This window comes from Pinus tabuliformis, chromosome 1_2, assembly GCF_031772625.1.
Source record: "Pinus tabuliformis cultivar Carrire ecotype Pingquan chromosome 1_2, CPIR1, whole genome shotgun sequence".
Classification (NCBI taxonomy): Eukaryota; Viridiplantae; Streptophyta; class Pinopsida; order Pinales; family Pinaceae; genus Pinus; species Pinus tabuliformis.
Window position 1 is genome coordinate 340,447,093 of NC_142298.1, and position 144,179 is coordinate 340,591,271.

The window sequence follows — 144,179 nt, forward strand, 5'->3', positions numbered from 1 at the left end:
ACCTTTCCAACGGTGTATTAATTTCCTCAATCAGAGTATGTATACAAAAGTTATGCCACTTGGAAGTTGAACTTCCTATTTTGACTACCATGATTTGAGAGGATGTCACGCCAACCCCCATTGTTCATGGAAAAGGGGTTACCCATGTGATCGTGATGAAGAATACTCTATAAGAGTTGATATTGTAATGCTAGTTAAGATTTGGAGTCAATATGAACTAGTAGGCTATCAGATTGTGTTATAACTGAGCCATTAGGAGTAAAAGGGGTTCCATTCTATTTGAGTGCATTTTGTTCTATATATGAGCAGAGTAATCGAAATGGGATAAAAAAAGAGAAAAAAAAATAGGGTTTGTGCATTGTAGTAAACCATGAGCCACAAGTATCACTCATTTTTACTTTTGTTCATTGTGTTATTTATATATTTGTAGTTGATCATTTTTATATGAGTAGGCTCAATCATTAAGGTAATAATGTTTTTCTTACTACGTGAAAGCTTTTTCCTCGATAATGTATTAGATACGTATTCTATTTCTTATATTTACATTTATAAATTTTTTTTTTTTTTCAAATCATGTTTGTGTTCAATTAGGGAACTATCTTATTGGTGTATAAGCAACAATGTGCAATGTGGGTATCCAACTCCTTTGTGACTAATGGTATGAGCTTTCCTAGAGTCTTGAAAAAGTACTATTAATTTAGAATTTGTTATGTTCTTAATAACTTCTTTAGATGTATTAGAATTTGAGGTTCAATTATATTCTTATGTTGAAAAATTAGATTAAGAAGAATAAGAGGTTGAAGGTGATCTAGATTTTGAAGGATAACTAATAAAGAGACTCATAAGCAAGAACTAAAAGCATAAGTTGTTGCAGAAATATGAGAAAAAAAGGATCATGATATTAATGAATAAACATTCTATCTCATAAAGTTAAAACTAGAAGAGGAAAATAAAAGAGAATAACTATTGGTAAGTCAACTCGAGGAAAAGGAAGGACATTATGAGAAATTAGAAGTTGAGATTATTATCTTGTTAAAACATGTATCGGTTATCATGAAATACCAAGGAAGATTCAAGCTCAATGGCGTTAGAAGAGAAATGAAAAAAGAAACATGAAATATATGTTAATTTTCTCAAAATATCTATCAATGAAAGCAACAATAGGAAAGAAGGAGATGATCAACAAAGATATGATTTCTAAAAGAATGAAAGCAGTGCTAGACAAGGGAGTGAAGATGAGTTGAGACCTAGGAATGAATTTAGAAGAATAAATCCCCCAAGAACGCCTTTTACATCAAAGTGTCCAAATCTCTTTTATGGGTTTTGTTTTACATGTAATAATTTTGTCATAAGGAAATAAATTGTAAAGAATATGTTAGAAATGACTATATGATAAATATGAGTATGGGATCATATAAGATACCAACAAACAGTTGTGTGAAAAACATTCCTAGAATTTTTAATGAGCATGCTAACATAAATTATAATTCATTTCCCCCCTATTAGATCATGTTGAATGTCTGAAGTGCAATAATTTTGGGCACAAACCACATGATTTCAGAAGCATTACATTGAGGCTTCCAAATAAAAGTAGAGAAGAAGATGTTGTCAGAGATAGAAATGAAAGAACAAATGTATGGAGATGGAAGGAAGAGGAGTAGGTATAATGTGGTCTGTCTCTATTTGTTCAAAAAATTATGGCTAATGGTATATAGACATTGGATGTTCAAGTCATATGTTAGGAGATAGAAGAAAATTTCTCTCTCTAAAGGAAGTCAAGGGAGGCAGTGTCACCTTTGGAAATAATGATTCGGGAGGGATAATGAGAAAATACACAATCAATCTTGATGATGGAAGGAAAAAGACTCAGAAAGTTATGTTGGTTTAATTTCTAAAGCACAAACTATTGAGTGTAGGTCAAATGGTTGATCAAGGGTATGATCTCACATTCAATTCCAAAGGATGTGAAATAAGAAAAGTAGATTCAGGAAGATTGGTAAGAAATGCAATGAGGTCTCCAAACAATTTATATGTCCTCAATAAGAATAAAATAAATAAAAACTAATCTATGGGAGTTACATGCCTAAATACTCATTAGTAAAAAACAAAACAAGAGATTGCAACACCTTAAGCCACATTAAGAAGATGGGAAATTTTGAGAGTGGGATGTAGGCCAAGGATGATGAAATGGAAATTTTGCAGGATATGAATTAGATGTTGAAAGTGAAGTGAATAGTGAAATTCAATTAGCATTAAAATCAAAGGGGAGAGTTGAAAATAAGGAAAAAAATCAGTTTAGGGGGAGCAACCATTCGATGTCAAAAGAGTTAAGTTGTAGACAAAAGGAAGCATAAGCTCGGGGGGAGTAGTCCAAAAAAGAAGAAGTGAATGGAGTTTAATGCACAAGGGGAGAAACCTCAAGAGTAGAGCTACAAAATTGACATCGAACCCACTGCGATGTTAACCACCACCAGGCTCCAAAATGCGGAACCTAATGATCCATAGGAGGTGGGGAACTCTTAAACTTGCAAATGTGGGTAAATGGTTCAGTGGTGCAGTTCATCGTTGACAACGAGAGCTAGAAGAATCTAATCTTAGCCAAGGTCGTTAAGAGATTAAATATGCCAAAAAAACTGCACCCAAAATAATACACCATCAGGTGGCTCCACCAAGGGCAAGATCTCCATGTCAGCCAGTAGTTTCGCCTACCTTGTAACATCAAGCCCTTTGCAAATGAGGTATTATGTGATGTTTCCCTTTGGAAGTCTATGATGTTTTATTAGGACAACCATACCTATGGAAGCATTATGTTGTATGTGAATCTAGATATCATTATGTTATTATTACTTTGGGTTAGAAATTGTAATAGATACAAGAGGTAGCGCCACCTACCGCCTTTTATTTGATCTCTGCTAAAGAATGCAGCAAGATCATTTTACAAACTGGGAAATTTGTCTTCCTTATGATTTGACCTTAGAGTAAGAGGAAGATATTAGGCACATCCATAGCATCTAGACAAGGCTCCTCTGCACGATAGTAGTAGATGGAAAAGGTAGTGGAGGAGTACAGGGACATCTTCACCTCACCCACAGGGGTACCCCTACATTGTCAGGTCAATAACTCCATCGATATGACCTCGAGTGCACCACTACCAAATGGACCAATCTAATGCCACTCTTTTCTAGAGAACGATGAAATTAAGAGGAAAATTTAGGAGTTGTTGCAGAAAGGGCACATAAGTCCAAGTTCATCACTTTGTGGGATCTTGGTCATGTTGGTACAGAATAAGGATGGAACCTGGAGGCTCTGTATTGACTATCGGGTGCTTAATAAGATCACTACTTGGAATAGGTAACCAATTCCACGGATTGATGACCTTTTGGACCAACTCAAGGGGGCCAAATATTTCATCAAGATTGACTTGAATTCTAGGTATCACCAGGTACCAATCGACCCCTCTGATGTGTACAAGATTGACTTCAAACCCAAGGAGGGCCTTTTTGAATGGTTAGTCATGCCTTTAAGGTTGACAAATGCCCATAAATCCTTCATGTGGCTAATGGACAACATATTGCGACCCTTCACCAACTCATTCATGGTAGTATATCTGGACGACATCCTTATCTTCAGCCAGAGTTTGGAAGAGCACATATACCATCTCGATAGGTCCTCCAAACCCTACAACAACACAAATTGTGTGCCAATTTGGAGAAATTCACTTTTGGTATGACCCAAGTTTAATATATGGTGTACATCATTGATGAGTGGGGTGTGCATGGACCCAGCCAAGATACAAGTTATTCGAGATTGGCCAGCCCCAACCACTCTAACATAGCTCCACAAATTTCTGAGTCTTATCAATTTCTATCGTAGGTTTATGTTGGGATTCTCTCATATCACTTGGCCTTTGAGTCAAGTCACTGAGGGCGAAGCAAAAGAAAAGTTCTTTTGGTCTGAATCCCAACAAGATGTTCTTTGAGTTTAAGAATTGCCTCTCCTCTGTACCAATGCTCACATTATCATACGTACAACAACCATTTTAAATTGAGATAGATGCCTCCGACTATGCTATTGATGCAATTCTTACCCAACAGGTGTATCTGGTGGCATATCACAGTAATACACTTTTAGATACAATCTAAAAGTATCCCACCTATGAAAAATATGTGTATTCCATTTTGCAAGCTTGTAGGCAATGGAAGCATTACATTATGGGGAAGGAAACGATCATCCACACAGACCACCAACCCTTGCAGCTTGTACAGACATAAGAAAAGTTGTAGAATAATTGCCATCAGAAATGGTCCACATATATGCAATAGTTCCATTTGAACATTAAGTACAAGAAGGGAAACACTAATAATGTTGCAACCACCTCAACCAACCACCGGTTATGGAGCTCACCACTATTCTTGACTCTTGTGGATACAAGACTTCAGGATGGCTGCATCTTTACAAGAGTGATCCAAAATTTTTCTCATGGAAGGTAAGGAAGTTCCAGAATTTCACCTCCAGAACACACTATTATGCCACCTGAGACACTTTTGTGTTCCTTCAATCGAGCATTCCAATATGATTTGAGAGGTGCACCACAATCAATTCGCTGGACATTTTGGGGTAGAAAAGACAATGGCAGTGCTGCAAAAGTACTTTTATTGGTTGAACCTTCGATAGGATGTTGGGAAGTACATTAGATCTTGCACTGGATGTGTCATTTACAAACCTACAATCAAGAAGAAAGGCTTGTATACTCCTCTTCCTACTCCTAGTAGTCCTTGGGAATCCATCTCCACACATTACATGTTGGGCCTTCCTTCTACCAAGCATGGAAACGATTATGTTTTCATGGTTGTCGACAAATTCTCTAAGATGGCCATTTTGGCATCCTGCAAGAAGAGTATCACAGCAGAAGCCACAACCAAAATATTCTTTGAACGAGCATGGGTACACTTTAGGATCCCACAGTCCATTATTTATGATCGGGATAGAAGGTTCGTAAGTACATTATGGTCAATCTTCTGATCATTGTTAGATACCAAGCTCACTAAGTCCGCAACATTCCACCCCCAAATTGATGCCCAAACAAAGGTCATCAACAGGATGATCATGCGCATCCTCCGCATGTACAATTTGAAGCATACACGCACATGGGATGAAATCCTCCCCTATATCTATCACAACTACAATAGAGATCTACACAAATCAATTGGACACAACCCCTTTTAGGTGGGGTTGGGATTCCAGCCACTATGTCCCATTGATGTTTCCATTCCACTTGCAACTACCTAGAAAGATTCGACTCATGTCTAGGTTGAAGCTGACAGAGCTACCAACTTCATTGAATGCATTCAGCACATCCACTAGTAGGTGCATGACATATTAGATAGAGAAAATGCTAAGTACAAACAACAACATGATCAACATTGGGTGCCACACAAGTTCCAAGTGGGTGACAAAGTTGGGTTACATTGGTAGAAGGAGCGCCTTGGTGGTGCCTATCGCAAGCTTCACCCACTCTGATATGAGCCTTACACAATCACTAAGGCTATAGGAGACAATGATTTCAAGCTCAACATTCCACCATTCCTTGGCCTGCACCCAAAATTCAATGTGGATTGTCTACGACCATACTTTCCCTCGTTGCTAGACACATCAGACATTGTTGAGCAGCTGACACTAATAGAGCTCAACCCAAGCTATATCGAACATGCCACAACTGATAGGATCATGGACAAAGAGATCAAGAACACTCACCAACAAAGGATCCAACTATTAAAAGTGGCTCACCAGGTTTAATAAGAATTTCCTCACCTCATGGAGGCTCTGCACGCAATGGGTACCATTTCTTCCTAAGGGAGGAGGGTGGATCTAGGTGGATATTGGTGGCCACCTAAATATTCCACCTAGAGCTCTTGCCAGTTTCATCTATTTCCTTGATTATAGCACAATCTACTATTTTTAGTAGTTTTTTGGGTCCTGAACTTCAGAAGCTGTTATGACCCCCAAAATGACATTTTTTTGAGGTCCACAGTAGGCCTACCTATTGCAAATATTTTAGTACTCGGAGAGACCTTTCTAAAAAGATTTTGTATGTGTCAAAAGAAGATGACATGACCAAGTTATGACCCCGTGAAGTTGGCTATCCAACTAACCCTAATACGTCCCACACACTCTTGGCGTTCCATCTCCTAAGGCTATTGTTTTGGTTGTTTAGGGTTTCCCTTTGGTGTTTAATAATAAAAATGCCCTTGAGCCTCATTGTAACACAATTCAAAGGTATCTAGCTGCCACATCTCTTCTCAAAGATAAGCTACCATCGTCCAAACTAGTTTATTTCTATTTTGCATGTAAGCATCTTATAGTTCTTTAATATTAATGAAATGAGATTTATTTTTGCTGCATCTCTGTGTTTATGTTTATATATGTATTTTGTTTCATTCCTGCATAAGTTCGGATAAGTGGAGCAGTTTTCTCTTTCTTTAATTTTCTTTGCATGTCCTCAACAAGGTAGGGGTATAAGGAGTTAGGGCTCAAACTAGTTGAACCTTTACAAGACTGTCCCTGCAAACCCCAACGACCTCCCATGGTGAAAGAAAAGAAAGATGAGGGAGCATGAGATCATTTCAAAATATTGCTCAAAGAATCCCTTGAGTGAAAAAGGAATGCAATGATGGACAACTTTGCCCAGATCCTTCAGTGAATGCCCAAAGGGGATGCATCTTCATCCGGTAGCCACTTTGGAGGCACCACTCCCTTCAAGGTACAAGTCAACTTTGACATTCCCATATTTGAAGGCTGGATAGATGCAGAAAACATAGATAGATGTTTAAACCTGTTGGAAGGATATTTTTCGGTTCATGAATTTTCCAATACAGAAAAGATTACTTTTTCACTCCTCAAAGCCGCCCCCCATGTCAGGGACTAGTGAAAACTCTGTTGTGAACAAAGGGACGAGAGAGAACACTCACTATTTTCAGTGGCACCCACTTGGAATTATTTCCAAGATGCCATCAAGGAAAAATATTACCCCGTGGAGAGCTATGTGGACAAGTACATACAATGGACTATGCTTTGGAAACAAAGGGACCAAGATGTGCATTAGATGACGAATCTTTTCCATACCCTGCACATAAAGTTGGGTATCAAATATTCTGAGGATCATTTGGTGCTCAAGTACCATAGTTGTTTGCAAAAATAAAGTCAAGATGAAATGGAGTTCCTGGACATCTCCTCGCTTGGTGAAACATACCAATATGCTACAAATATTGAGAAAAAATTCAAGCAAAAGAAGCTAGACTGTGGATCTGACCCAAAGAAGAGAAAAGGTGCCCCCAAGCCACAAAGAAAAGGGAAGATTCAGGGTGCAACTCCACAAAACAACTCCTTGAAGCCACAAGCCAAGAATAATAGGAAGGCAAAAAAAGACACTGAAAATTAATGTGAGTTCATTAAAACTCCCACTCACAACACGAATGGTTGTCAAGCGAGGTAGGTGCTGGTGGCTGAGCTAAAAGACTCAGAGAGATGCACGCTCTACTTCTAATTCATAACCAAATAAGGGAACCAAACAAGGGAAAGAAAATCATTGACATCGAACCCACTACGACAGTAGCCACCACCAAGTGCCAAGAGACGAAACTTAAGGATCCAAAGGAGGTTGAGTTCCCCTTCCACTTGTAGATGAGGGTAATGGGTTCACCAGTGTAGTTCATCGTTGATAGTAGGAGCCAGAAGAAAATGATTTTAGTCGATGTCATTAAGATATTGAAATTACCAACAACGTTGCACCCAAAACCATACACCATCGGGTGGCTCCACCAAGGGCGATATCTCTGTGCCAACGAAAATTTCATCCTGCTTTATAGCATCAAGCCCTTTAGAGATGAGGCATTGTGCGATGCTTCCCCTCTGGAAGTCTGTGATATTTTATTAAGTCAGGCATACCTATGGAAGCGTCATGCCATATATAAATCTTGATCTCATTCTATTATTATTACTTTGGTTCATAAATTGTATAGGATAGTAGAGGTAGCACCAATTACCACCTTTTATTTGATATTTTCTAAACAATGTAGTAAGATTATTTCCTAGATCAAGAAATTTTGTTTCCTTATGATTCACCCTTAAAGAAAGGGGAAGATTTTGGCAACATCCACAACCTCCAAACATGGCTATTTTGCACTATAGCAACAGATGGACAAGGTCATGGAGGAGTATAGGGACATCTTCACCTAGCCCATAGGGGTACCCATACACTGTCAGGTCAGGTACTCCATCGATCTAACCTCAAGTGCGCCGCTACCTAATGGAACAATCTACCAACACTTTTTTCTAGAGAATGATGAAATCAAGAGTCAGATTCAGGAGCTTTTGCAAAAATGGAACATTAGGCCAAGTTCATCACCCAGTGGGAGCTTGATCATGTTGGTATAGAAGAAGGACGGGAACCTGGAGGCTCTGCATTGACTATCGGACATTGAATAAGATTATTTTTTGTAATAGGTATCCAATCCCACAGATTGATGACCTTTTGGACCAGCTCAGGGGGGCCAAATATTTCAGCAATATTGAATTGAAGTTCAGTTATCACCAGGTACTAATCAAACCCTCCGATGTGTGCAATACTACCATAAAATTCAAGGAGGTTCTTTTTGAATGGCAAGTCATGCCTTTCGGGTTGACGAATGCCCCGCCAACCTTCATGCAACTAATGGATGAAATATTACAACACTTCACCAAATCCATCATGGTAGTGTATCTATATGATATCTTGATCTTCAACCAGAGTTGGGAAGAGCACATACACCATCTTCGGAAGGTCCTGCAAACCCTATGACAACACTAAGTGTGTGCCAATTTGGAGAAATGCATGTTTGGGATGACCCAGTTCAATATGTGGGTTACATGATTGATGAGTGGGGTGTTCATGTGGAACCAACCAAGATATAAGTTATTTAGGATTGGCTAGCCCCAACCACTCTAATAGAGCTTCGAAAATTTATGGGTATTGCTAATTTCTATCGCAGGTTCGTGTTAGGATTCTCTCATATCACTTGGACTTTGAGTGAAGTCACTAAGGGCGGAGTGAAAGAAAATATATTTTTGTCTGAATCCCAACAAAAGGAATTTTTTGAGTTGAAGCATCACCTCCACTCTGCACTAGTATTCACATTACCATACTTGCAACAACGATTTGAAATTGAGCAGACACCTTTGACTATATTATTGGTGCAGTTCTTACCAAATAGGGGCATACAATGGCATATCAAAGCGAGAAACTTTCATATATAGTCTGAAAATATACCACCTATGACAAAGAGATGTTTTCCATTGTGCAGTCTTTCTCACAATGGAAGTGTTACATTCTGGGGAAGGAAAAAACCATCCAAACAGACCATCGAAGCTTGCAGTTCATATAGACACAAGGAAAGTTTTAGAACGATTTCCATCATAAATGGTCCACATATCTACAACAATTCCATTTGAGCATTGAGTACAAGAAGGGTGACACCAATAATGTCGCAGACTAACTCAGCCGACTGTCAGTTATGGCACTGAACATTGTGCTCGACCGTTGTGGACATAAATCTTCAGGATTGGGTCATCATTACAAGAGTGATTCAAAATTCGAAACCACATACTAGATGCTCCTGGAAGGTAAGCAAGTTCCATACTTTCACCTCTAGGATGCATTGTTATACCACCTGGGACACCTATGTGTTCCTTCAAGCGAGCATGCCAAGATGATTTGGGAGGCGCACTATAGTCGGGTCACTGGATATTTTGGGGTAGAAAAGACAATGGCAGTGATGAAGAAGTATTTTAATTGGTCGAACCTTCAACAAGATGTTGGGAAGTGTATTAGATCCTACACTGATTACGCCATTGCCAAACCTACAATCAAGAAGCAAGGCACGTATACTCCTTTTCCTACTCCTAGTTGAACCTGAGAATCCATCTCTATGGATTACATGTCGAGCCTTCCTTTTACCAAGCATGGAAACGACCATTTTTTCTTGGTCATTGACAAATTCTCTAAGATGGCCATTCTGGCAGTCTGCAAGAAGAGTATCACAACAAAAGCCACTGCTAAAATATTCTTTGAACAAGTATGGGTACACTTTGGCATTCCAATGTCCATTACCTCATATCGGGGTAGTAGGTTCCTAAGTACATTCTGGTCAAGCCTCTGGTCATTTTTGGATACCAAGCTCACTAAATCCACAACCTTCCACCCCCAAATTGATGACCAAACAAAGGTCGTCAACAAGATGATCATGCACATCCTGTGCATGTACAACTCAAAGAATCCACACATATGGGATGAAATCCTCTTGTATGTCCTGCACAACTACAATAGAGCTCTCCATAACTCATCTGAACACAACCCCTTTGAGGTGGCACTGGGATTCTAGCCACTATGTCACAATTATGTTGCTATACCACTTGTAGCTACCCAGGAATATTCAACTCAAGTACAATCCAAAGTTGATAGAGCTATCAACTTCATTGAATGCATTAAGCACATCCGCTAGTAGGTCCGTGACATATTGGAAAGATCAAATGCTAAGTAAAAGTAGTGTCATGATTAACATCAGGTGCCACACAAGTTCCAGGTGGGTGACAAATTTTGGTTACATTTGCAAGAGGAGTGCCTCACTGGAATCCACCGTAGTATTTTCCCTCTCTGATATGGTTTTTACACCATAAAATAAGGATGTAGGAGAAAAATGATTTCGAGCTCAACATTCCACCATTCTTTGTCTTGCACCTAGTATTCATTATGGACCGAGTGCGACCATAATTTCCCCCCATTGCTAGACACATCAGACAATGTTGAGCATCTAACCCTAACAGAGCTCAACCCTAGTTGTATTGAAAAGGACATGAATGATAGAATCATGGACATACATATTAATAACACTATCCAATATAGGATCTAGCTATATCGAGTTTTCAAAGTAGGCTGACTCCTTCACCAGGGCAAGTGGCTCACCAAGGACCAGGTTCAACATAAATTTCCTCACCTCATGGAGGCTTTACATGCAATGAGGATCATTCATTCCTAGGGGGTAGGACTGATCAAGGTGGATATTGGTGGCCACCTACCTATTCCACCTAGACCTCTAGCTGATTTCATCAATTTCCTTTATTATAGCACAATTGATTATTTTTAGCATTTTTTCAGGTCCTAAACTTCTGAAGTTGTTTTGACCCCCTAAACAACGTTTTTTTGAGGTCCACAACAATCTCATAATTGTTGCGAAGGTCCTGCCACAAATATTGTAGTACATGGATATACCTTTCTATCAAGGTATCATACGTGTCAAACTGAGATCATGTGACCAAGTTACGACCCCGGGAAGTTGGTTATCCAACTAACCCCAACGGGACCCACAAACTCTTGGTGTTTCATCTCATAGGGTTAGGGTTTTGGTTGTTTATGGTTTCCATTTATTGTTCAATAATAAAAATGCCCTCAAGCCTCATTGTAACACACTTTAGAGGCATGTAACCACCACATCTCTTCTAAGAGATAACCTATCATTGCCTGAGCTAGTTTATTTCCATTATGTATTTAAGCATCTTTCAGTTCTTTGATATTAATGAAATGAAAATTTATTTCTGCTCCATCAATGTGTTTATGTTTATATCTGTATTTTTTGTCATTACTGCATAATTCTTGTTCGGTGGTATCATAGCAGTATTCTCTTTCTATGTTTTTCTTTGCATGTCCCCAACGAGGTCGGGGTATAAGGAGTTAGGGCTCCAACTAGTCGAACCATTGCAAGACTAGCCTCATAAACCCTGACGACCTCCCATGCTGGAAGAAAATAAATATGGGGGACCATCAGATCCTTTCAAAATATTTCTTGAAGAATCCTTCGAGTGATAAAGGAACGCAATGATGCACAAATTTTCCCAGATCCTTCGGCAGATTCCCACATATGACACATCTTCATCTAGAAGCCATTCTAGAGGTGCCACTCCCTTCAAGGTACAATTCAACTTGACATTCCCATATTTTAAGGCCAAATAGATGGTTAAATCTCTTTGAAGGATATTTTTATGTTCATGATTTTTCCAATAGGGAAAATATTACTTTTCCACTCCTCAAAGCCACCCCCCATGTCAAGGACAGGTGGAAAACCTACTGTGAACAAAGGGACGGGAGATAACCCTCACTGTTTTTAGATGCACCCATTTGGAATACTTTCTAAGACACCATCAAGTAACAATATCACCCCTTGGGGAACTATGAGGACAAGTACACACATTGTACTACGTTGCGGCAATAAAGGGATCAATATGTGCATGAGATGATGAATCTTTTCCATACCCTACGCACAAAGTTAGTTATCAAAGTTTCTGAGAAACATTTGGTGCTATAGTACCACAGTTGTTTGCACAAATACATTCAAGAGGAAATGGATTTTTTGGACATCTCTTCTCTTGGTGCAACATACCAATATGATGCAAAGATTGAGCAGAAGAAGCAAGACTTTGGATATGCAAACCCAAAGCAGAGCAAAGGCACCCCCAATCTAGAAAGAAACTTAGTGTAGAGTTAGGCCACAACCCCCCCAGAAAATATCCTCTAGGCTACAAGCCAAGAATAATGGGAAGGCAAAGAAAGACATCAGCAAGTGGTGTGAGTTCCATAAAACTCCCACTCACAACACGAACGAATATCATGTGAAGCAGACGCTGGTGGTTGAGCTAAAAGACTCAAAGACAGATGCATGCTATAATTATGAGCTAGAACCTGACAAGGGAACCAACAAGGGAAAGCAGATCATTAATGTTGAACCCACTATGACAATAGCCACTAACAAGCTCCAAAAGGCGGAATCTGAGGATCCAGAGGAGGGGGGGTGCCTTTTCCACTCACATATGTGGGTAAAGTGTTTGCTGATGCAGTTCATCATTGACAGTGTGAGCTAGAAGAACTTAATCTCAGTTGAGGTTATTAAGAGATTGAAGCTTCCACCAACACTGCACCCACAACCATACACCATCAAGTGGCTCCACCAAGGGTGAGATCTTTGTGTTAACCAACAATGTCGCCTGCCTTATAACATCAAGCCCTTTGCAGATGAGTTATTGTGCGATGTTTCCCCTCTGGAAGTCTGTGATGTTTTATTAGGTAATCCATACCTATGGAATCGTGATGTTGCATATGAATCTAGACCTTGTTCTATTATTATTACTTTGGGTTAGAAAATGTACAAGATACTAGAGGTAGCATTGCCTACTGCTTTGATCTATGCTAAACAATGCAATAAGATCATTTCCCAGACCAGGAAATTTTTCTTCCTTATGATTCGCCCTCATATCAAGAGGAATATTTTGGACACATCCACAATGTTAAGACAAGGCTCTTCCACATGACAACAACATATGGACAAGGTCATGGAGGAGTACATCGACATCTTCACCTCACCCACAGGGGTACCCCTGCACTGTTATGTCAAGAACTCCATTGATATGAACTCAACTACATCACTACCAAATGGACCGATATACTAACACTATGTTCTAGATAATGATGAAATCAAGAGGCATATTCAGGAGATATTGCAAAAATGACACATTAGGCCAAGTTTATCACCCTGTGGGACCCCGAATGTATTCGTAGAGAAGAAGGAAAGAACAAGAAGGCTCTATATTGACTATAAGGTGCTGAAAAAGTATGCAATCCCACATATTGATGCCCTTCTGGACTAGCTGAAGGGGGCCAAATATTTCAATAAGATTGACTTGAATTCTGGTTATCATCAGGTAGCAATCTAACCCTACGATGTGTGGAAGACTTATTTCAAATTCAAGGAGGGCCTTTTTAAATGGAAAGTCATGCCTTTAGGGTTGACGAATTCCCCCACAATCTTCATGAGGTTGATGGATGACATATTGTGACCCTTCATCAACTCGTTCGTGGTAGTGTATCTAGACAACATCTTGATCTTTAGCCAGAGTTGGGAAGAGCACATACACCATCTTCAGCAGGTCCTCCAAACCCTGCGAAAACACAAATTGTCTGACAGTTTGGAGAAATGCACTTTTCGTATGATCCAGGTTCAATATGTGGGGTACATCATTAATGAGTGGGGTGTACATGTGGACCTAGCCTAGATATGAGTTATTTAAGATTGGCTAGCCCTAACCACTCTAACATAGCTCTACAACTTTCTGGGTCTTGCCAATTTCTATCACAAGTTTGTGTTGGGATTCTCTCATATCATTTTTCCTTTTATTTAAAGTGACTAAGGGCAAAGAGAAATAAAAGTTATTTTGGTCTTAAAAAAAAAAAAAACATTTGTTGAGTTTGAGAACTTACTTTGCTCTGCACCAATGCTCACATTACCAGACCTACAACAACCATTTAAAATTGAGATAGATGCCTGTTCGGCTAGGATCTTTAGGGTCAGTTTTGGGGTTAGTAACCCAATTTTTGTAACATTTTTGTAAAAGATGTAAAGTCTCCACGAAATGTGGATGCAGAGCGTGCAGCTAGATAGGAGTCAAAGGGGTTTTAGCCCCTTGTTTGGGTAAATAATAGGTCGATTTTGAGACTCAACCATGGTCCGTGGACCATGGTATTGTATTGAAGAAATCTATATATAGTTGAGTCATAGCCAGTCTAAGAGGTAGCGGAGGATAAGTAACTCAATATAGAGATTGTTTTAGGCAAGTGCTAAGGAAGAAAGGCTATTCTTCTTGTACTTAGGTGAAAGGGGAAGGCTCCTGCAGCTGAGTGCACAGGAGGCCTCAGTAAGTCCGCAGATGAGTGCACAGACTCCCGCAGCTAAGTGCGCAGGGTAAACGTGTCTGTAATCTGAACATGGAAGCTTAATAAAGACTGATTCTAAAGAAATACTTTGAATTTGAGTATTATTGTGAATTTTGTTTATGTTATGTTATGTCGCTTAATAATATTTTTTCCATGAAATAATGTGTAATTGCTGCACAAATATATTGAATCTATAATATTTATGCATGAATTAAGTGATTATCTATTTTCGCGAAGATAAATGTTGAATCTTCTATGATTTCTGACGAATTGGATAGATCTACGTGAAGGCAGATCTAGGGTTATTAATTAGTGTGCGAAAGTAGATAGACTGCTTCCTTAGGGTCTATAAAGCCTGATCGCAGACCTTTGCGAAGGTCTAGAAGCCGTTTTCTTAGAGTTACAGTAGCAAGCCCTAGAAGGATACTGATCTGCATGAAGGAAAATCTAAGCTACAAGAGCTTAATACCACTTATCACACTATCTCTGGATGCAAAAACCTGGTTCTAGCATCCCCCAATTCTACTTCGAGTGAGACTACAACCTACGCTATGCAGTTTGTTTTTGAAAGAGCCAATAGTTAGGGTTTTGTTGGTTGACGCGAACAACTTTGAACCTGGGTTAGGCCCCCTTAAGCCAACAAATGGTTCCGTTGTGAGGACTAGGATCTATCTAAGAGATGTGTGATAAATGGTTCCCTACGAAGAAAGAGATTGACTAGTGGATTGATCGAAATGTGCACATGTTTGCTGCTCAAGAGAACAGGAGCCCTAAATTGTCCAAGGAACAGTGGTTGCAGAGGTTTTTGTACATAGATGAGACCGATGTGTTATTATGTTTCTTCCATGAATAAATACATGAGTGATTTTCTAAATTGGTCGATAGTCAAGGACGTGGAGACTTAACGGTCCTATAGTGTGGACTCCTGAGCTGGTGCGACGTCTGGAAGCATCAGAAATCAATATTGCACGGGCTATGGATCACTGAATTGGTCGCACATTGGGAAGCTTTATGACTTATTTCATGATCGACAAAAATATCAGCTATAGTGAAGCAGAATGAAGGCTCTTTAAAGGACTATGAGGTAAGTATCTAAAATCATTAAAGACTGCGATTAAAGTGTTGTTATGTGAAAACAGGGTTATGAATTTACCTTGATGTTTGGGGCTACGTGAAGTGGAAGATTCTTTAGAAGAAATGGAAGATCCAACCCAGAATATAGTCCGCTCATTGAACCCCCTTCAAGTGATGATGAAGGGACGGTGCTGACTATGCCGCGAAGTGAAGTTCAGTTAATTACGTAGGGTATTCCGAGGATACCTCATCCATCCACTCCACCTCCACATCATACACCTACACCATCCTCCCCACCTCCATTTCCATCATTTAACATGGCGAATGCAATGAAGATGTCAATATTTAAAGGAACAGGGAGAGAAGATCTAGAAAAGTTTTGGCTTGTCGCAGGAGCTCTTTGGATAGCATAGTAGATTATGGATGATAATATTAAGAAAGTGCAGCTGGTTACAACCTTACAAGATCAAGCATTAACATGGTATATCAAGTAATATCATTGATAACCCCAACACGATGTTGGCAGATACCTAGCTACCTCTGAACTGGGAGTTCAGTAAGCCTAAGTCAGAGGCACAAACTATAATTAAATTTAAGGAAATCCCACAGAAGATAGATGAGATACCTTGGGACTTTGATTAGAGGTTGAAGTGCTTGATCAGGTAGGCCAATATGGTAATCACATATTCTCAGCATTGTGACTAGTTTATAGCATCGCTCTTGCCACATTTAAGAGTACCTATGTCACAGCAGAAGATAGCAACGCAAGAGGAATCCTTGGAGATTGCAATGAGGCTGGATGCCTTTCCCATGTAGGATACGAACTTGGGATTGCAACAGATTCATTCACAGATGGAAAGCCTACAATTGGAGTTGCAAAGTCTGAAGAAAGGAAAGGAAGCTCAGCGAGAGGTGCACGTTGAGGTCTAGTGTCTGGAGTGTAAGAGCCATGGACATGATAAGGATCATTGCTCGGTCTATATGAACTATATTATAAGGGGAAGGCATGTTCCCCTGAAACCAAAGAATAATGTTGGGTCGAGCACGGGAGCCGCACTATGGTGTGCTATCTGTCAGGTTACAAGACAACATGCTACTGATAACTACCATTTATTGCAAAAATTTGTACATAACCCTTAGTAGTTGTTTTGCAATTTATGTAAGTCTGTAGGACACGATGAATGCTATTGTAGGAATTATGAGCTAATGATGGATAGAACCCTTACCTATAGGATGCAGGTAGAGAACCAACCTTAGGATCAAGGCGCGGGAACAACACGTGGAGGATTCCAAGGCCGAGGAAGAGGAAGAGGTGGTGGGCCAGGATGAGGGCATGGGCAGGTGATCTACTATAACTGTGGTGAAGCAAGGAATTTTGCGCGAGATTTTACAAACTCCACTCATCCCTCGTGTCAGTATTGTTGATAGTTTGACCATGTCATAGAGGAATGTCCGGTCCTTATGGAAAAAATGAAATAAAATAAAGTGCAACCGCAACAACCCATGCAGAACATTCAAATGATGAGGGTCGAACCCCGTGAAGAAGATCAGAGCATAAATATCATATTGAGAAGTGGCATGGCGACTGGTGCAGATAAATGTAAGAAGCCTAAGGAAGATGGATGGGTGCACAAGGTTTCTGAGAAGGAAGTATATTTTGATCTTAATCGCGCTAAAGAAACCTTCATGAAAGCCAAAAAGAACTTCGTTGAGACCTCTACCTCCGGAAGTCAAGAGAAAATGCCAGAAACTAGTGCGACACAAGAAGAAGATCCTTCAATACTTGCTACTTTTCTGAAGATTAGTATGAAGCTTTTTTGTGATAAAAAATCAGTAGAAGAGTTGCAATAGACAAGTGCGCTAGTAAGGAAAAGACTCCCACTGAACATTTCACAATAAGAAAGATTGGTAAGCATGAGACACGAATGAGGCGCAAGATGAGGCTAACTGTGCAGATATGTGAATATGAAATGGACCAAGTAATCTTGGATCTGGGGTCTGATGTGAATGTCTTGCCTAAGAAAACATGGGAAAGGATGGGAAGACATGTGCTGCAATGGTTTCCTGTTCAGTTGCGCATGAAAAACTGATAAAAGATTATTCCGAAGGGGCGCTTATATGGTGTAACGGTGGAAATTGAGGGTGCGAGCGCGCTGGCTAACTTTGAGGTCATTGAAATAGTGGATGATAGTAACCCTTATTCCGCACTATTAGGAATTGATTGGGCTATTGATATGAATGGGGTAATCAACTTGAAGAAGCAGAAGATGATGTTTGAGAGGAAGTTGCTCAGGTTTGTAGTACCACTAAACCTTGAAGAAGGAGCGCGTTATACTGAACCTATTCGCAACTATGTAAAAAGTGATGATGATTTGGATCAGATATACAAGATAACAATGCGAGATGAGGATTGGATCAATCCTATAGCCAATGGATGAATTTCATGGGACAGGATAACTCCTGCACCTCAGATTTAGATGAAGAGCTTGAAGACTAGCAGAATCGATTACATGAAGTATCTACACTCCGTTGCAATATGATGACCAAATCTCTGTGGTGTGTCACGAATGAGGTAAGAAATCTCCCACATTATGATAGTTTGACCATTTTGGAGTTGTTTTTGGATGCATTTGAAAGGCAAGTACCGGAAGAACATCAATTACAGGCAATGGAATTGGTGTTGCGTTCTACGCCTGCCCGTTGGTGGGGTACACGCAAGGAGAACTTTGCTGGATGAAAAGAATACAGATCGATGATGAAATAACGGTTTGGGTATGCTAATAAGCGGATGACAGAAAAATATAGTGGAAAATATGATCCAAACGATCATTTGGCACGATGGACTAAGGCCTGGGGAATAGAACCACAACTAGAATGGGTGCACATTTTTTGTCACACCTTATATACAATCCCAATGAACTGGTATCTAGAGACGAAACTTCGCCATGGAATAATTGAGTGGGACATCTTAAGGGAGAGTTTTCTATTAAATTTTAGCTTTGAGGATGGTTTTGAGAGCATCGATGAGGCGGTACATGAGATAAAAGCAGCTATATTCAGAATGCCAAAGGAACCAGTCGATTAGACTCAGTGAGATTGGAGTATACAGTTGTGCCATGTGCTAGAATGTTATAATGTGATTGTTGAAGAAGAAGAGGATGATCCGTGGAATATTACCATTCCATAAATATAAGGACAAGATGAATTCGAAGGACCAAAGGTGTCGAACCCAGATGTATCATAACCTTTGAAAACTCGACAAGTAAACATTGGCTCTGAAGCAAAGCCTAAGTTCGCGAAGATCAAAGACTATTTGGACGAAGATACGGTGCATAAGGTAGCTAAGCTGTTGCATGAGTACCATGATTTATTCCCAACGAAGTTTTCAGATTCGAAAGGAATCATCGAATATTTAGGTGTTATGAATATCACATTGAAGCTGGATGTGAAGCCTGTCAAGTAGAGGCCTTATCGGTTGAATCCCAAATATAAAGAGAAGGTGCGCCAAGAACTAGATAAGATGTCAGATGCAGGTATTATTGAGCTAGTAGAGGAATAAGATTGGGTAAGCCCAATGGCAGTCCAAGAAAAGAAACAAAAATGTGAAATCTGCATATGCTTAGATCTAAGAAAGTTGAATGATGCATGTATGCATGATCCATTTCCAACACAGTTTACTAACGAAGTGCTAGAGAATGTTGGTGGTAAAGAGGCGTATTCATTCATTAATGGATTTTTGGGATACTATCAATAAAGATCACGCCAGAATATCAAAGAAAAACAACCTTCGCGACTAAGTGGGGTTGCTTTCAATATACATTTATGCCATTCAGATTGAAGAACGCGCCTACAATTTTTTCCCAGGTTGTGATCACAACGTTTAATGATTTTATTCATAAATTCTTAGAGGTATATTTTGATGATTGGATTGTGTTTGGGTTGGTGAATCGCCATGTTGCGAGTCTGCGCCTCATGTTGGATACATGTCAAAGGTATCAAATCACATTGAACTTAAAGAAGTGCATATTATGTGTGCCCTTTGGGATTTTTCTTAGCCATGTCGTATGTAAATAAGGATTGATGGTGGACCCTACGAAGATCGTCGTAATAGTGAATTTGGAAGCTCTTAGGAATGTGAAACAATTGCATGCCACATTGGGACACATTGGGTATTACAAGAAGTTTATCAAGGCGTATGCCCAGATAACCGTGCTGATGGAGAAATTGTTAAAGAAATATGCGATCTTTTGTTGGGATGAAGACTATCAGTGCAACTTGGATGACTTGAAGGAAAAAATGGTGACAACGCTTATTTTGGTGCTTCTGGATTGGAAGAAGGAATTCCATGTGCATGTCGATGCCTCTTGTATTGTGCTAGGAGTAGTATTAACACAGGCAGGTGAGGGGGAGATTGATCATTCGATAGATTTCGCGAGAAGAAATTTATCCAAAGCTGAGAAGAATTACTCCACTATAGAGAGCGAAGGGTTGGTGATGGTCTATGTGTTGCAGAATTCTAGGAATTATTTGTTGGGTGGACACTTTAAAATGTATACAGATCACTCTAAATTACCTAGTCAATAAGCCTATGTTGGGGGGGAAGATATGCCGATGGTTACTATTTTTCCAGGAGTATGACTTTGAAGTAATTGTGAAGCCTAGCAAGTTGAATGCAGGCCCAGACCATCTATCAAGGATTGAAATAGGTGAAGAACCAAGTAGTTTGAAGGAAGGACTATCGGATGCGCAGCTCTTTACGGTGCACATCGCAGATGATCATTTTGCTGATATCATTCAATTTTTAACAATCGGAACAACTCTGAAAGGTTATTCCACTCAACAAAAGAAGGAGTTAGTAGTTTGCTCTGCGGATTTTTCAGCGATTGCAGGTCATTTTTATAAGATGGGAATGTATGAGATACTTCGCAGGTATGTTCTAGAGTTTGAACACGTTAGTATCCTAGCTGAAGCCCATGGAGGAGTGGCAAGAGGTCACTATGCAGGGAAAGTGACCGCGCAGAAGATTTTGCGCACTAGGCTATGGTGGCCGACATTACACAAGGATTCTAAGGCATACTGCAAGGCATGTGATGCTTGCTAAATGACGTGGAAGCCTTCGTGAAGGAATGAATTGCCTTTAAACCCATAGGTTTTTTTGCAGGTATTTGATAAATCAGCCATTGATTTTATAGGTCCAATACAACCACCAATAAAGAAGACAGGCATGCAGTATATCATTACTGCAACTGAGTATTTAACCAGGTGGGCGAAAGCGCAACCAGTGAAGGATTGTACAACGACCACTACTATGAATTTTTTGTTTGAATATGTCTTAACATGGTTTGGATTCCCTAAGATATTGATGAGTGATGGGGGTACACATTTCTTGAATGAAATGATCAGCACGATGCTTGAAGAATTCCAGGTGTATCATTAGAAAATCACACCCTATCACCCACAGGTGAATGGAATGGTGGAAGCCTTTAACAAGGCTTTGGAGCATGAATTGATGAAGGTCTGCAATGCATAGAGGAATGAATGGGACATGCACGTACATGTTGTTTTATGGACTTATAGGATGACCTGTGAGAATTTGACATGCCAAACACCGTTTAGACTGGTCTATGCGATTGAAGCAGTAATGCCTATGGAGTATATTGTCCCAAGTTTACATATAGCAACATTGACAGAGATGGCGGATTGCGAGACCTTGGAGGAAAGGCTCGTGCAAATCATGGAGTTAGAAGATCGTTTTCTTGCAGGATTTCACCAACAAGTGCAAAAGGAACGTGAGAAGGCATGGCATGATCGAAATATTAAGTTGCACACATTTAAGATAGGTGATTTAGTGTTGTTATATGATAGCAAGTTCATGAAATTTCCAATAAAGTTTCAAATGCACTAGTTGGGGCCATATGTTATTAAGGAGATCATGGATGGTGGCGGAGTTCAGCTCGCGAAGCTGAACAGGGAACCATTCCTTGGAAAAGTGAACAGAAGTAGGTTGAAGCCATACACAGGGGATGCTACTCCTACGCAATGACTATATGGAAGCAAGACAGTCTTAGTAATACAGGTAGATGCAAGGGATTGCAGGACTATAAACTACGTTTCCCAGGTGAAACTACGCTGGATGAGCTACACCATGGAGGATGGTGCCACGCAAACGTGTCCAAAAGTAGTCGTTGGAGTTACTATTCATGATTTGATGGCAAAAATTCAGTTAAGAGGAGTGGTTAGGGGCCATTTATGGCAAAAATATTTGAAGATATTCCGCCAAAGATGCATTTATGATCAGAAATTGGGGGGAATGGTCGGATTTGAAGTCCAATCCTCCTATAAATTTAGCATGTTGGTCCACTAAAAAACACTTTTCATTCTAAGAGTTGTCAGGGTGCTTTGTTGTTTGAAGCTTATGAGTCGTCAATCCTGGGAGGATTTCGTGTCAAGCCCAAAATTTAGAGCCTTTCCATAGTGGAACCAGAAGGTCATTCTCGAGCAAATGACTACCACAAACCCCAAAAAAGCTGTGAGTTCTGAAGCTGCCATCTCTGACGAGGCAACCCCTAAGATATCAAGTATGGAAGCTATAACCATTATGCCTACGATGCCAAAGTCGCCTAGGCCAAAGCAATATATTGCCAAAGGGAAGCAGAAGAAACTGATACTGGTGCAACAGTCACCGAGAAAAAACCCAAAAGTGCGACAAAAGGAGAAAAAAGATAAACAGCCGAAGAAAGTGGTCAATTTAGAGGAGAAGGAATTCGAAGGTGTGGAGGAGTTGGATGTAGAGGAGAGCGAGCCTATCACATGGCTCCTAGAGTATATCCCTCCGCGGAAGGGAGAAACCAAAGTTACCAAAGACCTAGATTCCCGAAAATTTACAGTTTCGACACCCCTATTGCCTGAACAAGTGGAATTTGAAGGCACGACCTTAGCACACATTCCAGTGCTGAAAATGGAGGATTGGGATATCACGAACCATGAGAAGTTCCCACATTTGGTGAACAAAAAGTATATGATGAAAATTTACTACGAAGAGACTGGGGTTACACGGTTGGAACCCATGAAGTGGGTAAGAGGTGTTGAGAAGGCTGGGTTGTTGCACATGCTCCATGTGCCACATTTTCATAAATCAATAATCAACATGGTATGTGTGTGCCAGCTCCTAACGCTAGTGCATGATGGATGCCTATGGCTTGGGGAGCCCATCCTGATCACAAATATGTTAATTAATCGGATCACAAAGTTGACCTACAAAGGGGCAGACCCTAGCAAGGAGTTTGGAGGGAAAAGTGGTGAAAAAGAGTTAGCAAATAAGATGAAGGAAGAATATGGTCTCATTAAGAAGTCGTAGGGATATTCTATCCACTCCATTCAGGACTAGGCGGTGTAGTTTTCCACCCAAATTGTTGCAGGAAAAATCATGAGGAAATGTCGCGCAGACAAAGTTCCAATGCTGGTAGTATCATTAGCTACCCAGTGCGCGAAGGGAGTTCAATACCTCACAAACTGCCACGAAGCTCACGAGGAAAACAAACAGTTCCACTATGCATGGCTTTTGTTGTCTATAGTATTAGTAGCATGGAGATTTCCGGAGGACAGTCGGTTTCCCCCGTAGCCAAAAGACTTACCAGACGTAGCGAAGTTTGCTTCGTTGTGGTCGACATAGGATCCAGAGAGGATTAAAAAATAAAAATAAAAAATTGTATTTTGATGGAGATGGACTTGAGGACAATTATTAGTCAGCGTCCAAGGTTGTCCCCAACCTTGCTCAAGCAATTGAAGACCTTCACGAAGTTTAAGGTCGATTTCCACAATGTTTCAATCAATGCGCGGAAGGACCCACAACACATATGGCACAAGTTGCCATACTTAGTATCTGCAATAGATGTGCAACAGATCGTGGGAAATTGGCCAGCGGAGTGATCTGAACCCACAGAGCTCAGGGTAGGTACCAGTAAGGGCGCTGAGATCTATGTTGCGCAGTCGACCACTACACAGAAGCGAAAAGAGGAAGCATGGAAGGCAGTGTAGGCTCTGGCTGAGAAAAAAAAGAAAGAAGTCGCTGACAAGTCAGTTACGAAAAAAGAACGCGCTGCAAAAGAGCATGCTGAGAAAGAATGCACGAATACAGAAGAAGTCAAAGACTTGCCTTCACAGCATACAGATGAGTAGGAACTATTAAGGTAGGAAGGAGGCGGTGGAGAGGAGCAGATCAATCCATTCATAGTAAAGAAGCGTAAAAAGGAGCAGACTTTCGGGCCTCGAAAGAAGCATAAATCCAACAAATAGACACGCATCGACCCAATGGTCCTTACAAAAGGGGATCTCAGTGAGATCGGGGACAAGGTCAGAGACAGAACCATAGAGTTGTGGTAGTAATTTGAGAAATAGTGCATGCAGATGTTGGGGAGCATCCAGAAAGTTTTGCGTGAGCTGCAAATCCAGACCAACAGGATTCAGGCAAGCATTAGCCAAGCGAGTGGGGTGCAAGTGAGACTAGTGCAAGGGAGTGGGACAGTTGCAACATTGGAATGGACTCTAGACCTAAAAGTCATACCTTTACCATAAGGATCTATTCGCGCGGATTCAGAGGAGGACCGTGCTATGATAGGTACAGTGAAGGACATGGGAGTCAACTTGGCCACTCTTCCACTTCAAACCCTCCATGCATTGCATCAAGGGGTTTCATATGAGTTAAGGATTAGAGAGTAGCGCGCCCTTGCAGTCATAAGTGAGTTCAAGGTGAATAATGAATAGATGTTCGCAGAGAAAGATTAGGCTCTGAAGGAAAAGTAGGAGTTGCTGACACGAAGTCAGAACCTAGAGACATCAATAGAGTAGGCTGGCAAGACAGTTCCAGAATTGAACATCCCGGAAAATCCCGCAACTACAACAAAAGTAATAAAATTGGCTGTTGCGGTACGCCCATAAAAGGATGTGTTAGATCCCTATTATATTAGTTACCCCATTACTTTTGTCATTGTATTCCTTATTGTCATTGTTGTGACCCTATTGTCCCTATATTGTTATTGTTGTGCAACCCAGAAGCCCACTATTGTTATTCATGTGGCCTTATATTATTATGGTTAGGTCGGCTTGGGTTATATTGTGACCCCTTAGACTCCTATATATAGAAAGGAGGTTTTGTCATTTGTATCATCCAAGCATTGTTCATTTGTGTAATATAAAGGAGGTTTCCCCCTCGAAGAATTTGAATTATAAGGCGTTGATATATCTTTTCTATCTTTTTGTGAGTTGGTTTGATAAAATTTGGTATCAGAGCTTTGGATTCTAGGGTTTCGCTGCTCCAAATAGGTCATCGTGGAATTTGCGCTATAACTTTTTTCTGCGATGTTTCAGATGCTACAAAAAAAAAACCCATTTGGGTCGAAATTATTCTAAACCTTAGGTCCAAATTTCAGAGATTTTCACGCTATATTTGCAGAGATATGATCTGAGGAAGTTGGCATTTTTGCAGACTCCCGAATTACATTCCAAATAGGTGACCTGGGGAAAATAGTCATAACTTTTTTTTTGAGCATCAGATTGAAATTTCGTAAGAATTTACAGAAAGAGGACGGATTGTAGTTTCTTGTGTATATTTTTCAGATCCTAAGGTCAAAACAGTGACACGTGGCACTTCATAAACTTTCGCTCTTCTGAAAAGGTATATAATTAGGTCATCTTGGGAGATTGTGCATAACTCTTTCTTGGAGAATCTAAATTCTATCAGATTGGTGGCATTGGAAAGAGGACACAGAGGGCTACTGCAGGTCGCAATTTCAAAACTAGAAGATCCGAATTTACAAAGATACTTCATATTCAATATCGAGTGCCTACAAAGTGAAAAAAGGTGTGTATTTTTTTAAATATTTGCATAAGCTTGGTTTGAAAAATTAGTTTGAAGGAATTCAAAGGGCATAGTGAAGCATTATTATCGGTAATTAATGCCCCGAAGAAAGAAAATGGAAACACCTAGTAAACAACCTGAAATCTCTAGCATGACTCATGAAGAAGAGGAAGAAATGCTACATGATATATCAAAATTACGAGACCAAGTGCAACAAATGTCACTCTCACAAAAGCTAACAGAAGCTAAGATAAATGGCGTGGAATCTAAGATAAATGGTGTGGAATCTAAGATAAATGGAGTGGAAGCTAAGATGAATGGTGTGGAAACTAAGATGGATGGCATGGAAGCTAAGATGGATGGTATGAAAACATTGTTACTAGAAAGGCTTCCTAATGGAAAAAAGGTAGGAGAGGAAACTCATAATGAGAACAAAAGGAATGTTAATCATGATTTGAAGAATGACAACATGGAAGATTTGAATAAAGACATTGAAGGATTGAAGGAAGGTTTGACAAAGTTGCTATAAGAAAGGCTTCTTAATGGCGAAAATGTTGTAGAGGAAACTCATGATGAGAACAAAAGAAATGTTAATCATGATTTCATAGACTCTAACATTGGAACAAAGACCCACCATGTTCCAAAGATCGATATGAGGAAGTTTGATGGCAAGGATCTCGTAACATGGATACTATAGATGGAGCAATTTTTCGATCTCCATAATGTGCAAAACACACAAAAGGTACGCATTGCAACTTTATATTTGGAACCAAACCAGTTTGTATGGTATCAATGGCTTTGCTCTCGTAAACAAATTGTGACTTGGGAAATTTTTATGGAAGAAATGACAGCACATTATGAGGATACGAAAAACAACACTTTTTTTAGCCAATTGATAAACCTCAAACAAAAGGGTTCAATGAGGGAGCACATTGAGGACTTCCAAAAATTGAATATAAGGGTAAAAAATATTCCAGAGGAGCATAGGATTGATATGTTCATAGGGACTTTAAAGGATAACATCCAACATGAGGTTCGCCTTTGGGAACCTGACTCATTGGAGAAGGCATTCAGGTTGGCAAGAAAAATGGAAAGCAAAATTATGGCAACAAGGAAGCCTACCACTCACAACTATAAGGATGTAAGTGTTGTTTCCCCCAGCCATCCACAACCTACAAGGTTGACACCCCAACAATTGGAAGAAAAAAAAAGCAAAAGGGCTTTGTTATAATTGTGATAGCAAATACACTAAAGGTCATAAGTGTGCTGAGAAGAAATTATTTTACATAGATTGTGAAGAGGAGGAAGAAAAGGAACAAGAAACACCAAAAGAAGAGGATATACACCAGGTAAAAACCCTAGAGAAAGAAGAAATGAATCCAACCATATCTTGTAATGCATTGGCTGGAATTACCACTCCTCAAACTATTAAGATAGAAGGACATATCAAGAATAAAAAGGTAATAGTGTTGATTGATTCGGGAAGTACCCATAATTTTATTCATTGTAAGATAGCCAAGGAATTGAATTGCTTCTTATATCCAGCACCAGAGTGTCAAGTGATGGTTGGAATTGGAGGAACCATAAATTGCTTTGGAAAGTTCCATAATATCAAGCTATCCATGGGAGAATATGTATTGAATAGCCCAATGCTTTCCATTCCAATGGGTGGTGTTGATGTTGTACTAGGAGTCCAATGGCTACAATCCTTGGGTACAATAGCTTTTAACTTTCAAGAACTTTTCATGAAATTTTCTTCGGAAGGAAAGGAAGTTGAATTAAGAGGTATCGTAGGGAAACCAGGAAAGATAATCAGCTCTAATGGAATGACAAAGCATCTAAGGAAAGTACAACGGGGCGTAATTGCACAATTATGTTCGCTAGAGGTTCCCACATCAAATCATCTATTTCCCCAGATCTCCAAAAAGTATTGGACAATCATTCCAAGTTATTTGAGACTCCCAAAGGTCTCCCACCTATTCGTGATCAGGATCATGCTATTTATTTGATTCTAGGAAGTGTTGCTCCGAACATCAGGCCTTATAGATATCCCTATGCCCAAAAAAGTGAAATTGAACGTATGGTTGCAGAAATAGTAGAGGCTGGTATAAGTCAACCTAGTCAAAGTTCTTTCTCTGCTCCAGTAGTATTGGTGCACAAGAAGGATGGATCATGGCGCATGTGTTTGGATTATAGGGAGCTCAACAAACTCACTATTAAAGATAAATTTCCCATTCCTGTCATTGATGAACTATTGGATGAATTGCACGGATCGATTTACTTCACCAAGTTGGATCTTCATTCAGGATATCATCAAATCAAAATGAAGATTGAAGACATTCCGAAAACAACATTTAGAACTCATGAGGGTCATTATGAATTTTTGGTCATACCTTTTGGCCTTACTAATGCACCTTCTACATTTCAAGGTTTGATGAATTCCAATTTCAAACCCTTCCTTAGAAAATTTGTGTTAGTATTTTTTGATGATATACTAATCTATAGCAAGTCTTGGAAGGATCATGTTCAACACATTGACAGGGTGCTCAACCTATTGAAGGAGAAACAATTATATGCAAAACATTCCAAATGTTTCTTTGGAGTACAAGAGATGGAATGTCTGGGTCATATTGTATCTTATGAAGGTGTTAAGGTAGAACCCAGCAAAATTAAAGCCATTAAGGAATGGAAAATCCCCACATCCATAAAGAATCTGCGAGGATTTCTCGGGTTGACAGGGTATTACCGCAAGTTTGTTAAGAACTATGGGAGAATAGCAGCACCTCTAACAATATTATTAAAGAAAGATTCATTTTTATGGACTCTAGAAGCAATGAAAGCCTTTGAACATCTTCAAGAGGCAATGTGTCAAGCACCAGTCTTAGCTACGCCAGACTTCACAAAACTTTTATTGTGGAATGTGATGCCTCAGGAAATGGAATTGGTGTTGTTTTAATGCAAGAATAAATACCCATTGCTTTTGAAAGTCGTCCAATCAAAGGAAAGTATTTACACAAAGCTATTTACGAAAAGGAAATGTTGGAAATACCACATTCACTTAAAAAATGGCAACCATACCTAATGGGAAGACACTTCAAGGTAAAAATGGATCATGATAGTCTTAAATACTTTTTAGAACAAAGATTATCTTCAGAAGAGCAGTAAAATTGGGTCACAAATATGTTGGGTTATGACTTTGAAATCATCTACAAAAAAGGGAAGCAAAATGTTGTCGAAGATGCACTCTCAAGAAAGGATGAGGATGTGGAATCATTGCTTTGTGCCATATCTATTATCCAACCAGATTGGATAAATGAGGCAAGGGATGAATGGAAGAATGACGAAGAAGTGGGGGCACTCATTCAAAAGTTACAACAAGATCCCGGTGCATCTGATACATTTAGCCGGAAAAATGATTCATTATGGTACAAAGATCGTTTATACCTATGTAAGAATTCCCAACTCAAACAAAATATTTTTATCGAATTGCATGCCTCTCCATTAGGAGGGCACTCAGGATTTTTAAAGACTTACCATAGGGTTAAGAATGATTTTTTTTGGGACGGCCTTAAATCTAATATTCAAAAGTTTGTGGCGGAATGTTTGGTTTGCCAACAAAATAAATTTGAAACAATTAAGACCCTGGGTCTACTACAACCTTTATCCATTCCAAGCCAACATTGGGAGAAGGTTTCAATGGATTTTATCACAAGTTTACCTGAAATCTGAAGGGAAGAGTGTCATCATGGTGGTAGTTGACAGACTTACCAAATATGCACACTTTTGTGCATTATCTCATCCATTTAAAGCTAGTACAGTTTCTACTGCATTTATGGAAACAATTCAAAAGCTACATGGAAACCCAAAGATTATTGTAAGTGACAAAGATCCCATCTTCACTGGAAATTTTTGGACAGAATTATTTTCTTGTCTTGGTACTCAGTTAGATCATAGTTCATCTGATCATCCTCAATCTAATGGGAAAACTAAGATAGTAAACAAATGTCTGGAAGGATATCTTCATTGCTTTGTATCTGATAAACAGACACATTGGGTCAAATGGTTGCCTCTCGCTGAATGATGGTATAACACTTTCTTCCATACTTCAACAAAAATGACCCCATTTATGGCACTTTATGGATATCACCCACCTTCCATCACATCATATTTAAGAGAAAATTCTAAGGTTCAAGCAGTGGAAGATCACATCGAGAATCAACAACAAGTTCTCTAACTCTTAAAGGATAACCTCGCCTTAGCGCAGAATAGAATGAAACAACAGGAAGATCAACATCACGGCGAGAGAACTTTTGATGTAGGTGATTGGGTATTCCTATGGCTACAACCATATAAACAAATTTCCCTCAAGCAAGCTAAGAAGGATAACAAATTATCACCAAAGTATTATGGTCCATACAAAGTGTTGCAAAAGATAGGCACAATGGCATACAAATTGGAGCTTCATGCAGCTTCCCGAGTGCACCCAGTTTTCCATGTTTCATGCTTAAAGAAGGTTATAGGTGACAAGCTCCTAGTTCAAACAATATTTCCAGAACTTGACGAGGAAGGAAATATCATATTTGAACCTGAAGTAGTTAAAGAAACAAGAACTCGATAGCTACAAAATCGATCAATTTCAAAGTATCTCATCAAGTGGAAGAACTTACCTATTGAAGGTTCCACATGGGAGGATGAAATTTTTTTACAGAAGCATCCAGAACTACTCAAGCATTGAGGACAACACTTTTTTGAAGGAGAGGGGCATGTTGGGTCCCTATAATACTAGTGATTACCCCATTACTTTTGTCATGATATTCCTTATTGTCATTTTTGTGACCCTATTGTCCCCATATTGTTATTATTGTGCACCCCAGAAGCCCACTATTGTTATTTATGTGGCCTTATATTATTATGGTTAGGGCGGCTTGGGTTATATTGTGACCCCTTAGACTCCTATATATAGAAAGGGGTTTTTTTCATTTGTATCATCCAAGAATTATTCATTTGTGTAATGTAAAGGAGGTTTCCCCCTCGAAGAGGCTGAATTATAAGGCATTGATTTATCTTTTCTAATACTTTTGTGAGCTGGTTTCGATCGGCAGGGTTACTTTTGATTTTCAAATGAAGATATCAAAGTTGTAGCTGAAGTTTCATCTAGCTACTCCGCCAGAGGTTCGGGAGCAGCGTGGAGCAGCTATCAAGGAGAATATGAACACATTGGATATTGCAGTCACAGACTGTCCAATGATATTTGACCAAGCCATGGAGTTGTGGACAAACTTACAGGAGGACCCAAACTTGTAGAGGTTGAATACATATGTTAGGGAGACACAACGTAAATATTATGAAGTCCGAGCGACTACATGCACTTTTACGCTAGTGCAACGCCTCACGAAGTTGCAGGAAGGTAATTAGCTGCAAGCAGAGACAAAAGAATTACAGAGAAAAGAGGCCCTTCTAAAGGCCAGATTACAACCATGGCTAGAAGAAGCCTGCTAGCTTACTCTATCGCTTGAGGAAAAGCTAAAGGTATTGTAGAAGACACAGAGGACAATGCGCCTAGTAGTAGAAGGTCCGAAATCAAAGAAGTTGGTAGAGGAAGTGCAGTAGGACGCGATGCAGAGCACTGTTGACATTGCAACATTACAGGTCAAGCTAGGTGGTCTCCGCATCAAGATCGAGGTGCCAGCTGAGTGACTCGAGGGCGAGTCACCATATTTGTGTTTGGGGTCTGTTGAGATAGGATCCCTATGGTCAGTTTTGGGGTTAGTTAACCAAATTTTTGTAAAAGATGTAAAGTCTCCGCGAAATGTGCATGTGAAGCGCGCAACTAGATAAGAGTCAATGGGGTTTTAGCCCCTTGATTGGGTAAGTAATAGGTCAGTTTTGAGACTCACCCATGGTTTGCGGACCATGGTACTGTATTGAAGAAATCTATATATAGTTGAGTCATAGTGAGTCTAAGAGGTAACGAAGGATAAGTCAAGATAGAGATTGTTTTAGGAAAGTGCTAAGGCAGAATGGCTCTGCTTCCTATACTTAGGTGAAAGGGGAAGGCTCCTGCAGCTGAGTGCGCCGACCCCTATAGTTGAGTGCGCAGGGTAAAGGTTTCTGTAATCTGAACGTGGAAGCTTAATAAAGACTGATTCTGAAGAAATACTTCGCATCTGAGTATTATTGTGAATTATGTTTATGTTATGTTATGTTCTGTCATTTAATAATATGTTTTCCATGAAATAATGTGTAATTTCTGCGCAAATATATTGGATCTACAATATTTATACATGAATTAAGTGATTATTTGTTTTTTTGAAGATAAATGTTGAATCTTCTATGTTTTTTGACAAATTGGATAGACCTACGCGAAGGAAGATCTAGGGTTATTAATTAGTGCATGGAAGTAGATGGACTACTTCCTTAGGGTCTATAAATCCTGTCACAGGCCTTCGTGAAGGTTTAGAAGCCATTTTCTTAGAGTTTCAGTAGCAAGCCCTAGAATGATACTAATATGTGCAAAGCTAGATCTGAGTTACAAGAGCTTAAGACCACTTATCACGCTATCTCTGGATGCAGAAACCTGGTTCTAGCATCCCCTAATACTTCTTCACGTGAGACTATAGCTTAAGCTATGCAGGTTGTTGTCAAAAGGGCCAGAAGTTAGGGTTTTGTTGGTTTGCGCGAACAACTCTGAACCTGGGTCAAGCCCCCTTAAGTCAATAATGCCTCTAACTATGCTATTGGTGCAGTTCTTATGCGGCAGGTGCATCCGGTGGCATATCACAGTGAGACACTTTTAGATACAGTCTAAAAGTATCCCACAAGGAAATGATCATCCACACAGACCACTGACCCCTACAGTTCATACAGACACAAGGAAAGTTGCAGAATGATCGCCATCAGAAATGGTCCACATATCTGCAAAAGTTCCCTTTGAACATTAATTAGAAGAAGGACAACACCAATAATTTTTCAAACTTCCTCAGCCAACCACCGATTATGGTGCTTACCACTATGCTCAACTCTTGTGGACATGATACTTTCGGATGTACGCATCTTTATAAGAGTGATCTAGAAATATGTACCACATAACAAATGCTCCTGGAAGATAAGAAAGTTCCAGAATTTCACCTCTAGGATGCATTGTTATGCCCCCTGGGACACCTCTGTGTTCCTTCAAGTGAGTGTGCTAAGATGATTTGGGAGGCGCACTACAGTCGGGTCGCTAAAAAATTTGGGGTAGAAAATACAATGGCTGTGTTGCAAAAGTATTTTTATTGGCTAAACCTTAGACATGATATTGGGAAGTACATCAATCCTACACTGTTTGTGCCATTTCCAAATCTACAATCAAGAAGCAAGGTATGTATACTCCTCTTCCCACTCTTAGTTAGCCCTAGGTGTTATAACACCATTTACCACTCTTGGTAGATCTAATGCTCTGATTATGGCCTAGGGAAACCCTTCCTTCCAGACTTGGTCCAAAATCTAAAAAACAGTGTTTTATTTCCTATACGCTACTTTTCCATGTGATAAAAGCGTGTACAAGCGGGTCAGCATATCCCCAACGCGTACATGTGTTAAAACACTTAAAAATAATAAATTTCCTTAATTTCAAGTGGAGTTCCTGGGTTTTACCTATTACTCACCTCCAATAGCCCGTGGCCCAACTATTTCCCAACTAAAAAAACTAATTTGGAGAAGTATAAATAAACCTCCATGGGAAGGCCCTAAGGGAGAAGAAATGAGATATTTATATTATAGTTGATTTATCCCTGATCGAGTCTGATGAAATTTATGTGCCTCCGTCACTCCCCAAAGCTTTAGGAAACCCTTGTTTCTTCTTTTCAAATATCCTTCATCCTTCTTGAGATATCCTTGTGTATGATGATGGAGGAAGATTGTTGAGGTTGGGAAATGATAGATCGTGAGGACGGTTCCTCTTGGAGCTGGAGGAAGACTCAGGTTGTAGATTTCCATCTTTATTATAGATTACATCAATAAAGAAATGTTGTTATGTTCCTAATATTAAAACATGTTTACGCATTGATCTATATTGTGAATTGTTTGTGAATCTTATATTGATTCGTAATTGTTCATTCATTTATATGATCTAGCGTATATATCATGAATATGCTTTACGTTTCTACTGTTGTATATGATTTGTTTGAATAATTTACAGGTTTCAAAGGCATCAGGAGAAGCAGAGGGTTTGCACCCTGCGGGATCTACCCAAACGTAGGACCTCTGGGTAAGGACACTTCTTCCCAGTTCAGTAGAATAAGCATTTAGATTGTTTGTCTGAGTATTTCTTGATTTCTTGCTTTTATAGTGTTATTTGACTCATTAGCTTCCCAGGCATCAAGTCTGATCTTTTGGATCAGGCCTTGATTTTTGTTTTTTCTTAATTGAGCCTTGTATACACTTTTTTCTTGGGTTATAGTCGTGTATACACACAAGTTTCCTCAAACAGACTCGTGTATACGCGAGTTTCTTGTGTTAGAAACACGTGTGCACACTTTTGTGTCTTTACACAGTCACGTATACAATTTTTTGGATTGTTTTTTCAAATATTTTTGCCCAGTTAGGTCTACTACTGGTGATTTCTATTGTTTTATGGTCATCCACTGTCTGAAGAACTCAGTTCTCCTGCAAGTTTTCTTTTTCAAAATCTCCTTCTCGCTAAAAAGCCTAGTTGGCCTGGGATTGCTTGTTAAGCAAGTTTTTGGTTTGTGTCTTGGGTTCAAGGCTTTTGTCTGAAGTTCTTGGATGTTTTGGTTTTCTAGAACAAGAAATTGATTTCAATTTCATTTGCAACCCAGATTTCAAGTTGCCTTTCTTTGCTTTTCCTTTCAATTGGCCTTGTTGCTTTTAGTGTTTTTTTGAGTGTCTTTTTGGCAATTTTGAAAGTTTGTCTTTCTTGACATTTTGTTGGTTTGCTGAAATATTTAATCTTGTGCAGGTTAGTTTGTGCAAGTTTGCAGTATTTCTTGTTTCAAGTTTCATTCATTAATGAGTTTTATAACTTGCAAAATATAAAGACTCCTTGTGCTTCTTTCTCGATCTTTTGAATTTAGTAGTTCTTTTTGTGACCTCAAAAGTTGCTTTAGTTTCCTTAAAAGAAAAACAAAAAAACATTGCTTTTTCTTTTCTTTTTCCCAAGCTTTTGGCTTTTTGGTTTCTTTTGTTTTGTTGTTGTTGAGCAATCATGATCTTTTTCAATTTGTTTTGCTTTCTTTGGAGGGAAATTTGTTGTTAAAAAGAAATTCCCTCTTCATTATCAAGTTGGCTTATTGAATTTATAAAGAAACACATTTGCTTATAGTATGAGTGTTTTTTAGCATCTTGCATTGTCATTTAAATTTGCATTAGGTTAGTTTGCATCTTAAGCATTTTCAGTCTTTTTATATTTTGAGTGTGTGTGGAGTGTTTCAGAAAATAAAAGAAGAATATTTTGCTTATATAAGTTTTTCATAGTACCCAAGTAGAAATCACTCTTCATCAAAAGAAAATAACTACATGAATATAGAGAGGTTTCTATTGGTTTCTTTTACGTCATAAAAATCATCAGTTTCACTCTCATAATACCCTTGACTTAAAGAACAACTCTATAAAATCAAGCAATTTAATAAAATGAACTAGAACAGTTATTTTTGTCATTAAAAAACACCAACAAGTTTAGGTTCATTAGGGCCTTGGAATAGGTGAGTGGAGAGTTAAATTTCTAAGGCCGCTCAAATTATCAAACATAGAAGTTAAATAACAAGCAAAATCCAATATCGTTAGAAAGACTGGGAAAGCTCCATGACTAGGAGTTAACCATGAGGGAGAGTGAAGACAAGAGAGATACCCCCTCTCCTACTTGTTGGATCCTGCCTCACGATTGTTTTTCTCGGCTTTTGATACGAGTTGGTGCCCATAGTTTCCTTTCCTAAGGATCTCATAGGTGGTTGCGGAGGGGAATCCCATGGCACCTAAGGCAAACATTGCATCACATTCTTCAATACTTCTGGATGGTACCCTTGCGAAGCTTGGGTGCTTGCACCGGCAAAGGCTGTTGTCTGGAGGTCAACATAATTTCTTCTGATACCTATGCTAGTAGGCCTGGGTCGTCATTACCCCAGACTATTTTCATAAGGTCCTTGATATTTGCTTTCTTGTATTTTGGTGTCCGGTCCTCATCACCTAGAGCAAAAATACTCGAAAGTAGTTTGATTGACTGCATCTTTAGGGATTTTTAGAGAGTGCTCTTTGCTCCTAGTTGGCCTAGCTTTACAACTTTTTTGAGTCTTTAATTAGATTTCTTAAAAATAATTCAAAGTGGTTGATCGACCAATTCATCGGTCTAGGAGACTTCGTGGGCTTTCACCTATGAGTCCTGAGCCTTCTCCTCGAAGGCGTAGGAGCAATTCTGCCAGTTATTTTCAATCAATGGTAGTAGACGCATTAGAGATTGATCCTCCGGTTGGAGTTATTGATTCACAAGGTAGACCTAGTACAAGTAGAGAGTTGGAGAGGAACACTCCAGTTATTTCTAGAGTCCTCTTCTAGTTGGAAGACATTATTGAGGTCAAAGAGCTTCAAGAGCCTCTTTTGGCTCCTAATTCTCCTCTTCCTCCCAATCACCCAGATGTTTTATTATACGTTGGGACTCTGACCAACAGGCCTTCAAGCCCAGGTTTCTTTCAATATTTTCCTTCAATGACCACTGCTGGAAGCATGGAATCCATCATGAGTGCTACGAGTATGAAAAATAATGTATCCGTACAAGGAGGAGGAATGATTTCCATACCTTTTGTTACTCCTAGCACTGCTATATTTGGCTCTACTTCCATCCCATCTTCGAGTGGAAGTACTCAAGATTTTGCCTCTGGCATTGGCTTTTTCCCTTTTGGAATGCCGACCAGTGCGATTCCTTCGGTTCCGTTAAGTATTCCATCAGTTGCCTCCACATCCATGACTTCCATGGCAAGTGGGTCAACTTCTTTTCTTATCCTATTGAATAACAGAGAGATATAAGGAGAATATGATAGATCACATTTGTTCAGGGTTTCCCTTTTGGGAGTGGTCATATACCACATTCCAACCCATCTTTGGGATCAATACCTTTTTCCTCTACGGGTCAAAGTTATAATCCGTTTCAAGGTTGGACAAACCCTGCGGTTAGTGGGTTAGGAGCTGGGAATCAATCTTATTTTGGCCAACAGGGGAATATGTCGTATTCTTCTGTCAGTTCATTCCAGAACTTTTCTCCCTATGCTAATGCATGGAACCCTTATCAAGGGCTCTCTGCTCCTTTTAACACCTCCCTAGGGGTCAATTTTACTGGCTATGGAAATTTTTCAGCAGGAGTTGGTCAAGCTCCAATTTTTTATGGATCACAAGGAGCTCCTTATGGTTCAGTTGGGTCTACAATTTATTTTAGGAAACTTGGTATCTTCACAAATCCAGGGCATAGTTTTCAGAACGTTGGGAATTCCGCTCACACCGAGTGGAATCCTCAGGGTCCTCCACAACTGCCTTTCTTGGCAACGTTAAATTTGCCAGATCTTTCTAAATTGACTAATGATCCAATTAGCTATAACCCGATTTGGCCTCTAGTCCCAACCAAACTTCCCTCAGATATACCTAAATTTGAAGGAAATACTGGTGAAGATTTGGGTGACCATGTAACCACTTTCCACTTATGGTGTTCTTCAAACTCCCTGATAAATTATTCAATCATGTTGAGATTATTCCAAAGTACCCTAACTAGAAACGTGACCAAGTGGTACATTGAACTTCCGAGGGGTACCTTCCTTTCTTTCGGCGATCTGGGTACTATGTTTTTAAACCATTTTTAGTTTCCTATCCGCTACGATGCTGGAACTGAGCTTTTGGCTAATTTTCACCAGGATCAGGCAACCCACATTTTGGATCATATCCAGGAATGGAGGAGAAGGAAGAGGCTCATTAAAGTCGATATTCCACAATAATTCCTTCTTGAATGGTTTCTTAAATATTTACAACCCAAGATCTCTAAGGACGTATCACTCTTCGGTGTGTTCACCGAAGAGCAAGCTATTTTTAGGGCCCAACAGTTAGAACTTATATATTCTAAATCTGGGGTTCTTCAAAAAATTCTATCGAACGCTCCTAGGTCCAAGGTTTATGTATCCAAGCCGAAGCCAGGTCCCCATGCCGATGGGCTAGTCAAATCGATCGATTCTAACACAACTAACCTGCTTAATCAATTGCAATAGTTGTCTTTACAAATTGCTTTTTCTATGCGGGCATCACCGTCTATCAGTACACCTTCTCAACTACGTCTATAAATGTCATCCAAAATTATAACCCCAAAGGAAACCAACAATTTGATGGGAAGAAGAAAGGACGAGGTAGGAAAAAGAATCAGGAGGGGAAGGGCAATGCAAACAAACTTGGAAACGATGTTGCTGGGGGTTAGAAAAGAGTCTAAGAAAAAAGTAAAATTTTGATGCAAGTTATGCAATGGAGATCATTTGACTCATCTCTGCCCTAATTTCTAGTATTCTCAATGCTTATTAGCTTAGCAGGGGTCTTCTAACTCCTAGGTTGTCCTCACTAACCCTTTTCCCCAAGGGCAACAATTACTTGCTGGCACAAACTCTAGTACTAGTGCCCCTGCAGGGGGCAACCCGGAAAGGGATAATACATCAAATGTCTACATGATGAGTTCACATATCGAAGTCACTATGCGATCGCCTGATTATAGTGAATCAGAGTCATCTAAGGCTAAATCTGCTTCCGATGGTTCAGAGCCGCTCCATATTGAGAGACCCTTTGTTGAGTCTATACCTCAGAAGCCGAAAGGCTCCGCAAAATGCTAGGGTAGCCTAGAACTACTCGATTGTAGGAGATCTGGCTTAGATTCCTTGTGCTATGTCAGCATTAGAGGTACTCCAGTCGTGCCCACTCAGAGGAGTGCATTACTCTCTGCAATCGGAGCAGTTGATCCAAAAAATTCTGTTATGCTTATGTTTGATATGTCAAACATCAAAAAGAGACTCCCACATCATAAGGCTTTCCAGATAAAGTCTACATATTGAAAGACCAATATCTTTCAAACTGTTATTGATGAGGGAGCTTCCACATGTGTGATGTCTGTTAGGCCCCTATACTACTAGTGTAACCCCTTATTGTTATTAGTATAACCCACTTATTATATTGATGTACCCATGTAGTGCCCATATTGTTACTATTGTGCCCCATAGAAGCCCACTATTATTATTATTGTGCCCTTACATTATTATTGTTATGTCGGCTCTGATTATGTTATGACCCCTTAGACTCCTATATGTAGAAAGGAGGTCTTTTCATTTGTATCATCCAAGAATTGTTCATTTATGTAATGTAAAGGAGGTTGCCCCCTCGAAGAGGCTGAATTCTAAGGTGTTGATCTATCTTTTCTTGTGCTGGTTTCATAACATTTGGTATTAGAGCTTTGGATTCGAGGGTTTCGCTGCTCCAAACAGGTCATCGTGGCATTTTCGCTATAAAGTTTTTTCTGTGACGTTTCAGAAGTCTAAAAAAAACCCATTTGAGAGGAAATCAAGTTGAACCTTGGGTCCGAATTTCAGACCTTTTTGCGTGATATTTGCGGAGATATGATCTGAGGAAGTTGGTCTTTTTCCAGACTCCTGAATGACATTCAAAACAGGTGACCTGGGGAAAATTGTCATAACTTTCTCTCTGGGGATCGGATTGAAATTTCCTAAGAAGTTGCAGAAAGAGGACGGACTTTAGTTTCTTGTACACATTTTTCAGATCCAAAGGTTGAAACAGTGACTCGTGGCACGTCCTACAAGTTCACTCTACTGAACTAGTCTATAATCAGGTCATCTTGGGAGATTGTGCATAACTCTTTCTTGGAGAATCCAATTTGGATCAGACTAGTGGCATTGGAAAGAGGACACAGATGACTACTACAAGTCACAATTTCAGAACTTAAATATCCGAAAGTACATAGTTACAGTCGTTTCAAGGTAGAGCTCCTAAAATCAAGAAAAAGCAAGATGAGGAAGTTTGATGGCAAGGATCCGGTAAATTGGATACTTCAGATGGAGCAATATTTTGATATACATGGTGTACAAATGTTACAAAAGGTATGTATTGCATCTTCATATTTAGAACCAGATCAATTTTTATGGTACAAAGGGTTTTGTTCTCGTAAACAACTTGTTACGTGGTCAATTTTCATGGAGGAAATCATAGCACATTATGAGGATACAAAGAGCAACACCTTCTTTAGAGCAACACCACAACAATTGGAAAGAGTAAAAGGGCTTTGTGACATAGTGGAAAGCAAAATTATGGAAACCAGGAAGTGTACCCCTCACCACTATAAAGATGGAAGTGTTGTTTCTCCTAGCCTTCCACAACCTACAAGGGTTACACCACAACAATTGGAAGAAAAAAGATAAAAAGGGCTTTGTTACAATTTTGATAGCAAATGCACTAAAGGTCATAAGTGTGCTGAGAAGAAATTATTTTACATAGAATATGAAGAGGAGGAAGAAAAGGATCAAGAAACAACAAAAGAAGAAGATATACGCCAGGACCCCACCCCAGAGAAAGAAGAAATGAATCAGACCATATCTTGTAAAGCATTGGCAAGAATTACCACTCCTCAAACTCTCAAGATAGAAGGACATATCAAGAAGAAAAAGGTGCAAGAAGTGAAAGATCACATCGAGAAAGAAGAAATGAATCCAACCATATCTTGTAATTCATTGTTCGAAATTACCACTCCTCAAACTATCAAGATAGAAGAACATATAAAGAAGAAAAATGCTCAAGAAGTGAAAGATCACATCGAGCATCAAGAAATAAATCCGACCATATCTTGTAAAGGATTGGAAGAAATTACCACTCCTCAAACTCTAGAGATAGAAGGACATATCAAGAAGAAAAAGGTTCAAGCAATGAAAGATCACATCGAGCATCAACAACAAGTTCTCCAACTTTTAAAGGATAACGCCACTTCGGTGCAAAATCAAACGAAAGAACAGGCACTTAAAAAATGGCGACCTTACCGAATGGGAAGACTCTTCAAGGATGAGGATGTGGAAGCATTGTTTTGTGCTATTTATATTATCCAACCAGATTGGATAAACGAAGCAAGGGATGAATGGAAGAAGGACGAAGAAGTATGGCCACTTATTCAAAAGTTGCAAAAGATCCCAATTCAAACAATATTGCCAGAAATTAAAGAGTAAGGAAAAATCATATTGGAACCTGGAGTAGTCACAGAAACAAGAACCCGACAGCTATGAAATCGATCAATTTCAGAGTATCTCATCAAGTGGAAGAACTTACCCGCTGAATATTCCACATGGGAGGACAAGAATTTTATACAGAAGCATCAAGAACTACTCAAGCGTTGAGGACAATTCTTTTTGAAGGAGAGGGGCATGTTAGGCCCCTATACTACTAGTGTAACCCCTTATTGTTATTAGTATAACCCACTTATTATATTGATGTACCCATGTAGTGCCCATATTGTTACTATTGTGCCCCATAGAAGCCCACTATTATTATTATTGTGCCCTTACATTATTATTGTTATGTCGGCTCTGATTATGTTATGACCCCTTAGACTCCTATATATAGAAAGGAGGTCTTTTCATTTGTATCATCCAAGAATTGTTCATTTATGTAATGTAAAGGAGGTTGCCCCCTCGAAGAGGCTGAATTATAAGGCGTTGATCTATCTTTTCTATCTTTTCTTGAGCTGGTTTGAAAACAATGTCCATGTCATGTTGCAAGGCCATTGGATCACCTCAAGTTGTTCCTTCACCTACTCTATTGATGACATTTGATGACCATTCTCATAGGCCACATGGGATTATTCCAGCCTTTCCCATCTATGTTGGGGTAAAGGTGGTAAATATGGAGGTAGAAATAGCCGATGCAAATCTGGATTACAACCTCCTTTTAGGCAGGAATTGGATTTATGAGATGGATGCCATTATATCATCGTTATTTCCCATCCTTTTCTTTCCTGATGAAGGGAGAATTGTAAAGGTTGATCAGATGGATTATTCTCCGGGTGACTCCCATGCATCTTCTGAGTTTATTGTTCCATTAGTGGACAATCCCAAACAACCTATAAAAAATTTAGGAGTTGGAATGTACTCTTCCTTAATGGGTACTTTTGATCTTCCTTCTCCTATATCTAGAATTAATGTTATTCCGTCCTCTAAGGGACCTTCTTGAAGAGAGTTCTTTAGAACTCATTATTTTTCGGAGCCTTGGCCTTTACCCTCATCTACCACCACACTAGATGGAGGGCAGGTAGGTGGAATGGCATGTCCTATGTCTGTAGTAGAAATTTCTTATCAGTCTATTGTTAACTCTGCAGAATTCAATCCTACTCCTTTCTCACGAGAGGAGCTTAATGGAGCTGTGGCTCCATCCTGGATCCTCGATTCAACTTCGGCTCAAGATTGCTTAGATACTGTCTTTCCATCTGAAGAAACAATTCTAGAAGCAATGATGGGTGTTGATAGACCATGGGATGATTTGCATCATCGTTCGTATTTCCTCCCTCATTTGTGGGAAGTTGAGTCAAGTTTGTCCAGTCCTTCTACTAGTGATGTTCATGGAGTTTTAAACCCTTTGGCCCTAGTACAGTTTCCTGCTGAAGGTAACATTTATGTTATCTCACAAATTGTACCGGTGAACATCTCTAGGAATCCTAACATTATTGAAAATGTCTTCATTAGAGCTAACTTTTCCCCTGAAGAAATTCAAACTTATACCAATCTCTTCAAAGAGTTGTGTGATGTGTTCACTTGGTCTTATAAGGAAATGCCTGGAATAGATCCATCTATAGTCCAACATGAGATCAAGACATATGAAAATTCTAAACGTATTCGTCAAAAACTTCGATCGATCAATCCTAGAAAAGCAACAGCTATCAAAGCTGAAGTCGAGAAGCTGCTAAAGGTGGGTTTCATATACCCTGTTCCTTTAACTGAGTGGGTCTCTAATCTAATCCCCGTAGAAAAAATGCAATGAATGATTCGAGTATGCATTGACTTTAGGGACCTAAACAAGGCTTGTCCTAAATACAATTACCCCATTCCCTTTATTGATCAAATTATTGATGAATGTGCGAGTAATGAAAGTTTTTAGTTCATGGACAAATTCTCTAGTTATAATCAAATTACTATCCGTCCAGAAGATCCATACAAGACAACATTTATTTGTCCCTAGGATACGTTTGCATAAAAAAATATGCCTTTTGGCCTCAAAAATGCTAGAGCCACTTTTCAGCGGGCCATGTCTTATGCTTTTCACGACATCAAGCATGTTATCGAAGCATATCTGGATGATTTAGCTGCTCGTTCTTGAAAGAGAATGGATCATCCTAAACATCTTTGGTTGATTTTTGAGCGGTGTCGTTTTTATAAAATCTGATTGAATCTGAATAAGTGTGTTTTTGTGGTCACATCCGATCGGCTGTTAGGATTCATCGTATCAACATATGGGATTCATGTAGATCCCTTCAAGGTTGAGGCAATAATTCATTTGCCTCCCCCATCTTCCATACATGAACTTCAAAGTCTCCAAGGAAAAGAAAATTTCTTGAGATTTATAGCCAATTATGCCGAGATCATAAAAGGAATTATGCATTTGCTTAAGAAAAGGGTCCCATTTTTATGGGATGATTTCACACAACGATCTTTTGATGCTTTGAAAAAAGAATTAATCTCTACTCCATTGTTGAGTCCGCTTGATTATAGTAGAGATTTCCTCTTGTATCTTGTTGCAGCAGAATCAACCATTGGTATGGTTTTGGTTTAGGAAGATGATGCCTTATGTGAGCATGTAATATACTATTTAAGCTAAGGCTTTGTAGGTTTTGAACTGCGCTATTCTCCCATCGAGAAATTAGCTTTGGCAGTTATCCATGTTGTCTAGTGGCTTTGGCATTATATTCTGCTTCAAAAAATGTTCATCTTAGCAGCTGTCAATCCATTCCAGTTTGTTCTCAGTAGGCGAGCGATTGGGGAAAATATAATAGATGGATTGTCATCTTGCAAGAATTCAACCTCAAATTCATGTCGGCTAAATCTAAGAAATATTTAATATTTGTAGAGTTGATATCAGCGCTGCCTTATGAGGAAGAAATAATTCACAAGGAAAATTTTCCTAATGAACATCTATTTCTTATTTCCTCACAAGATCCTTGGTATGGGGATATCATTATATATCTCTAGACTTTGAAGTTCGCGCCCACTTTTTCCAAGGACGAGCGTAGAAAGTTGTGTCACCTCGCTAAGAATTATGTTATTATAGGTGACACATGATATCGTCGTGGGATTGATTCAATCCTTAGGTGTTGTTTAACCTTGAAAGAGGTTGATTCAGTACTTAATTATTGCCACAGTGGAGCTTGTGGTGGTCATCTATTTGGGCTTGCTATAGCCCAAAAAATTTTGTGAGCAGGCTACTTTTGGCCTTCGATCTTCAAAGATTGTATTAAGGCGGTCAAAATATGCCATCCTTGTCAGGTATATTCTCGGAAAATGTGCACACATCTAGCTCCGCTTTTCCCTGTTATCACCATCGGTCCTTTCACAAAAGTGGGGCATTGATTTTACTACTTGTAATCCACCTTCGGTAGGAAATCACAAGTATATCATTGTGGTCATAGACTACTTTACTAAGTGAGATGAGGCCATGCCTACATTCAAGAATGACAATGAAATAGTGGCCTTGTTTCTCTTCAATCAAGTTATTTCACGGTTCGGTATTCCTAAAGAGATTGTCACTGACCATGGCAGTTATTTCCAAAATCAATTGATGTTTGAATTGGCTCTCAAGTTGGGTTTCTGGTTGGAGCATTCATCTCCATATTATCCTCAAGCCAATGGGCAGGTTGAAGTCGTGAACAAATCCCTTAAAATCATCCTGCAAAGGACGATTGATAAAGCTAGATCCAATTGGCACATCATGTTGTATCTGACACTTTGGGCATACTGAATGTCAGTTAAGATTGCCACTGGTTTTACTCCCTTTCAACTAGTTTGTGGGTTGGAATTTATTTTTCCTGTTGAATGTGAAATTCCTTCCCTTAAACTAGTTATTGATCTTCTTCTTGAGACTTCTAGTCTCGAGGAGCGCCTCGTTCATTTGGAGCATCTTGATGAGCAGCGTCAATATGCTACGACAATAAATGAAGCCCATAAAAAGAGGGTAAAAACTCAATACGATAAAGTTTTCCATCATAGAAATTTTTCTGAAGGTGACCTTGTCTTGGTTTATGATCAAGACAAAGACGCCTTTGGGGTAGGCAAGTTCAAGTCTATGTGGTATGGTCCCTTTATTGTCAAGCGAGTTTTAAAAAAGGGATCTTATGAATTGATTGAGTTTTAAGGAAACAAGTTGGGGGAGCCCAGAAATGGGCCCTACCTTAAGAAGTACCTTGCTTAGGCTTCGACCGAGCACTTACTTGTTTGTATATATTGTATGTTTGTACATATTTATCTATCGGTTTTAGTGATGTCGATATTTTTGATCTTCTTTGGCAAGTATTGATGGATGATTTGATATATCTAGGGTTCACCAATGGTGCCATTAGACATACCCAAAACCTTGCTTCTGCGGCTTGGGTGATTTATTATCCATCTGGCCAGTTGATGGTTTCGAGAGGAGTATGTATCGGTCCTGCTTCGAATAATATTTCCGAATATACTGTTGTTATTAATTTTCTATCTAAAGCCATATCTCTTGATATTGATTCATTAGTGGTTTATTTAGACTCACAATTCGTGGTATCTCAACTAAATAACATCTATCAGGTACGAGATCCCTATTTGTATCACCAATTTTTGAGAGTGCGGTTGTTGCAATGATCATTTGTTTACATTACATTTGTTCACATTCCACGATCAGAAAATTCCTTAGCAGATTCTATTTCTAATCAAGCATTGGATTGGCATATAAATCATTCATAAAAATAAATAACATAAAAAATAATTGAAGTATCATATGTATATATGATCATCATAAAATCGTTTGTATATAGATAGAGTGTTTGTGTCCAAAATAATATACAAAAATCGGGACAAAATTCCCTACAAAATTTGGGCTTATACCCATCATCATGTCTAAATCACAAAAAAGATCTAATCATCTATCTAACGATCATATTCAGGATGAGCAGCTAGAAACTAAATGACAACATTGGCCACACGCCGAAATAGTCGCACCTAGTCTTGTGGTACTCCTACCACGTGACGTTGCATCTTCCTTGGTAAGTCCTTTATGGCCACCATGGGTACTTGGTGAGTAAATCTCACCAAGTTCCTCTAGACTGCATGGATAAATCTCTCAGTCTCTACTGCAACCCCTTTGGCATCTCTTCCACGACGCCTATGTCGAGGAAATCCGTCAAGTCTCACTGGTCCCACATATTAAACATAATCAATATATTTTGTAAGTGTCTTGTCTCATCAAAAATATTTTTAATTCATTTATATTGAAAATCCGAAAAAATAAAAAATAAAAAATAATTAATTAATTAATTAAAAAAATAAAAATAAACTAAAAAAATAATTTATACCTATGGCACCCCATGTTGCATCTGGTGGCAATACTAGATTCGGATCTCCTCGGAAATCCATTCTGGCGTAGGGGTAGTCGCCAACTACAATGATCTGTTGATCCCACCAAAGGAAAAACTCATCATCAAAAGTCGTCCTGGGGACCCTACCACCTCCTAGGCATTTCATCAAGTCATCCCATCTGCCCATCTGTGGATCCCTCAGGCTACTAATGGTAGATAATACCTTGGGACAAAGCCCAGGTACTTTCTCAAAAAAGAATGAGCATAAGATAGTGTCGTATCCGAAATTCTTTGTCTGACCCTTCTGAATGGAAGTGAGTTGGTTCTTCATGTTGGTCAGCAGAGGTGTACACCAATCAAAGATAGTAGTGAGGCAATCCACTGCTAGGCTCATGGACACACATGAAGCCTGATGTAGAGCAGCAGAACTGTTTACCCTGGCTATGGTAAATAGTAGGATTTTCAATGATAAACTCTCTACATGTTTGATTAGAATCTGACTTCCAACCTTTTCGGGGTGGCCAGGACAGTATATGCAGACGTAGTCTTCTACACTGAGACTACCTCTCATTCTGCCAGTAGAATGCACTCTCTCTCCCCATCGAGAAAGACCTAAAATGAAATAAATATCTTCTATCTCGATCCTCAAGGATAGAAATTCCCACTATAGATCAACAGATTATGCAATATACTAAAACACAATAAAAGATCTACTTCTACAACACTTTGCAGAAGCTTAATCGAATTGAGCAAGATCAAGAGAACACATATAACTGAGAATGAGAAATCAATCGCACATAACACAGAACAAATAACCCGAGGAAAGACTCAGTCTAAAACCCCAATCTTTGTATTATCATACAAGTGGAAATCTTGTTCAAGTTACAAAAAGAATCAGCTCTCAAGTTATCTTGCTCTCTCTGCAATCAAACAAATACAGCTCATAGACTGAATAGACATAGTATATGTCCTCCTCAAGCCCTCCAAGCCTCCTATTTCTTTGCACATTTTTTCTTGCGGTCCAGTGAATCCACATGTGTGAATTGGCCTCATCACACTCACTAAACCTGAAGAAGTAACCCCAAGAAAGGGATTATCAGTAACCCCAATCCTGTCTCTATGGAACTCAAACTTGCATTTTGACAATGCCTTAGTCAAAATAACTGCATCCTGTTCCTCGGTTGAAACATACAGCAACAACATGATCCTCTTGACCACACAATCTCAAAGATGGTGATACTAGATATCTATGTGCTTGGACCTGTCATGAAAAACTGGATTCTCCGAGAGTTTGATGCAACTCTGGTTATCGCAGTAGATCACTGTAGGATCCATCATCTGACCAAATCCAAATGACCTCACATGTAGCCTGACTAGCAGCCATGTATTCAGCCTCTGTTGAGCTAAGTGCAACTGATCTTTGTTTCCTACTATACCAGGAAATTGCAGCTGAACCAAGGTTGAAGATTCCTCCAAAATTTCTCTTCCGGTTTGATGGACTCCCTGCCCAATCCACATCTGTGAAGCCATGAAGCTTCACTCCCTCTGTCCGTCTGTACCACAATCTGAACTGAGATGTGCCTCTGAGGTATCTTAGCACATGCTTCGCTGCCTTCCAAAACAGCTTGATAGGTTGAACCATAGCTTGTCTCAGTTGGTTCACCGCAAAGCATAAGTCGGGTCATGTGTTCACCAGATACATAAGTGAACCCACCAGCTGCAGATAAACAGTAGTAGCTACTACCTCACCTGAAGTAGCATGCTCCTTCCTCCAATTCCCAACTAGAGGAATCTGCATGGGCTTGCACTTCTCCATGTGAAAGCGCCTGAGTATCTCATTGGCATACTTGCCTTGAGACACAAATACTTCCCCATCTTTCTGCCACACCTCCATGCCTAGAAAGTAGTGCATAAGGCCCATGTCCTTCATCTCAAACTCTCTTGCAAGGTCCTCCTTGCAAGACTATATCAGCTGATCATCACCTGTCAAAATCAAATCATCAACATAAAGAACAATGATCAATGGTTTACCTTCTACCATGATGTGGTAAAGGTTTGCAACTACTTCACTCTTGGTGAAGCCCAAACTAGTGAAATAGCTGTCGATCCTGGTGTACCAAGCACGGGGTGCTTGCTTCAGCCCATATAGAGCCCTCTTGAGTCTGCACACATGCGACTCATGATCGAAGGTTTTGAAACCCTTTGGCTACTCAATGTACACCTCCTCCTCAATCTTCCCATTGAGGAATGTTGTCTTCACATCCATTTAGTGGATCTTCCACCCCATCTGAGCTGATAGTGCCAATATCGATCTAATTGAAGAGTACCTTTCTACGGGAGCAAAGTTCTCATCGTAGTTGATCCCCTTGACCTGTGAGAAACCCCGGGCAACAAACCTTGCCTTATGTTTCTCAACACTGCCATCAGCTGCCTACTTTAGTTTGTAAAGCCATCTGGAACTCAACACTGACTTGCCTTGAGGCCTTGGGACAACATCCCACACACTCTTCCGAATGATAGAGTTGTACTCCTCTACCATTGCATCAACCCAGACTGGTTGCTGCACTACCTCCTCGAATGAAGAAGTTTCGATATCTACACAATCCCCAACTAGGGTCATGTACCCAATGTACCGCTCGGGCGACCTCATCTGTCTGCGCTGAGAAGATGGTTGTCCCACATTCTCCCACGCATCCAACATCAACCTGTCAACTTCCCTTGAGCGTTTCCTCCCATCTCTGGAAGTATCAGCATGAGTGGATGTCTCCACTCCCAGATCATCTGCATGCGGCTGCTCCACATCAATCTGAGGCTCCTAATCCTTAGGAACTGAAGATTCCTCATTTGCATGCAACTCGAGCTCCCTCTCCAAGTGATAATAGCATGGCTTTCTGCTCATCAAACTTCAAATCCCTGCGTACCATTGTCCTCTGAGTGGAAGGCAGGTACACCCGATAGTTGTGGGGTGTATCCATGTACCCCACAAGTATTCCTAACTCAGCTGTTGGGTCTAGCTTCTTCCTGGAATCTTTGGTCACATGACAATGAACTGATGATCCAAAGATTTGGAAGTGACTTACATCAGGTCGCTTCCCGGAATAGGCCTCCATAAGTGTCTTCATCCACAGTATACGGTATGGGCTTCTATTTTGCAAGTATATTGTTGTATTGCATGCCTCAACCCACAAATGCAATGGTAGCCTTTGGTCATGCAACATCGCTCGAGTTGCTCCCACAATCGATCTGTTCTTCCTTTTGGCCAACCCATTCTACTATGGGTTATGGGGTGCCGTCAATGCCCATTTAATTCCTTTTGCAGAGCAAAATTCTTTAAACTTTTGGGAGACATACTCTCCACCATTGTCGCTATGCAAGGCTTTTATTTTCTTTCCAAATTATTTTTATACCAAGGCTTTAAACTCATAAAACCTTAAGAAGGTTTGATCCTTCTTTTGCATAAAGTAGATGTAGTATCTACAAGAAAAATCATCAATAAAAATAACATAGTACCTTTGTTTAGCGGTGGAGGCTGTAGAGAAAGGTCCACAAACATCTGAGTGAACTCACTCCAGGATTGCTCCAGCTCTATTGTCTTGATCCAGAAAGGAAGATTTCGCATACTTACCCAAGGTACAACCTTTGAATGTACTTGTCTGCTCAAGTTTTCCCTTGGGTAATCTGGTAGAAATCTGCTGCATGTTCTTCAGGGCTCCATGGTGCAAGTGGCCCAATCTTCTATGCCATAACTCGCCAACATCTTGGCTCTGCACCATCTCAGCTTTGGAACTCAAAGTAGCACAGTCGTCTACCTCCAGCTTGTAGAGATTCTTGACTCGAATCCCTATTCGCTTTGTCTATCCAGTACTGATATGCCTCAGGAATACCTTTCCTTGACTAAAGACTACATCATAGCCTTTATATTCTAGCATAGCAACAGACACAACATTCTTCTTCAGAACTAGTACATACTTTACATCAGTCAGGGTAAGGGGAGCTCCATGCTCCCTCTGAAACACAATCATACCTTCACCTGAAACATGGTACTTTCCATCACCCCCCATCTCGATCCGCATCTGGAGATCCTTCTCCTCCAAGGTATTGAAAAGATTCTTGTCACCTAACATGTGGAATGAAGCTCCACTGTCCAGGTACCACACACATCCCACCATGGATGAAACCATGCATGTGATAAGCGAGAAATCCAACTCAAACTATGAGGCCAGTGCCTCACCATTAGATCCCTTTGAGGAACCCTTCTTGGATTTCTTCTCTGGACAATTTTTAGCATAATGGCCCACTTCATGACAATGAAAGCATCGCACTTTCGATTTGTCAATCTTCTTCCCACCATGGGAAGAACCAAATTTGGAATGGGATGCCTTCCCTTTCCGTTTCCTCACCTTACTCGCTAAGGCTAGATTATCCTCATCATCTTGCTTCGATGAGGATCCATCTCTAGTGCTTCTTCTTATTTCCTCCTACATCAGATCCGACCAAAGTCGTTCCCAATCTAGACGTTTTTCTCTTCCATTAACCAATACTTTGTAGCTATGCCAGCTCTTAGGAAGATCGAGGAGTGCAAGACTAACCATGTCATCATCAGCGGTTGTGATCCCTACACTTCCAAGCTCATCCCTGCAGGTGGTGAGCTTGTTTAGATATGTAGAGATCGTGTCGCCCTTTTCACACTTGATCTTACGAAGCTTGTCTTTCAGCGCCAGCTTCCTCTAATCGTTGTTGTTCTGATATAAATCTTTCAATGTTTTCCACATCGAAAACAGAGTCTCCATCCCATGGAGGCTCGAGACAATGTGGTCTCGAACTACCTCCAGGAGGATTCTCCTTGCTCTAGCCACACATTTCTTCCATTCCGCCAATTAAGTAGCATCACTCGGCTTGGGGACTTCTTGATCAATGAAGTCCTTTAGACTGTTATCCTCTAATACTACCTCCATGTGATCCTTCCAGGCTATATAATTCGAGTTGCCATCAAGGGCATACTCGAGCATTAAACCATTGAACGCCATAGGTGAAATTGAGATGTGATAAGAACTCTATTTTTATCTTTATGGAACCGAACTTCAAACTTCTCCTTCTTGTATATTGTTCTTCGCCTTGATCACCTTTGCTATGATACCATGTCAAAAATACCATTGTAGATCAACATATTATGCAATATACTAAAACACAATACAAGATCTACTTCTACAACACTTTGCGGAAGCTTAATCGAATTGAGAAAGATCAAGAGAACACATATAAATGAGAATGAGAAATCAATCACACATAACACAAAAGAAATAACCCGAGGAAAGCCTCAGCTTAAAACCCCAATCTTTGTATTATCATACAAGTCGAAATCTTGTTCAAGTTACAAAAAGAATCAGCGCTCAATCTATCCTGCTCTCTCTGCAATCAAACAAATACAGCTCACAAACTTAATAGACATAGTATATGTCCTCCTCAAGCCCTCCAAGCCTCCTATTTCCTTGCGCAGTTTTTCTTGCGGTCCAGTGAAGCCACATGTGTGAATTGGCCTCATCACACTCACTAAACCTAAAGAAGTAACTGCGCAATCCTCAAGGAAAGAAATCCTTCTGCATGCAAGGAATATTCTAGCAACTGATAGTACACTGCCCCTCCATCTGATCTCAAATGGGTCTCTGTCTGAACTGACATGCATGAGTTATTTATGAGAGAATACTCAGTTATCTGAAGTGCAATAGTTACATGCATGCAAGCATTAACTAAAAGAACTTACATTAATTCAACAAATTGTTTGAATTAATCTAACTAGACTTGACTCAGTTAACTAAGTCAACTAATTACAACTCATCCTTATCTCTTTAACTGATGGATAAATTCCTCAATTAATGGATAAAATGTTGCATGTTCCCACATAGACTTCAAGTTTGATTTTCCTTAACTAATTAACTCAAGTTGAATTAATTAATTATTTTACAAATTGTTGCTAAGATCAAATTCGAATTTTACTTCACTATTTTAGTTTAGGGACTGACTAAAATAGGAAGGTATCCCGAAATGCTATTTATAGAATGTTATTTTTAGCACTTCCATTTTTCCATCCATTGTTGCTAAGATCAACATTTGGCTGAATTGCTATTTATAGCAGTGCTATTTTTAGCATTTCTTGTTGCTATTTTCAACATCAAGGGCATTTGATCAATCATGAATGCATCATCTTCTGCACTCCAGTAATGAATCAACAACTCAAGCAATCGAGTATTCGCCTTCATGTTTGGCATTTTAAAGAATTTTAACAAACCACAACCTCTCAAAGCATCTAAGGCATGTTGATCCTCCACCACTTGGTTATCAATGGCACAGTGCTCCCTTTCACGCCAGGTAAATGTCATCTTTCCAAAAAAGATGTTTCAAATCATTAAACCAATGTTCAAAATTTTTTACTCGCGCAAACGCGAGTTCCCTTTTTACACAATCTCATGTAGGGCCCTTGTATACGCAAGTTACTTGTATCCAACCTACGTGTACGCAGAGTTGAAATTTTTAACATAATTTCCTACGGTCAAAATTATGAAAAAACATCTAATAAGCATAAAAAATGATAAAAAGCATGATTAAAGGGTTACCTGGAAGATTTGAAGCAATTTGAATGGTTGAATTTGATGAAGGAAGTTTGTTTGAGTTTTTCTCCACAACTCCTTGCTCAAAACACAAATGACAAAAATGTGAGTCCAAAAGTCCTTATATAGGTTGAAAAATGAAAATTATTTTTTCTAAAGTTGATTTTTATCTTATGGATTTTTTGACCTTTTGGCTTGGAGTGTCGGGAATGGGTTGTCTTTACAGGATATTTTGGAGACCTTTTTGAGAAATCACTCTGGTCCCATGACTACAGACCCGTCATGGAAAGTATCACTTTCTTACTGGCATATAGGTTAGGGAATATCACTTTCCGTTGCATTTTACATACTAGCCTCCATACTACGATATTTTTTCCATAGGGTCGACCCCATCATGTCTTGATTTAAAAACAATTTTCACTCGCCAACTTTTAAAATCATGACGTGATGGTAGATCCAACCTTTACATGGGCATGTTAGTTAGATCCTCACTGACATATGTTGCCCATGTTTCTATATTGAGTAGGCTCGGGAGTCCTCTTTAGTCCCATCATGACTTGTGCGTAGGAGACTCATTCTCGTTCTTCTTCACTATTTTCTGGCTTTATACCCTAGAGGCTCCTTTGTGTTGAGTTGTAATGTTGCATTACATATTGACTATTTGCAACTTTTGGCCTTGAGCCGGCTTCACTTGGACTCATATTTAAGCCACTTTTCAACCATGTCTTCTGCAAAAATCAACCTTGCAATCACTTAGCCTTTGCAACTTGACGCACCCTTTTAACCATGGAAAGAACATTCCTTTGAGTGTCATTGTCCAGTTTCACCACCTTGCATTGGTCATGGGCATGTTCCCCTCCCAGGAACTAGAGCATCTTCTTTTTCGACACTCGTTATTTCCACTGTACTATAGCATTCTTTTATTCTTTTTCAGGCTTCATATAAATGAAAAAGACAAATATATATATATATATATATATACCAAAAAAGAGCAGGAACGAGAAATTATTTCCATGTTTGATGGTAGCTATAGTCATTTGTGTCACCCTTGAACAAATCACTCAAAAATAAGTCTTTCCTCCATTGGGATGGGCTTTGGTTTGACTTCGGAGAGCCTTAACCTTGTTATTGAGTCAGTACTCCTCCAACTAGTTATCTCTTCCAATCATATGGAGAGTTTTCTTATGCCTCATGCATGACAAACGTATACAAAGTTATCATATGCTTCTATGTAGTCACAGCTGAGTCGTGCTTTTGTTGAAGGGAAGTAAACCTGAGTCGGCCTCTCTGCGGTGTCTCCTAACCTTTTTTTCTAGTCGGCCATCCCTAGTTGCCAGCATTTTGTTCGGTATCACATCAACTATGTTGGTCCTTTTCTCGTGCTGGTTTGAGAAGGTCTCCATTGACTTCTTGTTGGCGGGTCTTGCTCATATCAACTACGACAAACTGCTCTGAGGGCGGATCTAGAGCCACACCTTGGCCCTATTTTCATTATTGATAGGTCACCTTATGCTCAACATTGATCAATATCATGGGTCTTTGACTGAGTGGTTTCCCTTGTGTTCGACTTCAGCTTTCATTATCACACATTGGGATTCATGCAGTGCCTTGGTTTCCATTTGACCCTATTGGTGGATTCCTTGCCTCTGTGTCAGCTTTCATTATTGGTTGGTTCAAATGGTTTCTATCGTGTGCTAGCTACATCTTGTGTATGCCATAAACGTGCTTTGGTTGGGTTACTACATCTTTATTCATCTGATTCCTTCCACATTATTGGCCTATGGGTTACACTCATGCTAGATTGATGAAGGATGCCTTAATGTCTTCCTTCTAGCGGATATTTTCCCATCGACTTCAACTCATTGCTCTGCGAAAGAGATCTAGAGTCCATTTGGCAGTACCTTAGGGTTTGCAGACATCAGTGGTAGATTTCTTCACTATCGACAGTGGGAAAACATCATTGTCTCCTGATTGATAGATTCTTCCAAGTGTTCGACTATAGCTCATTTATTCACACTTGTCGGATTTTACTGGGTACCTTGGCTCTCATCATCATTATTGGTGAGTAGTCTCACATTTGTTAACGGTATACATCAATGACCGGTAATCAAACGATTTCTCACATGGTCAATGTCAGATCATTTATTCCCATTGTCTAGAAATATACCACAGTGGTCGGTGAAGACCTCGAGTTTGCATCAGCATTTCTTGGTTCACTTTCCAGTTGCTCCTATTTCTGCTAGTAGGCAGCACCCACCTTATATGTTGCAGTTCATTACAGAGACGTCCTATATGTTGGCACTTGAGTTGCAGTGTAGTACCATTTTTTCCACCATTTGACTTGGTACTTTTTGGATTAGTTTTCTGATTTCGTTGATCAACGTCATACTTCAGCATCATTAATTAGCTCTTTATATGTGATATTTATACATGTACTTTCTTGGTTATGATCGGATGATCCATTATGTATCTTTAGTTCCTTCATACTTGTATGCATAATGGATATGCTTTTGTACTTGACATGCGGACATGCTTTACTATCTTTGAGCATGGGTATTCCCACCTCAAACAACAGTTTCTTTCTAATCTCTTTCGCTGGCTTGGCATGCTGAATTCTGGTGAACTCCTCCTCAATCCCGGCATGATTCCTTCTATACACTTAATACATTTCGGCCATCATGTACCCCTTTTGACCTCATATATTAGGGGGCATTTGTTATAATACCATTTACCACTCTTGGTAGATCTAATGCTCTGATTATGGCCTAGGGAAACCCTTCCTTCTAGACTTGGTCCAAAACCTAAAAAACAGTGTTTTATTTCCTATACGATACTTTTCCCTATGATAAACATGCACACGGGGGTTAGCATATACCCAGCCCATGTACATGTGTTAAAACACTTAAAAATAATAAATTTCCTTAACTTCGGGTGGATTTCACGGGTTTTACCTATTACTCACCTCCTATAGCCCATGGCCCAACTATTTCCCAACTGAAAAAACTAATTTGGAGAAGTATAAATAAACCTCCATGGGAAGGCCTTAAGGGAGAAGAAATGAGATATTGATATTATAGTTGATTTATCCCTAATCGAGTCTAACGAAATCCCTGTGCCTCCTACACTCCCCAAAGCTTTAGGAAACCCTTGTTTCCTCTTTTGAGATATCCTTCATCCTTCTTGAGATATCCTTGTGTATAATGAAGGACGGTTCCGCTTGGAGCTGGAGGAAGACTCAGGTTGTAGTTTTCCATCTTTCTTGTAGCTTACATCAATAAAGAAATGATGTTCTGTTCCTGATATTAAAACGTGTTTATGCATTGATCTATATTGTGATTTGTTTATGAATCTTATATTGATGCGTAATTTTTCATTCATTTATATGATCTAATGTATATATCATGAATATTCTTTACGTTTCTATTGTTGTATATGCTTTGTTTGAATAATTCACAGGTTTCAAAGGCATCAGGAGAAGCAGAGGGCTTACACCTTGCAGGATCTACCCAAACGTAGGACCTTCAGGTAAGGACACGTCTTCCCAGGTCAGTAGAATAAGAATTTAGATTGTTTGTCTGAGCATTTCTTGCTGTTGTTTTCCCTCCACTTTTTTGGGGTTTTCAACCCAAGACCCTAGGGTGTTCTTGCCTGCAAAACTAGGAATCCATCTGCATGGATTACATGTTAGGTCTTCCTTCTACTAAGCATGGAAACAACTGTGTTTTCGTGGTCAACGACAAATTCTCTAAGATGGCCAATCTCACAACCTGCAAGAAGAGTATCACAACATAATCCACTGCCAAAATATTATTTGAATGAGTATGGGCACACTTTTGGATCCCAAATTCCATTATCTCAGATAGAGACAAGAGGTTTCTAAGTACACTTTTTAGTCAAGCTTCTAGTCATTGTTGGATACCAAGTTCACTAAGTCCATGACCTTCCACCCCCAAACTGATGGTAAAATAGCTCCTCAACAAGATGATCGTGGACATCCTACGCATGTGCAACTCGAAGCATCCATGCACATGGGATGAAAGCCTCCCCTACATCCAAATAATCTGCAACAAATCTCTCCACAACTCAACTGGCCATATCCCCTTTTAGGTGGGGTAGGGATTCTAGCCACTATGTCCCATTGATGTTGTAATAACACTTGCAGCTACACAAGCAGATTCAACTCATGTCTAGTCCGAATTTGACAAAGGTACCATATTCATTGAATGTATTTTACACATTCATTAGTAGGTCCATGACATATTGGACATGTCAAATGCTGAGTACAAAAAACGTCATGATCAACATTGGGTGCCACACAAGTTCCACGTGGGCGATAAAGTTTGGTTATATTTGTAGAAGGAGTGCCTCGTTAGCACCCACTGCAAGATTTTATCAGTCGAATGTGGGCCTTACACCATCACTAAGGTTGTAGCAGATAATCCTTTTGAGATTAGCATTCCTCCATTCCTTGGCTGGCACCCAATAGTCAACGTTGACGGTTGCGGCCATAATTTCCCCCATTAATGGACACATCAGACATTGCTGCACAACTAACACCAACAAAGCTCAACCCAAGTTGTATCTAACAGGCCATGATTGATAGGATCATGGACACATAAATCAAGAACACTTGTCAGTAGAGGATCTAGCCATATTGAGTTGTCAAAGCAAGCCAACTCCTTTACCGGGGCAAGTGGCTCACCATGGACCAGGTTCAACAGAAAATTCCTCACCTCATGGAGGCTTTGCACACAATGGGGACCATTTCTTCCTAAGGGTGGAGGATTGATACAAGTGGATATTAGTGGCCACTCACCTCTTCCACATGGACCTCTATCTAGTTTCGTCAATTTCCTTTATTATAGCACAATTTACTATTTTTATCATTTTTTTGGGTCGTGAACTTTCAAAGTTGTTTTGACCCCTAAAAGACATTTTTTGGGATCTGTAGCAAGCCCATAGTCGTAGGTAGGGGCATGTTGCAAATATTGTAGTACTCAAAGAAACCTTTATAACAAGGTATCATACGATCCAATCAGAAATCATATGACCAAGTTATGACTCGAGGAAGTTAGTTGTCCAACTAACCCCAATGAGGCCCACAAACTCTTGGTGTTCCATCTTTGAGGGTTAGGGTTTTGGTTGTTTAGGGTTTCCCTTTGGTGTTCAATAATAAAAATGCCCTTGAGCCTCATTATAACACAATTTAGAGGCATGTAGACGCCACATCTCTTCTCAAAGACAAGCTAACATCACCCGAGATGATTTATTTCCATTCTATATGTAAGCATCTTTTAGGTCTTTGATATTAATGGAATGAAGATTTATTTCTACTGCATCTTTGTTTTTATCTTTAGATATGTAAATTGTTTCATTCTTGGATAAGTATGGATCAATGGTATCATACTGGTCTACTCTTCCTCTGTTTTTCTTTGCATGTCCCCAACGAGGTCCAGGTTTAAGGAGTTAGGGCTTGAACTAGTTAAACCTTTGCAAGACTTCCCTTGCAAACCCCGACGAACTCCCATATTGAAAGAAAAGAAAGACGAGGGAGCAAAATATATTTTCAAAATATCGCTCGAAGAAGACCTCGAGTGAAAAAGGAACATGATGATGGATCGCTTTGCCCAGATCCTTCAGCGGATGCCCATAGGCAACACATCTTCATTCGACAACCACTCCAGAGGTGCCAATCCCTTCAAGGTACAATTTAACTTTTAGATTCCCATATTTGAAGGTCATATAGATGTAGATGTCATAGAAAGATGGTTAAATCTCTTGGAAGGATATTTTCAATTCATGATTTTTCCAATAAAGAAAATATTACTTTTGCACTCCTCAAAGACACCCCCCATGTCAAGGATTGGTGGAAAACCTACTGTGAATAGAGGGATGAGAGAGAACCCTCACTATTTTCAGCCGCACCCACTTGGAATTCTTTCTGAGACACCATCAAGGAATAGTATTACCCCGTGGGGAGCTATGAATACAAGTACATACAGTGGACTACAATACAATAACGAAGGGATCAAGAGATGCATGAAATAATTAATCTTTTCCATACCCTACGCACAAATTTGGGTATCAAATATTATAAGAAACATTTGGTGCTCAAGTACCATAGTTGTTTGCACAAATAGATTGAGGAGGAAATGGAGTTCCTAGACATATCCTCGATTGGTGCAACATACCAATCTGCTTCCAAGATTGAGCACAAATTCAAGTAGAAGAAGCAATACTTTATATCTATGAACCTAACGCGGAGCAAAGGCATCCCCAAGCCATAGAGCAAAGGGTAGAGTCAGGTCGCGACCCCCCAAGGACAAATCCTCAAAGATGAAAGCCGATAATAATGGGAAGGAAAATAAAGACATCAACAAGTGGTGTAAGTTCCATAAAACTGAAACTCATAACATGAACAAATGTTGCATGAAGGAGGTGCTGGTGGTCGAGCTAAAAGACTTAGAGATCGATGCATGCTCTGATTCTGAGCTGGAACCTGACAAAGGAACTAACAAGGGAAATAAAATCATTGAAGTCAAACCCACTAAGCTAGTAAACACCACCAAGTTTTAAAAGGGAAAACATGAGGATCTAGAGGGGGGGGGAGCCTCTTCCACTCATAGATGTGGGTAAATGGTTCGCCGGTGCAGTTCATCATTGACAACGAGAGCCATAAGAACCTGATCTTATTCGAGGTCATTAAGAGATTGAAGTTTCCAACAACTCCACACCCACAACTGTACACCATCGAGTGGCTCCACCAAGGGCGAGATCTCTGTGTTAGGCAACAATGTCACCTACCTTATAGAAACAAGCTATTTTCATATGAGGTATTGTGTGGTGTTTCCCCTCTAGAAGTCTGTGATGTTTTTTTAGGTCAGCCATACCTATGGAAGCATCATGATGTATATGAATCTATACCTCGTTATGTTATTATTACTTTGGGTCAGAAATTGTATAGCATACTAGAGGTAGCACCACCTGCCACCTTTTATTTTACCTTTGCTAAAAAATGCAGTAAGATCATTTCCCAAACCAAGAAATTTGTCTTCCTTATGATTCACCCCAAGAGCAAGAGGAATATTGTGGCCACATCCACAAACTACAGACATGGTTCATTCGCACAACAACAATAGATGGAAAAGGCCTTGGAGGCGTATAGGAACATCTTCACCTCGCCCACGGGGGTAAGCCATACATTTTTGTGTTAACCACTCCATCGATTTGACCCCGGGAGCGACACTAACTAATGGAAAAATATGGTGAAGCTCTGTTCTGGAGAACGATGAAATTAAGAGGTATATTCAAGAGTTGTTGTAGAAACGACACATTAGGCCAAGTTCATCACCCTATGGGAACCCGATCGAGTTGGTATAGAAGAAGAATGTAACCTGGAGGCTCTGTATTGACTATCAGACGTTGAATAAAATCATTATTTGGAATAGGTATCCAATCCCATGGATTGATGAACTTATGGACCAGCTCAAGGGGGCCAAATATTTCAGAAAGATTGACTTGAAGTTTAGTTATCACCAGGTACCAATCGAACCCTCTGATGTGTCAAAGACTGCCTTCAAATCCAAGGAGGGCCATTTCGAATGGTTGTTTATGCATTTTAGGTTGAAAAATTCCAGCACAACCTTCATGCAGATGATAGACAACATCTTGTAACCATTCAAAAACTCGTTCATGGTAGTGCATCTAGACGACATCCTGATCTTCAACTAGATTTGGGAAGAGCACATACACCATCTTCGATAGGTCCTCCAAACCCTATGAAAACACAAATTTCGTGCCAATTTGGATAAATGCATTTTTGGTATGACGCAAGTTTAATATGTGGGGTAAATAATTGATGAGCGGGGTGTGCATGTGGACACCGCCAAGATACAATTTATTAGGGATTGGCCAGCCCTAACCACTCTAACAAATCTCCACAACTCTTTGGGTCTTGCCAATTTATATCACAATTTTGTGTTGGGATTCTCTCATATCACTTTACCTTTGAGTCAATTCAACAAGGGCAATGCAAAAGAAAATTTATTTTGGTATGAATCCAAACAGAAGGCATTTTTCGAGTTGAAGCATCGCCTTTGTTCTACACCAATCCTTACATTACTAGACCTACAATAACCATTTGAAATTGAGACAGATGCCTCCAACTATGCTATTGGTGTATTTCTTACCCAACAGGGGCATCCAGTGGCATATCAAAATAAGACACTTTCATATACAGTCCAAAAGTATCTCGCCTACGACAAATAGATGTATTTCATTTTATAGTTCATACATACTCAAGAAAAGTTGCAGAACAATCACCATAAAAAATGGTAAACATATAAGAAACAATTCCATTTGAACATTAAGTACAAGAAGGGAAACACCAATAATTTTTCATACTACCTCAACCAACTGTTGGTTATGGCACTGACCAATGTGCTTGACTCTTATGGTCATGATACTTCGGGATAGACACATCTATATAGGAGTGATCCAAAATTCAGCACCACATACTAGATGCTCCTAGAAGGTAAGCAAGTTCCAGACTTTCACCTCCAGGACGCACTATTAAGCCACCTGGGACACCTTTGTGTTCCTTCAAGTGTGTGTTGCAAGATGATTTGGGAGGTGCACTATAGTTTGGTCATTAGACATTTTGGAGTAGAAAAGATAATGGAAGTGCTTAAAAAGTATTTTTATTGACTGAACCTTCGACAAGATGTTGGGAAGTACATCAGATCTTGCATTGCCTGCACCATTTCCAAACCTACAATCAAGATGAAAGGCCTATATACTCCTCTTCTTACTCCTAGCTAGCCAGGGAATCCATCTCCATGTATTACATTTCAGGCCTTCCCTCTACCAAGCATGGAAAAGACTATGTTTTCGTGGTCGTTGACAAATTGTCTAAGATGGCCATTCTAGTGGCTTGCAAAAAGAGTATCACAGCATAAGCCACTGCCAAACTCTTCTTTGAATGAGTATGGGTACACTTTTGGATCCCATAATCCATTATCTCAAATCAGGATATCATGTTCCTAAGTACATTCTAGTCAATCCTCTAGTCCTTGTTGGATACTAGTTCACGAAGTCCACAACCTTCCACTCCCAAACTGATGGCCAAAAACAGCTCGTCAAGAGGGCGGTCGTACACATCCTATGCATGTATAACTTGAAGCATCCATGCACATGGGATGAAAGTCTCCCCTATTTCCAACAAAACTACAACATATCTCTCCACAACTCAACTTGTCATAGCCCCTTTCAGGTGGGTTTGGGATTCCAGCCACTATGTCCCATTGATGTTGCCATACCACTTGCAGCTACCCAGGCAGATTCAACTCAGGTCCACTCTGAAGCTGAAAAAGGTCACTAAATGCATTTAAAACATCCTCCAATAGGTCCATTACATATTGGACATATCAAATGCTAAGTCCTAAAAATGTCATGATCAAAATTGGGTGCCACACAAGTTCTAAGTGGGTGACAAATTTTGGTTACATTTACAGAAGGAATGAATCCCTTGCGCCCACCACAATCTTCACCCACTCTGATATGGGCCTTAAATCATCACTAAGGATATAAGATACATTGTTTTTGAGCTTAGCATTCCACCATTCCTTGGTCGACACCCAATATTCAATGTGGACCAGTTGTGACCATACTTTCCCCCATTGTTGGACACATTAGACATTACTGAGCAACTGACATTAACAGAGCTCAACCCAAGTTGTAATGAAAAATCCACGACTAATAGGATCATGGACACATAGATCAAGAAAAATATCTAGCATAGGATCCAACTATATTGAGTTGTCAAAGCAGGCCAACTCCTTCACCAGGGAAAGTGGCTCAACAGGGACCAAGTTCAACAGAAATTTCCTCACCTCATGGAGGCTCTGCACATAATGGGAACCATTCTTCCTAAGGGGGGAGGACTGATCCAGGTGGATATTGGTGGCCACCCACCTATTCCACATGGACCTCTTGTTGGTTTCATCGGTTTACTTAATTATAGCATAGTTTACTATTTTTAGCAATTTTTTAGGTCTTGAACTTTCGAAGCTATTTTCCCCCCTAAACGGTGTTTTTTTTAGGTCTGCAACAAGTTTTCCACAAATATTGTAGTGCTCGAGGAAGCCTTTCTAACAAGGATCGTATGCACCAATGAGAAATCATATGGCCAAGTCATGACCTTTGGAAGTTAGATTTCCAACTAACCCCAACAGGACCCACAAACTCTTGGCATTCCATCTCCTAGCATTAGGGTTTTGGTTGTTTATGGTTTCCCTTTGGTGTTCAATAATAAAAAGGCCCTTATGTCTCATTGTAACATAGTTCAAAGGCATGTAGCTGCCACATTTCTTCTAATAGATAAGCTACCATCGTCTGAGCAATTTTATTTCCATTATGTTTGTAAGCATCTTTCAATTCTTTGATATTAATGAAATGATGATTTATTCCTGTTGCATCTCTATGTTTAGGTTTATATATGTATTCTATTTCTTTCTTACATAATTATGTATCAGTGGTATCATAGCGGTCTACTCTTTCTCTATTTTTATTTGGATGTCCCCAACAAGGTCGGGGTATAAGGAGTTAGGGCTCGAAATGGTTGAACCTTTGCAAGACCAACCTTGTAAACCCCAAGGACCTCCCATGGCAGAAGATAAGAAAGACAAGGGAGCAAGAGATCCTTGCAAAATATTGCTCAAATAATCCCTTGAGTGAAAAAGGAACACGATGATGGACAAATTTTCCCAGATCCTTCGGTGGATGCCAGCAGGTGATGCATCTTCATCCAACAGCCACTCTGGAGGCACCACTCCCTTCAAGGTACAAGTCAATTTTTACATTCCCGTATTTGAAGGCCAGATAGATGCAGACGTTGTAGCTAGATGGTTAAATCTGTTGGAAGGATTCGTTTCGGTTCATGATTTTTCCAATAGGGAAAATATTACTTTTGCACTCCTCAAAGCCACCCCCCATGTCAAGGATTGGTGGAAAACCTACTATGAACAGGATGAAAAGATATAACCCTCAGTGTTTTCAACCACACCCACTTGGAATTATTTCTGAGATGTCATCAAGGAACAATATTACCTTCTGGGATAAGTACAAATAATGGACTACGCATCAACATCAAAGGGATCAAGATTTGCATGAGTTGACGAATATTTTCCATACCCTAAGCACAAATTTGGGTATCAAATATTCTGAGAAATATTCGGTGCTCAAGTACTGTAGTTTTTTTCACAAATACATTGAGGAGGAAATAGAGTTCCTGAACATCTCCTCGCTTGGTGCAACATACCGATATGTTTCCAAGATTGTGTAGAAATTCAAGCAAAAGAAGTGAGACTTTGGATCTGCGAACCCAAAGCAGAGCAAAGGTGCCCCCAAGCCACAAAGCAAAGGACAGATTCAGGATGTGACCCCCCAGGACAACTCCTCAAAGCCGCAATCCAAGAATAATGGGAAGGGAAAGAAAGTCATAGGAAAGTGGTGTGAATTCCATAAAACTCCCACTCACAACACAAACTAATGTCCCGCGAAGCAGGCGCTGGTGTCTGAGCTAAAAGACTCATAGATGGATGCATGTTATGATTCTGAGCCAGAAATCAACAAGGGAATCGATAAGGGAAAGCATATCATTGACACCGAACCTACTATGACAGTAGCCACCAATAAACTCCAAAAGGGAAAACCTAAGGATCCAGAGGAGGGGGAATGCCTCTTCCACTCATAGATATGGGTAAAGGGTTCGTCGGTGTAGTTCATCGTTGACAGTGGGAGCTAGAAGAACCTTATCTCAGCTGAGGTCATTAAGAGATTGAAGCTTCCAACAACGTCGCACCCACAACCGTACACCATCTGGTGGTTCCAACAAAGGCGAGATCTATGTCTTAGCCAACAATGTCCCTTGCCTTATAGCATCAAGTCCTTTGGAGATGAGGTATTGTGTGATGTTTCCATTATGGAAGTATGTGATGTTTTATTATATCAACCATACCTATGGAAGAATCATGTTGTATATGAATCTAGACCTTGTTCTGTTATTATTACTTTAGGTCAGAAATTGTACATGATACTAGAGGTAGCACTACCTACTACATTTTCTTTGATCTCTGATAAACAATGCAGTAAGATCATTTCCCAAACTAAGAAATTTGTCTTTCTTATGATTCACCCTCAAAGGAAGAGGAAGACTGTGGCCACATCCAAAGCCTCCAGATAGGGCTCCTCCACACGAGAACAATAGATGGAAAAGGTCATGGAGGAGTAAAGGGACATCTTCACCTCACCCATAGGGGTATCCCTATGCTGTAAGGTCAAGCAATCCATTGATCTTACCCCAGGTGCGTCGTTACCCAATGGACCGATATATCGACACTTTGTTATGGAGAATGATGAAATCAAGAGGCATATTCAGGAGATGTTGCAAAAGGGAACATCAGGGCAAGTTCATCACCCTGTGGGAGCCCGACCGTACTCTTGGTATAGAAAAAGGACAAAACCTAGAGGGCTTGTATTGACTATCAAGCGTTGAATAAGATCATTATCCAGAATAGGTATCCAATCCCACAAATTGATGACCTTCTGGACCAGCTTAAAGGGGCCAAATATTTCAGCAAGATTGGCTTGAAGTTTGGTTATCACAAGTACCAATCAAACCCTCTGATGTGTGGAATACCACCTTTTAATCTAAGGAGGGACTTTTCAAATGGTTAAGCATGCCTTTCAGGTTGATGAATGCTCCCACAAACTTCATGCGCTTTATGGAATAAATATTGTGGTCGTTCACCAACTCCTTCATGGTAGTGTATCTAGACAACATCTTGATCTTCAATCAGAGTTGGGAAGAGCACATACACCATCTTTAATATGTCCTCTAAACCCTACGACAACACAAATTGTGTGCCAATTTGGAGAAATGCACTTTTGGTATGACTCGGGTTTAAAATGTGGGGTACATCATTTATGAGTGGGGTGTGCATGTGGACCTAGCCAAGATACAAGTTATTCGAGATTGGCTAGCAACAACCACTCTAACAGAGCTTCACAACTTTCTGGATCTTACCAATTTGTAGCGCAGGTTCATGTTGGTTTTCTCTCATATGACTTAGCCTTTGAATCAAGTCAACTAGGGTGGAGCAAAAACAAAGTTTTTTTGGTATGAAACCCAACAGAAGGAATTTTCTGAGTTGAAGCATTCCCTCTGCTCTGCACCAGTGCTCACATTACCCACTGCTACATATGGGTGGAAATTCTGATGGTGAAATTCGACAGAATTGCTAAAAACGGAAAAAGTTACGGAAGTTAAATGGGTTTTTTTTTGTTTTCTAAAATCCTAATGACCGTTGAATATCTTATGACAGTTATTTACTAGTCGAATATTTGATGGAATGGCCTATCTTGTTGATTATCAGATGTTTTCCTATAATCTCTCATGTCGTCAAATAACTAACAAAAATTATTTCACCGTAAGATATCTGACATTATATCCAATATGAAAGTGTGTTGTCCAGTTTCCTGTGTATGGTAAATAAAAATTGCATAACGTTCAATTCCACCATTAATGGCTTTTTGCATTGACAACGTCTAATATGGGACCACTTTACATTGATCAGTTTGACTAACTAAAATAAATATAACCTTAATATTATAATTAAATATAATATTAATATATATATATATATATTATATGATTATTTTATATATATATATATATATATATAATATTATATGATTATTTTATATATATATATATATATATATATATATGATTATTATATAAATTATATATATATAATTATTAAATATATTTTTATAATTATAATATATATTTGTGTGCATGTGTAGAGGCCTTAACATCATATAACTTTGACATAGTTTCCATATATATTAGTTGTGACTGTTTTGAAAGGTTGTAGTCTTATTTTGAGGTTAATTTTTGAACAAAATCATCACTAAAAGTTTGGTGAAAAAGAATGTCACATAACATTCCTCAAGGAGACCAAGGATACGTGGGATCGACATCGAGGGCTTATGAAGATGGAAAATGGTATTTCCCTTGAAGAAATTGCAAGGGCTTGAGGCCAAGGAGAATTCTAATGAAATCAACTAAAAAACATTGTAGAGACTATGGACATGCTGAAGGCGGACATGAATATCATCAATTTGTAAGTTATTTATTATATGTCTTTGTATTGTAGGTTGTTTTTTTAAATGTTTATATGTATATAATATTTTAGATCGTATGTTTTTGTATTGTGAATTGTATTATATTTCTATTGTAAATATCTTTTATAATATTCTTTTGGGAGGTGTTTGAACTATGTTGTCATTTTTATGTGGACTAGAAATATTATTGATTATTTTCATTAGGGTCATTTAAGGGGTTAGGTCAAGTTATGGGTTAATTACCTTATGGGCTTAGGGATAAGGGGTTATTTTTTAAGGGTTTAGGATTTATGGGTTAAGGGATTAGGTATTAGGGGTTTAAGGGCTTAGGGGAATGGGGTTAAGGTGTTAGGGGGTTATATATATATATATATATATATATATATATATATATATATATATATATATATATATAGGGGGTTAATTTGGACCTAGAGGATTTAGAGGTTAATCATGGGTTTTTATGGAGCATTATTAATAAGTTTTTAAAGTATATTATGCAAAATATGACATTAAGAAAGAATATGACATTACAATGATGAATGCAAAATAAGATCAATATGTTTTTTATTATGGTCGTGACTATATATCTCAAAAAGTGTCTCACTTCCTACATGTCAAGAAAAGTAACATATTTCTTAGATTTTTTCAACATATTCTTAAATATCTTCATAAATTGCACAAGCATCATCATTAATTTGTTTTCTTTGTTTATTGGTCCCACCTAAGTTGTCGTTCTCTTTGTCATTGTTGTCTTTGTTTTCCTTATATATTATATTTGTAAACTATTGTTATATAGATGTTTCAGTAGTTTCTATATATACTAATATTACTTTATTGATTGTAGTTGTATAGTATCAGCCCCATAGGGCATTTCTCGATGAGGAAGAGGTGGTTGTAGTACAAGCGCATGTTCAAGAACATGGAGTGATTAATATTGAAGATTAAGCTAATGATTCTATGGAAGAAGATAATCTTGTTGATAACATAGTTGATAAGATGGGACAAATAGATTGATCCATGATACATTTAATAATGTTGGAATGGATGATGATGACAACCAGTATGACGATCATTCTTTTGATTTACCTGTACTTGAGATGGAAATGAATCCTCTTTATGAAGGCTCAAAAACATATCTTCTCTCTGCTCTATTGTTGCTGGTCAACTTAAAGGTGGTGAATGGTTTGTCAAACACGTGTGACACAACTCCTAAGGCATGTAATATATTTTGTGACATTTATTACTATATACATGATAAAGCAATTATTTTTTCCATTGTTTTTAATGTTAGTACGTTGATATGCATCATTTCATTAATTTGTAACATTTGGATGCAATATGTATGATTAATATTGTTTAGTACATTAACCAATACTATTTTTTTATGTTGTAGATTATTAGGTGAATTTATGTTACCATCATCAAATGTTTTACCTCATATGTACGAAGATTTACATACCGTTATGAAATATATTGGAATGGAGTATCAAGCTATTGATGCATGCCATAATGATGATATTCTATATTATAAAGAACATGAGTTGAAATACAAATGCCCAAATTGTGATGAAAGTAGGTATCAAACCGATAGGGTAACAAAAAAGGTGCCTTACAAGGTTCTTTGTTATATTCTCATAATTCCACGTTTATGACAATTGTTCAGGTGCAAAAGAATAGAAAAACTTATGGATTTCCATGCAAGGGATATAAGTGAAGATGGTGTCCTTTGAATGCCTGCAGATGGATCTACATTTAGTAATATAGAGGAAAATCAACCATATTTTAAAAGAGAACCTCATAATCTTAGGCTCTCATTAGCAGTTGATGGTGTCAATCCATTTGGAGAGATCAAATCTACTTACTCGGTGTGGCCCATTTTTGTTATCAACATTCCTCCATGGAAGTCGATAAAGAGGGAGCACATAATATTGGCAATGATTGTTCCAGGTATTAATTTGTTTAGAATAATTTTTTTAGCACAATAACATCTCATTTGTCTTGTTTGTTTCATAATTATGTCCTATATGTTTTTGTTAATTTACTCATATATGTTCAATTATTCCTTATAATTTTTTTTATTATTTACTCATATATGTAGTAATTATGTATTTTATGTTCAATAAATTAGGTAAGTACCAAGTCAAGACATGAATGTATATATTGAGCCTCTTATCGATGAGTTAGTGGAGTTATGGAACAATGTCACTATGTATGATATCTCTAGACTAGTAGTTGCACAAAGGGAATTTGAATTCCATGCAATGCTTGTATGGAAAATTCATGATGCCCTAGGGCTAACACATTTCTATGGTATGTTATAACATTATGCTGCACTTTAATAGTGTTTAATTTTATGAATTTCATTAAGTATGTTTTTAAAATAGTTCAACCTTCATTGTACATACTTAAAATAATTGATATAAAAATTATTCCATCTCTTGGAGGTCTTCAAACAAAGGATAAATTTGCTTGTCCAGTTTGGGTCCTAATATTAAATCTTGTTGTTCAAGAAGCTTAGGAAAGGAGGTGTTTGATGAGTATAGGCAATTCCTTTCTAAGAACCATAGGTACCAAAGTATTAAAAAAAATATTTTCAATGGGAAAGAAGAGACTGGAGTAAGACCACATAGAATGGAACCTCGTGCATGGAAGTTGCAATATAATAGAGTCTATCAAGGTATGGATTGAATTGTCTATGTATCAATATGCATTATATGTCTAGATTATTTTATCTTTTTATGGCATTTTCTTCACTCTACTAATTGACAGGCTATATTGTTGTTATAATATATTTATCTATGATTCACGTTGTAGGCCATGAAGGAATTGATAACATGGCACTTCCACAAGGAATGAAAATTTATCCTAAGCAATTCAATAAACTCCTCTACTGTGAGCACTTAGAGAGTGTTCATTTGTTTGATACAATGCACATTGGGAAGAATGTAACAAATACCATATGGTGAATCTTAGATGGAAGGAAAGATAAAGAAAAAAAGAGTCAAGATTTGTAATGACATTAAGGAGGCCGACCATGCATTACAAAGTGTGATTCATTCAAATAGTGATGGAGACGACCAAAATATAAGCACACTTCCATGGTTATTGATAGCGCAACAAAGAAAGCATGTTAAAGAGGTTATTGAAAAAAAAAAATCCAACTGGATTTTCTTCAAGCATAAATAATATTCCAACAAATAAAGGTGAATTATGTGGGGTAAAAACTCATGATTGGCATACGTTCATCAAGATAATTATTTTGGTGTATATATAATTTATACATTGGTGAAAATATTGTTAATTATTGTTTTTTTTCTACCAATTTGGAAAAAAATAATGATAGATCATTATTTTTGTTACAGTATGTTCTACCTTTATCTCCCCCAGAAAACTTTGACAAAATTATCAAACAAGTTATATATGATCTTAGCAAATACATGAGGTAAGTGGAGATTTATGTGCAAAGTGTAATTTTTTCAATAAGTTGTTGTATCACATATTTTTCACTGCATGTGTTTTGCTTGTCATCATGTACTATATTATTCTTTTTTTGTTGAATCCTAATGAGCCCTGGTATTGCACCAAGGATGTTGCAACTCCCAAGGGCTTCTCAACTTAAATTATCAACCCAAGGTTCATACAAACTTAGAGGTGACAGTGTTATATGCACAACAGGTTAGGTTCTACTCATGTCACCCCCAATCATGATACCATACCAAGGTGTTAAAAGACCACTCAAATTAATTACAAATATAAAAGCATGTCATAATTGCAAGGAGACGAACATGATTCTAACTATATAAGTGAAAATTTCATTCATTCAATGTAAATGCTGAATTGAAATTGCACGAAGGAAAAAAATGCTAGTCTAGTTGCAGAAGTAAACCATGCTATTCCATTTGCATACTTAATCAAATTAACAACCTACTTTCATGAGCCATTTATCTATTTTCAACTTGCTTGAAAATGAGAAATTCAACCTTCAACACAATTGAAAAAAATGCTAATTCTACTTATATTTGTTGTCCTATGGTTGCAGTGAGGAAAGGATGGGGTTGGAGTGGTCTTAGAGTCTACCCAAATAATTAAATCAAATCTTTGGGGTTGTTACTCAACTTCAATAGTATAGGGTCAAAATATGGAGTGATTCTAGTTGAAGAAACTAATGCTATAGGTCTGCTATAGGAAGTGCTACATAAGGCTTTCTACTTCTATAGGAGGCCTTATTTTGCTACAGGAGGGGGGTCTAAGATATTTTTGAGGACATGAATGGTGTCTTGAAGGTAGAAGAAGGTGGATGAAGGTAGAATAAGGTGAGTGAAGGGTGTGGGAGCCCCTTATCCAAGCCTAGTACCCCTTGGAGGTCTATCTTGCACCAACGTTTTTTCCCATGGTGTCCTCCATTTACCTTAGCAGAGTGATCTCGGTGGCAAAGTTTCGAGGCATTTTTAGGTGTATAGGAGGGATATGGAGTAGCCTAGGTGGATGTAGAAAGGTTTTCCCACCCCCGCAAGTCAACATAATCCCTACAAACCATTCAAACACATGCATCAAATGATCATTATTACAACAAAGTAAATTAACATGGAAAATATGAGTTGAATTTTATTAATATCTACTCTAACCTGCAACAAAATTCCAGTTTCCAAACCAATGTTGCTAACTTCTAAGTTGCAGAAACTAAATATGTAGATGGATTGCAATCCAATACTTAACAATTTCCAAGAAATCATAAAAAAAATATTTTTGGGTTGTTATTGTAGATATTCCAATCACTCTTCCCATAAGAGAGTTGATATGAAAACATGCAATTACAAATTTTTTAATATAACACCTACTGAAACAAGAAAAGCATTGCAATACAGGAACAAGGAAGAAATAGAAGAGAGGGACTAAAGCCTCTGGATTGGTCCCAAACCCAAGGGTTCCGACCCTCCAAAACTACTTCAGATGCATACCAATATTGATCTTCCCATTAACAGAAAATAAGAGTCACACACATCGTATGAAAGATGAGAATAACAATGCCAAGCACTAGGGTCTTAGTATCTACTCCTATCTGCAACAAAAATTCGAATCCTAATGAGCTTTTGGCTGTTTTATTTATACAAAAAGTAGCAGAGGGAAGATCCCTTGAAAAGAGGAGTGATTCCCTCCAAAATCTCGAGATTTGTGGATCTGGTTCTCTTCGATCTTCACATGTACTTGGAGTTCCTTGGCTGATGGTGAATTCAAGTTGTTGGTGAGGATTCTATGATCTCAAGCCAAGTTGGAGAGTTAATGAGGTGGACAAGCCTCCTATCTTCTCTCTGGTTGTCTCCATCAAGCCCCTGCATAGTAAATATCTCAAAAAAATCTTATTTTTCTTGCATATTAATCACATTAGACCATGCAATATGAGAAACACCCTTTATCCTTATTACTAAGCATATTATGGCTAAAAATGTTAATTAATGTGAAAAAATGAGAGTTTTAAGGGTTGCAGGATAACACAATGAACCTCAAAATATACCTATTGATGGGACCCATCATCACCCCCCTACTAAAGGTGTTCCTCACCCTCTGAGAAACTCAATCACTGATATGAAGCTCATTCATGGCCCTGGTGGCCTCTCTGACATCCCAAGTCACCTCATATGGTGTGTCTTCTTGTGGATAGAAACATGTATTTGCCTCTATGTCTGTCCACTACTTTTGTTCTTTTGCCTAGTTTCTTATCTCTTGTAGGCCCAACAACAAGGGAGGACTGAATTTGAGTCCTATCCACTTGATATTCAACCTTTGCATGATTCTTTTGTATAGTGGGGTTCTCTCCAAGGCATTCCTTAGTCTTTATGGAGAGTGATAATATATTATTTGTGAACTGTGAGGTAAGGCATGCCATTTTCTTTGGAAATACTGTAAATTTTTTGTCCCCAACATCCTAAAGGTGTCCTAAAAATTTAGGATGGATTTTTCTTGGGCTGCCATATAACTAGGTGCCACTTCAGGATTAGAGGAGATGAGATTGTGGTTGTTGATGATAGCCTTGGGGCTCACTAATTTTGCTCTGATGTGTAAGGGCTCCTTTTCTTCCTTTGACATCACCCTTTTCACTTCTTCAGCACTTGTTTCCTCATGGATCAAATAAGAGGCTAATGCCATCAGTTGCATGTCTCCCAATCTTGAGTTGGGGTCCCAGAAATTCATGTCTGTGAGAATCAGATTGTGCATGTAAAACTCAGCAGTTTGGTTATGTCATCAATACTTTCCTTTCTGCAAAAGTCAATGAACTATATGTAGTCTTGAAAAGGCAAGAAGCTATACTATGCTAGTGTCTTCATCTATAATTGCAGCCACTACTCTTTGAAGAAAATGGCATAGGGTTTGGATGGCTACTTGCATTGTATGGTTTCCATAGATAAGCTTTCCATAGTGGCAAGTTGTGTCTCTTTTTCTTACAATTGTTCTCTTAGCCTTGTCTTTTATGCCTATAGTTTCTCCATCATGATTGAATCCCTTAGTCTCAATTCATTCAATTCCTTTCCCATTTCATTGAATTTCTCCTCCATGAGGCCCACATCTTCTACCTTTTTGGATTTTGCAATTTGCATCCATCTATGTGTTCTGCCTCTTTCCTTCTCCAACTCAAAGAAGAGTGGGATAGAAAATTTCTCAGGTATAATTCTACCCCCCTCAAAAAAATTGTAGTAGGATGCTAGGTTGGGTTATGTATCAAGCTCTTGTAGTTCTTAGGGGCCTTTTTCCTCTTCTTTTGGAGTGGTTGCCTCTTCCTGTAGCACCTCCTATTGCTCCTGTAGCAACCCCTATTTCTCTTATAACAACCCATGTTTCTCTTGTATCTCTTATGTTTCTTCTTGTAACAGGGAAGCTTGTGCCTTGAGCCTTTTAAATGTGATTTCTCTAGTGGTGGGCCTCCCCATGGGTAGCACATGTTACTTAGTCTTGGCCTTAGAAGAGGTAACTTCCTCAATCTTTCCCTCACTAGGTCCCACTTCTTCCTTTTTTATTGTTGATTCATCAACGGTGATAGGAATTTTTGAAGGAGGTTGAGGTTTCCCTTGCCTTATCCTAGTTCTCTTCCTTATTTTAAAATATAAGGGGCCTTTCCTTGGATTTTTTCTTTTGGGCTTAATAGGTGTTGTTAGACTCAATCTTGTCAGTCCTCTATCAGATTCAAATTCACCAAGGTTCATTTCTCGTCATTTGCAATCATCAAATGCCATTTTGGTCAAAAAGAGTCATTTTAATTCTTGAGTCCAGGGTTTTGTCTCCAGAAGTGTTCAATAACGCCTACAGTCCAAAGAGAGCTTCAATAAGGTTTCACTTCAAGATTCACATTATTAATAATGTTGAAGGACATTTCTTCTTCAAAACTCTGTTTTAAAGAAGAAATTATTAAGTTCGTTTAGTACTTGATTGATAAGGTTTTACAGTTCTTCAGGCAACCCTGCCCATCTTGCTAGGTTCAGCAGCTCCTATCCCTGCAAAGAATCAATAGAAGAGTCATCATTTTAATCAAGCAGGACACTAAAAAGAGCAAACTTCGATATTACCCTATAGCATAAATTGAAACTATGAATGGCCTCCACAAACATGGAAGGACTCATCTCTTGCAAATGCAGAAATTAAAGGAGCGTTTAGTGACAATGATCATGTGGTTTAGATCGGGGAAAGAAAATAAGGAGTATGCACTCAAAGATAATTGTGGAGACAAATGATTCTGGAGTAAAATCAGTGATTAGAGGTAAACTAGGCAAAAAATGTGCTTGAGTTTGCCGGCGCGGCATATAGGCTGAGTGGCGTGACGCACTGGGCGCGCGCAGCGTAGAGGGATCTCTTCCGCAGTGCAAAATTGCATGGGCGCAGCGCATACAGCCCGCACGGCGCACAGAGCTGACACACGCAAAAAATTTGCCTTTGTCCCATAAATCCAAACAACTCGATACAAAAATTATACTTTCTAACCTGGTTCATAAGATTCTGGATTTGCTATAAAGTGTGGAGGCAGACAAATGACTTATGCTACAGTAGATATGTTTGAGCAGGAGGATTCATTGGCTCATGGCTTGTCAAGCAGCTCCTTGCCAAAGGCTATACTGTAAGAGGAGCAGTTCACAGCAACCCAGTTGATGATGGGCGTAAGTATGAGCATTTAAGAGGACTGGAAGGAGAAAAATAGAGGCTTGAGATTGTTAAAGCTGATATTCTCGATTACCAGGCTTTGGTCATAGTTATCCGAGGCTGTCACGGTGTTTCCCACTCAGCTTGTCTTATAAGTACTGACACTGAGCGAGTTATAGAGCCAGCAGTGAGCAGAACCAGGAACGTTCTGGAGGCGTGTGCAGAAATGGGAGTGGAGCGCGTGGTAGTTACATATTCTATTGGTGCAGTTTACATGGATCCTCACAAAGACCCACTCGCCATAGTCGATGATGAATGTTGGAGTGATTTGGACTACTGCAAACAAACTAAGAATTGGTATTGTTATGCAAAGATATGGGCAGAGAAGTTGGCATGGGAGATTGCCGAGAAAAGGAATTTGGATATTGCAGTGGTTATTTTGTGCCTGGTTTTAGGTCCTATGTTGCAGCCCACCATGAACATGAGCAATCTTCATATTATGAAATACTTGAAAGGGTCAAACAAGACGAATAAAAAATTAACTCAGGCATATGCGATGTGAGGGACGTGGCAGAGGCTCACATTTTGGTGTATGAAACACCTTCAGCTAGTGGCTAGAGATATCTGTGCGCAGAATCGAACCTCCACAGAGGGGATCCGACTCACATGTTGGTTGAATTGTTTCCACACTATCCAATTCCTACAAAGTGTTCAAATGAAGAAAACCCAAGAAAGCAGCCATACAAGTTTTCCAATCAGAAGCTCAGAGATTTGGGCCTGTCCTTCACCCCCATGAAGAAGTGTTTGGCCGATACATTGGCCAGCTTACAGCAGAAGGGCTTTATTCAATAGATTCTACAAGCATTAATCCTCTGAAATAGGCGATATACAACTTTTAGTTGTTTGGTACTGATGGTAACATTGCTGACCATGGTAACAAGGACTATCAGATACAACTGGATTGGTCTACTCGATACAATATCTGTCTTGGAATTGCACATGGACTCACCTACCTTCATGATGAGGCCAGTTTTCGGATAATCCATCGAGATGTCAAAGCCAGTAACGTTCTGTTGGATGACTCTTTGAATCCTAAGACAGCAGAGTTTGGTTTGGCTAAGTTGTATGACGACTATAAAACTCACATCAGCACTAGAGTTGTAGGCCACATTGGATACTTGACTCCGAAGTATGCTATGCGGGGTCATTTTACAGAAAAGGCAGATGTGTTCAGTTTTGGGGTACTTGCTCTGGAACTTGGGAGTAGGAGGAGCAAGATGTGAAAGAGGGAAAATCAAAGCCCTAAATGAAATAACAAAATTGCAGAGAGAAATAGTAAGTTTGCAACAAGAGAAGGAAATATTGAAAGGACACAGAACTTGGAGAGAGAGAAAAATGCTTTTCAACATGATATTTGGCACAGAATTCGGAAGACAACTTCTTTACAAGATGGACCAATAACAAAATATAATGAGGAACAGGATGTTGGCATTAAACTTCAAGATGAACCTGCACAAATGTTGAAGTTTGATGATGTTCTTAAAAAACTACCAACAGTTAATGAGTCAATTGCAAGAACACCAAAAAATGTTGTCAATTGAACTCCAAAGCCAGGAGTGAGAGGCTGAAGGATGTTGATAAACGAATAAAGGTTTTAGAGGAAGAGATTAGTCATTTACAAGAAGATAATTGCAATCTTAAGGAGAAATCATCATCTGCAGTTGTTTCTATTAAGAATTTAGAAAAGGAAGTCTATAAACTGGAAAAGACAAGAATAGTTTGTTAAATGAGGTCACATTTCGAGTGGACCAGAGGAATGCACTACAGCAAGAACTTTATTGCTTGAAAGAAGACAGAAATGACCTTGACAGAAGATTTCAGACAATGCTGAAACAAATTCATTCCTTGGGGCTAGATGCAGAGAGCATTCAGTTAGTCTGTATTAATTTGCAGGATATTAGCCAGAAATTGAGGGAATACAGGCAAATAGGTGTGGAGGATAATGCCAATGTTCCTCAAGTTCTCCAGAAAATGGAGGAGTTCATGAAGAAAAATGCAACCCTTGAAAATTCAGTGGCATCTCATCATTTAGAATTAGAGAGGCTTGAGTTAGAAATAAAGCTCCTTCAACAAAATGTTCAGACCTTACAAGAGGAGAAGGTTGACATAATGGCTGAATCTAAACAGCACAATGGTCGAGTCAAAGAGTTGGAAGCGGAATTGGAAAATGTCCACCATGCTTATACCAAATTACAAGGAGACAACCAGCAACTCAAAGACGAATTGGCAGATGCACTTGTTCAGAAAGTCATCAGACACGAAATTTTCCAACTACACTGTCATAACAATTGCCCACAGGGTGCCCACAGTCGTTGACGGTGACATGGTCTTGACCCTCTCCGATGGCAAACTTGCAGAATATGATGAACCTGCAAAACTTATGGAAAATAAATCATCATTATTCGCAAAGCTTGTGGCAGAGTATTGGTCCAATTGTAGCTACAATTTCATGCAAAATTTCTCTGCTTACAAATTACTAGGCGATTTAGCCGAGAGTAATGCATCTCGATTGCCTCGCAGCCTTTTGGAGATCTCAAAGAGCCCATTCCCATGGAAACGGCAATTGGCAGTTCAGGAAGATATCATGAAAATCGGCAACCAATTACCCTTTTTTGTGTTACGATACGTACTTCAATGGGATCTAGATAAAGATGAAAATTACAACCTGACGGAAAATACAGATGAGGTCCTCAACCGTATTCTGAAGCATGCCTGGGTCAAATTGTCTCCTATTCGGCATGAATGTAACAGTCAAGATTGTCATGTCATAGCTGGAGTATCATGGAGGCCGGCTTCGCATCTTTTGGAATTTATATATGAAAATATTATCAGCCCTTCAGATGTTAAAAACAAAGACACTCTTAAACGGAGGAAAAACGAGAGTCGCGTCAGCCGCATCACTCTCCCATGAGCGGAAGAACTCAAAGATAAAGGGGTAAAATTTGCTCCATACTCAAGGCTGCTCAGCAAAATTCGTTTCTTTGCACCCTTTACTTACCCATAATTGAAATGTATGGCAGAATAGACGTTGTACTGAGAAATTTGGTGAGATTTGAGGATTCTAAAAAGGAAATAGCATCACAACCCCTCATGTCATATGTGGACTTGATGGAACGCTTGATCGACAAAACCGAGGACGTTCAGGTATTGAGAAAAAGTGGTATAATACGTTGTCACTTGGACACCCATAATGTTGTTGCCAATGTCTGGAATGAAATGCGTTGGTAATCAAACAGTGGTGACACAAGTAAATGTCTTCAAACTAAAAATACGTGTTGAGCTTAGTAAATTGCAGCTGGGATTGTTTAGGTGAAATCTTATTTAAAGACCAGTTTCATTAAAAATTAGTTTCATTCAAACGGAAAGCAAAGGTGAAAGGTCAAAGTCTAAAAGCCAAATTTAGAACAAATAATATCTACCCCAGCAGAGAAAATAGGATTCAATTTCCTATTTTTGGACTTTAGTTATGATTCAAGGGTCTACAGTTGTAGTGTACGCCTTTCCAACTGATCATCGGAGATTTCAAATGGAATAATGTAACATTGCTCTGTCCCCAGCACAGATGGACAGCTCTTTTCCTATCTTCTTCGATTGGTGTTCCGGCTCCCTATTTTTTATCGATTTGTTTTCCCACAGGTGAAGTTTATTTATGGTATGACAAATCAATTGTGAAGGGTTCTAAGTTCTGGGAGAGGTGTGAAGGAAAACTTCACTGTACAGTTTTTTACAGGGATTTAATGAAAAGATACAGCTCTGACTCCTGAGATTCTTGTGGCCTGAATTTAGCATTTGTCTTTTCTTTCGTTTCATATGTAGCTTGTTATGTTTTACATCTCATTTCATAATCATTTCTAAATGAATACTTTTAAGTGAGAAGGGAAGAATCCAGTTTACTGCTCTGCCTTGGGAAGGTATTCATGTTCTGTGTTTTCTTCTGTTTGATAAGGATTCATCTATTGCCCTTGTCAACCTCTCAGCAGTCTTTTCATTCCATATAATTTCAAAATTGAATGCTAAATTTATTGCCTGTCTTGCCTCTTGAGATAATCTGTGTCTTGGATTTAATCTCTCTGCTCATGTTGTTCTTGATCCCCACGCTGCCCAGAAAACCCAGTCATTAAATCAAATATCCCTCATTCAAATTTCATTTACTAGCCTAAAATCAGTTACCATTTAAGTCATCTCGGACTTTATTGATCATTTTATCGAGATAGACCCGGAGAGAGCCCTCTCTTGTCCTCGTAGGGCTAGCTACGAGGCTGAGCTTGGTTTGATGTTGCCTTGAGTTTTGCCTTCTTCAGCCTGAGGCAGATTTGAGCGCTAACAGGTGTACCAAGTGTGGCCTATGTGGCAACTACTTCTTGCTCTGTGTTTCCTGGTGAGAGGCTTATTTGTTGTCCTTGTCTTTTTGTCTCTTGAAGTTTGGTGGTGTATTTAGGGTTCTCTCCCTCTGTTATTTATTTCTCTTCCTATATTTCCTTGGTTTCTTCTCCCTCCTTCTCTTCTTCCTTTCCTTCCTTACCCCAATACTATAGGTTGGTGTTCCCTCTCGCTGTGTGGAGGTAATGACTTGTGTTTCCACAAAAATTTCCTTTTCCATGTCTAAAAAGTCAATCCATAGCACATGGTTCCTTAAGTGGCTTAGGGCATCCATAAAAATAAGCTTAATTAGGCCATGGTGGGAAATGTGCTTGTGTTTCCCTTCCCTCACTTTCTGGCTCATTTCAATGATAGACTACAAGAGGAAATGTGGAACACTAAGTCTCTGTGGAGTGGGTAATTATGCTTTGAACCTTAGCTTATGGAACAACCTAAAATGATAGGAATACACAATGCTCAATCTTTCCTCACAAGATATGTATTTTAGGATGTGATAGGCCTCTTCATCCCAGGGGTAAGGTAGGCTCTCTCTTCTCACTCCATTTTTATCTTCTACAGGATTTTCTATATGAATGAAGAAGTGCTTCTAGGTTGTAACACTTACTTCTTTATCCTCCTTTCTACATCGAACTCCTAAGGGTAGGGTAGTCACGTTTCTTATTAGTTGAAGATTTAAAGAGATGGAAAGTCCTCTAACAATGGTAGTGGCCCTATTTTCTCTTCGAGAATTTAGTGCCATGGCAAACTCTTGAGTTATCTCATAATCATACCCCTTTAATTGCTCAAATAAATTCATCCACTTATGTCTCAGAAAATGTCCAGAACAATGGGATGTTTAAGGATTCTTTTTGTGTCTGTGGGTTCTCTCTTGTTGAAATCTACCCCCATTGCTCCTACTGCTCCTTCTTGGGGTTATTTTGGGTGATTTTCATTTTTGGCCTCAGAGCAGTCTCGAGTGCAGAGATAGTATCAAGTTTTGCTTTTTATCGGAGGAGTAGAAGGATGATATTTTTATTATTATAAAAAAACAAACTCTTCTCTATCCCTATCTTACCTTCTCATCAAATACATTTCAGAGGAAACTACTGCACAATTGTTTTCTATAGGATACTCGATTCAAATATAATTTTCATGCAGTTGTATTGGAATTTAGAGAGGGAGGAGGTCACTTACTCATTCCAAAATGATTTTCTTGCATGCAAGAGGGTTTGAGGACAATATCTGGTGGTTTATGTTAAAGAATGTAACTAGGTTCGATCTTCATATTTGTACTTGAGTCATAATGAAATGTATTTTTCAAAAGAAAGAAAAAGAAATTTTTATTATTAATAATATGACATTAAATCATGGGCTTCATGCTTGGATCATCATGTTTTAGGTCAAAGTCCCCATTGAGAACTTCTAGGATTTATAATGAGTCATTAGAGTCATTTTCCATTTAAAGAGACCCTTCATGGGCTTTCAAATCATGTAAAAATATTTATTATTGAGTCAAATAAGTCATTTGTCACCTCCACATCAAGTCGACCTCAAACAGAGTAATTTGACCTCACCAAAATCCTATATATTGAAGCAGTTCGAATTCATTTGGAGCACTCACACTCACAAGCTCGATATCTAAGAGAAGAAGAGCAGAAAAAGTGTGAATTTTCTGGAAGAAGGAAGATCGAAGTTTCTGGGTTTTTCTCTATCTCACTCACGTGGATTTTACTGGAATATTTTTTGAAACGATGAAAATATTGTTGGGTCGAAGTTGTTACTAGGCTAACTATTGGATCAAAGTTGTTACTAGGGTAGCTGTTAGATTGAAGTTGTTGTTGGGCTAACTGTTGGATCAAAGTTTTTGTTGGGCTAACTGCTGAGTCAAAGTTGTTGCTAGGCTAACTACTAAGTCGAAGTTATTGGGCTAACTAATGGATCGAAGTTGTTGTTGGGCTACCATTGAGTCGAAGTTTTGTTAGATCAAATTTGTATTTCTGCTAGGTTGAAGTTATTGTTGAAAGATTTATCATCTACATAAGGAAGGAAGGGTTGACTCGATGTCGAGGAAGTTTGTGTCTAGGTCAAGAGTCTTGGATCATCTCGTGAAATTATTAAGGAAGAGTTGTAGACTGGGTTTTCCCCTAGATAGGGTTTTTCCCTGGCTATCTGCCTACATTTGGTGTCTGTGATCTTTGTGCTATTGTAATGGTAATTTCTTGATGAACTAAAAGATAAAATAAGAACATAAGAATATCACAACTAATTATCTATATAAAGAAAATATTTCTACCTTTCTGATTTTCTAACAGTTTTGGCTCTTTTTTCCTTTTAATTCTCCCCTGTAGCTTCCTATCTCTACTCCTGTAGTAGTTCAGACCATCTGGTAGCAGTCCAAACCCTCCTATAGCACCTGAAACACGGTCTGTGGAAGCTCAATGGAACCTTAGGTAGTCTCTGGTAGTATCTAACTTGTCCTTCCCCAACTATTTTCTATAAATGAGCGATTATGCGAATGGAATCGAGCCTTGTATGTTTTATTCCTTTTCTAGTAAAGGCTTAGAGTGTTGTGGTGACTTGGCATCTGCATGGGTTTCCTTTTTTGAACCATTTTCCCTACTCCTTGTAATCATCACCCCACTTAACTTGAATTTTCCATGTTGAATAGTCGTTGAATAAATTGTAGTTAACTAATCGAAGGTGGCCAAGTTTATTGGCCACATCCGACCCTTAAAAATTCCCTTCTCGTTCATTAAACACATTTTTTCATTATATGCATAGGGAAGATATGAGGGATGTCATACCTGAGCCTACCTGATATTGAATTGTTGGAGATGCTTGCATGTTGCTACTGACCTTCATATCACGATAAATTTGAAGGTGTTTATTTCCTTTTTTTACTTCTGCACATCTCTTCATAACTTGTTTTCTTTTACTGATAAAATCCATTTCCTTTTTTGTTGTTGTGTATGCCTCTTTTGAGTGCTCATTCTGCTGCTATTTTGATGGATGGATAACCTATATTTTTCTTTCTAGGGATGGTTTGTGCCTTCTCAGCTTCGATAATGTCTTCATGATGCCTTGGGGTTGTTGGATCCTCTAATCTGGGGCTATAAAAAAAATTGGTTTGGAATTATGTTGTCACGTGCAGGTTGCTATAGGAGGGATATCCTTCCTATATTGGTCACTTCATCCCTCCTCAAGACATAATATTTCACTCAAGAAATTACACAAAGAAAAGGAGGTATCGGGACAGGATTAGGATCATCAGACAATAGGTGGTGAAAAAGTTGAAGACAATGCTTTTTTTGGGTTTGTTTCTTTTTGTATGGTAGAGTTGAATCTTGAGGATGAATTTTGGCCAGATGGAGTGGATGAGTGATGGAGGGATTTTGGTGGACCTCTCCCAACATTTCCTAAGGAAAACACGACCTTTTGACCCATTTTCCCAATTGGATATACCTCCTGTAGCAATTCATGTTGCTCTTATAGCAATTCAGGACAATCATGTAGCACTTTAGAAAGGAGGAAAAACATGGTCCAATTGCTAGCTAAATGATGGAGAGAGGTAGGGAGGTGAATGAAGAGGGTGAAAATGCAATTGATAGCTGGAAAGAATGGAGAAATGAATATGTAAAACTTGTTTTGTATCCATTGTTCTTTTGACTGTCTGGAGTCCTGCAAAAGAGAGATGTTAGCAAAATTGATGTAAGGACTCCTTCCTTGTGTCTTATTTTTTCCTTCTTTTTTTAAGACATGCAGGTTGCATTTGCAGAGGTTTTCAACCTGTGTGCCTGCCCTAGGCACCTCAAAGGAGGTTTTCACTTGGGGATATTTTCATCTTTTCATTTATTTTTAGTTATTACTTTTTTGCTCTTGCGCTGCCTCGAAGAGGTTTTCAACCCTAGAGTATTTGGCCTTGGATGCCTCATAAATTTTTTCATCTCGACCCTTTCTTTTTTTCTCAGAAGCTGTGTGGATTGAGGGTTACTCAATTCTCTACTAGTTGAACTAATAAAATATTTGTTGGACATAAATATTTTATAAAACTTCAACCTATAAACATTGACAAGTAAGGGAATATCTTCCTCATCAATTATTCTAATATGGACAAACCCATTCTCATGGAATCTCTCGACTAGATAAGGACCCGACCATCTTGTCATTAACTTTCCCTTGAAATCCTTGAATCTGGAATCATACAGCATGGCCCAATCTCCTTCTTGAAACTTCTTCTCCTTAATGTGTTCGTCATGCCAAATCTTCCTTTGTATCTGAATTACCTCAATGTGCAGTAGAGCTTGTAGCATAAATTCATCTAAACCATTGAGTTGGAGCAACCTTTCTTGTTGTGTTGTAGTGAGGTCCAAGTGCAACTGAGCTTCCATCCTTAAGGTGTTGTATTCAAAATCAATGGATAATAGGGCATTCTTTCCATAGACTAGTTCAATTGGAGTAAATCCAAATGTGGTCTTCTGAGTTGTGTTGTAGGCCCAAGTGGATTCTACAAGTCTATTTGCCCAATATTTTCTGCTGCTGCTAACAACCTTGGTTAGAATTTTTTCCAATGCTCTGTTCATGACCTCCACTTTCCCATTTTTTCCAAGAGTGATAGGCAGTTGATTTCCTGTGCTTGATGTGGTGTTGCCTCATGATATCTTCGATCATATTTGATGTGAATTATACTCCTTGATTAGTGACTAATTCTCTTGGAAAACCAAACTTGTAGAAGATGTTCTCCCTCAGAAACTAAACCACCATTTTCTCAGTTGTTGCCTTAAATGCCTTTGTTTCAACCCATATACTTTTTCTATCCTAATGGGGGATCAATAGGTCCAATGAAATCCATGCCCCCCTTATCAAATGGCTCCATAATCACTTGAGGTTGTAAGGGAACTTCATCCTTAGACGTGGGCTTACCCATTCTTTGGCACTGATCACACCTAATGGTGCACGTCCTTGCATCTTGATGTAAAGTGGACCAGTAGTAACCTAATTGTAGAACTTTGAAGGTTGTCCTCTTAGCAACAAAGTGTCCCCCAGAAGGTCCATCATGGAACGCTGAGAGGATGTCAAAGACCTCCTCTTTCCTCACACAACTCCTTATGATCTCATCTAGCCCCAATATGGAAATATTTCCCCCAATCTAAGTGAATGGGGCAAATTTCCTAATAATATGGCTTTTCTCCTTGGAGGATAGATGAGGATGGAACCTCTCAGCAACCAATTAGTTGGTTATAACAACAAACAAAGGAGAAAGAACCGAGATGGAAAAGAGGTGTTCATATGGGAGTTGATCATCCACCATCTCTTCCCTTTCAGCAAGCATAGTTAGTCTTGACAAGAAATCTACAACCACATTCTCTTTCCATGGGTTGTCAATAATAGTCAAATAAATTTTCTGCAATAATAACAACCATCTAATTATCCTAGCATTGACATCAAGTTTATTCATTAAATACTTAATGGTTGCATGATCAATGTGAAAAAAGTTTGATAACCAGTGATATAATTCCTAAACTTGTTCAAAGAATGTACCACATCCAAGAGTTCCTTTTCAGCGACAATATATTTTAACTCAGCATTAGAAAGGTTCTTAATGATGAAATATATAGCATAAGGAAATTTGTCTTCCACTTGTCCTAAGGCTTCTCCTACAACTTTATCTGAGGCATCTGTGTGTATGTGGAAAGGTAATGCCTAGTTGGGACCTCTAAGGATGGTTGAAATCGACAGCTTGTCTTTTAGTACTTCTAAGGATTCTTGATAGTTGTTTATCCAACAAAATCTAAATCCTTAGCTAGTAGTCCAAACAATGGTGAACCTAGTTTGCTAAAGTCTTTAATGAACCTTTTATAATACCCGCTAATCCAAGGAAACTCATGACATTTCTTTGTTTTTTAGGGATAGGGACCCTTTTGATGATGGAAATTTTGTTTGGGTCAACTTGTATCCCTTCCTTAGATATGGAAAGGACAATCCTTGCATTCATAAAAAAATCGCACTTCTTAGGACTCAATGAAAATTCATTTCAATGAATTTCTTTAAGACTTTGCACAAATTAGAATGAGCTTCCTAGAAGTCACATCCATAAGGAGTGAAGTCATTGAAGGTGTCATGAAAAAGTTCCGCTAAAGATACTTAGAAATGCCCTCTAGAAAGTAGCAGAGGCATTGCACAGACCAAATGGAAGGACTCTATAGAAAAAGGTACCCTAAGGACATGTGAATGTGGTCTTATCTTGGTCGTCATGGCTTATATGTATTTGGTTGTATCCACTAAATCCATCCAATAAAGAGAATAATTTCTTTCCTGCAAGCTCATCTAGGACATGGTCAATGAAGGGAAAATAAAATGGTCCTTCTTTGTAGCCTTGCTAAGCTCTCGGTAATCAACATAGATCTTCCACTTCCCATTTTTCTTGGAGACTAAAACAAGAGGGGACACCCACTCACTATATGAAATGAGATATATGAACCCTGAATCCAATAGCTTTTATAATTCCTCTTTCACAATGTCCTTAAGAGTTGGGTTCATCCTTCTCTGGGGTTGGCACACAAGCTTGCATCCCTATTTGATGTAAATATGATGAGTATATACAGAGGGATGTACACTTTTAATTTCATTATAATCCCAAGTAAAAGGATCCATGTGTTCCCTCAACACATTGCATAACGGTTCTTCATGCTTAACATAGAAAGGGGTTGATATTTCGAGTTTTTGATGGGCCAATCTCCAAAACTTTTGCATGTTTTGGGCTAGAGTCAATAGAGCACAAATCATTCAATAATTACTCTTAGATTCTTTCATCAATTCATCAACTGGTATGGAAATGGGGGGTTGATTTTGTAAGATATGGCCAATAAGGTCATCTTCATCAAGTTTTCATCCCCTTATAAAAGTGTCTAGTGTGCAGACTAGGTAGGGGGTTGTCTGATAAAATTCTTCCTCTTCCTCATCCATTAACCATAGGGATAAATCACGCTCAATAGAGGGTTAAGTAGGACGATACAACACAAGTTGTTTTGATAAATTCCTTTTCTTAATAGCCATGTTCCCAACCCTACAACTAATTTAGGCATTAGTAGTGGCCAACCAAGGTTTTCTTAGGATGAGAGTGTAGCCATTAAACTTGGTTTTGGGCTGGAGGACCATAAAATCAGTGGGGTACTCCCAGGAGTAAATGGAGACCATGGAATCCTCAATAACTCCCTTAAAAACTACTGTGGTTTAGTCTGCAACTTGCAACATTGTAATGGTCTTCCTCAAAGCCCCTTGGAGATTGAGCTTCAGCATAGTTTCCCTAGTCATCACATTGATTGTAGCTACAAGATCAATAAATATATTAGGGACCATATGCCATTGATGTGCACATCCACTAATGGGCTACCAGGATCCAAGTACTTTGGGGAGATCACCCTCCCAAGCATCACATCAGATAGTTGTCCAACAATATTAATTGTCGGGGTATCTCTTCTTCTTATCCTAGGCCTTTTGAAACATTTCTCCTTCATAAGCTTGTTGTAAATGGGAACATATTTGATGGCTTGGAGAAGGGGTATCTTGACACACATGTTCTTCAATTCTCCCATAAGTTCAACCTCTTCTGGGGTACGTTGGTTAGGGTGGAACAACCTTTTAGGATAAAGAGGTGCATTCTCTTAAGGGGTAGTCTCTTCCTTCTCCTCTTCAATATTTTTTAGGTGGGTGATTATTTGGGAGCACCTTCCCAGACCGAATGTTGATCTCTTGGATTTCCACAACATAAGCAGGGTAGGATGTCTCCCTACTGTTAACTTGTTGTGTTTGTTCATTGTTTAGGTTCAAATTAGGTTGAGCATACATTTGAGGTTTCTTAGGTGGAGTTTGGTGAGGAATATGTGGTTGAGGTTGAGGTGGAGGAAATAAAGCAGGAGGTTGGGTTGTTTGAGGCTTCCACCCTGGTGAGGTATTTCCCCATTGGGAAGATTAGGGTGGATATGGATGTAAAGGAGGGTTGATAGGTTGAGGAGGATATTGAAGAGCATAAGGACAAGGAGGAGGTGTGGACCATGATGGATGAGTGGAATGGTACCAAGGTTGGAAAGGTGCATTCTGATTTGGATTGTAGTGAGGATAATGTGCACCTTGCATGCCTTGTTGATAAGGCCAAGGACCTGGAGGCCTCTTTTGGTTAATGAAGCACGAATGCTCAGACTCACCTTCTACCCCTCCTTGGTATACAACCTTTAGGCCTGGCAAAGAGGGACATTTGTTTATTGCATGATTCTCTTCACAGACTAAGTAGAATTCAATGGAATTTAGTGGGAATTCATTCCTAGGATGTCTCTTAGTACATCTAGGGAAAAACATAGCTAGTTCCCTTTCTGGTTCCTCTTGCTTCTTTTTTATTTGCATAGTATCCATTTGCAGGGAAAACTTATGTAACATTTCACTCTTAAAATCTTCCAACATACTTCCTATCTCATGCTTGATGGTTGTTGTGGAGGGAGAGGAACTTACCAAGCTTTGGCTAAACCTACCCTTTTTCCTAACAACACCATAGTGATCCTAAATATAGTTTTGATGTCATCATAAGGAAATTGGTAGACACGTCCTCCAGAAAACATGTTGAGGGTTTCCATTACATCCTCCCTAATCCCTCAGAGAATAAATAGCTTGAGTGATTTAGGATTAAGGGTACAGTTGGCCCTCCTATAATTGAGTTGAAATATTTCCTCATAGTCCTCCAAGCATTCATCAGGTCCAAGGGTCATCCTAAATATTTCCTTCTTTGTTTCTTTAGACATACAATAATCCCTATATTTGTCATTGAAGGCTTGTTGCATTTGGGCCTGGGTAGTGATGCTAGATAAACTCATAAACCAACGCAAGGCTAGAACTTTGAGAGTAGAAGGAAACAACTTCAATTTTTGCTCATCAGAGGCATAGTCATAGGTCCTGCAGACAACAACAAACTCAAAAATGAAGGTGTCGGGATCCTCATAGATTAGGCCATGGAAATGTGGAAGGGAAGAAGGGCTTATATTTTCATTCTAGCCTGTCCATTGGTTTCTCTGGTAGGGAAGCTCATTGTTCTTGTTTTCAACCATGGTTTGGGTAGAAAAGATAGGTTCTTCTCCCCCTATGGGTTCCTCAAAATTTTCAAGTTTCTCACCTAGAGGGTCTTCTAGATCCCCTGTAGTCAGAAATGGAAGTTCACAGTCACCAAAGAAGAATGAAGGTTGACTGAATGAAGGGTGGGGGCATGAAAGAATTAGTTTTTTTTGAAATTTTCATTTTTTTTCAAAATAATAAGACTGATGCAAAACAAAAAAGAAACAAGAAACTCTTGAGTAGAAACAAAACCTACTTAGAAACCTCCCTCACAATAATGCCAAAAATGGATGAGCCCTGGTATTGCACCAAGGATGTTGCAACTCCCAAGGGCTTCTCAACTTAAATTATCAACCTGAGGTCCATACAAACTTAGAGGTGACAGTGCTATATGCACAACAGGTTAGGCTATCATGTCACCCTTAGTCACGAGATTATATCAAGGTGTTAAAATACCACTCCTCAACTAATTACAAAGAAAAAATCATGTCATAATTATAAGGAGATGAACATGATTCTAACTATAGAAGTGAAAATGCCATTGACTCAATGTAAATGTTGAATTGAAATTGCATGAAGGAAAAAAGGGTTAGTCTAGTTGCAGAAGTAAACCATGCTATTATAATTTCATACTTAATTAAATTAAAAACCTACTTGCATGAGTCATTTATCTATTTGCAACTTTCTTGAAAATGAGAAATTCAGCCTTCAACACAATTGAAAAAAATGTTAATTCTAATTCTATTTCTTGTCCTATGGTTGCAGTGAGGAAAGGATGGGGTTGGAGTGGTCTTATAGTCCCCCCTAATCATGAAATAAAATCTTGGGGGTTTTTATTCAACTTCAATATTCCAGGCTCAAAATCTGGGGTGAATCTGGGTGAAGAAAACAATGTTATAGGTCTACTATAGGAAGTGCTACAGGAGGCTCTATATTGCTACAAGAGACCCTGTTTTGCTATAGGAGTGGGGTATGAAAGATTTTTTAGGACATGAATGGTGTCTTGAAGGTAGAATAAGGTGGATGAAGGTAGAATTAGGTGAGTGGAGTGTGTGTAAGCCCCTTAGCCAAGCCTAGTACCCCTTGGAGGTATATCTTGCACCAAAGTTTGTGCCCACAACGTACTCCATTTACCTTAGCAAAGTGATATTAGTGGCAGAGTTTAACGACATTGTGAGGTGTCTAGGAGTGATATGGAGTGGCCTAGGTAGATTCAGAAAGGTGTGCCCACCGCTACAGGTCAACACAATCCATGCAAACCAATCAAACACATGCATCAAATGATCATTGTTACAACAAAGTAAATTAACAATGGAAAATATGAGTTGAATTTTATTAAGATCTACTCTAACCTACAACACAATTATAGTTTCCAAACCAATGATGTTAACTTCTAAGTTGCAGAAACTAAATATGCAGAAGGATTGCAGTCCAATTCTTAACAATTTCTAAGAAATCATAAACAAATATTTTTTTGTTGTTATTGTAGATCTTCCAATCACTCTTCCCACAAGAGAGGTGGAAAACCCGCAACTAAAAATTTTGTAATATAACACCTACCGAAATAAGAAAAGCATTGCAATAACTTGAGTAGGAAGAAGGAAAAAATACAAGAGAGGGACTAAATCCTCTGGGTTGGGCCCAAACCCAAGGGTTTCATCCCTCCAAAACTACTTCAAATGCAAACCAATAGTGAGCTTCCCATTAACAAAAAATAAGAGTCACATACATCATATGAAATATGAGAATAAAAATTCCAATCACTAGGCTCTCAGTAGCTACTCCTAGCTGCAAAAAAAAATCGAATCCTAATGATCCTTTTTGCTGGTTTTTTTATACAAAAAGTAGCTGAGGGTAGCTCCCTTGAAAATAGGAGTGATTCCCTCCAAAATCTCGATATTTGTGGATATGGTTCTCTTTGATCTTCACATGTACTTGGATTTCATCAATTGCTAGTGAATTCAAGTTGTTGGTGAGGATTTTGTGATCTCAAGCCAATTTGGAGAGTTAATGAGGTGAATGAGCCTCCTATATTCTCTCTGATTGTAAATATCTCCAAAAATGCTTCTTCTTCCTACATATTAATCACATTAGGCCATGCAATATGAAAAACACTCTTTAGTCTTATTACTAAGCATATTAAGGCTAAAAATGTGAATCAATGTGAGAAAATGAGAGTTTTAAGGGTTGGAGGATAGGACAATGAACCTCAAGATATACCTATTGACGGGACCCATGAAAACCTGTGATTTGCTTGCTTCATTTGTAGATGATTTTCATCTAAATAAATCGATAAAGACGATATAAAGTATTGGAGAAAACAAATTCCTCGTCTAATGTGTGAAATAAGTATCTACCTCTTCTATTTTTCAATCCATAAAGAACACTACCTCATACACCAAGTCGAGGAGATTGAAAAGTGTGGACCTGTACACATAAGATCAATGTGGATGGTTGAGAAGCACTTTAAATCAATGAAGGCTTTGGTCAAACAAAGAGCACGTCTTGAGGGTTCTATGGTAGAATAATATATGGTATATCAAACCATGGCTTATATTCATCAATATAGCGATGAAGTAGGAAAAAGTATTATTGTATTGGATCACATTTGGGATGTCAACTCCGTGGACAATTTTGAAGGGGAGCACCTATTGGGGAAAGGTAGAATGAGAAAAGTGAGATGTAAGTAGATAGTGGAGATTTATAGCATATTTCACTTATTTGTTTTTATGTATATCGTACTTATTTAATTTTTAGGCTTCTAGAATAATCCATTATTATGAAGGTATAACATGGTAACTAAATATATATATGTGAATTGTTTTATTTTAATACAACTAATGGAGAGTGGGATGCAATACATTTATACATTACTAACAATAAATATTGGACAAAGGTATGGATTGAATGATGAAAACAAGCTAATAATTGTAGGTTATCATGGTATGGTGTATCTTCATTGTTCAAAGAAGCTCAACGTATTGGAGATATCAATCTTACACAAAGGGAAAATGATTTAGCATATGGTTTAAAATATTATCAGGTAAGCATATTCACCCATACTACTTAGTTTTTCTACAATTATATTGATGCATATGGCATGTTTTTTTCTTAATTTTCAAAATTTGCAAGTATAAATATGCATGCTTATCAATTGACAATGCATTTTTTATGTGTTTGATGTATTGCAGTTGAAACACCACAACAAAATGTGGTGCAATGGCCAAAAATTTCACATCAAAAGGTTGGATGAAAAGATGATTTTTTTAATAGTGGGATAACTGCAATATTTCAAGTTATCAATGTTTCCTCTAGAGGTGACAAACATCCAAAACTCTTTGAGAATCGATACTATGGGTATCTACATGATATACTTGAGTGTGAATTTGAATCCTTCAAAATATTTTTGTTTGATGTCAAATGGTTTAGGATATAGATCCATGAATGTGGCCCTGATAGATCTGTTATTGAGCATGCTAACGAATTTACCATGGTTGATACAAGGAATATTGAGCCAGGATCAAAGCAATATGTTCTTCCAAGCCAATAGGAATAGGTATTTTATGTATGCATTCCTAGTAAAGCGAGTTGTCCATATGTTGTTAGATATGATCCCAGAGGAAGGCCTGTAAAGTATAATGTAGTGGAAGAAGATGAAATTGAAGAAGAAGATGATGTAGAGGAGCAGGGGGTTCATGCAGTGTCAGATGAAGATGTCAAAGAAGTTCAAGGAATATATGTTAATCGAGACAATGTTAATTTGGATGAAATATATGATATTGACATTGTGTCGGATGAAGAACTTGAAGAAGTTGAACCAAATGTAGAAGAGCATGTTCCAGATGATGATATAGACGACGACGATGATGATGATATGGTGAATCCTTTGTACATGAATTATGAATTGGATGATACAGATGATGAGATGAATGAGGAAGAAGATTAATGATATCAAAATGTTGAAAAGTACGAGGTATGTATTTAAATGTTTTTAGTCAATTTGTTCTCTTTCATTCACCTTAAATTTTTATTTTCCTAGTTTTTATGTTTGAATGTTACTATGCTTCTTTCAAATATATCATAGTTGATAAATTGGGTATGGGGAATTGAGAGTGATGTGAGGGGAATAGAGGGGCCATATGAGCTTCCACCTTCACATGGTAGGCCTGGTTAAGTAGAGTATATTATTCTTGAAATGAAGAGAAGCTCATTTACGTTTATACCATAATTTCCAATTTTCACTTTAATGGTTCGTTAAGCAGACGTACCAGATTAGTTGGGTGATGGGTGAACCAGAAAACACAAAGGTTGGGAAGAAATGTTAAGTAAGGTCGGCCCATGACTGTCCATGAATTGAGTTCCCACCAGGGCATCTCATAATGCTTTTAAGAAAATCGAATGATTAATGTTTAGGTGTTAAAAGACGGTTTATAATTGATTGATTATGTTACATGGATGTACTAACAAATGATAATATTTTTTTGTCATTGATGAGATAATGATTTGTGTTGATTGATTTGCATAACAAGGGGAACACCCATTCCCTAGATGCACCTTCACGAAGGTGGAGCGCCAGGGCACCCCTAGGGACGTCTGCCCGGTGGGTTGACCTGACTTGGAAAGGGGCACCCACATAAAAGAAGTAAGGTCGGCCCATGGATACATGTGAGCAGAGTTCCCACCAAGGGGTATCATAATGATTTTTAGAAGATTGACTAAAGTAATGTTTGGGTGTTAAAAGTTGGTTTATAATTGATTGATTATGAAACATAGTACTAAAAAATTATAATATTGTGTTCTCATTGATGAGCGAATGAAGGCGGGGCACCTGGGTGCCCATGTAGGCTTTGACCCATCAGCAATTTGTATCTGATACCATGCTACAGGGAATTCCCATGGTCAAAGAAGCACTAGCTATAAACAAATCCTGAGTGACTTTGTTATGGCGGAAGGTACAGAGGTAAGCCTCTCCAAATCAAAAATTTTCTTTTTCAATACTAACATTGCTATTCAGCAAAATATCTCCAGAATTTTGGGCTTTCAAAGAGATATACTACCTTCCAAATATTTGGGAGTACCACTCACAGACAAACCTATGAACAAGACTATTTGGGAGCTGGTGATTAATAAGCTGCAATACAAGACTCGAATATGGACAAATAGATCTTTAAACTTGGTGGGTCGACTGGTGCTTACAAAAGTTGTCCTACAAACAATCCCCATCTTCATGTTTTCAGCCCTTCCAGCTCCAAAAGGAGTTATGCAACAATGCAGAAATATCCAAAGAGATTTTCTTTGGGGTAAAGGGGAGGAAAAGAAGAAATGGGCCTTGGTAGCCTGGGAAAAAATTTGTAAACCCAAAAACCACGGAGGTTTAGGACTAGATGATCCTGAAGTGCTAAATAAAGTTTTGGGGGCAAAATTATGGTGGAGATGGATAAAAGATGCAAATGCTCCTTGGGCTCAAATTTGGAAACATAAATATGCAAGTAATTGGCAAAACAAGGACCACATAAGAATGTCTAGCATCATAAAAGGCTCCCACATCTGGAATAAAGCTTGGGAGAATAGAGGCATAGTTCAAAAGAATAGCTTCTAGGAAATCAGAGCGGGAGACCTGGCATGGTTTTGGGAGGATAAATGGCAACAGGAACCCAAGTTGTTAAGAGAGGACTTTGTGGATCTCAAGAATGATATTGATACCAAAGGGTTACTCTGGGTAAATGATTTTTGGGATCAGACAAATAGGGAAGGAAAATGGAGAACCTGGAAGAAAATGGAATACAGGGCTAACAGCCCCTTGAAAGCAGAGGCTGATGCTCTAATAGCCATTCTAGATCAAAGAAAGATACTGATTTCAGATGATCCTGACCAACTAAGATGGGGAAATAATAATGAAGGCACCTTTAACCTTAAAGAGGCAAAACACATAGCCCTTGAGCTTGATTCTACAAAACCGGACTGGGTTTGGAGGAATCTATGGAAGAACCAAGGATGGATGAAAACCAAACTGTTCATGTGGCTAGTACATCATAAGAAAATTCTGACATGGGAGAATATCCGGAAAAGGGGCGTTTTGGGCCCATCCAGATGCCAGCTATGTGAATCACAAGAGGAGACAATGGAACACCTTCTCAACACCTGCATATTCACCTCCACGTTATGGGATGGTATTGCCTTAATATTCAGACAAACAGACAGGGACAGAGGAAGCATTACCAATACCCTCAGCAACTGGAGGAGAAACTTCTCTGATTATGAAACGATTAACAAAGCTTGGGCTTTAACTCCAAGCTTCCTAATATGGGACGTCTAGAAAGAACGCAACAATAGAATTTTCAAAAACAAAAAAAGTTCCTCCCAGAGCATCATGGAACAAATTTTAAGACAACTCAAGGAGATGGTTGGAACTTTAATGCAAACTCCCCTGAAAATCTTCCTTCAAATGCAGATGTGTAGATACTTCTGCAGTTGGGAATGCAGGGGCTTATTTATCAGGGCAAGAACAGATTGGTAAAGCAACCGGTCACGGATAAATATTTTTGGCATCCTCCCCCACAGGGGTTTATGAAATGTAACATAGATGGGGCCTCTAAAGGAAATTTGGGTATGGCTGGTTATGGTGGTGTGATAAGGGATGAGATGGGCTGCATACAATACATTTTTCATTTCAATTTGGGAAGAGCTACAAAAAATATGGCGGAGCTAATGGCTCTAGAGAAATGTTTAGAAATCCTGAAGAATGACAATCTTCAGAATATTATAATTGAAGCAGATTCTGAGTTGATCATCAATTCGGTCAAGAGAATTTGTTGTGGTTCGGCTCCGGAAAAGGTCTCGAAACACTGGAGGTTACTTCAGGTCTATCAAAGAATCCATCTCCACCTTCAGAATATGAGAACCTTAAGTTTCACACATGTACGCAGGACGGCCAATAAATTGGCGAACTTACTTGCCAATAAAGGTGCTCTCTACACTAAAAGTAGTAATAAGTACAGATGGCAAGAGGTTCCACAGGGTAGATTGAGGGATGAATGTCTCAACCAGGCGAATGAGGACTGAGAGATACATCAGAATAGAGCATGTCAGCAGTAGCAGAGGTTGGGTTTTGTAAACACACACTTAACATGTGGGCATCACATGTTGGGCATGCTAGGGCACCTAGTGCCCATGGGGGCATCACGTGCTGGGAATTCCAAGGCACTCGACACCCATGGATGCGTCACGTGTTGGGAATTCCAAGATGCCCGATGCCCATGGGGGTGTCACGTGTTGGGCACACCAGGGAACCCGTGTGACGAGTTGGTGGGTCGACCCGACTTGGCAAAGGTTGCCCACAAAAAATAAGTGATGCCGACCCATGATTTCCCATGAACAAAGTTCCCACTAGGGAGTCTCATAATGATTTTTATAAAATTAAGTAAATTAATGTTTTGGTGTTAAAATTCGGTTTACAATTGATTGATGGGCCCACGACCGCCCATGACTTGAGAATGGGACCAATGTTGAATTTTTTTCATTGTGTGCATGTACGCACTGAAATTTGGAATGGTTATGATAGATGCATGCATTAATGATATGGGAGGGTTTTGAGACTCAAATACGACTCACAAAAATAATTCAACATTCAAATGAAAAAATTATAACATATATAAATGTCATGGAGATGAAATTATTTATTACTATTTACTAGTTGTGGGATTATAATGTGATTCATAGTCCATAGGTTGATAAAAATCCTTACCCTTCCATTTGAGAAACCTTCTTACCTTTCGTCATCATCTTTGTCATCATCATCATCATGAAATGCATTGTCATCATCACCATCATATTTGTCATCTTCATCAACATCATCATCGTCATCTTAAAACAAATTACAGTGACGACAATGCTCTTTAATAGAGCACATGGGGAGGTTAAAGGGAGGAGTATGCGAAGCAAACATGTATCTGTTCAATTTTGTGTCAATGTAACGTTATTTTTTGGATTAATTATTTTCAATATTTCCTATATGAATATTAGTTGTGCTATCTTATAAGGCTTTAAATAATTTGTTTTCCCTTTTTGTTAAGTAACTTTTGACAGTTCATATAGAGAAATAATAGCTTGAATGTTTGTAAAAGGAACATTTAATTCCAATAAAACAAAATTTCATTCCAACAAAACAAAATTTAATAATGATTGAATTTATATACCAAGTAATCATAAAAATAATGCCACCAAACAATCTAGACAAGGAATTCCCAAGACCAAGCTAGCCACCAAACAAGCTAGACAAAGACTTCCCAAGACCAATCCAGCTACCAAACAATCTTCCTTGAACAAAAAAAAATATCTCCAACAAGTCAACAAGGTTGACCTTACTAAGAATTTAACTTATGTAAATTTCAGCTTCATCAATCAGGTCTGCAACTTCAACTTCCAAAAATTTGAACCTGTAGTAACCCAAGAATCACAAAAACTCACACGAGTGGGCCAATAATAGTAGGAGATCAAACTTCTTTCTTTTGTTGAGATTCTTCTTTTCTTCGCTACGGTGATTTCTTGTCTTCTAGCCTCCTCACACTACTTTTCTATCGCAGATCAAATGCCAAGATGTGTGTCACTAGAGGAGGTTGAAGTCCTCTTATTTATAGTCTTCACAAGGGCTAGAGTGGGCCTCTCTAGGTTGACTTTATCATGGATGGCCAACTTGGTCATGGGGTCTTTCTAGAATTTTCTAAACATAAAAATAATATTTTCTTTCTTGATACAAGAGCCCAATCGGGTCTATTACATCATGACATAAACTTTGACTCAAGACAGAAACCCTAGAGCACTCAATGGGTGCTTAGACCTAGGAACCAAAAACTTTGAGGTAGATAATTTTTCTTTTATAATATTTTTATTTTTATTTTGATAAGTACATAAGGGATACATCATTTCATGAGTGAAATACGATTATGAAGACCAATACTAGTTACAACTTTCAATAGGAACTTCGTGTGTTACAAACCTTCAATGTCTTCTAGGGTAGATTGATCCCCAACTAAACTCATCTCTCCTTCTTTTTTACTTCACATTTCTTCTTATCTGCAGACTTGCTATGAAATGAAGTACATGTGTGATGTCACTCAAAGGAGGTCGAATGTCTACTTTATATAGCCTTCCAATGGTTCTTTAATCCCAATGGGAGGCCAAATTCAGCTAGCTAGCTAACCTGTTCTTGGGAGCACTATAAACATTTGTCCAAAATACAAAATGTTTTTCTTTCTTTGATACAAGTACCCAAATGTGTATTTACATAATGGAAATGACCTTTTGACTCAAGACAATCCTATAGGCATGCAATGTATCCCTGACATATTAAACAAAAACTTAATCATGAAACCCATGAGTTATAAAATTTTATTTTTACAATTTTATTTCATCTTTTGATCAATATATAATAATTAGATCATGACATGAGACAAATGACAATTTTCAATACTGAAACTAGTTACATTTCCCAATAGATGGGATCATGTTGTTTCAACTAAGTCATAGGAGCAACACCAATTATGTTTCCATTTTGAGATTCTCGCTCAGTTTGGGACAAAGTTGCATTTGATACATGATGACACAAAAAAAATTGTGGTTCATGATATATGTTTGCATAAAATGATGTATTTTATAGACATTTGTATGACATAATCTTGGAAATATTTGGGTCAACCATTCGCACAAACTGGAAGTCCCAAAGTTCCAAGTTAAAAGAGGAGCTTATTCAAAGGATGGTTTGCATGTTCGGTGACATTACCTTCAACAAATATAGAGTTACCTCAAAGGCGGGCCTACATTTAAGAATGATTTGTGGGACTAGTAGAGGTCTCATTTGGAAAGTACCAGGTCACATGCGTTCCCTCCATCGATTACAGAGATGGAGTGGAGATCTCTCGTGGTAGATGCACACGAGAAGGCACTTCAAAAAGAAAGGAAGACTCCACTAGGACTTGGAAGGTATGAGGCACATTTAATAATGTAATTATATTTCCTTATCATCATTATGACATCTAATTAAGTTTTCCAACGTTTTAAATATAGTCTCCCAGATACTTCCAAATCCACACAAGTTAGAATAGTCAAACATGGGTAGCATCATCTTGGCCTGGGTGGTTACTCGAAACTAACCGCAAAAATTGTAAGTATATAAAATAATAATTTGCATCCAAACTATAAATTGTTAACAATTTTAATTTAATATCACAGAAGAAGAAAAATCCATGTTCTAATGCAAAATTGCAGGGGAAATAATTCAAAGAGGCTTCCATGAAGGAAGACCTAAATATTTCTTTCAAGTACGGCTATCAAGTCATGGTTGAATGAAGGACAAGTTTGGTGTCTTCATAGTCTTCTAGAATCGAATATAACACTCAGGAAAATAAAAGCAACAAATAACATTTATAAATCATTACTTGTACAATCTATTGGTGTTGTGGGGAAAAATGCCTATGCAGGACGATCCTATCCACCTAAGGTGTGACAGTGCCTTAGCAACAAACAGAGACAGCTATTCTAGTATTCTTCCTTTATGAATTAAGAATGAAGAGAGATGGATGGACTAACCGGTGTCTTCCGTTTGTCCCTCGATCCGGTTTCTCTTCTCTTGGAGAGTTCCCAGCTACTTGCCTTCTCGCTCGCCCAGCTTCAAGAGGTTTCTGCAAGATCACAAGAAGAGAACACTACACAAGACATGGATTCATATTCATAACTAGTTCAGGATTAGAAATAAACTAAACATACTAATGCAATCATACATCAAAGATACATCAGTATATAGGAGAAACCAAGATAGCTTTATTGATGAATAACAAGGTTCAGGAAGAGATACAACCCAGAGGGCTCCAATCCAGCATCTCCTTCCCAGCAAATGGAATTCCTATCTTCACCCCATTCAAAGCATTAAGCACCCAATGATTCAAATCTCAAACCAACAGCAATTCTTTGCAATAACAAAATTCCAGCCTCTAAATCTCATGGAGGAGAGATCCATATATAGATGTTTGGAGAGAGGATGAGTCAGCTTGAGATCTGACTAGTTTCCTCTCCCATTGTCAGTTCTTGATTCCACTTGGATGTTCTTGCTTCCACTTGGAGATTGGGAACCTCTTACTCATCACTAGTCGAATTCACTGAGGCAAGTGTCATTGAGGAAGATTCTGGAAGCTTCCTGGGTCTTGACACCTCTTGGAATGAACTTGCCATTTGTCAACTCTCGCTCAGCGCACCCTGGTAGTGCTTCTACCTGCGTTGCAGTGCAGGTAGCCAGTGTTGACTTTGACATTCAGCGCAGACAGCTAGTGGAGCCACTGAATTGATCCTGAATTGACTTGTTTTTGAGCAGTTTTTGGTGGAGAACTTCTGTGAATTGCTGTGGTTTGTTATCCTTGTTCCTCTAGGGGTAGGAACAACATGTTTAGGGACTTTGGATCCCTTAGATTATGGACATTTCATGCTCAGTGTTGTAAGGTACAAAATTGTCTATAACAGTTGCCCCCTAAAGTATGAGGCCGTTTATCGGGTGAAATGCTTTATCAGGAGGATCTGAAGTTCATCCAATGCTGGGAGGAGACCTGTAATAAGGTACAATACAATACATTATTTTTCATACTGCTTTCATGATCTAGCTGAGGCGGGCATTCCCATGCTCAGCTTTATAAATTCATTTTTTTTTTACATAGAATAGACAATCGTCTGATGGTAGACTGATAATTTTGATGAAATTATCATCCTTTGGGTAGGATGATTATCTACTGCAATGATGTACATGTCAAATGTCTTTACCTTTCCTGAATATATATCGCAGCCCGGATGGATGAAACTAGATTCGGGGTCTTCAAACTCCTTCGATCTTCACTCTAAGTACAAGTCGATCCATGTGAGAAATGTTCTGAAGTCGAACATGGAAAGACATCGCTTGATTACTGGTCAATGATGTAAACCGTTAACAAGCGCGAGAGGAATCACCGATAATGATAATGACCCTCAAGGTACTGCAGTACAATTCACGTGGTGTGAATAAAGGACTTGGCGTCGAACACCACGCAAAATCTTTCGGTCGAAGGTCATTGATGTATACCTGTCGCCGGAAGTGAGAAACTTGCCATTGAGGCATGCAAGCTTCAAAGTACTGAAGGGGTTGTTCCTAGATCAACTTCTTGGATAATGAGCTGATGTCGACAAGAAGCGATCCGTCAAAGGAGAGCCTTAATGAATCCCACATCAATGACACGGAACGGAGCTAATGATTTTGATGGAGGTGAAAACGATCTGTGACATATGATTCAGGGTGGCAGTCATGAAAGGATGAAGGATAATGTACGGCAGTGGATGGGACACGGTTGACTTTTCTGAACGACTTCTCTTGAACATATGGTGACACTGATGCGATGGATCGGTAGCATTACCCCAAATATGGATGGTATGGCGAGACCATGGATGTGACCGGTGAATGAAACAACCCAACCCGATTGTGGTACGGAGGAAAAGTGTCATGTTCAAGAGCGACTTGCTACCATCAAAGCTTTCTTGAGTTTCTCCCAATTTTCCCCAGTCATTGCTGACCAGTACCTCTTTATTTTTGTCAAGCTTGAGGAGGATAACATATGCTTGTTCTATAACCTGCCCTTCGGGCAAGCCCATCGCTATGTTTTAATGAGCCTAGTGATAGTGAAACTCGTTCTCGTCTAAAGACAAGTTTGTCGCTATTTAATGATTTTAACGAGTCTAACGACAAAGATAACTCGGTCCTTTTCATTTTTAGAGAGTCTGAAAAGGTACATAAAGTTAACTCCAAAATTCCTTTTTCGTCATCTAATCCCTTAGGTCCGAAAAAGTATAAAACAATACAGAAGGGATGAGTTTTCGATTGTTTTAACGAGCCGAATAAAACAAGCGCTCGATCTTTTTGTACAATAATCCCTCAGGTCCAAAAAGATTAAAATCTAGAGGAGGGATAGCACTTCCTGTCCCTTTAACGAGCTGGAAGGCCAAGGACTCGACAATCTTTTCATATTTTATGAGTCAGATGAAAAGAGCTTAAAGAAGACTCGTCTTTTGAGGAACGAGTGATGAAACAGGTTAGCAGCTGATTCCAGGTACAGGTTGGAATTTTCCAATCATGGCAGTGTCACAAGGATGGCTGGGGAAATCACTCTTCGCAGTTGTTCCTCAAAATGGGTAAACAAACATATGGAGGTGAACGATCGGCCAATGGAAAAGTGGAGGTGACGGTGCAAACACGACCAAGGCTTTAATGGTTGATGATATTACATTCACAGTGGTTATTTACCGGGATAGTTCATTTTTTAACGAGCTTAAACGCGGGTGGAAACGTTTGCTCGATCTTATGTTTATTTTTTAACGAGCATGAACTATGTGCTAAAACTGCTCGGATCTTGCGTTTATTTTTTAACGAGCATGAACTGTGTGCTAAAACTGCTCGAATCTTGCGTTTATTTTTTAACGAGCATGAACTGTGTGCTAAAACTGCTCGATATAAGTTTGCATGCCCCCAGCATAATAATGCAAATCGAGGTGCATGCCCCCCAAGCTTCATTGCATTCAACTTGGTGGTTGGAATGAAGGTTTACCTCCGAGATCTTTGAAAGACTCGACTTGGAAAGGGAGTTGTTTCATTTTTTAATGAGGTTGACACAGTAAAAGAACTATCCTCATGACTCCTTGTTTCATTTTTTAACGAGGTTGATACGAGATAAGAACTGTCCTCGGAGCCCACTGTATTTACAGTATTTCTATTAGGGCGATGATCCATGCTGACAAAATGTTTAGGAATCTTCTGAATCCATTAGATATAGAAGATTTCATATTGTAGGTTTCCACTGTGGCCACTTCCGCCAGATTACTTGCAGGCGGTAGGGCAAAAGTACCCATTAAGGTAGGGTCTTTTAGGAGACCTACTCCAATATTTTGAAGCGAATGATTGCTTCCATGGATCATTGGAATGCTTCCCGTAACTTGTGAACTGTCGGGGAGGAAAGTTTGTTGGTCGACGACTGTAATTCCTCCTTGAAAGGGAAATGCAATCTTCCTGAAGTAGGTCGACACAACTGCGGCCATGGCATATATCCAGGGCCTTCCCAGTAGGATGTTGTAATCGAGGTTTCCATCAATTACTTCAACATCAATTCCTACTGTTTTGCCCCCTAGTTCAACTTGCAAGTTACTTAAAATCTCATATGGAGTGTATGATCGTCCATCAAATGCTTTTAACGTCATTGACGATCTCGACAAGGGTGGTGAGCCTAAATTCTTCCAGCAACTCATCGACATAATACACGTAGATGCCCCCTCATCAATAATTGTTCGATGAACAGTTTTGTTGAGGGCTTTCACTTGAATAAGGAAAGCTAGTTGAGCTGGTAACTGAGGGTCATATCCTTTATGATCAAAGGCCACAAGATTGGAATCCCTTGGGCCAATCCCACCTATTGCTGATAATAAAGCTTGCTCTTGGGAGGGGCAATTTTGCGGTACCTCAAGTGTCGACATAGCGGATGACGATTGGGCCAAGTCCTCTATTATATTATAATTTTGTGCTATTCTTGCACGAGGATTAAATGTCGATTTGTGTACTATTCCCTTTGGCGACTTTATCATTTGTTCAGGAATTGTGGGTGGCACAACTTTGGTCAAAGTTGTTGTCGAACTACTAGGTTGTTCATTAGCCTTGTTATTCGACACCTGTGGATTCCCGTAATCTTTATTCCTTGCCAAAGCATCATTTTGCTGCTTTGAGATAGACAACATAAGCACTTGGGATCGGGAAGCATTTTGATTAGCAACCAGTTTGGTTCCCGGGCTTGGAAACGGATCAGTCAATACTGCTGAGGTTTTTGAACTCTTAAAGAGTTTCTTAACTTCAGCTATATGTGGACAATCCCTCATCCAATGATCCTCATCGCATATATGACACCCCGCAGGGGGTTTCCTTTTTCTCCCTTTCTTTTTCTTCTTGCCCCCTGGTTGCTTCAGTTGTTTGCCCTTGTCGGTCGACATGGCATTTACTTCCGAGGCAAGAAGTTCCTCATTTGCATTTTGATTGGAAATCTTACGGGCCTTTTTAGATGTAGCCTTTGTCGATTTCGTGTCTATCGTGCCAATCACGCCATCGCCGATGTGAGAGTCATTGTTTGATTTAGGAGGAGGAGGAATTGAGAATTCCGGTCTAGGGGCGTCAGGTATTTTGTCGTAGAGCGTGCCAGACTGAGTATAGACCAAGTCCAGATATTGCGCACGAGCGATAACTTGCTCTTCCGTTACGACTCCCCCCTTTGCCACATCTTCCGTGATGGTAGGAAGTAAAGACTTGATAAACCATTCAACTAATAGCTGATCTGGAACGTACGTTTTTACCATCCTGCGACGACGTCGCCACTCATGTATATGATCAGATATGTGAGTGGCCATTGTCTGCTTGAAGTTGGTAAGGAGTTCTGTTCCCGTTTCATACCTTATCGGTAATTGAAAATGGGTTAAGAAAGTCATGGCTAAGGTACTGAAGTTGTCGAACGAAGCTCTAGGCAATTCAATATACCATTTTGCCGCTGGACCAGTTAACGTCCTCTGAAAAAGGCGAAGCCTAATCGAATCATCGTTTAGGGTGTTTGATGAACACCACAGATGAAATGTCATCATATGATTCGACGGATCTTCACCTGGATTTCCATTAAATTTAGGAATATCTGACGGAAGTTTATGCGGAATTGCTGGCCACCAAGGGGCATAAGAAATTGGATCATTCGTCAGCCGGTTTAGATCTGGTAATTCTAGAGTTGCTACAAAGGGCAACTGTTGATTCAGGTTAGGCAAAGCATACCCAGGATAAGATGGAATCGCCTGAGCAGTGGGTCTTTGCATACCAGCATAATGTATTTGATGCTGGCAACTTTGACAAGGTTGATGGGCATAACCATTATAATATGGTTGTTGATAACCGCTTTGGAAATGCGATTGCCCATTACTTACAAAGACTTGTTGCTCAGGTCCTTGATATGATTGCTGGAATGGGGGTTGTTGAGTTTGAACCAGCTCTGGTTGTTGAACCATTTGCTGTTGACCAATACTGGATGATTGACCAAGATGAGGAGTCACAGTACTTCTTTGATCCTGAGTCGCTCCAGATAAGGAGGCACTAACCTGAGGTTGTGATTGAGTCGTTGAGACAAGAGGCTGTTGTATCACAACCTGAGGTTGTTGGGGTTGACATACAACAGGTAGTGCTTGTACTTGCGACGCAGTTACCATAGCAGGTATAGTGGGAATATTCGACACAGGGTGGACTGGTTGCATTGAATATACAACCCTTGGTTGCTGAGGCAGTATTGGTACCCAACCGCTGGATGTAATTCCAGTTTGACCTGAACTTTGTTGTAAACTCCCATATGGTTGTTCTCCGGGAGGGAACAATGAAAAGACATACTGCCCTCCATATGGTGGCAATCCAGTACTTAAAGGGTAGATTGGCCTTTGAAGACACACTGGATCAATTTGTTGAGTTTCAACATACGAAATACCAGATGATAATCCGGATGAAGAAATAGGAACTAACCATGTCGTCGAAACAGTCTCTGGTTGGACTCCAGCTTGTTGTTGACAATTTTTCGGGACAGATGGTATACCAGCGAACATCGTTGGAGTAGCAGCAGGAGGCTCTGCCGCTGCTGCGTCGGATGACACAGTCCTGGATGTCGACGGTTGTTTAGACATATTTATTCTATCCAAAAGATTTTCTAGCGATTCTACAAGAACTTATGATGAAAAGAGACTAACTTCGAAGATCAATGAGGGAATGGTGATGATTATTCCGTTTAAAATAAATTTTAACGACGCTTAGACACAACCTGCTTTTTCAATTTTAAAGAGTCGAGAAAAAGCAAAAGATGACTCTAGTCTCCTTCGATGTTTTAACGAGCCTGAAGTGACAAATGCTCGGATGGACTTTTTCCGTTATAGAGTCTGAAAAAGGCCAAAAGGAACTGCTCTGGAGTTCTAGGTAGAGGGTGTGCCAAACTTTTCGCAAAACCGCAGAATACTTTTTAGGGTACAGGCGGTCGATCTTCCTGAATGCTGTGTTCAGTGCATTGCGATCAGTAGGGCGGCCGACACGACTTCCTAAGGATAAAGGTTTTATGCCTATAGGGGTCTCCCAATATATACGCGACGGTACGTGGGAGCACAATCTGTACTGGCGTTATCGTCCCTCAGGAGGAATCACCCACCATCAACGAGATCGACAGTCACTAGGCTTTACGACGCCGGAACACGTCTCTAGCCTAGACCTCTATGTTGTGCGTTATGTTGCAAAGCGTTGTTAAGTTCATTCAATTTATTTTAGGTTGATCTTTTTAGAAGTTTGCCTTTTGAGGTTCACCACGAGATGTATGGTACAATTCCTAAATGCAATCTAAAGATGATAAGCAAGCTTTATATCTTTTCAACTTATGAAAATCCTAGCTACAAAGGGAAAAGAAATACACCATCTTTTCTCAAAGAGCAATCAGCACACTCTAATGCACTTTTCCTAAATCAAGCATGCAAACTATCAAGATGCAAATGCACAATGCAGGTGTTTGTTTTCCGCTTTCTTAGTATTGATGCCTACAAAGAAAGCTTTTTGTACAACTTTGAATTTGCTTTTAAATGACAAATACAAACAAGTTTACTTTTTCAAAATCAGAGAGGGTAGAAGAGATTACAACACTTAACGATTTCCGAAATGAATACTTGTTTCGACACTTAAAAGAGACAAACTCAAACCAAAAGCAAAAGTAAATGTATAATCAACTGTAATCAGCCAATGAACTCTCTCCTAAGATCACAATCAACAGATCTGAATCAAGGGCTACAGGATGACTATTTCATTCTTGCAAAGGAAAACTGCAAATGACGCCACAAACACATAAAAACACTCACAATCTTTTTGTACAAAAGGAGGCGGAATCTGAGCAGAGAAAAGGAGTTATCAGACTGGTACCTATGCTGGTTACAGGCTGCAAAAAACAGAGATCAAAACAAGGCAAAACAGAGCAGAGAACCCCAGCTGCACAGGGCCAAACTGGTTCAGCGCAACCTCAACACAGGGGTTTTGACATTCAGCGCAGGTAGCCTTCACGGGACCTGCGTTGAAATGCAGAACCTCTTCACAGCTGTCGCACTGAAGGAGAAACTCTCGTTTCTCACTGGGTTCTGGGTCACAGATTGCTATTTAATCTACTGTTTCAGGCCAAATAAAAGCAACAAGCAAGGTACAATCAAAGGGATGCTTTGAGGGAGTACTAAGATCTATCACAAAGGATCATCAAATCATTTGTGAGTCCATTGTTTAGATCATAGACAAGTCCAGTGATTGGATCAAAGCAGCAACTGTCTACTTTGCATCTGGGAATAGCAGATGCAGTTCGATTGTTGCTGTCAAGTCTATGAAACAAACAATGATAGAAACACAAATAAAATGACTAAACAGATCTCCCCAGTGGAGTCGCCAATTTGTTGTGGGGAAAAATGCCTATGCAGGACGATCCTATCCACCTAAGGTGTGACAGTGCCTTAGCAACAAACAGAGACAGCTATTCTAGTATTCTTCCTTTATGAATTAAGAATGAAGAGAGATGGATGGACTAACCGGTGTCTTCCGTTTGTCCCTCGATCCGGTTTCTCTTCTCTTGGAGAGTTCCCAGCTACTTGCCTTCTCGCTCGCCCAGCTTCAAGAGGTTTCTGCAAGATCACAAGAAGAGAACACTACACAAGACATGGATTCATATTCATAACTAGTTCAGGATTAGAAATAAACTAAACATACTAATGCAATCATACATCAAAGATACATCAGTATATAGGAGAAACCAAGATAGCTTTATTGATGAATAACAAGGTTCAGGAAGAGATACAACCCAGAGGGCTCCAATCTAGCATCTCCTTCCCAGCAAATGGAATTCCTATCTTCACCCCCTTCAAAGCATTAAGCACCCAATGATTCAAATCTCAAACCAACAGGAATTCTTTGCAATAACAAAATTCTAGCCTCTAGATCTCATGGAGGAGAGATCCATATATAGATGTTTGGAGAGAGGATGAGTCAGCTTGAGATCTGACTAGTGTCCTCTCCCTCTGTCAGTTCTTGATTCCACTTGGAGGTTCTTGCTTCCACCTGGAGATTGGGAACCTCTTACTCATCACTAGTCGAATTCACTGAGGCAAGTGTCATTGAGGAAGATTCTGGAAGCTTCCTGGGTCTTGACACCTCTTGGAATGAACTTGCCATTTGTCAACTCTCGCTCAGCGCACCCTGGTAGTGCTTCTACCTGCGTTGCAGTGCAGGTAGCCAGTGTTGACTTTGACATTCAGCGCAGACAGCTAGTGGAGCCACTGAATTGATCCTGAATTGACTTGTTTTTGAGCAGTTTCTGGTGGAGAACTTCTGTGAATTGCTGTGGTTTGTTAGCCTTGTTCCTCTAGGGGTAGGAACAACATGTTTAGGGACTTTGGATCCCTTAGATTATGGACATTTCATGCTCAGTGCTGTAAGGCACAAAAATGTCTATAACAATTGGCTATTATTTTTTTCCATAAAGTAATGTGCTTGATTGTAAAAAGCAAGCAAGCAATGTAAATAGAACACATGAGCCTATTGACAGGGGAGTGCGTGATCTTGAGACTGATGTTCAACTCGATATTGGAGGTATTTCATGTGTTATAAAAAATTTGTAGTATGGAATATAATTAAAAATATTTAAATGCAAATGGTGTATTAATTATAACCTTTCTTGTTTCTAAACCAGAACATGTACATGAAGTGGCCAGAGAAGAAGAGGAATGTTGACTTATTGGTGCATGACCCAGGTTCAGAGTTGATTTAGTGAAACAAATCCCGATACTACTGGCCCTTTCGGCAATAGTCCGTGGAGCGTGGACTGGGGTCTCACCCGAAGTAGTATGGGAGGGTGCTAGAACTAGGTTTCTGTACCCTGGAGATGTCTGATGAGTTCAAGTGGTCCGCGGTTTGACCCTGCACGCAGGTTGCTTCATGCACTTTCCCGTACCTCGGGGCCCAATATACTGCCTAAGCATAGCCCTACTTAGGGGTTGAACGTTATGCTTCTGCATTATTACCCAATAATTTACTGGTATTCCAATGTTAGTTGATTATCTTAGCCTACTTGCATGTTTTAAGTTATACTTAACAACATAAACCATTCATACAGGTGCGCGCAGTAAATAAACAGTGTATTTGCAAATTATAATAAACATGCATTAACCCAAGAACAGATACACAGAATTATGTTAAAACTTCTCTTTATTACTTCCTTCCTCGGTTATAGACTCGACTCCACCCTACGCACTCAGCTACAAAGGTCCGCGCACTCAGTTGTGGACTACTAGGCCTCTACGCACTTAGTTGCAGAGCCTTCTCCTACTCTACGACCCAAAGACACACTTTACACTTGCGACTCAATCACTTAGACTTGTTACCCATCTCTATTCTTCTTATCTATTTTTTACACTTAGAGCCTCACTTTATTTATACAATCCCATGGTCCGCGGACCATGGGTAGGTCTATCCAGCCGACATTACATTACAAAACTAGGGCAGAAAACCCTGTGACTCTATTGTACTTTCGCGCTCTGCGCCTGCAATTCGCGAAGCTTTACAACAATATTGCGTCAAAGCTTGGGCTTTGAGCCCCAAAACATGCCTTGGGGGTATTCCATGCCCAACAGGCCCCCAAAACAAACATTGTGACTCGCCCTCGAGTCACACTGTTGGTGTGGCGATCTTTACGCGGAGTCCCTCCAATTCTTCTCGAACTGCGCGGAGGTTAGCAACGCATTGAGCTGTTGCTTGCTGGATCTACTGCATACGTTGTTCTGAGGCCTCTGTGTCCGAACTGCTTCTCTGCATCTATGTTGATATCCCTTGCAATTGTTTATAGTCCCGCACCTTTATCCAGATCCTTGGAGCGTGAAGACTGTGCTTCCACCGGTTAGTCAGATAACCGGGCCACCCATGTAGGGCTTCAAGAGGCTACCATTCACTTTTCCTAGGAAAGGCTCTCCATTTATTTTGACTAGCTGGACTGCGCCTCCGTCTGTGACCTCCTTAACCACGTATGGTCCCAGCCAATGCATTCTGAACTTTCACGGAAATTTTTCAAACTTACTGTCATACAGCAGCACTAAGTCATTTACCTTGAAGGTGTGCAACTTAATATGGCAATTGTGCCAGGCCTTTTCACGATTATTTTGTACTTGTTGATAAAAACTAGCCAAGAATCGTTCCTCCTCAAGTTCTTCTAATTGTGCGAGCCTTTCTTCTAGAGCTTCGCGGTCTGTCATACCTGATGAGCCCCAAAAATGCACAATTATTTGGGCTCATTCAACCTCCTCATTTGGCTTAGTCCACCATTCTCATTTGTTTATTGCATGTTTTTGATTATTTTTATGTTAATAGAGTGAATTTGGTTAGTCATTATGCCAACAAGTCTAATGGGTGCTTTGTGTAGCCTTGTTGGTCAACTTGGAGACAAAATGGAAGGTCTTAATGTGCACTTGGCAGCCAAATTCGTGGGAGAACAAGCTAGAGGATTTGTAGGAAGGTGTCCCCCTCATTTATGGGCCCTTACCTCGAATTCTCCACCATCAGCTCGGAGTTCAAAGGCCACCAAATCAATGAGCACAAGGGCAGCCAAGCAAGTCAAGTAGGACTGCTGTTAACTACAAGTCTTGGGCAGCCAAGTCCCTAAATTTTAGGAGGATTGTTGGGTCCTCAAATTGTATAAATAAGAAGGCTTAGGGCCTCATTTTGGTTAGCTAGTTGGTAGTCATTTTTGGTAGCTAGTTAGTCATTTTGTTTTAGCCATTAGTTAGCTAGCTTGTAGTTCGATTTCTAGGCCATGGATTAGCTTTGCTTTCAGCTCATTCTCAAGCTCTCCTTGTGGACAGTTTTGATGTAACTTTTCATTTCTTGATTAATAAAGATGGATCCAGCTTTGCACCAGCTCTAAATCTCTCTTGGGAGGCTGTAGTTCTTGGGGTTGGGCCCATCTCAAGCGCCCAATACCTCCCTTATTTATATTTATTTGTCTTTGCTGCATTCTCATAATAAAATCTGCTCTTTAGATTTAAATATTGTGTTGTTGTTTAGGTTGCTTTTGATGATTAGAAAAGGTTGTTAATGTTCAGATTTGCTTGATAGGTTAATCACAGGGAATATATTCAGAAAAAGGCTACCAAGTACTTTGGATCTCACCTCCCCTTCAGTGGAATCATGAGCTGGGACCAATGTAACCTTGCTGCCAACAAAAACACTTTCTTTGCTTCACCATGCAATCATTAGTGTTTGAATCTCATTTGCAGAACTTGATATCAGTTTGGATGCATGTTTAGGTTTATAATCACTTAGTTTCATAATTGTTTCACATGGTTTCACTGCAAATAAACTTCTGTTCATTTCCTTTGTTGTTAGGACAGATTAGAGTGAAGTAACTAGGTCATAGGTTTCATAACTAGATCTTTGTTTTCTTGCATGTCCTTGTTGGTTCAGTTGTAAACACTATGCAAGGCACCTTCATCACCTCCTCAAAACACATCCTTGACCTCTGCTCCGCTCTGCTATCTCCCAAAGTCTTTCACTCCCCACGTAACTTCATTCCCTAGCCCTTTCGTTGACATAGCCCTTTATCTTCCAACCTACTCCCTACACTCATTTCCCATCCTATTCCTCCACTTCTGAGCCATCACCAGCCTTATTCCTACCTTACACATCTCCCCCTATCATTCCATCACTTCAAACACCCACGGTAGGTCATCCTGTAGCCGTTTGTAGACATCCTGTAGAAACCAGAGTATCCTGTAGGATCCCCTGCAGACTTCCTGTAGGAGGCCACTCACTCGGTTGCCGAGCTTCTGAATGTGAGGAACCTCTGTGGATGGATGCTAAGGATCCCTAGGGACCTCTCCTAGCCTCCCCAACCTGTCCCACGCTTTCCTTCCTTCTCCATCCCATCTGCACAATCAAACCCTAGTTAGCACAAAATCACAATCATTCCACACACTTAAGGGAAAAATACAAAAACATGTCTTTTATGATGCAAGTAGCTTAGATCCATGCATTTTCACTTATTAGAGGTAATGACAGCATTGGTAGAAGTTTTATTCACATTCTTTGCATTGTAGAGGTTAGACTAGTCAAATTAGGGTTTCCTAGGTTTACATGCTTTGATTTGCTTTCAGTTCATTTTTGTCAAGTAAAGTAGCTTTCCTTTGAGAATAGCTTTCGTCCATCAATTAGCAAGCTTCTTCTGAGAGCCTATAGAAGTTGGCTTGAGCCCTAGCGGACTTGTGCCAGCTGACCAAGTGACAGCTGCGACAAGAGCTAGTACTTGTGCATATAGCACCGCCGCTTCCAAGTTTGTACGAACTACCGGGTTGATAAAATTAAGAGACAGGAAGCCCCAGGAGTTGTAGCATTATTGCTACAATACTGGAGCTCACCAATACCTATGAGCACAGCTATGCATAGACTAGGTACAATATACTCCATCGGCATGACATCTTCCATGCCATAAACTAATCGGAAAGGTGTTTGTCCCGTCAATTTCTTGCACGTTGTCCTATAAGCCCATAGTATGGCAGGTATGCGCAGGTCCCAATCACTTCACTACACGTTTCACACTTTGGTTAGCGCAGTCTCCAGTATTTTGTTGAAGGCTTCTACTGTCCCATTGGTTTGTGGGTGATACGGTGTGCTTCTCTGATGATACACCTGGAACTCTTCTGGGAGCGTACTGATGGTTTCGTTCAGGAAATGTGTACCACGATCACTCATTAAGATTTTCGGATAGCCAAATCGAGTCAACACGTGTTCAAACAAAAAATTCGCAGTCGTGGCAGCTGTGCAGTCTTTGACCGGCTGCACTTCTGCCCAGCGAGTGAGGTACTCTGTCGTGGTGATGATGTATCACGCGCCCGTTTTTCCCTGAGGTTTAATAGGTCCTACAAAGTCGATTGCCTATTTTTTGAAGGGTTGCAGCGTCATTTGTGGATTCAAAGGCATTTCATCCCTTCATGATGGTTTACCAATCCTTTGACATATATCGCAAGCCTTACAGTGTGCTTTTGAATCTTGATGAAGGGTTGGCCACCACAACCCTGCGCGAAGAATCTTTTGTGCGGTCACTCATCCTACATAGTGTCCTCCTGCAGTGCCCCCATGTGCTTCCGCAAGGATCTAACTTCATTCAAATTCAGGTACGTATCTTTGCAATATCTCATCATTTCCCATTTTGTATAGGTGCCCTACGATGACATAGAAATCCGCCGCACGCACCACCAATTCCTTCTTCTGTTGAACAGAGTATTCCTTTGGCGCAGTCCCTGTTGTCAGAAAGTGGATTATATCTTTGAAGTGTCCATCCGTGACTCGCATAGCAAAGAGTTGTGCATCAAGTAATCCTTCCTCAAAACTAGTAGGTTCCTCGCTCGTCTCAATACGCGACAAGTGATCCGGTCCTGTGTTTAGGCGTCTAGGTTTTACAACGACCTCAAAGTCATATTCTTGGAACAATAAGAGCCACCTACAGATGTGCCCCCCCAACACAGGATTATTGACCAAGTATTTTAGCATGGAATGGTCTGTGTACACCTTGAAATGTCCTCCTAGCAAATAGTGTTGGTATTTTTGAAGTGCGTACACCATCGCCAATCCCTCACGCTTGGTAGTGGAATAGCTCTTTTCATCTTTGGACAATCTACAACTTGAAAACGCAATAGGGTGATCCAAGCCCTCTCTGCCCTCTTGTGTGAGCACTGCTCCCAGTGCGATACACGATGCATCAACATGGACATGAAATTCCACATCCCATTTTGGGAAGACCAGGATTGGAGCGAAGGCCAATTTCCCCTTTAGGACATCCAAGCTCTTCATGCAATCATCATTCCAGCAGAATGTGACATCCTTTTTCAATAGTTTCTCCATTAGCACGGTGATCTAGGCATAGCTTTTGATGAACTTCCTGTAGTACCCTGTGTGTCCCAAGGTAGCGCACAACTGTTTAACACTTCGCGGTGCTTCCAACTTCATAATTACTGAATCTTCGCAGGGTCTACCATTAGTCCCTGTTTGCAAACCACATGTCCCGGTAGGTTCCCAAAGGGAACAAGGAATGTGCACTTCTTAAGGTTCAGCGCAATTTGGTGTCGCCGGCAAGTATCCAGCATCAAGCATAAGCTTGCTACGTGGTGCTTAACCAATATAAAGACAATCCAATCATCCAAATAGACCTCCAGGAATTTGTGGATATATTCTTTGAAGGCGGAAACAATTATGTGCGAGAAGATGGATAGTGCATTTTTTAACCCAAATGGCATGACGATGTATTGAAAGCAGCCCCATTCGATGGCGAAGGTGCTCTTGCTCCTGTCTTTCGGCGCGATTTTGCTCTGGTGGTACCCTGAGAACCCATCGGTGAAAGAATATGCTTCTTATCCATCGACATTTTCTAATACTTCATCTGTGAATGGGATCGAGAATGGGTCATGTACACAGGCATCATTCAACTTCCTGAGGTCCACACATATTCTTATCTCACCCTTTTGATTTTTCTCATGCACTACCATGGGGCTCACCCAGTCGGACTCTTCCACCGGCTCACTAATTCCGGCTGCAAGCATTTTGTCTAGTTCAATGTGGACCTTTTCCTTGTACTTCAGATTCAAGCAGTAAGGCCTCTACTTAACCAACTTCACATCGGGTTTTAGAGTGATATCCATCATCCCTAAATCACTAACAATCCCCTTTAAGTCCGTAATCTTGGTTGGGAATAAGTCTTGGTACTCGCAGAGTAACTTAGCGACCTTATCCACCGTGGAATCATCCCAATAGTCACCGAGCATTGCATACTTTTGTTCAACCTCCATCCCAATGTTTACCTGCTTTGTTTTTAGTGGCGCGGTGATGTCAAGATCTTCAATCAACGGTCCTTCAACCTCACGATAGCCTTCAGTTTCTAGAATGTTGATTTTTCGTGGATCCTCATCATCCTCCTCAATATTTATATTGTAACACTCCAGCATGTAGCTCAGCTAGGTCACCCATTCCGGCTGAAGCACTTCCACTGGCTCCTGGGGTATTCTAAAGATAGCTACTTTTACTGCTTGTAGCGCATCATCAACAATATCCCACCAATGATCCTCAAACATGAAGGTCAACAGGAATCCTTCGTGCAAGATATCCCATTCGCTTGTGCCATGGCAGAGCTCCGTCTCAATATACCAATTCATGGGTATGATATCCAAGGTATGACAAAACAGGTGCACCCACTCATGTTCTGGTCGTAGACCTTGGTCCATTTCACAAGGTGTGCACATGGATCATCCCGTCCATCATACTTGTCGGTTAGCCACATCTGAGGTGTCCCAAACCGCATGCACATCATCTTTCTGCATTTGCGCCAGTCTTCAAAACTTTTTTGATGGGTACCCCACCATCTTGCGGGCGTAGTGCGTAGTACCCATTTCAGAGTGTCGAAACGTTGTTGTTCAAGCAATTCTCTTTCAAATTTTTTCAGGAAATCATCCACCTCTGTCAACTCGTCATACATAGGCAGATTTCTTAGCTCTGTTGCCACGCATCACAGTGACCTTATCATCATGTTGCAGTTGAGCGTGGTTACCTTGTGTAACCGGTTTTGCCATCGTTCTATTTCCTCGTCCGAATCTAAGGTGCAGGAGCTTTCACGCTCCCACAAGAGTCTGCCATCCGTTGTTGGATTCACCCAGTCCTGATCCCACATGGTTATCTTGTAAATACAGTCTAGATCATCATTGTTATCGTAGTCACGCACCGGCTTTGTGTAGCACGATCCTTCCACAAGGTCTAAAGGTACCACTACGCATAGTGACTTTTTCTCAAAATCATCCTGCGCTTCTTTAGATTTATCACTCCATTCATGTCAGTGGCCCAATCTATTCCTAGTAGCGCGGGATAGGGATTGTTGTCATCAACAATCTCTATCACTTCAAAATCTGCAAGCATGCTCGCACCTTCGATATCTACCATTATTCCCTGCAGTCTTCCCATAGGTAGGATCTTTTGTTGGTTTTCCATTCACAATTGAATAGGAGACCATTGTAGCGCAGGCCTGCCCATGTGCTCCTATGTCTGCTTGGGCAGGATGTTCGCGTCCGATCCTAGATCCAAAATCACCTGATCCATTTCATATTCCCCGATCTGCGCGGTCAATCTCATCTCTCTTTCGATTTGCGTTGTGTGCTTCCCAAGCTTCCGGAATACACGCAGTTCTCCTGGCACGGTCCCAGCATGCCTAGTTATGAGTTCTTGTAGCCCTTCATAGCCTTGTTGTCGCGCAACAGCTTCATGCATGTCTCCAAAAAGGTAGTGAGCATTGGTGGGTCCATTTCCGATTCCAATTTGTCTTTACTACCTGAAGTGGAGGTCTCCACGAAGGTCTTCTTAGCTTCCATGAATGTCTCCTTAGCACGCTCCAAATCAAATTATGGTTCCTTTGTGGGAGCCTTGCGAACTAGACACTTTCTTTGGACTTCTTACCCTTGTCATCCCCCATCGTAATGCTACTTCTAAGCATGATATTTACATTCAGGTCTTCCTTGCACCACTCAGACCTCATCATTTGCAGGTTCTGAGTCGGGGGAGGTTGGAGTGTTCCTTTATCGCACAGCCTCGCTATCAGCGTGGGACAATATTTTGTCCCATGATCAAACTAGGTACAATATAAGCATGATGCTCTCGTCGGATTTGTACAATCGCGAGCATAATGACCCAGTCCTCTGCAATTGTAACATATCAGTTGTCTGCGACCTCTTCCTGGTCCCATTCCACCTCAACTCGTCCGCGCCCCTAAAATCTAATGCACGCCATCCCTGCATTTTGATCGAGGGCCCATATTTCAGTCTGAACTCTGTAGGTAGGAGTATGATCCATCATCAGTTCATAACTTCTATAGGTGCGCTCATCGTGGCCTACTGACCTGCAGAAATTACAGAATAATTGTTGGGAACTCTGTGTATACCTCGGTAATAGATGGTTGTTATCTGTAGCATGCTTCCCTCCTATCTGACAAATCGTGCACCATAATGCAGGCGTCGGGCTTAGTCCTGCTTATGCCTCTGGTCTCAATGGCATTGATCCTCCTCCCGCCAGGTAGTTCGTGAAGAATGGACAATGGTCCTTGTCATGTCCCTGGCCCTTTCACTTTACTCACCATACCTCCTCGCGCGCTTCTGGGTGAGCTATCCTGTCTTGTTTCAAACTTTCCATCTCAAGACACAAGTTTTTCAACTGCGCATGGATCTGTTGAACTCCCAGGTTAGGATCTTGAGTCGGGGTCTCGTGTAGTCCCATTGCAATCTCCAAGGCCTCGGCCTGAGTAGATAGCTTCTGTTGTGATAACGCATTCCTTAGATACGATGTTAGCGATGCTACAAACCATGCGCGGTGTTGCCCATCCGTCAAGGTCATCTTGGCTTCACAAATCATACCCTTTAATCTTTGATCTAGCTCCCAAGGGGTCTCTCCTGGAAGCATCGCGATTTCCTTAAATCTAATAATCGACTGTCTCTGATTTTGGCCTGCTAAATTCCCTATTTACCATAGCTTGGATATCTGAGATCCCTACGTTTGGGTTGTCATTCGAATGCTTAATGTACCATGTCAGTGCACGATCCTGAAAAGCGTTGACCAGTGTTGCTTTCTTTATATTGTCATCCGTGACTCCCTGCGCTTCGCATAACCACGAACCAAAACTAGTCTAGATCTTCATTCCCTACTCCTTTGAACACCAGCAATTTTATCGCGCTTGCCATATTGAACTGTGGCGGTGGCGGAGGTGGTGTGGGCGAAGACGGGGTGAAGATGGTGAAACTGGCGGTGGTGTAAGCAGAAATGGTATGCGCGGAATTCACTCCTTTTATCAAACTAATCGCACTTCTTGGTGATACCTTTGTGAGCTCTTCCTCGCTTTCTCTCAGAGGTGAGATCAAGGGGCTAGTTTCTAGTTCTGCACTACCTTCATTTATGTAGATCTTTCCACTTCGCGTAGCCCCAAACATCAATTTATTCGCATAACCCGCTTTTCACACAGTAGCATTTTAATCCAAGTGTTCAAAGATTTAACGTACTTACCTCGCGGTCCTTTGAGGAAGCGTCATTCTACCTCGCTATAGTTAACTGAATTATATACTATGAACTCGGAAATAAATCCCCCTATAATTCGATCGAGCCAATGATCCACAATGCGCACGATCTTATCTTCTGATGCTTCCAGTTTGCACACCAACTCTGGAGTCCACACAATAGGTTTGTTGAGCCTACACCTTCCCTAACTCTCTGCTAACTTTGCGATCCACTCATACAACTCAGAGGGGAAGGATGCAAAGAAAATTTCGTGGATTTCCATATATAAGTAGCAATCTAACCACTCTTCCTTTGATACTCGTGGATTCATGTTTTCCTGTGTTGTGAACTCGTGAATCTTTCTGTCCAACCACTCTTCAATTCCTTTCTTTGTCGGATTCCAGTGATATGACATCAAACATCTCTTATGCAGATCCCGGTCCTAGAAATGGAACCATTTGTTGGCTTATTGGGGCCTGACCCAGGTTCAGAGTTGATTTAGCCAAACAAATCCTGATACTACTAGCCCTTTCGACAACAGTCTGCAGAGCGCGGACTAAGGTCTCACCCGAAGTAGTATGGGAGGGTGCTAGAACCAGGTTTCTGCACCCTAGAGATGTCCGATGAGTTCAAGTGGTCTGCAGTTTGACCCTGGGCACAGGTTGCTTTCCGCACTTTCCCGTACCTCGCCGCCAGATATACTACCTACGCAGCCCTACTCAGGGGTTGAAAGCTGCGCTTCTACGTTATTACCCAAGACTTTATTGGTATTCCAATGTTAGTTGATTATCTTAGCCTACTTGCATTTTTTAAGTTATACTTAACAACATAAACCATTCATACAAGTGCGCGCAGTAAATAAACAGTATATTTGCAAATTATATCAAACATGCATTAACCCAATAACAGATACACATAATTATGATAAAACTTCTCTTTATTACTTCCTTCCTTGGTCACAGAATCGACTCCACCCTGCGCACTCAGCTGCAGAGCCTTCTCCTACTCTACGACCCAAAGACACACTTTACACCTGCAACTCAATCACTTAGACTTGTTACTCATCTCTATTCTTCTTATCTATTTTTTAGGTTTATCCAGCCGACATTACATTACAAAACTAGGGTGGACAACCCTGTGACTCTATTATACTTTTGTGCTCTGCACCCGCAATTCGCAGAGCTTTACAACAAGATTGGGTCAAAACTTGGGATTTGAGCCCCAAAACATGCCTTGGGTGGATTCCAAACCCAACAAGGAACTTATGGCCACATCTAAAAGTATTCCGCTTCCCTTCACTACCGAAGTAGGTAAAGAAAACTATACTAATATTTTCATTAATAAAACATTTGTAATAATAATAACTATAAATATGAATTCAAAATTTCTTTCTTATTACAGTTGATGCTCAGCCCCACTTGCAGCAACATAGTCGTGGGACTAAGTCAGTAGCAAGACATATTATAGTAGAGACCACAACAACTGATTGGGGCTAACATCAAGACATCCTAGCTAATTACATGTTAAAAAAGAGAAAGAAAGCTAATAAAAAATGACTAAGCTTGTTTATTTAGAGCCCGTTTTTTTTAGTACCACATTTTTTACTGAGAGGTTGAATGCCTCATGGAATGTGCACATGTAACTTTTGACTATCTTAATAAAAAGTTCTGATTTTTCCATTGCAAAAATTAGAATGATTTTGTTTCCTATTGTGTAAACATGTTTTTTGTGATACAAGGAAGGGGTAGAATGCCATATATTTGCTAAATTCATGGTATAAGTCAATTATCTTTGTTACGAACACCAAGAGCCTGTAATTAGTTTCTTGTGTTAAACTAAGCCTTTACATAATCTGTGCCCATGATAAGTCAACCATCTACTAATTTGTATACCTATACCTAATTTAGGTGTTAGCTACTCCTGCTTTAATGCCTAATCACACCAATTTGTGATTATGATGATCATTTAAGTACATACGTGTGTAATGTCCATGGTGGGACGTATGAATTTTCGTCCCCAAATTGTCCATCAATGATTATAACCTTAAATGGGCAAGAACTGGTCTATCTCATTGTTACACAATATTTTGTCACACCTCCTATTCACTTCTTGTCCATATCTCGAAGTGCCAAAACGTTTGCTACTATGCAGTATATCCATCATGATATACAGACCAAAACCTCCCTGAATAATCAAAGGAAAACTACCCTAAATCCATTCTGAAGAAGGTTGCCTAAAAACCCAATTTTTGGCATCAGCGTGTTTTTCTCCGCTGCCTGCCTGTGTTGATGGCAGGTTGCCCAGTTATACACTTGTGTTGCCAACGCTGATTTTCATAGGAAAACCCGCACTGAACCTCTTCTGGTAGTTTTTCCCAAACTAGAGGAGAAGCTTCATGCACTATAACCTTCGAGAACAACGAGCTGGATATTGGTTGTTGTTGATATGGTCAAGCTCTCTCATTTGGACCCCTTGATATTATCATCATGGTATTTCCCCTTGAGATGTGGACCTTTCTCCCTCTTTTGCGGATCCCTAACTCCCTCTCCCTTCCTATAAATTCACTCCCTTCCATCCCCAAATGGTTGGTCATTGATTGTTGCATCCCTATGCTAAGAGTATGCTTACATGCTACGAGGAGTGCTTGAAGAGTCTTTGCTTGGACTTGGACATCCACCAAAAGGAGGTCTCCAACATTAATGCATAGGTTGTATGCTTCCCATTTTAGCTTATTAATATATACATCTGATGTTCACTTTCCACAATTGTGTAAATGTTTATGATTTTAGCTTAATACTCCTTGATATATTAAGTAGTTTACGTTTGATGTATGTCATATATGCTCTTGTATCTTGCATAGTTCTTTGATCTTCCTTGCAGGTCCTCGGACGTGAAGAATAAGTAAGGAGTGAGGCTTGGAGATAAAGATTCGAAAACATCTCCAAGAATCGAATGATTAGCATCAAAGCGAGGTAGGTTTCTCCTTCTCTCTGTATTTGTTGAACATAAGCTAGGAAAGTGTATGCTAGTTTGTTTAGTTTGTTGCTCGACCCACTCATTGAGCTAGAGGGATCGCCTTTGTCCACAGAGGGGATTTGCCTTCACAAAAAAATGGCGACTCCACTAGGGAAGCTATAGCCTTTTCATCCCCCTTTCTAAATTGATCCCTTGATCAATTTGACCGACCATTGTGTTCTTAGTTAGTTTGTGTTTGTATAGGTTTGCACAATCATTGGTTGCTATCTTAGAGTGCACAGTCTAGAAGTGTTTGTGAAATTCTTTTTATTTTTTCCTATTCCTCGCCCAACAAGCTTTTTATTCTGACAGTCATGATGATCCCCTATTCAATGCCAGTTTGGCCATAATAGCGACGGTGATCCCTGAGATTGGCAAAAAACATTGGGTTTCTCTATTAAACTCTAGTGTGTCTGAGCCCTAAGGTCTTGTTTTGTCCTCCATGACTGGATTTGTTGATGTTTTGATTGATTACCTCATTTTATTAGCAAATTATTGCTTCTTTGAACTTTCAAGTGTTTGAGTGCAATTGCATTTATTTTAGGGTTTATAAGTCATTTGATTGTCACTTGCCACTTGTGAGTGTCATTAAGTCTCTGATTTGCTGAATGATTAGGTTTGTCCATCTGGTAAAATCACTTGAAACATTGATTTACATTGGTTTCAGTTTGTCTTCTGCAAAGTTGTTTTTCATTTGTATTAGGTCATCTTGCATTTGAAATCCATCTTTGTCATTTATCAAGCATAGATTACATTATTTGGTTTACAAACTAAAATGAGTATATTTGCTTGTCTATTCGAAAGAGAAAGTGAAAGACATTTTCATTGATTGATTTTGAATTTGGTGTTGCTTTGATTGATGCATTGTTTGCATTAGGATCATTTTGAATCAAAATCTTCATTTTTTGCTTTAGTTGAAACCTAGTTGCAAATGAGCATGTGAATATCAAAGAGAACATCATGTAAGTAAAGTGCATCTTAGTAAAGTAAAAGTATTTTTTTATTTCAATCGATCGCATGTGCATTAGTGAAAGTGAAGTTTAGTTTTGTTCTTGCATTTTTCACTTTGAAAAGTTAGTGGAGGCATATTGTTTGATGCATTATTTGATTGAACTTTCTTCTCTCGCTAGTGTAGAATTCATTGAAATGAAAGGTTTCCTTTTTCTCATATAGATGCATTCTAGGATTTAGGTGACATCGTTTGAGCCCAAAATTGAAACACAATTCAAGAAAAAAAAAATTAGTGAATTAACCTAAGGAGCATTTGGAACTTAACACAAACATTTGGAGGTCTAGTCCAGAGACGTGTTCCGACATCTATAAACCTAGAATTTTTTGTTGACTGCCTGCATTGTATCCTGGGGGTGAAATATCGTTCTAGTACAAAAGTATATCGAAGTTTCTCTAGTACTCTTGGGTATATCATAGGCACTCTAGTATGGCAAGTATATGGGAACGCTCTCACCGAACGGTTATGCATTAGACAGTGCTAACACAGACTTTTTCTCCCCGTACCATCGAGTATATATTGGGAGACCCCACTAGGTTGCTATCCTTTAGCCACAGGTAACTGAGTCAGCCACCTTATAGACGTGATACACCGAACATAACATTCAGGGAGATCGATCATCATATGTTAAGTCCTTGGTTTCAGCTAAGGTGTATATAACAGTTCACAGATACTTGGTAAACCCTCTTGCCTAGTACACCCTTTTTTATTTATTTCTTGTTTTAAGTTCTAAAATTTAATTGCCCACAATAATAGGACTTACCTATGCAGTTATCCTTGGCCTCATATTGTCTGATTAATAGTGAATTTTAGTTGTAGGCTCATTCAACCACCCCTTATTGTTTTTGAGAAAAGGTCATCGTGGTTGAACCATCGGGTTTATATTTCCACTTCATCATCTGACACTAAAGGGTCATCACAAGGAGTTCATCCTGAGATTTCACAGTCACTTGAAGACCAAGGTCTTGAACTTGGAATTATCCTAAGTATTCAATCCCTTGCTTCCCGTCCTCCACCACGAGACTCATCATCTCAGGAATCTGATCCAGAAACCCCTGAGAGTCGACATAGGTTTGTTTTATTCCTGTCAAATCTGATTTTTTTATCCATTGGTCATATCTCCTCAACAACCTTATAGTCCATACGATAATCCTAGTGTGCCTTTGCTGTTATCCCCACAATCATATCGAATTCCCCCTCCCAACTATTTCCACCCATGGCTTCAGAAGGTGAGTTTTCGACCTCTTCTCAAGGTCCTCCAGAAGTCTCATCTATTCATACTCCTGGTGTTTACAATGATTCTGAATATGACTTTCCACCTGAATGCTATCCATATGTGGGAAGTGTTGCACCTCCACCCCCACCTGAAAGCAATGAAACTTTGTTTCCAGCCAGTTATACCTCTTTGGGGCAATTGGTTTCAGGTACTCCAAATGCATATTCACTTTATCACAATTCCATTTGGTCGTTGGGTTCCATGCCTACTTCTGGTCTGTTTGTTTCAAACGTGGCCTCTCAAATTCCTGTACCGACTACAAGTTCTTTAGTTCCCATACAACCGATAGTTACTGTTGGGGTGACTAATGTCCCCATAAGTTCCTTAGGTCCTCCATTAAGTGGACAGTATGTGCCACCACCTATTCCACCACATGGGGGACAAAAACCACCTCTACCTTATGTACCTGCTATTTCAGATGGAGCTTATTTGAGTGGACCTCAAACTCACTCTACCAGAGCTAGTCAAAATATTGGTAATGTACCTTATCCTAGTGGATCATCAATTCCATCTGGATCAGGCCAAATCCTGTATCAACAACCTCTTTCGACTCAGACACCCTACCAACAACCATACCCTCCATATGGATCACAACAACCTCAAAATCCACCTTTTACTCAACAGGCAGACCCCCAAATGCAACCTGGTTTAAATCCTTCATTTGGGAGATCTGGTCAAATTCAAGCTAGAACTTATCAGTACCAACGTAGAACTCAGTAAATTCCACAAGGAACTTTCCAATAACATTAGACCTATGTACAACAAGGACCTTATGTGCAATAAGGGCTCTATCAACAACCGTTGCAACAACAAGGAAAACCCTTGCAGTAGCAAAACCAACCCTTCTATCAACAAGGCCAACCCTTACAACCACAAGGTCAACCCCTGCAATAGCAGGGCCAACAATTGTACCACCAGGGTCAACAATTGCAACAACAACCATATAATCAATATGCTTCATAAGTTGTATATCCACCTTATGGTTCTCAACGGCCCATGGCAGGTCAGTATCAACCTTACCTTGGTCAACACCCACCTTTTTGGGGGCAGAATCCACCTTTGTATGGCCAGAATATCCCTCAGTGGGGGAAATATCAAGCTACTTACGGTCAAAATCCACCACTTTGGGGCAAACCCATACCAACAAGGATGGAATCCACAAGTTAGGCCTTATTAAAGGCCTCCCATGCCTTTCAATCCACAATTTCCATTTCCAGCAACATTGGAACTACTAGATGTGTCAAGACTCACTAATGATCCAATACTTCATTCACCGTATTGGCTACCGATTCCTACTCAGATTCTTGGTGATTGTCTAAAATTAAAAGGAAAGTCTAGAGAATATCAAAACCTGTTAGATTCCTCATTTCAGGCAAAAGCGATGGCGAACCAAGCGCTTTCCAAGTAGTTGAGGAAAGGATACTCACAGAAGCCCCCTCATCTATGATGGTACCGGCCATAACCATTCTATATACCTAAGCTATGATTTGGAATGGTACACTAGCCGGTAAACGGGGTCTGCCTAGTAGATTCCAGTCAAAGGAAACAACCAGGTTGCTTGGAGGTGGGACTGAATAGACGGTCGGGTACGACTCTGATGAACTTCCTTCCTGCGGTAAAGGAATGGGTAAGTTGCCCCCATGTTCATCAGACTCTGTGCTTACGAAAAGAATTTGGACGGTGTCATCCTTGTTCTCTTCGATGACTGTATCATCTGAAGATGGAACCTCTGAAGGCAAGACCGGGTCAACTGCCGTTTCGACCTTTTGACTTTCATCTGGTGTGGATTTAGATGGTTTAACTTCAATGATAGATGCTTCGGCCGACCACAAGGGCATGTCAGCCGCATTTTCAACTAGTGACGGACTCGGCAAGAGTTTCTGATATCCAGGAGGAAGCCGTAACGGTGAAACTGGACGGTCGTCCAAAACTCTTTTAGCCTCATCTAAGAAGGGACAACGGCGGACGGCGTGATCGCCTTCACACAGTTTACAAGGAAATCTACATTTTCCTTTTTGTCCAGGGGCTTCACTTTCACTAGTTGACGGTGTATTTTCAACATGATCATCAGAGGTTGACGACACCGGGTTGTGCAAACGAGGAGACCAGTCCCTTAAGATCCAAGGGATGCAAGGACAATCTCGATGATAGTGGTCTCCTTTGCAAATGACACATGGCGATTTAGGCCTGGTCGGTGCAGTGTGTGGATTTTCGTTAGACGATGCTTGGTTGCCCCTTTTCGCCTTTGGCTCCTTCTTCTTCTTCTCTTTCTTCTTCTTTTCCTTCTTCTTCTCAGGTACTTGATTTTTGGCTTTACCAGCTTCATCAAGCGAAGAGGAAGGAGGAGAGGAAGAATTGGATGAAGTAGAGGGTTGGGGGGTAACTCTGGAATCGTTTAGTTGCTGACTTGATTGTTCAGGAATCGCGGTGTTCTGAATGACGGAGGTTGAGAAGAGCCATACGGGCAAGCCAATTGTCAATCCTGGAAGCGACAATGTGGCCATATGGGGTGCACCAACATCTCCCCAAGAGGAGAAGGGACTAGGATTTCCTCCAAGGGGAACTCCTTGGTTGGTGGACTCCATTTTCCTAAACCTAAGACCAACGTAGGAAAGGTGATAATTATTCCGTTTAAAGTAAATTTTAGACGCTTTGACAGAACTAATTTTTTCAATTTTTAAGAGTCGAGAAAAAACAAAAGATGACTCTAGTTGCCTTCAATTTTTAATGAGCCTGAAGTGACAAGTGCTCAGATGGACCTTTTCCGTTAAGGAGTCTGAAAAGGAACGAAAGGGACTGCTCTGGAAATCTAGACAGAGGGATTACCAAACCAATCGCAAAACTGCAGAATACTTTTTACGGTACGTCAGTCAATCTTCCCGAATGTTGTGTTCAATGCATTGTGATCGATAGGGCGGCAGACACGGCTTCCTGTGGATAAATGATTAAGCCTATTGTGGTCTCCCAAAATATACTCGACGGTACGTGGGAGCACAAGTCCGTACTGGCACTTATCATCTCAAAGTGGAGGAATCACCCAACCAACAGTGAAAACAACAGTTACCAGGCTTTACGACGCCGGAATACGTCTCTAGCCTAGACTTCTAGATGTTGTGCGTTAGGTTCCAAAGCATTTTTAGATTCATTAAATTTATTTTATAGTTGATCTTGCTTAAGAAATTTTCCTTTCAGGTTCACCGCGTGATGTAGATGTACAATTCCTAAAATGCAATCTAAGATGATAAACAGTCGTTTAGTCTTCTTTTTGCAAATGAAAATCCTAGCTACTAAGGAAAGAGAGATGGCGTTCTTTCAACAAAGAGCAAAGAGCACACACTATATGCACTGTCCTAAATCAAACCAACAAACAGTCTAAATGCAAATGCACATGCATGTATTTGTTTTCAGCCTTCTTAATGTGTAAATGATAAAAAGAAAGCTAAGCGCAAATCTGAATTATTTTTCAAAGCGACAATTACTAACAAGTTTCTTTTCAATACAAAATGAGGACAATGACAATGCTTTGCGATTTGGAATTGAAAACTTGCTTTCGACACTAGAAAAAACTACTAATTCAGATCAAATACAAGAGTAACAGTGTAATCGATATCAATAACAATTAGATTCTCTTCTATGACTGAAAACAATACTTGCGACACTTTCAAATCAAGAAACGACAGTACAATTACGCTACTTCTTTGTAAAGGAGAACTGAAAATGACTCAAAAAATACATAAAAACATTTATAGTTCTTTGCACAATGGAGGCAGAATAACAGCAAGGAAAGGGGTTTCAAACAGAGGTGTACTGAATACAGGTAGCAAAACTCCTGAATAGAGCTGAAAAGAATGAACACAGAAACCAAAATTTAGGAACAAGGCCTTGTCTGATCAGCGCAACTGTAACACGGTGAAACTGAAATGCAACGCACCTACTACACTCGAGAAGTGCGCTGCATTTGAAGTTCACAGAACAGACAGTGCGCTGGACCAGGGACGAGACTTTGATTGGGTTCTGGGTCACAGTTTGCAGTTCAGTTCAGGGATTTAGGCCGAGCAAGTGGCAATCAGTAAATCAATCATAGGGGTAGATCTAAAGAGGTTACTAGAGCCACCACAAGGGCAATTAGAGAGCTTGTAAATCAATTGTTTAATTCATAAACAAAACCCGGAGATTGACTGAAGCAACGTTGATCTAATTTGCACTTGCATAGAAAATGCAGTTCGAAGGCTAGCTGGCTTGACTTCAGGCTCCATTTGTAAGTTTATAAAGTAAACAAATGTAGATGAACAAACAATCTACTCGCTCCCCAGTGGAGTCGCCATTTTGTTACCGGGAATAGTGTCTATGCAGAGTTGCTAATCCCACTAACGTTGGTAGCTACCTTAGAAACAAACAAACTAAAACCACTTTCGTTTTCCTTTATGAGAAATAGATGAGAGAAGAATAAAGGAGACCAACCTCTGTCTTGTGCTTGGTTCCTTGTTTGATTCCTCTCTCTTCTGATATATCTTTTGCTACTCACTTCCTTGTCTACCCAGCTTCACAGGGCACCTGTAGAATCAAAGCAGCATAATACTATCCAAGAACATAGATCTATTATCATAAACAATATAGGATCAGATGTAAATTGACCATACAAATGCATAAAACATAAATCACACAAGTGTATGGAGGAAAACTTGAATAGCTTTATTGATAATCAAGAAAGAGCCAAGAGAATTACAACCAATTGTTCTAACCCAGCATCTTCCTCTCAGCAAGAAGCCCTTCTTCACCTCATGACAAGCTTAGATCACCCAACACTATGATATTGCACTAAGAAACCAGCAGAACTTCCTTACAAGATGCAAAATTCCAGCCTCTGGATCTCTGGGATGAGGGATCGATATAATGATGTTTGCAATGGGGGTGAGTCAACTTTTGAGATTTGATTAGTGTCTTGTCTCTGATAGTTCTTGATTCCACTTGGAGATTGATGATCTCTTACTCATCCTTGGTCAAATTCAGAGAGGCAAGTGTCACAGGAGAAGTTTCTGGAAGATTCCATGCTCCTCCACCATGCGGATTGACCCTGCCATTTGTCCCTTCTCGCCCATCGCACCCCATAGAAGGGCTTTTTGACATGCATCGCACCTACTGTGTGTATTCAGGTGGGATGCAACGCACTTTGCCTATGGAGCAGGTGAAATGGTCCAGTTTTGACCAGTTCTGAGTAGTTTTTCATGGAGAACTTCTGGGAGAAGATGTAATCAGTTGACCTTGTTCTTTTAGGGGTCAGAACAGCACTTTTAGGGACTTAAGAGCCCTTGGTTTATTGAAATTTATGATTGGGGTTGCAGTGCCCAAAAATGTCTATAACAGTATTCTATGGGGCACAATAACAACAATATGGGGACTACATGAGCACAAAAATATAATAAGGGGGTTTCATTAATAACAATAAGGGGTTACACTAGTAGTATAGGGACCTAACATGCCCCTCTCCTTCAAAAAGTGTTGTCCTTAACACTTGAGTAGTTCTGGATGCTTCTGTATGAAATTCTCGTCCTCCCATGTGGAATCTTCAATGGGTAAGTTCTCTGAAATTGATCAATTTCGTAGCTGACGGGTTCTTGTTTCTATGACTACTTCAGGTTCCAATATGATTGTTCCTTCCTTGTTAAGTTCTGACAATATTGTTTGAAATGGGACCTTGTCACTTATAAACTTCTTTAAGCATGAAACATGGAAAAATGGTGGCACTCGGGAAGATGCAGGAAGCTCCAATTTGTATGCCATAGTACCCATCTTTTGCAATGCCTTGTAAGGACCATAGTACTTTGGTGATAATTTATTATCCTTCTTAGCTTGTTTGAGGGACATTTGTTTGTATGGTTGTATTTGTAAAAATACCCAGCCGTCTATATCAAAACTTCTTTTGCTGTGATGTTGATCTGCTTGTTGTTTTATTCGATTCTGTTGCAAAGTGAGGTTATCCTTTAAGAGTTGGAGAACTTATTGTTGTTGAGGGTATACCTTAACCTCTAGCGAGAATAATTGTGTAATTACACCACGTTGTTCTTCCTTTAGAAGATTTTTCATGTCGTTAGAGTTGATTATCTTTCCTGGTTTCCCCAAATATTGTATCCATTGGACTCCTAGTACAACATCAGCACCACCCATTGGAATGGAAAGCATTGGACTATTCAAAACATATTCTCCCATGTATAGCTTGATATTATGGCACTTTCCAGAATAATTTATGGTTCCTCCACTTGCAACCGTCACTTGACACTCTGGTGTTGGATATATGAAGCAATACAATTCCTTGGCTATCTTACAATGAATAAAATTATGGGTACTACCCGAATCAATCAACACTATTACCTTTTTCTTCTTGATATGTCCTTCTATCTTTTTAGTTTTAGGAGTGGTAATTCCGGCCAATGCATTACAAGATATGGTCGGATTCATTTCTTCTTTCTCTAGGGTTGGTTCCTCGGGAGTATGCTTTTCTTTTGACGTTTTTTAAATCTTTTTTTCCTGATATTTCACTACTTGAACCTTCTTGTTCTTGATATGTCCTTCTATCTTGAGAGTTTGAGGAGTGGTAATTCCTGCCAATACAGTACAAGAAATGGTCAGATTCATTTGTTCTTTCTCCAGGGTTGGTTCTTGGTGTATATTCTCTTATTTTGATGTTTCCTGATCCTTTTCTTCCTCCTATTCACAATCTATGTAAAAAAAATCTTCTCTGTGCACTTATGACCTTTAATATATTTGCTATCACAATTGTAACAAAGCCCTTTTGCTCCTTTTTCTTCCAATTGTTGTGGTGTCAACCTTGTAGGTTTTGGAAGGCTAGGAGAAACAACACTTCCATATTTATAGTTGTGAGGGGTAGACTTACTTGTTGCCATAATTTTTCTTTCCACTTTTCTTGCCAACATGTATGCCTTCTCCAATGAATCAGGTTCCCGAAGGCGAACCTCATCTTGGATGTTATCTTTTAAAGTCCCTATGAAGACATCAATCCTTTGCTTCTCTGGAATATCATTTACCCTTATATTCAATTTTTAAAATTCCTCAATGTGCTCTTCCATTGAACCCTTTTGTTTGAGATTTATCAGTTGGCTAAAGAAGGTGTTATTCTTTGTATCCTTATAATGTGCTATCATTTCCTCCGTGAAAATTGACCATGTGACAAGTGGTTTACGAGAACAAAGCCCTTTATACCATAAAAATTGATCTGGTTCTAAATATAAAGATGCAATACATACCTTTTTTAACAATTGCACGTCATGTAGATCAAAATATTGCTCCATCTGTAGTATCCAATTTACGGATCTTTGCCATCAAACTTCATCATATTGCTTTTTCTTGATTTTAGGAGCTCGATCTTGAAACAACTGTAACTCTGTAATTTCAAATCTTAAGTTCTGAAATATTGGCCTGTGATATCCCTTTGAGTCCTCTTTCTAACCCTGCAATTCTAATTTCAATGGGATTCTCGACGAAAGAGTTATTCCCAATCTCCCGTGATGATCTACTTATAGACTGGTTCAGTATAGCGAACTTGTACGACATGCCACGTGTCATTGTTTCGACCTTAGGTTTTGAAACTGATATCCAACATACTACAATCTGTCTTCTTTCTATCACTTCTTATGAAATTTGAATCAGATGCTCCGAGAGAGAGTTATGATGATTTTCCCAAGGTCACCTATTTGGGATGTAATTCAGGGGCCTACAAAAACCCTAAATGTCTTGGACCGTATCTCTGAAAATATAGCGAAGAGGAATCTGAAATTCAGGCCCGAGCTGCCCCAAGCTTTCAGATCAAATGGATTTTAATTTCAAAATCTAAAACTTCTTAGGAAACAACTTATGGCAAAAATTCCACAATGACCTGTTTGAGATGGAATTCTGGAGCTTGCAAAAACCCTCACTTCCTCAGATCATATATCCAAAAATATAGAGATAAAAGATATGAAATTTGGACCCAAGGTTAAAAAAGATTTCTTCTCAAATGGGTTTTTTTTATCTTCTGAAACGTTGCAGAAAAAAGGTTATAGTGAAAATTCCACGATGGCCTATTTGGAGTAGCAAAATCCTAGAATCCAAAGCTCTGATACCAAATGTTATGAAACCAGCTCACAAAAAGATAGAAAAGATAGATCAACGCCTTAGAAATCAGCCTCTTCGAGGGGGAAACCTCCTTTACATTACACAAATAAACAATTCTTGGATGATACAAATGACAAAACCTCCTTTCTATATATAGGAGTCTAAGGGGTCATAATGTAGTTAGAGTTGACATAACAATAATAATGTAAGGGCAGAACAATAACAATAGTGGGCTTCTATGGGGCATAATAATAACAATATGGGGACTACATGAGCACAACAATATAATAAGGGGATTTCACTAATAACAATAAGGGGTTACAATAGTAGTTTAGGGACCTAACAGAAAGCATTGGGGCGGGTCTCTTCAAAGACTTTGCTCTTATGGGAATTTTCCCCTCTCACCTCCAAACGTCGCTTCTGTCAACATGATCTCCACTTCTTACGATCCTTGGATCGTTCCTTCCCCCAATCAAGTTGATTCTTTTGGTGATGTCATGCCTCTCATCTTAGTAGAACAAGCCTATCAAGTTGTTGTTTTGGTTTCAGAGGCCGCTTCTGAAAGTCATACTACTCTTAGTATGCATCTAGATGCATATTCACAATCCCCTTGGCTTGGTTCTTAGGGTTCTCCGAATCCCTTGAATGAGACATTTCCCACTTACGAGAGTATAACGGAGGTTATGTCTCTTAAAGAAACTCCTAGTAATGATGCTCATCATCAATCCTCGTTTCTCCAGAGTCTCAAAGATATTTTATAATGTTTAGACACCTTTGTTTCCCGTACACTCAGCCATCTACTTCAAATACCCATTTTGGTGCATGAAGTTTTGTCTGAGGGAAACACGAGGAACATTACTGCTACCTTACCCATTGACATTTCAGTCCAACCTAAGATTGTCAAAATATTTCAACTGGGGGCATATTTAACTCGCCCTAAGATTAATATTTTGTTCGCTTCTTTTATGAGTTCTCACCGAGTCTTTACCATTCACCCATTATCACAATGGGGTATTCATCCTATGACTCGTAACCCTCACTTACCTGGGGGGCATGGGGTAATTGTCATTTATGTGTGTTATTCCTCTATTTGGCCAAGTTGATGCTTACACGTCATGCCAACAGTGAAACTTCAGTTTTATTCTCTGTTGATTGATTACCCAAGTCCACAAATGGGCTCCATCTGAAAATTTTAACGTGTTATTCATGTAAATACTTATGTACATTAGTGTGAGTGTAGTTTTGGTGTGTTAGTTTTCTTTTGAAAATGTTTTCTTCTGCTTACCACGTGTTCTACTTGGTTTGCAGACGTCATCCAACCATTACGTCAGTTTTGCTAATGGTGTTTGTCATAGTACACAAAATCTATCTTTCATTGCATGGGAAATCTATGACCCTAATGGTGAGTTAGTGAATTTACAAGGTATATGTTTAGGTCATACAACTAATAACATTGTCGAATACAGTGCAGTCATCGAGCTTTTGTCAAAAGCTATCGCTCTTGGCATTAGAGAGTTAATCATAAAACTTGATTCACAGCTTATTGTACTACAACTTAGTGGACAATATTCAGTTAGAAACCCTCAATTTTTTAAAATGTATTTGTGAGTTCATCTATTGGAATGAGAATTTTATTTTATTACTTATCATCACATTCTGAGATGCATGAACACATTAACAGATGCATTGGCTAACATTGTGTTAGATAGACATTTGCGAAACTTGTAAAACATAAAGCATCACATATCAGACATGGTAAACCGAAAAACATGTGTGTGTGTGTATATATATATAGTGTGTTTGCAAAAGAGTTTGCTACATCAAAATAACAAAATTTGTGTTCCAAGACACATGGCTTTATAAGCCTATAACAATGCAGAAAGTAAACTAGAGTTGGCTATTCACCCACATGGTGCTCATGATAGCACGAGAAAATCGTAATGACTCAACCCAACATCTGACGCAGTCTGGTGGAAACATCTACAATGTGCCTCTGGTAGTGTAATGGCACCTCATCGATCGAGACATACTCTAGAATTCCCTTGGTCAAAACTTCTAGGTTACGCTCTACTTATACGATAGGATTTGCTCCCTCCTCATAAGGAGGAGCCTCCTCAATCTGGCATGCCACTCGCCTGGCTATTGGAGAAACCCCTGGATGTCTCTCTAGTCCAACATCTGCACAACATCATAAGTCAAATCTCAATACACATATAAAAAACAATAAAAACTTCAAATATAGTTTTTACCTGTAGCGGTCCACTGTCTCCCTGGAGGAAGTGGAAGATCTGGATCTCCTCGAAAATATGTGCCTACATACGCCCAATCATCAAGCATGATTAGCTGTTGATGCAGCCATCCAAAAAAATGTTGGAGGGAATGACATATGTTGGTCGCCTCCATGTCGAGGCATCAACTCTCCCCATCTGAGTAATTGTGGATCTCTGGGTGTCACTGGATCCACTTCCAACCACTAATAATGGAACAATGGCACACATTTCAGGATGAACGTTGCCAAAATAGATCCGAAACCAAATTTTTTTAGATCCCTTGACTTGCACTTGGTTAGTTGGTGCTTCATGCACACCAAAAAACCTTCGCTCCAATTAAAAACCATGGGATTCAGACACTCGATCGCATACTGGAAATGAGACTTTATTGCCTCATCCAACACTTGTGCCCCAACTACTCGAGCCATGTATGTAGGATGGTTCACAGCGGGAAATTGGTAATTGTCTTTATGTCAATTTTCCCACTATTGGTCTTCTTGGCCCTCTAACAATGCCTCACAATGAGAATATTTGTGCTCTCTCCTCCAATACGTGATCCAGACAACTGCACCCGTTGTCCCTTTCTGGATATCCTAGTGATGAAATAAATGTTAGCGACCTTTATTTCGAGCTCTTGATCCCCGAACATGAACAGTTGGCGATCTACATCCCACCAACTGATCAGGTGTTGCAATAACTCAAGTTTTGATCTGATCCCAGGAATCATGAAGAACTTGAAAAATCCACACGCTTGTAGGGCATCAATACAATATTGATCCTGCATAGCTCGATGGTCTTCGGCTTCATGACCCCTTTATTTCTATTCAATCACCATTTTGGACTAGTTATCCTGCAAAAAATCAATAAACCAACATTTCATGAGCATCCATGGAGAGAAAATCCAAGATAAACTATTTTACATGGAAGATTTCACTTTAAAATTTTCACCTCAGCGCCAACACATCTGTTTATGGGTTTTCTCGCGCTGCCAGTGCGAGGGCCTAATTGATTGCAGGGTGAGCAGCGTGAGTTCAATGGGTGAAACCCACGCTGGTCACCCACGATATGAATTTTTTGCAAGTCTTCCTTGCAGCCTATCCTATGGATGAAAATGCATGAAATGGCTACCAAAATGAAGGGAAGAGACATATCTCTTACCTGCAATAAGCAACTTGACGAATGGTGTCCTGGATTGATCGTGATGGCCTGGAAATCGAGGTAAAATGAGGTAAAAATGCTCTCACAATTACAAATTGGTAAAATGGTAAAAATAACTTACTTTTTGCCCTATTTATAGGTTTTAAATCATATTCTTACCAAATTAGGGCATATTTCACTCATTTAAAAAAAAAATCCTCGAAATCGGTAATGTATGTTTTCTTGTGCAGTGACAGGTCATATGTTCTTGGTGATGGTGATTTATCTTGACTAATTCAAAGAGTTTTATTTTTATCACTTTTTCGAACTCGTCAAATATAAACAAAAAAGCGACCCCTTGGAGTCATCTTTAAGCTCTTTTCTTACTCTCGAAAAATGAAAAGATTGTCCAGTACTTGTTTTGAACTCATAAAACTAAATGACATGACGTCTACTCAGTATAATTTTAACCCTTTTTCGGATTGAGATAGACTATTGTATGAAAAAGGAATACCTTAGTCGAACATGGCTAAGAGGCTCTCTTGGAAATTGTTTTCTACCTCTTCAGGTTCAAGAGAATATTTATGAAAAGGGACATTTGGAGTTTTATTTTTTTGCTTCTTTTTCAAACTCTCTAAACATGAAAAATATGTCAGGTGATGAGCACCAGTATTGCAGCAATGATGCTGCAACTCCTAGGCTGCCAACTTTACTTCATCAACCCGGGGTTCGTACAAACTTGGAGGTGACAGTGTTGCACACACAAATAGATGCAATGGATCCACTCTTTGTCACTCTTGAGCTGGGCCGATAGACCATTAGGCTTTCTCAAACCAACCTTCTATTGATTAGAAGAAGTATGATTACCAATTAAGAGAGGAGAATTTTACCCTAATTGAGAGAATTGAAATGCTACTTACTGCAGTAATGAAAGACTGAAAGAAATGCTTACAAAACACATAACTCATCTAGCTATTTGTTAATATACATTGCTTTCAAAAAGAATTCTAATTTAACACATGTGAATTCTTAACTAACCTAAGCATGAAATCTGATCTAAACAAGCACTTAACTGTTGTGTGCATGAATGAATATAAATACTTTTTCTTTTTATCTTTTTGTAAAAATGTGAATGCTAATCCTTCTTGGTTGCATGGAAGGTGAGATAGGTGTGGAGGGAGATGAGTGCAATGGTTCAGATGGCTTGGGAGGCAAGTAGGGGTCTACTCCTAGCTTTAGTGATGTTTTTTTCACAATTTGGGCTCAAAACAGGCCACTACAGGTTTTCCTACAGGATGTCCTAGTTCACCTACAGGATCCCCTATTTTCCTACAGGAATAGGTCGAAAGAATAGGGAGTCGTTTGAAAGGTGGTATGGAGCTTGGAGAAGGTGAGTAAGGAGGAAATAAGGCAAGGGAGTGGTAGGCACTCACTCATAACTCAAACCAAAGCTTTACGATGGTTGGATTTTCTCAAGAAGCATGGCAAGTTTTCCTTGTAAAACGAGAATCCAAATTGAGAACTTAGTGGCTTTTGGCGATCATGGGTGGATATGGTTAGGCTGAGGTTAATGATATGAGGTCTTCCTGCAATATAGAAACTCCTACAACATACACATCATTATTGGCATTTGTCCATAAATTCATCTCAAAACAAGAAGGGTTACTAAAATAGAAGAAAACAGAATTTTCATCATTCATTTGCCAAGTTTATGCATGGGAATGCTTGAAACCATTATGAAAGCAACATGAAATCCAATACAAGACCTAAGATATCAGAAATTTCAATTGCAACCTATCTTCTAAAACTGAAAGATGATGACCTAATTAGCAAAAAAAACCCTAAATTTCATAAGAAACCAGAATTCTGTCTTTTTTGGGTTGAATGGGAATTGTTCCTCAAGCCATGGTCCTAGGAAGGGAGGAGTGAGGTAAGATCCACCTGTTATCAACCTTTTTTGAATATTTTCTTATCCCTATAATGCTATTGTTAAAGCTATTCACAAATGGAAGCAAACTAATCAAATCTACCAATACTTGCAAATTAACAACACCAAATTCAGTTTAACAACTAACTATGAGATAACCTAAGCATACATATACAGTAAGAGGAACCTCTGCTGCAAGGGTTGGGCCCTAACCCAAGAGCTTCAGCCCTCTGAGTCAACTCAGTGTTGGATCAAGGGAATGCTGCTCATTTTCATTAACATATCAAAAATACATCAAAATGTTTGGTCACAATCCTTCAACTCGAAAACTGCTTAGCTATCTTGCACAAAAAATATGAATCCTAATGAGGATCTAGGCCTCTTTATTTATACATCTAAACTTTCCAAAAGCTTCCTTAAATCTAGGGAGGCTTGGCTCCCAATCTTGGGATTAACTGATTCTTATCTGTCACTGGCTTGGTTGCCAATGGTCCTCATGACTTGGCTGCTTGCAACTCTGAGCTGGTGTGATTTGATTGAGGGATCTTCGAGCGAGCGAGGACTTAAGGAGGGATATCCTATCTCCTATAAACTTTCCTGCTTGTCTCATTCGAGTTCCTGCATCCTAATTAGCCATAATTTTCTCCAAAAACCTGCAATGAATTCTCATTAGACCACTAGACATGACATCTTAATTTTACTCATCTCATCAAGCAAAAAATAATTAAAATATGTAAAGAATTATGAGAAGAGTTGATTTTAGTAAGTTGGAGGTGCACTAAGGTCCATATATTTTACCCATTGATGAGCCTCATCATCACCCCCTACTGAAAGTGTTGCTCATCCTCTGAGAAACTCAATCTATGTCCATGTCCTTCATTGCTTTGGTGGCTTCCCTGACATCCCATGCTTCTGTTGTAGTCTCTTCCTCTTGTGAATAGAACCCTACATTCTTCTCTATATCCTCCCAATGCTTTCTTTCTTCTTCTTATTTCTTCCTTCCAAAATTCCTAAAAGCAATGGTGGACTGGGCCTCAAGCCAATCTAATTGACTTTGAGTATTTTTAATGCTTGCTTATACATTGGGGTTCTATTTAGTGCCTCCCTCATTTTGTCAGGAGAATGATATTCTCTGATTTTTAGGCTGTAAGGTAAGGTGTTCCATCTCCTTTGGCAAGCTTGTTGGTTGTCATCTCCTAGAAATATTAGCATGTCTTCAAAGTGTGTGATTGTCTGTTCTTGTACAATAAGGTACCTTGGTGCAAGCTTTGGATCATTTTCAATGAGGTTGTGAGTGTTGATGATAGCCATTGAATTATACTGTTCTGATCTAATCATAAGGGGTTTTGCCTCTTCTTTTGCCAATACCTTTTTCATCTCTATAGCTCTTTCCTCCTCATGATTCATCCAAGATGCCAAGGCCATTAATTGTAAGTCCCCTAGCTTTGGATTTGGGCCCCACACATTTAAATATGTCAAATTTAAATTGTGTAGGTAGAACTCAGATATATTTTCTCTATCCTCCAGGGTCCTTTGATCACAGAGGTCAATAAATTATCTATAATCTTGGAAAGACATAGTTCCTCTTTGTGCTAGGGTCTTTATCTGGAATCGTAGCCATTTCTCCTTGAGGTATAAGGCATATGACTTTGTTGGCATCCTGCACTGGATTGCCTCCATGGATAAGCTGGCCATAGTTTCCAATTGGCCTTCCTTTTCTTGTAGTTGCTTCCTTAGCCATGTGTTCTCAACCTCTAACTGAGATTTCATTATTGCTTCTCTATCTCTCATGCTACTTAGTTCTCTGCCCATTTCCTGCAATTTCTCTTCCATGTGGCCTACATCCTCTACCCCTTTTGATTTAGCAATTTGCATCCACCTATGTGTCCTTGCCCTCTCTTTTTCAAGTTCAAAGAATAGAGGAATGGCAAACTTCTATGGTATCACCCTACCTCCTTCAATGAACCTGTAGTAGGAGCTGAGGTTTGGTTGTGGGCTAGGTTCCTTTAGTTCCTGGGCCTCTTCCTCTGTTTCTTCTTGAGTAATTCCTTCCTGGTCTCTTTTATGTGTTTCCTGGAGGTTTGGCAGGGTTTCTTGTGGGATTTCCTCTACTTCATGTAGGTCTGACTATGTCTCCTGTAGGAGACCTTTTCCTTTTGTTGAGGCTGACCTGGTGAGAGGCCTCCTAACATAGGTGATTGGAGACTTGGGAGAAGCTTATTTGGATGTTCCTTCTCCTTCCTTTTTCCCTACAAGAACTACTTTCTCTTTTTGTTTTGGTGAGTCCTCTATGACAATTGGTGTTTTTGTAGGGGTTTGAGGTCACCCTTGTCTAATCCTGGTGCTCTTTCTTGTCCTGAAGTAAAGTGGGGTTTGTCTTTGTCTCTTTCCCTTTGATTTGATAGGTGTACTTAGGGAAGTTAGAGCAGTTGTTGCCTCTTTCTCTGTAGGCTCTAGAGACACTCTTGGTGATTCTTCTTCTTCCCTGCTTTGAGTTGAAGAATTAAGTTCATCCTTCTACCCTTCATCCTCTTTTCCACTTCCTTTTTCATCCTCTTCTTTGCCTCCTTTTCCCTCTTTTGTCTAATCCTCTATTTCTTCATTCTTATCATCTGTTTCTTTTTTTGTTTCCTCCTCTATTTCTTCTTCATTTTCCTCCTTTGTTTCTTCTTTAACATCCTATGTTTCTTCTTCTCCCTCACTAGAAGTAGGGCTTCGGTCATACTCAGTGACTTGAAATTCTCCTCTTCCTATCTGTCTGCAAAGGTTGTCCATGCAATAGGGATTCTTAAGTTGTGTAGAGCATATTCAAGGATGAGTTTAATCAACCCATGATGGGCAAGTTATTGATGTTTTCCATCTTGCACATTGATGCTCATGTTTATCATGGATTGTAACAGAAAATAGGGTATGCTTACTCTGTTATGAGGAGGTGTGTTCTCTCCAAATCTCAGTTCTTGGAGGAGTTTGAAGTGGTATCCATAAACTAAATAGTATCTCCCTGCACATGAAATATATTTGATGATGTGGTAACTGACTTCATTCCAAGGGTATGGAATGCTCTCCCTTCTAACCCCATTTTTGTCTTCAATTGGTTCTTCTCCTTCCAAAAAGAAACTTTTCTTTGCAAGAGTGTTGTTAGTCTTGTCCTATTTTCTCCATTGTAACCCTAGGGGGAGTGTAGTTATCCTGCTTATAACCTCAGGGGTAATTTCTACTGATAAACCCTTCACTACAATAGTGGCACTGGCTCTAGTGAGGGGTATGAGTGACAAGGTAAATTCTCTGGCCACATCATCATCGTATCCTCTCATCCTCTCAAAGAACCCCATCCATTGATGCCTTGTAAAAAATTCCGCCATAGGAGGATGTTGGTGGATTCTTGTTGTGTTGGTGGGTTCTCTTTTATTGAAACCTCCCGTCATATTTCCCTTTTAATTTTTGAGGTTTGGATTGATACAGTTCAAGACTTTTGGTGGGTGAGGAAGTGTTGGAGTTTAACATTAATTGACATGCAATGAAATCTTTCTATCCTTATATGCACTATGAATTCATAATCGAATTGAGGATTTCTTCTTTTTAAATGGAAAATATGGAAGGTATGGAACCTACCTCACTTTTCTATGTTTTGGTGATGATAACCCTTCATTCGATTGCCTTTAGTGTCCACTGATAGCTCTGTAAGCTAATCTCCCTGTATCCTGTAGGTTTCCTTCTTGTTGTAGATGTTGACTCTTTCCTGTAGGTTCTATTTCAGGAATGTCGAGAGTAACTTCTTCATTCGATGAATCCTCGAAGTTTCCTCTACCTTTCTTGTATCAAAGTCAATGTTTTATTTATATTTATGGGTGATCGTGTTGGGTGGTGTGTTGGCTGGCTGAGTACGAGCACCTTCTTTTGGACCATTGGTCCCACTACTAGTCCATCATTTCACCCTACCTCGTAATCATCTCCCACTCTTATATGCCATAACTTAACCATTTTTGGATTCATTCCCTTTTTTCCTTTGATTTGACCTTGCCACATGTGTAGTGGTCTAACCCTTTTCTTCTTGTTATCTGACCAAGGGTAGCCAAGTTAACTAGCCACCTTCAATTATACAATCAACTCTCGTATTATTCCTATAGTGTTGATCATATCGTACTTATGAGAGAGTATTGGTAACATGACATACTTGTGGGTCCTTTGATTCATTGATGATGCATGCTGGAGCGTGGTGCTAATTTGTTGTTTATTTCGAGCTGCATATTTTCACTGTATGTTTCATTTTCTGATGCCTTGTTCCTTTTGATGATGTACAGGTGTTGGACCTTGTTTCTTATGATCTTCTTGCTCCTGCTGAGCTCTAGAGGAGATTTCTCATCCTTGTAGTCCCTGTGCTGAAGATGGTTGCAGATTCTATGGTCTCTTTTGTGGGATAGGCTGCTACAAGATTTTCTACAGGATGTCTACAAGATGTCCTGTAGCTGCCTTTCCCATAAACTCTCACATTTTTCCTCAGCTTTGAAGTAGAAGGGGTGTTGAAATGAGTGGAGAATGGGGTTATGGAATGGCAGGTGAGGGATGTTGCTCTTGGTATGCCTCCTCTTTCCTTTTTCTCTCTTTTTTCTTTTCTCTTTTTATAAAAAAAATAAAAATTGAACTTGATTTCTTTGATGGATACAGGGGCGACATGGTCATGAAAGGTATTGATTGTGGTGTGGTGAGGTAAATGGTTTTTTCACATTCAAACACATGCTTGTGTCACCACCTTGTCGTTGGACTGCTTTTCTTGTGTTTTCAAGACCTCTTGTAATTTCTACGGAAACTCCTGTAGTATTACAGGGAATCATGTAGAAAACACAGAACGGTTTGAAATTATTTGGAGTGGAGTGTAGAGGATACTGGAGTAGGGGGATAATGGAGGATATGATATGGGTGATGTAAAACATGTCTTTTTTAGGTCATGTTGTCTTCTACATGTTATGCTTCTCTTCCTCTTGCATACCTGCAAAACAAAATTGTCATCTTTGTATATTTTTCTCTTTTCTCCTTTTTTTTTGAAAAACAACTAGTCTGCCCCAAGGAGGTTTTCATCCTAGTTGGCTACCCTGGGTGGCTCAAAAGAGGCTTTCACCTAGAGATCTTTTATTCTTCTTCTTTTTTTAACACTCTTGGGCCGCCTCAAGAGGTTTTCAACCCAACAGTGGTACTTAGGTGCCTCATGGAAGTTTTCGCCTGAGTCTCTTTATTTATTTATTCAATTTTATTACTATTATTATTATTATTAATTATTATTTTTTATTTATTTTTTTCGAAGTTGCCTCTGTCTTTCTTGTATCAGAGTCAGTGTTTTATTTCTACATATGGATGATCGTGTTGGATGGTGTGTTGGCTGGCCAAGTACGAGCACCTTCTTTTGGATCGTTGGTCCCACTACCAGTCCATCATTTCACCCTGCCTCATAATCATCTCCCACTCTTATATGCCGTAACATAACCATTTTTGGATTCATTCCCTTTTTTCCTTTGATTTGACCTTGCCACATGTGTAGTGGTCAATCCTTTTCTTCTCGTTATCTAACCGAGCGTAGCCAAGTTAACTGGCCACCTTCACTTTTAAAATCAACTCCCGCATTATTCTTGTAGTTTTGATCATATCGTACTTATGAGAAAGTATTGGTAAGATGACATACCTGTGGGTCCTTTGATTTGTTGATGATGCATGTTGGAACGTTGTGCTAATTTGTTGTTCTTTTCGAGCTGCATATTTTCACTGTATATTTCATTTTCTGATGCCTTGTTCCTTTTGATGATGTACAGGTGTTGGACCTTGTTTCTTATGATATTCTTCTTGTTTCTGAGCTCTGGAGAAGATTTCTCATCCTTGTAGTCCCTATGTTGAAGATGGCTGCAGATTCTATGGTATTTTTTTTTGGATAGGCTACCACAAGATTTTCTACAGGATGTCTACAAGATGTCCTCTAACTGCCTTTCCCATAAACTCTCGCATTTTTCCTCAGCTTCAAAGTAGAAGGGGTGTTGAAATGAGTGGAGAATGGGGCTATGGAATGGAAGGTGAGGGATGTTGCTCTTTGTATGACTCCTCATTCCTTTTCCATTTCTCTTGTAAAAAAAAAAAAAAAACAAATTGAACTTGGTTTCTTTTATGGATACGGGGGCAACATGGTCATGAAAGGTATTGGTTGTGTTTTGGTGAGGTAAATGATTTTTTCACATTCAAACACAGGCTTGTGTCACCACCTTGCCATTGGACTTCTTTTCTTGTGTTTTTTAAGACGTCCTGTAATTTCTACGGAAATTCCTATAGTATTACAGGGAATCCTGTAGAAAACACAGAACTGTTTGAAATGATTTGGAGTGGAGTATAGAGGATACTGGAGTAGGGGGATAATGGAGGATATGATATGGGTGAAGTAAAACATTTCTTTTTTAAGTCATGTTGTCCTCTACATGTTGTGCTTCTCTTCCTCTTGCATACCTGCAAAACAAAATTGTCATCTTTGTATATTTTTGTCTTTTCTCCTTTATTTTTTTTGAAAAACAACTAGTCTGCCCCCAACGAGGTTTTCATCCTAGTTGGCTTCCCTTGGTGGCTCAAAAGAGGTTTTCACCTAGAGATCTTTATTCTTCTTCTTTTTTTAACACTCTTGGGCCGCCTCCAGAGGTTTTCAACCCAACAGTAGTACTCAGGTGCCTCATGGAGGTTTTCACCTGAACCTCTTTATTTATTTCTTTCATTTCATTATTATTATTATTATTATTATTATTATTATTAATTTTTTTTTTATTTTTATTTTTTGAAGTTGCCTCTTCCTTTCTTGTATCGGAGTCATTGTTTTATTTCTATTTATGGATGATCATGTTGGGTGGTGTGTTGGCTGGCCGAGTACGAGCACCTTCTTTTGGACCGTTGGTCCCACTACCAATCCATCATTTCACCCTGCCTCGTAATCATATCCCACTCTTATATGTCGTAACTTAACAATTTTTGGATTCATCCCCTTTTTTCCTTTGATTTGACCTTGCCACGTGTGTAGTGGTCTAACCCTTTTCTTCTCGTTATCTAACCGAGCGTAGCCAAGTTAACTGGCCACCTTCACTTATAAAATCAACTCTCACATTATTCCTATAGTTTTGATCATATCATACTTATGAAAGAGTATTGGTAAGATGACATACCTGTGGGTCCTTTGATTCGTTGATGATGCATGCTGAAGCATTGTGCTAATTTGTTGTTCTTTTTGAGTTGCATATTTTCACTGTATATTTCATTTTCTGATGCCTTGTTCCTTTTGATGATGTACAGGTGTTGGACCTTGTTTCTTATGATCTTCTTGTTGTTGTTGAGCTCTGGAGGAGATTTCTCATCCTTGTAGACCCTATGCTGAAGATGGCTACAGATTCTGTGGACTTTTTTGTGGGATAGGCTACTAAAAGATTTTCTGCAGGATGTGTATAAGATGTCGTGTAGCTGCCTTTCCCATAAACTCTCGCATTT

The 144,179-nt window shown here is 39.5% G+C and overlaps 1 pseudogene; it reads left to right on the plus strand.

Moving 5' to 3' along the window:
• Positions 1 to 22,367: 22,367 nt before the first annotated feature.
• Positions 22,368 to 76,085, plus strand: LOC149205772 (cinnamoyl-CoA reductase 1 pseudogene; annotated as a pseudogene).
• Positions 76,086 to 144,179: the final 68,094 nt, after the last annotated feature.